This window comes from Parus major, chromosome 1, assembly GCF_001522545.3.
Source record: "Parus major isolate Abel chromosome 1, Parus_major1.1, whole genome shotgun sequence".
NCBI lineage: Eukaryota > Metazoa > Chordata > Aves > Passeriformes > Paridae > Parus > Parus major.
Genome location: NC_031768.1, coordinates 109,138,367 through 109,280,063, shown reverse-complemented (window position 1 = coordinate 109,280,063; position 141,697 = coordinate 109,138,367). Strand labels below are relative to the sequence as shown.

Here is a 141,697-nt window from a genome sequence, read left to right as displayed (position 1 = left end):
TTCTCTGGGTGACCTGTTCCAGTGCTTCACCACCCTCACAGTAAAGAATGTCTTTTCTAATATCTAATTTAAACCTGCCTTTTTTTTTTGTTTGAATCCATTCCCCCTTGTCCTGTCACTACATGCTCTTGTGCAACGTTCCTCTCCATCTTTCTTGTGGGCTCCCTTCAGATATTGGAAGGAAGGACGTGAGGTGGACAAGAGATACAAAAGCCAAAGCACTGGGAGGAGGTGAATTCTGAGGGATATTCTGCTCTCTGGGCAAGCAGACATGATGTCCACAGCTACTTCCAGTGCTTCAGAGACACGCAGCCCAAAATTCCTACTTTATGTTTTTCTTTAAAATAAATCAGCAACAGAAATTAAAAGAAGCCTTCTCTTCCTTGCAAACCAGAGATGAAATGGATGCCAGCTCCCCACAGACAGCAGCTTTCTGCAGGTGGCCATCACCAGCCCCTGGGCAAGGGGGAGAAGGATCTCAAGCCCCACAGAGGGATTTCTGGGTGACAAAGGGGGACTGTCACAAACCCAGCCTGCTCTTGGGCTGTATGCAGAGGTGTGGGGAGGGAAGGTGGGTGCCCTCAGTGTCCCCCAAGAGCCAGGGCAGGGCGCTTCACATTCTTCCTGCCCAATAAGTCAGTAGAGAAATCCCTACTAGAGCCAGTCTTTTTGGATCTCTTGACCTCTTCCCTTCCAGAGCCCACTGCAGCTTCCTGCCCCCATGGGAAGGGGTACAGCACCCTCAGAGTGCCAAGGAGCACCTCGGGACCGGCGGGAGGTCAGTCTGGGGGCCTCTGTCATGTGCTGCACTCCTGCTCTGGCTGGAGAACAGAAAGGGTAACAGGAGCTGGCGGTGCCGTGTCTGTCATCCCGTGGGATGGGAAGCTCAGCCTGAACCAAAGGGGCCATTTAGCATTGTGAATTATTGAGTGCTTCGCAATGTGGAGGAGCTGAGCGAGTGAGTCAGCCGAGGTCGGGCAACCTGTGCTCCATTTTTAGACACACGGGCTGACCAGGGACAAAAACGCCCCTCCAGCCCACCAAAGCTGCTCTGCACGGGCTGCAGCCCCTTGCAGCCAGCTGGAGATGGTGTGGGGGTACCTGGGAGGGGATGCTGGGGGGTCTCACTGGTGGCAAAGGGGGAAGGTATGAACTCTCCCTCCAGGGATGGATGGAGAGAGCAGGCTGGGCAGTGAGCTGTGAGCACACTGCTGGTGCTTAATATTTATTAATGACTTGGAAAAGTGGGGGAAGCAGTGAAGCAGCAAGTTTTGCAGATGGCATGAAATAATTTAGGATAGAGAAGACTGTGCAGGCGCCCAGTGGGACTTAGCCAAGGTGAGGGGCAGGTGTCCCTCGCTGTTGACGCACACGGTGGGGAAGGCTGCCTCGACGGCACCGCCGGCTTCTCCATCGAGCACAGCTGCCTGGGTGACGGTGGGGGGAGACTGGGTGTCACCACACACAGTTCACTGGGAACATCTGCTCAGTCTGCAGCAGCTGTCTCAGAAGAGAACAAAATGGCTGGCTATATAAAGAACAGCATTAAAAGAAAAAGAAGAAGAAAAAAAAAAAAAGCCACGCTGAAAATACCACCTTTCTGCTGTCTAAGCAGAGCAGGTGAGTTATGGACTGGAGACACCCTCTTGTTGCACGAGTAACAGATGAAGAATGCGGAGCAAAATCAAGCAGAGAAAGTGATGGATGCAGAGAGGCTGAAAAGAGTGACTGTCTTGTTCCCACCTGTATCAGGAGGATTGAGGTGGAGTGTTTGAAAAACAAAGACAAATCCGTTTATCCCCCTTAATGAGCCGCAATCAAAGAGACATCCATGGACACTGATGGCCAGAATGGCATGGCTGTGGTCACAGTGCAAAGGTGATGCTGAGCTGGGAGCGAAGGTGAGTGGTCCCCATCAGCCAGCATGTGGGACCCATCTGATTTCTTCCCAAACGAGGGCTGAGGTGCTGGGCTGTGCTACCCACAGCAGTGGGGGAAAGAGGCAGAGGAGATTGGGGTTTACATTGAAATGTCTGCTATTTCTTGCCTCTCCCCCTACTCATTGGCACCCAGGACTGAGGTTTGGTCTTTCACCTGCACCAGGGGGGCAGAATCTCTTTTCCCCATAGATTTCGCTGTTGTCTGCAAGATAAATACAGCGTACAAAAGTTGTACAGCTTGGAAACTTGTGGGGTAAAAATGCAAGGTGGAAATAGCTTGTCTCAGAGACACACATATTCATACTGCTGAAAAGCAGCTGCTTCTCACCTAGCACCTTCAAGCAGTGGGACTGTAAACAGCATTTGGTCCCTTGCACAGGTTATCTTCACTCCTCCAGAGCAAGGCAGGGGGAGTCATCTCTCATTGTGGACACTTGGTAAAATTCTTCTAGGGTGGTTAGTTCAATCACTCAAGCAAGAGAAGCCTTTGCCTCTGATACGGGTAGGAAATGTGACCTAGTTAAGCCCAGACGTTTTTAAGTGCGATGAAATGGAAGCGACTTGCGCTGGCTGAAAATCGACACCAGAAATAGAGTGTGTGCTGCTCTCCCGGCCAGCAGAGCACCCAGACCACGCAGGGTTTGGTGGGTGCACGAGGCAGGACCTGCCACAGCAGCCCTGTCCCAGCCCTCCTTCTCTGCACCGTCCCACCGGGCAGCAGGGACCCCTGCAGCCCCGGCCATTCCCCCTCCGCGCCTCGCTCCCCTCCATGAAATCCAATTAAAGGGTGAAATGAATTTTGGAGTCACTGCTACAGGCTGTGCATGTCTCTGCATGGAGGAGGGGGTGGAAAAGGCCTGTCTGCTGGTGCTGGAGCAGCAGAGAACCGGCTCTGGTCTCGTTTTAAGCCCAGCCCCACTGAAAGTCTGCTGCCGCAGCTGCAAGGGAACTATAAACGTACCATGCAATAACGTTATCGCTTTGATGGATGCTGGAGAGGGTTTGAATGCCTTTTCCTTTTTTTTTTTTTTCTCTTTTACAGCATGGCCTTGTACCTTGCAGCTTCCCTTGCTGTAATGTGCCGGTTTCTTTTGTAACTCAAATCCTGCCTCCTCCTCTCTTTTAATCGGCATAATACCTTCGTTTGCTGCCCCTTTCCTGGAGGAAAGAAAAAAAAAAGCCCTACTATTTGGGGAAGAGAAAGCTTTTGTCCTATCCTCTTGCTGTGCCCAGAGCAAGTTTATATCTCTCCAACACAGATTAGCACAGAGGTGTCCAGAAAGGAGCACCAATGCAGGCTGACCAAGTGCCCCGAGCTCTTCTCTTGTAGAGGAACTGGCCTTGTAGGGACTGCAGGCTCTTTGGGAGGGAAAACAAACTTCTTGGTGCTGAAAGTCATCGGTTTTGGCATTTTCTTTCTCAGAAACAGTTTCCCTTTTGACAGTGCTACGCTTGGAGCAGTCCACTCAAATGCACTGCTGATGTCTTGGACCCTCCAAGGGGCTGACATGAGAGCTTAGGAGTGCACCACAATGACGTGACCTCAATTTGCCATTTTAGGAGGGTTCTGCAGATGGCTGGAGTGGCTGATGCAATGGGTCCTTTCCCAGAAGGATCTCCTCCATCCTCCCTCATTTCTCAGCAGCTTTCCTCCATCCCTCCCCTGTGTTTTCCCCTCAGGCTGTGGAGTTCACTCCTGCCAATTCGGACAGGGGCCAAAAGCACAGAGGGGTTTGCAAAGCAATCAGGTTCAGAGGAGAAAACTCCCTGAGGGCTGTGAGCATTGCAGGCACATCCTCTGGCTCAGGGAGCTGCTATGCCATGCTCCCAGAGGCTGGGAGGGTCCTCTGGGGAAAGTCACACTCTTCTCCTGTTCTGGCCTTTCTGTGCTTCTTCCTTGGACATCTGCTGCTGGCCACTGCTGCAAACAGTGCACCAAGCTGGATGCCCACCAGTCTGGTGAAGGGTGGTCCTTATTACATCCTGCACTTCTGCACTTCTCTCATTTTGTTCCTCCTCCTTATTCCATCTCTCTGGCTGGTTCCCTGAGAGGAAGACTTCTTCTTTTTCCCACTTGGCTCTGGCCCTGTTCTCATCTTAGACAATTTGTCTCAACGCTCAGGCCTTGCTTGGCTTCAGCTGTGGGTGACTCATTCCCTGTGCCTTGCCTCAGTCCCACCTCTTGGCTGTCTCTTGGACATCTGCTGTGCACTGCATCATTCAAACACAGCCTGCCTGCCCACACAGCTCTGTGCCCTCACACAGCCCCTTGACAGCAGAAACTTGCCTTCCCTGGAGAGCTGAGGCCTCCCAAGGGCACAGTGGGCTTTCCATCAACAGCAGTCCTCTCCTCCCAGGACTCCAGCCTAGAGGTAACTTTATCTCCCAGCCAGACTGGAGTCACAAGTGGAGGAGAGGGACAGAGCAGTGTGAGCTCCCCTGTGCTCACCAGGCTGTCCCTGGGTACTCAGTGAAGGGATTTTTGAGCTCATTGGGTGTCAGAAGCCATGTGCAAACAGATAGCTGCTTGCATTGCTGCCCCGTGGCTCCCTCCCTGCTCCCATGTCTGGAACGTGCCTCGCTCCACGTGCTCTGCCTGCCTCTCTTTGCCCATTGCCTGCCCTGCTGCAGGGTGGCACAACTTCTGTGATGAACTCCCTTCCCATGGGGGGAGAAGGAGGAGGAGAGCTCTTTTGCACAACCCAAGGCCTGTGGAGAAGGGCTGCCCCATCCCTGTTTGTTTCACAAACTGGGTTCCCTGGAGATCCCAGTTCCTCAGGGGCACAGGGAGCTCATTGCAGAGGGATGTATTTGTGCCCAAAAAGATGGAGTAAGAGTATGATTTCTTTTAGCCTTCCAAGTTTGCTTCCATGTAGGGTTTCAGATTAAGATGTTGCTGGTTAGCAAGGCTATAAAATCTAACAAAAGTAGAAGGCTGAATTTCAGGCCAGTATCATTAGCCTAGACAAAATTTGATGAATGTGTTTTCTTTCTTCCCTCTTCTCCTAAAATGAATTCAGACCAGACCAGTGCTTCCTTCTTGGTGAGGGATTTCTGAGGTTCTGACTCCATGGAAAGTTTGACTGGTGTGGGTGTGTGGCCAGTTTTTGAAGACAGCATTTGTTGAGGGTTTACTCAGTGCTTGGAATATAGAAGCGAACAAAGCATATACATTCAATTTCTGTGCTAAGAGTAACAGCTTTATGTGTGTACTGCTCAGACACACAGGAGGGACTCTGCTGCTGCAAACCCAAACCAATTGGATGAATTAAATACAAAGATATGCACTTAAGAAACTCCCGTGCAGATTTGCAGTTGAATAACAACTGTGCTGAGAAGAGAAAAAACCCAGGTGCATTTCCAAGTGAAAACTTCCACAGCTACTTAATGTCAACAATAATAATTCCTGTTATAGGTGCCTTTTACCTTGAAGCCTCTCCAAATGGTTTGTAGGTCTGTGTGTACATTTGATCGTCTGCCCAGCAATGAAAGGGAGGCTCTGGTGTGGGATGTAGCAGCCATACTCTGTTATCTACAGTGCCCTTGGGCTCCTTCTCGTTTCTGAGCACACAGCAGCAGTGTTTTTAGCTCTCTAACTTTCTCCTCCAACCTCCTTCCCCTCCATTTCTCCTCCACATCCCTCCTTGCATCCCTTGCTCCCATTTGTGCTGTTCTGTGCTGCATTTCCTGCTCCTGGGCAGCCCTCCCTCCTCTCACCTGTGACTGTGCTACCACTCTGCCTTGGCAGTCCTCTGCAAAACTGTCATAAAACAGTCCCCCTTCTTTCCTCTGCTCCAGACTCCTCTGAACTTGAACTCTTGAATTGCAGTTGGATTTGCATGCCATGCCTGTTTTAACTTGCATGCAGCATGGGACAGCAAGGATGCTTTATCTGTGGTGACAAATTGCTGTGTGAGGTTACAGTGCTACAAGAAGAAAACAACCCCCCTTATGGTACTGCAATCTGACAGACATAATATGCCAGGGAGAAGAGGTTAAAGAAAACAAAGGTCAGTGGTGTTTTATTAAGTCTGAAAGCAAAGAAATGTATGTAAAATGTGTCTTTATCTAAAGCTTTGTATCCAGACACTTTCTGAGATTGAGATTATCTGCCCAGAGTCTCCTGTCACAGGCAGAGGAAGGACAAAGCTCCTTGTCCCTCAGGGGTGGTCAGATCATCCTGACCAGAAGAGCCACCTAGCAAACCTCCTCCAGGCTGAGGCTGAGCTTCCCACCTGCCAATTCTACCCATGGCTCCATTTCAGCTGCTTCAAGTGAGGACTTCAATGTCACATGGCTAACCTCACCCAGAGGCCATATCTGTTTCAATTTGTCTTCTGGGCTGGGCTTCCTCAAATTTCAGATGACCTTAAAAGGTGAGTGGTGCATGAAGTGCCAGGCAGGTAGCAAGCAAACTGCTCTTCACCTACCTGACACTTGCACATCATGGTTTTCCACCCTTCTCCAAGCTCAAGCTTCATCTCTAGCTCTTCAACACAGAGAAGAGTCACAAAAAGACACCAAGAGAGTAATTTATGATGTGCTCATGCAGCAGCTCACACCGCAGAAGCAAATTCTTTATGTGCAATGCCTCACTTTCTGCATGAAAACATTTGGATAATGTGTGATCTCTCCCCACCCCAGGCAGGAGCAGAGCTGATCTCAGTGCAAAGGGCAGCTGGAAGCCTTTGGCCCATTTCTCCACAGACATGCTGGATGGTGTGACTCACGTGGCATGTGTCCACTAGAAACAGGCTTGGGATTGTCCTCACCAATTGCTTCAACAAAATGGGCCAGAGAATACCCAGAGGGACAGTACCAGGCCCTGGATGTGAGTTCTAGTCAGCAAAACAAGGAAAACAATTTTTTTTTTGGTTATTCAGCTACTCAGAGGTAGCTGAATACCATCACTGGGAAGTCTTAGGTTGTTGAACAAGATAGGCACATGAGGACAGTGGAAAATAGGGACAGAAAGGGACCTTTTGGACCACCATTATCCAATCCCCTGCTGCTTGGGGTAGCTGTGGTAAAGAACTCACTTCTGCATTAAAACAAGTTGGGATTTTTGTCCCCATAAAATCTCCTAGAAGTCAATCCCAGAGATGCACTTCTTCGACAGTCAGGTCCTTCTAATTTTCATCTGAAATGTATTCCTGGTGAATTTATAGGCACTTGTTCTTGTGCCAGGACTGCCCTTTCACTCTAATAGTTCTTCTCCCTTCCTGGTACTTCCCTCCAGGGTATTTGTAAGCAACAAATATATATTTTTCCAGGCTGCATCTTGCTAGACTCAAGAAACCAAGCTCATTTAGTCTCTTCTTGTTGAAGAAAGCTCTCTCCTCCCAGGTCATGACAAGAGAGAAAGGCACAAAAAAGGGCAATTTTAAATTAATTCATCTTTTATATGGACATACAATATTCTGTACTTCTGTGATGGCATTAAAATCTTGCTATTTCTATTAGAAATCCCTCATCTGACATGTCTTAGGCTCACATTTGTCTTTCTCACATCTGCATGCTACTGCCAGCTTACAGACATTTGATCAGCTCGTGCACTCAGGTCTTTCTCCTCCTCTGTCACTTCCAACTGATGAGCTCCCAGCTGGTAGCAGAAATTCTCATTATTACTCCCTCGGGGCACGACCTTGCATTTTATGCTATTAAATCTGATGCCATCTCTATTGCTTCTGTCCCTTTTTCGTAGGAAAACCGCTCTGATTAGTCACCATATAATGCCTTAGAGACCTAAAGACATATTCACTATATTTTTATTTTTAGAAACTGTTTGCTGTTTCAGTATTTTCATTCAATGAATGATGCTGATGTCTCTCTGTATTACCACTTCTCTCTAACAGAAACTCCAGGCTGATGTGCAGAAGGGCAGGAAAAAATTGCCTTCCAGATGAAATATATGGCAAGAAGAGCTATATTTCCAAACCATTTCAAAGAAATAATTTTATAAGTTATTTGTCACTCTGCTGCACAAAATGATCAGACACACTGTCCAATCAACAGCAACCCAGAAACTAACAGGTATGAAAATGTTCTGTTTTATCTAACTGTTTTTCCAGTGATCCAGATTTACTGTGAGTAAATTTACTGCATCTCGCTGCTGGGATGCAGCTCTCATCTACAGAGCTGTCACAGTGATGGCTCCCAGCACTTTGGGTTTTAACCATTAAAACTATTTTTATGATGTTCAGAATACTTCAGAAACAACTGCTGTTACTGCTTAATTTTTGTGCCTAATTACTGTGGCAGTGGGCAGCTTATGAAGATCTGTGATGGTGATGAGAATTCATTTACTCTAACCTCTCATTTTCAATTACAAATAATGCTGTGTAGAGATCATTTTATCCAGAGAAGGTTTGCTGGAATTCAAAGCAACCCCCACATCCTTAGGATGCTGCAGCCACTCTGAAGTGTCTGACACTGCTGGTGCTTTATGGAAAAATGTATTTCAGAAAATAGCTGGGGAGAGGTGCCCACGGAGGTACTGCAGAATTTTATTTCCCACGTCTAGATTGTCTGGAGGATGTTTGTGAGGTGTTTCATAGGGCTGTGAGCTCTTTACTGGCTTTGGAGGTCTTTGAGCAGCACCCAAAGCAACAGGGCTTCCTGGCCTGAGGGGACCTCTGCAAAGTCTGTCTCTGCAAGGGAGTATTGAGATTACTTTGATTGCCTGTGAACCAGAGAAGTCTGGTGTGTGTAGGGAGCTGTTGTCCTGACAGGGTATTAAAATCAAAGGCATTTAAAATTTGTTCTTGTTTACACAAACGGGGCACTTCCAGAGGCACGTGATGCTTTGCCATGGAGGTCTTCAGATGGCCAAAATTTGTTTCTCTTGAAAGAACCAAATTTTCTTTCCAAGCTGTGTTCTGCATGTGCTGTAGGGATGCCTCCTGTGTTGGGATGCTGTGGGGAAGAGGTGTCTGGGGGGGACTCTCGCTGTGTGCCAATGATACAGGCTTTGGTGGCATCTGCATGACCTGCTGAAAGCATCTGGACCTCTGTGCACCCTTTCAAGCTGTGCATCATGGGTTTGTGCCAGCAAAGATTGTATTTCTTGCCTTGTCCAGACATGCTAATGAGGCACTCTGACAGGGCTTACCTTTGGATATATGAAAGAAAATAGCAGAGGGAGACAAAGCATCATTTTGGAAGCATGAGAACTTCTGAAACATTAATCTGGTGAATAACTCCCTGCCAACAGAATTTCACTGAACCACTGATCTAAATCATGTCACAGATGGCATCGTCTTCCAAAGTGTTAGCAAAACACATGGCTCAACCTTCAGTGCCCCTGCGTCGCTATTTCTGATCCAGCACAACAACACGACTGCAAAAGAGAGAGCTTTTAATAACTGCAAGTCAGGAAAAAAATAATCAGCCCTGTTTGGGATCTGAATAGCTGCCTTGCAGAAGGAGAATTGCCCATTTTGCTCAGTGCAGCAGTGAAGATGGGCTCAGAGGATACAGGGTGCCACATGCTGTGACAGACTGCAAGATCCTCTAGGATGTGTTTTTGTAAGTGTAAAATCTCGACTGGCATTTCTGAGTGGAAGACAAAGGTGCTAGGCTTGATAAAGTAGGACCATTCATGGCACAAATGAAAGAGAAGGAAGAGATTGTACGTCAGCCGGCAGCCTCCATTAATGGCATTTCATGGCTGCAAGAAGAATTTAGGCTTTAAACATTGTTTTAAATACTAAAACCAGCAGGACTTGATACCAGGGAGGATAAGTAGTAGTGCTCTTGGACATGTAATCTCTGGTGCCAGAAGCCAATGACCTTTTTGGCACCTGAATTTAGGTGCCCCTCCTGGCTGTTTATCACCTTCTCAGTCAGAAGAGATTAGTGGTCTCCACCTCCCTACACCTGATGTCCATGCAGGAGGACATGCCAGCTCCAGGTCAGATCCATGGGTGGAAGCTCATTTGGGTGGCCAGGACCCTGAGGAGAGCCACAGCACATCTCCAAGGCATGTAACACCTCTCCCAGGCAGCCTGACCTCAGGAAGGAGCTGAGATTTCATCACCCTGCTTCCCCAAGGAGGGACAGGCCTCCCAAGGACACTGGTACACGTCTCTGGGCTTTTCCCTGTCATCTCCTGAGCTACCACTGAGAAATCTTTACAAAAGATGGTCAGCTTCTGTTAGACATCTTTCTAACCACCACCACCCGCCCCAAGGAGAAAGATGTTAAAAGCACAATGCTAAAGATTGCGAAAGCAAACCCTCCACAAGCAGGAAGGCAGTGGAGGAGAGCCAGAATAATGGTGGCCTTGGGCAATCTAATTTTGGGCCCCATGAGTGTCCAACTTGCCCCTGGAGCCCTGCCTCTCTCAGTGCACAGACTGCAGCTGTGGAGGGGCTGAACTGCAAAGCGTGAGGACAGAGGAGGCTATTGCCAGTTGACCTATACTCCTTTTTCTGGAGGAGATGGAAAGTGTGTAACAGTTGATATGGAGGCTGAAAGAAGACTCCATCTCACTGAGAAGACACCAGAGTTCTGTCCCAGGGAACTGGACTTTCTCCCTGCCTGTGGGATATCATGGACATCACTTCATCAGGCATTTGTAGGTAATCACTGTCTCCGTACACTCTCATTTCCCAGTGCCCATCTTGAAATCCAGAAGTGCAGTGATGGAAATCAGTGAGTCCTGCTCTGAGCCTCCATGCACTGTGCTGGTCCCTGGGTAGGCAGACCTTGGGCAGCTCAAAGTGGGTATCAGAAATAGCTGCTTTTTTTCATCAGGTGAGCTGGTGATAATAAATGCAGGAGTTGCTGTAAGCACTTCAGCGTTAAAATGGTATTACAGAAGAACCTAAGAGGAAATTAATAGGACCAGAGTAATCAGATTTGAATAGCATGTCTTACAAAAGGCTGAGGAATCCATCAGCCCTAGGCAAGACCTCTCACAAAAGATGTCAGCCCAGCCAGTTAAAGTCAGGCAGCGTTAGAAGAAAGTGAATATGATGCCAACCTGCATAACAGATAGTGCTGCCACCTATCACAGTAATGAGATTTCATAAAGAAAAGCCCATCTCAGTGGCTTCCAGAAGGATTTCCTTTAGCAGACAGCCAGGCACCTGGGCTGATTAAACACAGATACAAGTTTGAACAACTGGAACATCCTATCATGTTTTATTGCACCCAGGCAGTTCACGATGCAGCAAACACATCCAGTCGATTTTTAGCTCAGCTCTGAATGTATGCACCCTGTGAGATAACTAAACATTTTGTCCCTGCAATGATCACAGTGCAGCACAGGACTCACCAGCAGTCCTTCTGTGGGAATGGGCAGCCTGCTCAGCTGGGTGGGAGTAGCATTGTGTAACCTGTGCCATGAGACATCAAGAGGCAGCACGCATAGACTGGCTGTCCCCCCATCCTGCAGGCTGGTGGAGGAAAGCAGGACACTGGCACTTGCTCTTGGTTAGAAGACAGGAGCTGCCACAGGGTTTTCTCTGTACTGAAGAAGTACTGAGAGCAGGACTTGGCCATGAGAGTCTCCACACTTGGCTCTGTATGCAGAACAGCTGTGATGCTTCCTGGCTGCCCAAAGCCTCAAGCACAGCCCTGTCCCTCCCAGCACTATGTTGGTGAGGTTCTTATACCTTTTCACTGGTTTGAAAATCAGCCCCTGCCAGTCTCAGTAAAGGCACTGCTAGCTGGAGTTGGGGCTCAGATTATGATTTTGATCTGCAATTGCCTGGTGACTTGTCGAAAGCAGTGAGAGTCACCAGGAAAAGAGCTGGAGTGAAACCTTGCAGACACCAGGCTTGTAGGCAGGGAGCTCTTCAGACCTCACTTTTGCCCACAGAAAGATTTTGTTTGGCTCTCAGAGTGATCTGGGTCCCAGTTCCCTCCATCAGGACCCCACTGCCACCCTGACAAATCATGTCAATCTCAGCAAAACTGGCTTCCAGCACCAAGATTTTTGTAATGTCCTGCTTTACAGAGCTCAAGCAACAGTGAGACAATCCAGAGAAATGAAAGGGACAGTGCAGTTAAGTGAAGGGATGCCAGGGGCAAGGAAGGTTTAAACTCCTCTCCTCATGAATCTTTGTAAAGCTGGAACTGAGGCAAAGCCCTGATTCCTCAAATCACCCAACCCCTGGAAGCCACTGGCAGGCTCACAGCACAGGCAAAATAATTTACTGGTATTACCATCACCAGTCCCACTAAGCAGGCAGTGAGGAAGACAAGGATCATCCAAGGAACAGTGTCCACCATGCATTTGCACACAAAATGGCTTTAATTGCACTCAAAGACTGACAAATAAAGGCCAAGTAAATGACCTTTGAAGACAACAAAAAGATTTCTGTTGACTTGAGTGGGCATTGGCTGAGGACCACAAGCTGCAGGAGGAAATCTGAATCACTGTGACCCCACACAGGACTCTGTCAAGGAAGGGTTTTGCCTCCTTGAGAAGCCACTGATGTCAGAGGCAGCAGAACTGGGAGCCCATGGCTGCCGAATCAGAAGCATGGATTTATCAAAATCCCCATGCTGTGGTGTTCCAAATAATTGCTGATCTGCAGAGGAGTTGCATGCTGGTCCACAACACTCACCACTTACCCACACCATCCTGTCCCATTTGCAGGACCCTTCTAGAACTACTATTTTCCTAGCTGTAAAATGGGACTGGGTCATCAACAGGGGCACCAGCTCAGAATCTGGCCTCTTTTAGATTTTTTTTTCCCCCTCCTTCATCTAGAAGAAATGGCAATCCCCGCTAATTTTTAAACTGGAAAAACTATCAGATCAGATTCAATTAGCCTCTTTCCACCCCTTGCACATGCCTGAAATAAAGCTTCTGCTATTGGAGTTTAGCTGACGATGCTTTTGTGCAAGGAAGGAAAGGCTCCAGTTAGTTTTTCTGTAACTGAAGCCATACGGAATTGAAATTTGTTGAATCAATAATGAAACATGTCTGTGTCACAGAGCAGTTTTGATTCCAAGACATACAATGGACTGTTTGCAAAGTCACATTGCTGGCTAAAACTACTTCTTTTTTTTTTTTTTTTTCTTTTCTTCTTTTTTTAATGGACAAATAATTTAGGGATTCAGCTGCTTAGGAGGATATGGTTTAGTTGATTGCCTGAGAAAGTTAAAAAAAATCCCAACCAGCCTGAGGTTCTCTGTTGACTCATTTTTATAATACATTTAAGTAGTGTGGCAAATGCTTGCCAGCCATTTAGGCAAGTAGCTTAAGACACATCAAGAAACACAAAGCAAAAATGATTTAAATGTCCTAATTTCCCATCCATCCTTTCCAACACATGCACAGTAGCTGCACTGAGAAGCAGGTGAGTTGCTAATGCAGATTAAGTTGTCCTTTGAGAAGCCACTGCAATTAATCCACCCAGTAACCCCCAAACAAAGAAATACTTCCGTGACACATCAGTGTTTCCAGATTTGGAAAGGATTTTACAAATGCCAAACTGAACTTGCACAGCAAGTGAACTGTGGTGGAGAAAAGAGTGCACAGCCTCCAGAGGGGGGCATGGAGTATCTAAGATGGTAAATAACCTCCTTGCTTAATGGCAGCATTTATTTAATTTTATTTAGATGCTTGGCAGTGAAGAAGGGTATTGGAGGATGTCAGAAGTGCTTCAGAAAAGCACTAGAAATATCTTTATTTCTGTTAGCATGCAGGTGGCATGCCCACAGCCACCTGAATTCCAACTACATTATGATATGAGATATTCCCCCTCGTTTTGGTTCTTGGCCTCAGTGTCACACAGTTTTGTAACGTGAATGTAAAGTAGCGTTTTGTGGCTAAAGTAGCTTCCCCATAAGCTCAAAAAGCTTTGGTGAGTCTTTTCAAAATGCTGAGCTTTTCTGAATGTCCTTTCTTGGCAGTGCTGGGCTGAGTCTGGCCTGACAACATCACATTTCATAATCCCTTGCTTCCTACCAGCTCTGGGTATAAGGCAAACATAAGACCCCCATGCTCTCTGAGCAGGAGGAATGTTGCATGGTGGTGGACTCGGGGCTGGCAGCTCGGGTTTCCTCCTCAGGGACTGAGGGAGCAGATGCCTGGAGCTGGTTTTCCTCCTTTCTTTCCTCTCTGATTCAGTGTTGGGTAATTAAGGACTGAAAGGTTGCCCTAAGTGCAGCCTTGGGAATTGTATTTTTCCGCAGACGGTGTTCCCTGTTATCAGTTATTGCATTGCAATAGGGCCAAAAAACCCAAGGCAGATATGATCCTTTCTTGGAAAGGTTTAGTATCAGAACACAGTAACCATGGAGGCAGATAAGAAGATACCTAGGAATATGGTGCACTGTGGCACTGTAAATGGAAGTAACCTGAGCCAGACTGCGCTGGAAAGAGGCAGGCACTGGTGGCAAATCATCCAAATCCCAGCCTAGTGCCTCCAGCGCAGAATTTGAGTCCTGTAGCAAGGGAATCAAAACACCACAGGGGACAAAATCATGACTAACCAAAATAGCTGACATCATCCGTGGTTGTATGGGAACTTGCCTGTTGGTAGGGGTGTATATATATATACATACACACACATATATATAAAATTTCCTGGTGTGGATTTTCCATAGCAATTTATCACTTCAGAAAAAATAAAAATCTCAACAAAACCCAAACAAATGAAGTGAAAAAACAAAAGAGTGCAATGTCTCATAATAAGCTCTTTCTGCTGTGGCAGCAGCTGCAGTTTCTCCTCTCAGATTTCTTTTCTGTTATTACCCAGAAAGAATCAGCAGCTGCTTAGGAAATATTCCAGAAAGATTCATTGAGAAGTTCCTGGCCGTTTTTCACATACTAATTTGACAGAAGTAACATCTTCAAGGAAGGGACTAACTCTCCTGGTCTTTCTCTGCTCCTCATAAATTAGTGGATTCTGATAATGTGGTTATTTAAAAGGAAAAATTAAGAAATAACATGTCCTCGTGATAGGAGACAAGTAGGTTTTTTATGTCACATAGTGGGTGTGGGAATTGCTTCAGTTATTTTAATGTGTTTGCATCTCTTCAAAAACTTTTGCACAACCAAACTGCTTCCCAAATGGGCGTATCCAGGGGCAACACCCATAAGAGGGATCATTTGGAGAGACATAACACATGCTCCTCTGAAAGTAGGATACCTTCAGGACACACTAACTGGAGTTATTTTGGCGCTGTTGGGCTCTGTGCTTTAGGACTGGAGCGTGCAGCCACCAGAGCCTGGATGGGGAAGCTGCTGGGGTGGAGCTCAGTGGCACAGTCCAGATCAGGGGCTCTGAGCAGGCACTCCCAGGGCTGAACTTCCCTTTCCTTTCTTGCGTGGCTTCTTTTAGCTGGGATGTCTCCTCAACAAGAATGTTCCTCCCCATAATGTGGATCCCTCAGGAGAGGCAGAGCTGGTGCCTGACCCCATTCAGGGATCTGGCAACTGGTACTTATTAAAGAGGACAAGGGGTAGAGATGGGCAATTGCATCAAGGCTCAGCATTCCCTCAAAATCTGTCTGGAAACTGTCACCCTGAGCCTTTTCCCTGCCATTGCCCTGGATACAGGACAAATCACATTCCCAGGTCTCTGGAGCATGAGGGCACAATTCAAATGACATCTTTTGAATGATGCTTGCCCATCATTCAACATCAAAGGATCTTTGCCCTTCCTCTGTCCTTCTGTGTCACAGGCAGCTCTGCCTCTGAGCTCACTCCTGGCAAAAATCCAGACCTCCTGTCAGCTTCCAGAAGTGGAGACATGGATCTTCACAGAGCATTATGGAGCCTCCAAAGAGCATGGATCTTGCTTAATGGAAAACTCAATGAAAAAGTTGCTGCTTCTTCTGCTGCTGCTGCTGTCATTAGCGACCAGGGGGAAAAAACTCCCTACAAACCCCAAAAAGTAGCATGTGATTCTTCCCACAGAAGGACTGAGTAAAAGGAGTTTGGATCTGTGATGTCCAGCACTGCAAAACACTGTCCACTAAAGTATACAAGCTCTTGGGAGTGTGGGAGAGATAATTGGAGGGTAATAGAGCTTTTACTGCTGGCTGCTGGGCCGATTATTTCTATGAAAAAATCCTGACATTTTCCCTTTATTGAAGTGGGTTCATGATCATCTATATAAAAGAAAGCTGTATTCTGAGAACACATATGCATTTGCATATGGATGGTGTTCTCTTGGAAATTATTTGAATAAAAATAAAAGAAGAATGAAAACAGGAGTTTTCACTCAAGGGAAAAGTTAATGAACTCACTTCTCTTTCTTTCACTCCCTGATTAAATATTATGTTACCATTTTATCTTTGTGCATGAAGAGTAAAGCCCTATTCTGTATTTTGCCAGCTTCATTCATGAAGCTTTGTATTATTTTTACTGCAATAAAAAACTAAAAATTACTCTCTCCACATGAGAAGCAGAATGGAGAAGAGCAGTAATTCCCCACAGTATGGAGGAAGGAGAAAGTGAAAGACGAGACATCCTCTTTTGTTTGTTTGAATAGGCATGAGATGTGCTCCAACATGTGCTGGCAGGAGCAGTCGGAGAAGACTGGCTACAGAAGCTTATCAAGAAATGCAAAAGGCATGACCTGCTTGCTATCTAAGGTATCAGTGAGACCTTCCTTTCTGAAGAGGTTTTTTTTCCTTTAATGCTCATTATTTCTGAGAGCCTGTGGGCTCGGTAGCAGATTGTACTGATGTTTTAAAGTAGACTACTTGATCATTCTAATTAGGATCCTGTGGATTTTCAGTGTTGCTAGCTAAGTGAATTACAGTGCATTTTCAGTTAGACCAGCTGAGTACCACTGGACTTCTTGTTGTGCAGTGTCCAGGTAGCTCAGCTGAGCCGGTGTTACTCACAGGGGGGCACAAACTTCTTTTAGCTGGCAGCAGAAGCATTGTAACATTTAGATAAATAAGCCCACATTGGTATGCCAGAGTATGATTCCAGAATTGGCTTGGCATTTTATTAGCACTTCAGAAGGCTATTGCCATGGATTTGTCAGTCCCTGGATACATGAAGTTTGCTAGGAGCTCCTGTCTGAGACAGGAGAGCACCTGAAAACTAGCACTGTGTCAAAGCAACTTCGTGGGGAGTGCCCATCACCTGCTAAACATGGCTGGTTTTCAAACGTTCTTGAGAATAAACAGTGTTGATTTTAATCTAGGAAGGGATGCTTTATGGAGGCTTAGTGCCTGAATGCCTTGAAGTCTTGTTTGATTGGTGTTGAGATGTAAGCAGAGGCAACATGAAACCTCAGAAGCGATATTCACATGCAAACCTTGTAATACACTGTGTTCTCAGGGCAGGGTGGGGAAATGTAAATTCCAAGTAAGTGAAAATGAAAAACAAACAAACATGAGAATGAGGAAAGGAGATTTAAAATTTAGAAGTGGACTCTTCTGTCCAAGGATTTCATCTGTGCTGATGCTACTGGCCCATTGCTCTAGGTAGCAGGAGCAAGGCTTCTAGCTGCCAGTCAACCATTTTCTTTTTGATAATTATTCACATTGCTGTAGAAACGGAAATTATCTCTATTTTCTCACTTCCCAATTGAAAAGTGTAATTGCAGCTGCTCCCTCCTCCTTGTTTGGAAGTTTTACATGCAGAGAGTCATCAGCCAGGCTTGCCTTAAATCAAATCTTCCCATGCAGCCTGGGTTATAATCTAGTGAGCACAGCAGCTGCCTAGTCACAGCAAGGAGAAAAGCAGCACATTTCTCCAGCCACTGGCTAGGAAATTCTTGCTAAAAGAAAGGGGCTATGCCTTGTCTGATGCCTTTATGAAAATGTAAAGGAGTCAGCTTCCTGAGGGCTTTCCCAGATATTGCTAATCATCTTAAATTGAAACAGGACTTCCAAAACCAGCATGTAAATCCCCGTAACACACCTTCAATTTCTGTCTCCAAGGCTACCCAGCTGTCCTGATCCTCCGTGACAAGCTCGGGAAATGCAGTGATACTTCCTTTTGCACTAGTCCTTCACTGCTCCTCGATCCCCCCTACTCTGGAGTCATTTTGCTCGCATGAAACATCACTCCACAGCATGGTGGTGGGTGAGGAGCTGGCCTGAAAGCCCATGGGAAGTCTGAGTGGCAGGGAATGTTGAGGCTCTCATCCCTTCCACCAGCAGAGAAATGCTGTTTCCCTCAGGGATACAGGAAAATAGCCAGAGTCCCCGTGCAGACTTGCCAAGCTTTGCTCACTCATCTGTGCAAGGGCTGGAGTGGAGGTCTCCTTAAAACAATGCTAATAGGATTTATTCATGCTGTTTTTATCAACCCTTCTTATTCTGCTATAAGACATGCAATTTATGAATAACAGCCACTGGCTCTCCAGTCACAGAATTGTAGTTTAAGGGACACAGTATGTGTAGCCTTATTGAACATTCTCCAGTGACTTTATATGCACACACTGCACTCTCACAGATAGCCAAAATCTGCCCTCTTCTGAAGCCCCTTGGGTCTAAATTAGTGAGGCTTTCATATATCGTGATTTGGATCTGAATGTGTTTCCTTGCTCACAGTCCCTGCGGTCACAGAGCAGGCAAGGGGACTTTGTGCTGTGGTTTACATTGTGACTTTTCAGGCTTTTTTGGGGTGTCCTGAAGAACCAGATGATCAGCAGGCACATTCCCTGTTCTGTCAATACAGGAGCACCTTCTAACAGAGCCCATCTTCCAGGATGCAAGGTTTGCCAAGGCACAGGTGTACGGAGTATCCTAGCAGAGAACAGGAGCCCTCCGCTGACATCTCAGCTGAAGGTCTGGGGTGAGATACAGCTTCACTTCTCTGACCATTATCCAAAACTCACAGAAGATGTGCTGGATGAGCTGATGAGCCTTTTGTACTGCAGATCTCCTCAAAACGCTGCAGGGTCAACAGCACAGTGCCAAACTAGAATCAATGAGGCCTTACGCAGACATTCAAGAATAACAAGTCAACCAGTGGATTTGCAGGCAGGCTGTAACAGCTTGTTATCTGATGTCCCCTGGGCACAAACACTGAGACATCTGCAGTTTTTGACCTTTTTTCCTTTTGTCTCTGCTGGCTCAATAGCTAGTTAGCTGGTCATTCGATGTGAAAACAAAACAGAGGAAAGGAGAGCAAACTGCGATAGGCAGGAGATGCTGGACTATTAGGATGCCAAAAGGACTGGAAATACAGAAGTACAGAGGTTGTCTTGCTCTCCTTTATTATTCGTGCATTAAGCTCTCTGAGTTGGTTTCTGGAACTCTGTTAAAAGCAGGGTTTTCAATAAGCCAGTTGTCACTGAACTTTTATGTTGGTTTTATTTTGCATGTATTTTGCATCTCTATTCTCTTTGCTCGCACTGCAAGTTAGAAATTAACCTGAAAAACACACATTGAGACTTCACTGACTTTCCCAGATTCTTTTTGTCTGAGAACACAAAGCTCTCTTCACAGCATCTCCTCTAGGCCCATCAAGGGGAGGGAAGATCCCCAGAAGACTGACTTCTGGATCATCCTTTGCACTGAGATCTCAGTTCCTTGGAATGCAGTGACTGCACTAGCTTGTATGTATGGGGGGTGTGGAGCCTCTTCCTGTCTCTAGGCTCTTGTTAATAAAGAGTGTGCCCACATTCTCAGACAGGGCCCTAATCACCAGCCTTAGCCTAATCTCTTAATTAATTCCTGTTAATGTAAATGGACTCGAAAAGATTCTTTTAGTGTTCAAGAAATCAGAAGTCCTTCTTTGAAGAGACAGTGTATTTCTCCTCTCATGGTCTGGTATAATGACAACACTGTCTTGCTGTATGAGAAGGATTTGCCACATCCTATGGTGCTCACTTCTCATCCCTGGATTATAGATTACTTTAAATCAACTCAGGATAATAGGTGACAGCTCAGTGTATATTATGTGTAGCATTTCAGTGTGGCATAGGCAGACACCTCCTGGCCTCTTGTTTCCATAATTTCTGTGTCTCAGCATCGCCTAAAGTCAAGGCTGGGTTATACACCTTGTGTAATAGAAGGCAACAATATATGAAGTTCTGGGACCTGCCAAAGAAATGCACTGTTTCTGCTTCTGATTTAATCTGATTTATTCTCACCGCATGGATGTCCTACTCATAGCAATCAAGGTCAGAAATGAATTTGAGCCTGCTTCTGATGTGGGAAGACAGCAGTCCCACAGGTAAAAAACACAAAGAAGAGCTAAGCTCAGATTGACCTTACTGGAAAAAAAAGCAAGCTCCCAAAATGGAGTGTAAATGGTCAGTATCAAGAGAGTGAATCTGGAGCAGGATAAGAATTGTAGAATTGTACCTGCCCATGTTATAAGCAGAGACTCCCCTCTCTTGTGGCTTCAATTTTGCCTAGGAGAATCCATATAAAAACAAATAAATGCCAAGAGAAATATTTCTATTGTTTTCCTTCTCTGTATCTAATGAAATCTGTTCCTTTAAAACAGAGCAATATCCTCCCCTATGATTTTTTGCAGTCACATCGCAGAAAGGGAGAAAACCTGAAAGCAAAATTGACTCCTTTTGATTTTTCCTAGTTCAAGAGAGGAGACATGCCAGTGGGAAGGAGAATAAAAATCACACTGAGTAAATCTGGATTTTAAACTGTCTCTAATGATCAACAGCAATCATACAAATATTTATTTCTGGTTTTACAGTTTATTTGTATTAAGGCTAACAGCAGATTTTAAATTTGATATTCAGTCTTCCTTATATAAAAATATGTATCTTTAAAATTGATTATTTAAGTATTTACTTCTGTAGGAGTTCAGAGTGCAAGCTGTTGGGGGGATAGTTTTGTCATGTACTACTTTAGAATGTATTTTCTGCTCCCTAATTCTTTGGTTGCTGAGGCTCAGTTTGGTGCTAGAGATCAAATCCTGTCTGCACTCAAGTTGACAAGAAAATGTCCAGTAGTTTGAATAGGGTGTTGATTTTATCCCTACTGCTCATGCCGTAGTGGGAGCTGCCATAACATCTCACATCAGATCTTTAGCATCTCTCCAGCGCTTTGAAGTGCAGCCCCTCATATTTCATTCACCATTTCAACCAAGAAGCAATAGAGGGACTGCAGCCCTGCTGCTGGAAGTGCAGGAGGGAGGCAGGAGGTAGAAGGATGTGTCATTTATTGCATAACAGGTTGGATAACCTTTTTGCATGTGGTTTGCTCATGTGGTGACAGCGACATGATGTGCAACCCACAGCCACAGGCAGCTTTCTGCAACCTGCCTGTTTTGCAGCTATTATGGCTCTAACCTGTGAGACCATCAATCATCTAGAGATATGCTGCTAAATCTGTATATATGCATGGAAATATCACGACACATGGGGGTTTTCCTTGTGTGCTTAGTGCTCAAAAATTCCACCAAATTTCAACAGTAGTGTGTTTATGAGCACTTAAGTAGTTAGGAACCAAAGTTCAGGCAGTCAGATTTGAAAAATCTAGTCAGTCTTTGAATGATGTGCTCTGTTGAAAGGAATCTAGTCTAAAGATGCTCACAAAGTTTGAGAGTTTTTGATGTAAAGAAACCTGTAGCTTGTGGTGTGTGCTTTCTACTTTTCCTGGATTTCATTATGCCTTCCTGCCTCTCAGAACAGCTGTAACATTAAACCCATTGAAATTTGTAAAGTGCTTAGAAATCCACTGAAGGGAAGCTGTAGAGGAGTAAAAGGTACTCAATTTTCATTGCTGTTCTATCAAGCAAGAGAGTTTCCAGAGCATCTTAATAATAAATAAGAATAAATAACTGCAAATGTAGAATCTGTTCTATGCTCATTAATAGGTACCTTTGGGTCTGTGGTTGAGGAGAATCTCTTGTAAGGAGAAGGTGAGTATAGATTTGAAGATTTGAATTCATATTTTAGTATCTTCTTTATGGCCATGGCTTGAAGCATTGGGGTGTGCTTTAGTAGCGTATGAACATTATCCAGGTCTACCGAAATTTGAATAATAGTGGCAGATTGTTTGACCATTTTCTCCTGTCAAATTTCAACTAGATTTTCAAATAAACCATTCGCCAATATTTTTTCCTCATGGTCTGGTTCCTCATAGCTCAAGAGCCAGCTGAACAATATTCATCAAATAAATCACTCACTCTTTCCTCATCAATCTGCAAATAATTTATTCACAAATATTTTTACATGAGGCAGCCAGCTCTAGCCAGGACAAATCAAGGTAATTTCCTACGCTTTTGATCACATGCCAGTAGAACTTTATCTTGGACAGCTCAATAGAGACAGGTTTTAATGCATAATACATAAACGGGTAAGCTGAGTTTTTCACAGTTCTTTGTGAGCTCTCTACTATTGCCCGTATTTCTGTTCAGCTACTAAAGGGGAATGACAGGGGGGCATATATTTTCCATCCAGGTACGCTCGGAAACATTTCACAAAACTGAGCATACAGCTCCGAGGGTGCGGGGCTCACGTCAGCCACAACCGTGATGGGGCAGCCCCTTGGCTGGAACACGCAATCTGTTCACTGGAGCAAGGCAAAATTCAACAAGAGTTGAGAAGAGGAAATGAAGACGAGTATTGTGCCTGCTTGAAAACACAAAGGGAACCTAGGGGCGGAATGAAATCAAGCAACGTGGAATTTCGCCAACATGCTGGGGATAAAGTCCCTAGCTCTTGAGAAAAGGGTCTTTAAATGAGACGGCACATCCCTGCGCAGATGTCTCCAGGACAACGCTTGTGCTGCGGCTCCCTTTCCCCAGGGTTCCCATGCAAACAGTTTGGAAGCCACTGCGAGCCCCCTTCCTGCCTTGGAGGCTGGCGTGTTGCTGACGGGGCAGTCGAGCATGGCCTTACCTGTCTGTCTGCCTACGCCTCCCGTTTGTTGTGGAGAGCTCCTGGCCGCCACACGCCAGGCAGTGGCACCAAAAGATTTCTCCCCTGGTTAAGGATTGCAGCCTGAAATCCGCACTGCATGAGAGGAGCACTTTTGCACCTCTGCCCCTAAGCTGGGTCCTCATCAGGCCAGGTCCTTCTGCTGCTGATCAGCCCTTCTAAATGTTGCTTACCCTTTCGCTCTGTGCTGGATGTGGGCCTCACACACAGGCATTTCACCCCATCCTCTACTGCTCAGGCAACAAGGTGGGGAGAACAAAAGTTGTTTATCCTTGTTTGCCGAGAGAGAAACTTAGCAAAAGCTAGCAAGTGTATGTTGGGGGAGTGGTGCAAGCAGGGAGTGGTTGCGTGTGGGCTTCTTTAGGATCAGGGTGTGTTCATGTTTCATGAATGTGTGCATGCATAACCATGTGTTTAATATAACACTCCAGTCTTGATCCTTCCCCGAAATTCTGCTGGCTAACCCAGTTACCCCCATATGAGAGACGCTTTCAGCCTATACATTATGCAGAAATGTAGGTACGAAGAAACGTAAAGCAAGCATTTTTACAGCATCATCAATAAATAAGTACGTGCTATCTTCTCAGATCAACAACATGCTAAACACTGAAAGTCAAATGGGATGCCTTCCTGAGAAACAAACAACTGACCATGTATTTACTCTGCAGCTCATGAATAAACATGGAAAATGCACAAAAACAGAGGAAGATATTTGTCTCAACTTGGAGAAAGCTTCTGGCTCAGACTGGCTCTCATAGCTGAACGATACAAAATGGAATTGGCAAGGGGGAAAAATGACATAATCACATACATGTAACAATCCACTGAAAGTAGGACACACAAAAAGTAGAAGAAAACAGGCTTTGAAGGAGAAGGTAGGCTAACACAGTGGTCAGCTTCATACCTGCTCTTTCTGTCATCTGTGCTGGTGATTTATCAGCCTTGGAGAAATGGCTCTCAAATTGAATGAAGGATCTCAGACACCTGCTTAAATTGTCATAACGTTACACAATGTATTTTAAAACACACTACAGCAAGGCTGTAGTGAGGAGGGAAGAGCATAGTGATGAATGGCAGGGTAAAGACACTCTCAGGAAAAACACAGATGCAGAAAGAGATTTGGGGACTCCACATGGGTGATGAACTCCACAAGGTTTTTGTACAGCACAGGAGATGGTCTATTTCCATTTTTAGTTATGAGAGAAAGGGAAAAACAATGACTGAGAAATGACTTTTACTCTGTGCACAGCATGTGTGTATAGACCACAATGACATTGTACTCATGGTGGGTGTCTGCAAGTCAAAAAAACCCTTAGAAACACTGGAGTACAAAAAACCTGCAGCGACCAAAACTAAATCTTACAATGTGAGGCTTCAAAGAAAACAATCTATTCAGTTAAACAAGAAGTGATAGAAGCACCATGTATAGTTACTTATCCATGAAAATGGGTTGGATGTGCAGTTTTGTAGGCAAAGGCATAACAAGTTCTGATGTCTCCAAGTTGAAGTTACACAAATTCAACCTTGAAAGAAGCAATTTTCTAGCAGCAAGGATAATTAAACATTGGAATAAATTAGTAGGTGGAAGAAGGCAGTTGCCATTACTTGTAGTCTTTAAGACAAGATGTGTTGTCTTCCTAACTCACTTTGCTAAGCTCTTTCCTAACAGCTTTTCCAGCTGCTGAGGAAAAAAATGTATGGCTTTTGTATATTTTTGGGTCAGATTAATGGGTTATAGTGGGCCTTCTGTCTGGAAGTCTGACTATAGGTGGGGGAAAAGTGGTTCTTACTGCAGTAAAAGAGTGAGAGGTGCTTGTCAAGAGCACAGCCCCCAGGGCTCGGGGTAGCAGAGTTTCAGGACTAAAGCTTCATAAAGGATCAGGAGTTTACCCAGTATGATGGAAGCTGACTGGTAAGGATGAGACATCTTCTAAGCTGCTTTCTGAATCTGATGCAAGGGACACATCTTGGTTTATGGAAGTGACGTTTTCCAGTGGAAAAAAAAAAAGTGTGTTTAAATGCTGGCTAAAGGAGGAGACCAGAATGACTGGAAAGAGGCAGCAAGAACAAGCAGGGATATGAGGGCATTGTGAACGTATTTTAAGACAGCCTTGTTTTGTTTGGGTGTTTTTTTCTCAGTCACATTGATGGATTCAGCCTCATTTGTTGTCTGGGAGGACTTCAGTTGTGTACAGGACCAAACATCCCCACGATACCTCGTGGCTGCAGCTCTGCAGAGAGGTTGATTGACTTTGTGCAGGTAACTGTGGTTGGAGGGTGAAAGTTCTCTTCATCAGTTTTAGGATGGTCTCGTTTTATTCCTATCAGGCAACACCCTCTCTCCCATAAAGCATAACAGAAGGAGTAACAAAGTCCAGCTTAAAATCTGGTCTGATAATCATGCTCGGTCAAGAACACAACACACACTTCCTGCTGTTGGGAGTAAACGACCTCGCCCAAGCCAAGTCATGCTCAAGACCAAGGTGCACTGGAGATGCCAGAATAAAGCCATTTTGTGCAGGAGCAGCTGCCCCAAGCCATGCACAGGCCCCAGAGGTTCCCCATACAGGAAAACGTGTAACACAGACCCCTCTACCACAGAGCCGACAACAGACAGCAAGACGTGGCCAAGGAGAGCACAGATTTTGCAGAGGATGTGGCAAGGGGACTGAAAGAGCAGATAACTGGTCCGAGTTACTAGAGAAGCGCCCAGTGCCTCCGCTCTTTGTTTTTACAAACAAACAGGAAATTAAATCCCCGAACAAACAAAAATCTTTGAGCAGGCTGGGAAGAAAGGCGGTAGAATTGGTGGCATGAACGCCATGCAGCAGCAGCCCCTTATTGAGTTAACTGGAATCTCAGGCAGGGGAAAAGAAACCGAGTCTCAAAAAAGGGGCAATGCTGTTTGTGGGGATGCCTGGAACCAGCGGGGGAAGGAGCGGTGGCCTTGTCCACGAAGTGCTTGGGACACGAGGTGTCTGTGTTGTCCCCTCCTACCCTAGGCCAGGAGCAGGGCGGCATCGCAGGAGCGCGGGCAGGCCCACTGCTGCCGTGCTGCCCGTGGAAGGGCAGGGGACACGACCGCCACACCCGGCACAGGTTTTTGCATGGAAGGGGGCGCGAGTGGCCCCGGTGCCCCGGCTGGGGCTGCGTTTGGGGACAGGGCCAGCGGTGACTCCACACGAGTGCAGCGGCTCCGTGCGCAGGGATGTGAGGAGAGGGGCACAGGCGACCCAGGGCAGCGGACACCAGGGGACCCCACCCCCGTCAGGCGGGGCCGGACGGGCTCCGCGGCCGGAACGAGTGATCCAACAGTGCCCGCACTGCCCAAACGTCGTTCCCGGGGGTTCGGGGGACGCTCCCGGCCGGGCGAGCCCGCCCTCCCCGCACCGGGGCTTTCCCGGGCCACGTGTGCGCGGCGGCGGCAGCTCCGGGAGGGAAGAAGGGAGGGAGGCAGCCAGAGCAGCGCCGTCCGCCTCTGGGCCCCGCTCGGCGAAGCGCTCTCCCGCTCGCCCCGGGCCGCTCTCCTCCCTCCCTCCCGCCTGAGGGGAAGGGGCCGGGCCGGGCCGAACCCCGCGCCGCCCCCGCTACCTGCGGGCGGGGGCGGGCGCTGGGAAAGTTTGTCTCTGTGGTTGGCTGCGCCGCGCGGCGCGGCCGGTCGGGGCGGGCGGGCGGCTCCGTGCGCTCGCAGGGCAGCGAGCGGCCGGCCGAGGAGCGCTGCCGCCGCCGCTCCCCCCCGGGCCAGCCCAGCCTGCGCGCCCGCGGTCCCGCTCGCCTAAGGAGAGGCGCCGCGCAGCCCTGCCAGCATGGGGCACCGCGCGGAGAGGGCGTCCTGCCTGCCTCTCCTCCTCGTCCTGCTGCTGCTCGGTGAGCCCCGGGAGTGCGCGGCCGGGGGCGGCGGGGAGGGCGGCCGGGGCGTGCTGAGCCACCTTGGCCGCAGGTAGCGCGGCGGGGCCGGGAGGGAGCCGCCCGCCGGGCCGTGCCCGCCTGGGGCGCGGCGGAGCCCGGCCGGGCGCTGCCCTCGGCGGGGCCGGGCTGTGCCGCCTGCCCGCCGGGCTGTGCCGGCCCGCGGCCGCGGCGGGAATCGGCCGGCGCAGCCCCCCCGGGCCCCGCTGCTCCCTCCGGGGGATCGCTGCCGGGCATTTCCCCGAAACTTTAGGGGGTCTCCCCGGAGCGGGGGTGCGTCGCGGGGTGCTGACCGGGGGCTCCCGCAGTCTCCGGGGTCCCGCGGCGCCCCGGCCGCGGAACGTGGCGGTGGAGCCGTAGTTGCTCGTAAAGGACCCCGTGCGTGGGCTGTGGTCGCGCTGAGGGGAGAGCGCTCTCTGAAACCTCACCTGGCGGAGGTGAAGCCGCTCGGTGTGGCGGGGACCCTCCTTCTGCCTGCCCCCGGGGGGCTGCGGGAGGAGCCCCGCACCCTGCTCGGGTTCTCCGGGCACACGGAGTGCCGGAGAAGCGGCGCTTCCCCTGCACCCTCCCCGCCGGGCTCCCGCTGTTTGCTGCCTCTGCCGGGAAGTTCTCCCGCTAGGAGATAGCGTGTAATTGTGTAGGTGATGGTTTACGCCGTGTTCAGGTAATTGTGTAGCTGTCGTTAGCGTGACATGTGGCATTGTTCCTTACTGGTGTCAGTGCCAGCCAGGCAGAGTGCAGGAATAAAGACAAGCAAGCGCTACACAAAAGGGTGGGTGGTGGATTGTCGTGGGTATTTTTCTTTCTTTTCTTTTTTTTTTTTTCTCCCAACGTTATACTTGTAGCATTATTGCTAACCCTGTTACAGAAGTAGTAGTGGATGTAAAAGTAGACAACCAGAAGACTGACCGGCTTAGATAGCTCTGTGTAGTAGTATTTAAGTGGTTGTATGTCGGCTCTGGGCAGCCAGAGATCAGGTGCTGGTGAGCAAGCGTGTCCCACAAGTTACTCTACGTAGTTCATGATTCAGAACACTTGATTAATTGCAGGTAGTAAGTGGGAGCCTTTTCCAAATTTCAGGTGGAAGGAATAACTACACAGTGCCCCAGCCCCACACTGCCAACACTCTTCTTTAAACAAAACGACTCGCTGACGTAGTTTGTGCTTGTACTTTTGACTTTGCTGTGACTTTTTTTTTCCCTTAAGTCTGCCTGAGCACTTTCCTCATGGTTTGGCTGTTGGATCTTTCATAGGCAGGTCGGCAGAGCTGAGGGTTGCAGTTGAAAAGTCGTCTTCCTAAACCTGGTCTTGTCCCAGTCTTTTTCCTGAGGCTGCCTGCAATCTATTGGGGCAGAGGGTGTTCTGTCTACAAGATCCTACCAGACAAAGGTGTCCACTGTGCTTTCTCTTACTTGCAGCTGACGTTAGTCATCTCGTTTATCTTTATATTATAGGCATTCTGCCAGCTGGGGAAACAGTCAAGAGCTGGAGAGCTCACCTTCAGTGTTTTTGTTTAGAAACAGAAAGGGAATAAGATTTTTCAAGAGAATGGTTTAGTAGGACAAGCGGAAAATCAAGACACTCAGATGCTCAAGGTCACGCAGCAAAAAAGTAAAAACTATTACGGATGATGCACAACAGGAAAGTTGTTTCCTTCTTAATTCAGTATGAAATAACTAGAAGAACTTAAAGTGTTTGTGCAGAGATATATGGCCATTGTTCATGATCTGGTTTGTCTAGATGTTCTGAGTTGTCTCTTAGGGATATTTTTTTTTTTTGGTTATTGGAATGGTACTTTTAAAACTGAAAGTGTTTTTGTGTGCAGAGAAATCTCTGAACTATAGTCTTATTTGTTGTATGTTTTGTAGAGTGCCTATCTTCTGATTCCATTACTTGGTCACTTCTGTGAGATATTCCAAAGGTTAAGAAGTTTGGAAAGTAGTCAGTCATTCTCTGACTCTGGATTGGAGAAGTATGCTTCTGTGAACCATTTCTTCCAGCTCTTTAATGGAGAGATGGGTTGGAGCTTTTGCTGCAAGTGTTGAGGAATTCTTGTATAAGGGAGATGGAGGGAAGGACCTGAAGCATAGACAAGTTTATCCCTTGTGAGTACTTAGACTTGACTGTTTTCTTCAGATATTTACAAAATAATCCAGCAAAAGAATGCAAATGGCTGAAGTATTTGGCTGTGACAAATGAGAATGTTTTATCATCCTTTCTTTTGGATCCAGTACAGTTATAATCTGTTTGGTGAGAAGATTTGTGGGATCCTGATATTAAGGCTTGATCTAGTCTCTTTTCTTCCCTCTTTTGGTGTGGTTAGATCCTGAGAAAGAAAGGCACTGTGAGAGGATTTTGCTCTGTCTGTTTCATGTGTAATTTCACTCTGCAGCCAATCTACCTAATCAACCTGTGAAATGCTCTGGAAACCAAAACATCTCTCCTAGGACAAGACAGCCAAAAACCAAAACAAGTATCTGATTGTTACCAGGGCTCAAACAGTAAAGTAAACAATAAGCATTCCATCTCCTGGATTTTTTTTCCTGGTTCTTGTTTGAGGTTCAAGGTGGATTGGGAATCATTTCAGCGGATCTGGGAAAAAAAAAAATAAAGGTTTTTTATTGAAATGCTGTGGGGCGTGAGGAGAGCATGTACTCAGTAGATCCTGGGGGAAAACCACTGATAATGGGTTTCCCAGAGATGGTCTTTTTCTTACTCACCTTTTAGACCTGTGTGGCACTCACTGTCCGCTATGATGAAAGTCAGTTCCAGCATGCCAGAACCCCGGGAGCTGTGTGTTTAGATGAATGGAGTTGTTTCCTGCATCTCGTGTCTGAAATGATTTTTGTTTCTTTTCCTCAGAAGCTACAACAATTAGTCATTTGAATCAAGGTTTAATTCACGCTCTGCAATAGAAGGCTTTTGGTAATTAGTGTAAGTTATTGTGATCGTGCACTTCAAGGAAAAGCGTGCTTTAATCTTTTCCTGCATTTGCAGCTAAAGTGGGAGCATTAGAAAATGGGAGAGCCTCAAGGTTTAGGGCAGGGAGGCAATGTAAGGATGATTGCCTAAGGAGTGTTCAAGCTGTGTTAGAGTGGAATCTGCTCCCTCTTTCCTTGCTGGTGCCTACTCACCTGCAGGTGAGCCCAGGGCTGGCCCCGGTGGCCTTTGCCTGCCTGTTCCTGGGAGGAGGCAGGCTCAGATCCTCACTGGTACTCAGAGAAGGCTTACAGCTAGACCTGCTTATCTCCTGTGCCTTAGGAGGTGGCTAAAAAGACTTCCAAAGGGGAAATGCAGACTGCTAAGGCACTAGAAGCACGTAGTGGAACTGGGTTGGTGAGGCACTGAAGGGCAGGTGGTGTTGCTGAGGAGGAAGAGCTTTCCCTGTGGCTTTGTCATGCTGAAGTATTTGCTTGGTGTGTAGGCTGCGGGAACATGTGGGAATCGAAGGGTGAGCAGTGTAGTGAGTGTTTGTTCCTTTACATCCTGTGTTCTTTAGGGTTGGCAGATGATAGCTTAGTCACCTTCTCTGGCTCTCTTGTGTCTTTGTAGGTGCCTGTCTGGGGTTGCCTTTTAGGGAGTCTAGGTGCTTTTTCTGAATTTCTTTGACCTTGTTCCCCAGGTTTCTTGATGGCTACATTTCAACATAGCAACAGCTTGCTCTCTTTAGGTAGCCTCTGTTGTATTTGGCTCTAATCCCTCAACTGAGGTATAAACCTGCCTGAACAAGATTTGAAGTAAGCAGTAGGGGTCATTTAAAAATGCAGCCACATGCTTGATTAGAGGGGAATGTGCTTAAGAAATAATATATATCCATGTGTCTAGTTATATAAACAAACATTCAGGGACATTTGGGATTTCAGCTTTCATATCTAATATATTCATGGGTTGATTTGTTTCTGTGTGGTTGTTTCTTGATGTTGTGGGTTGGGGGTTTTTTTTCCAATCTCCATAATCCTTGTCAAACACTAACCTGCAAAACATAAATGTACATTATTTTTAGAAGGGAAATGGGTACATACCTGAATAAGGTATTTTTAGAAAGCAAGCATTTCAATTGTCTGGTTTTAGATGCCTTTCAGTGATATATTTTATGGTGTGTGAAGTTCTGTATTTTAGAAGGAAGGGAAAGGGGACACATTGTCTGAAAATGTGAATTCTTTCAGATTATGGAAGGCAATTGATTGAAAGTTAAGTTGGAATGAGCTTGAGGAAAACATTACTAAAATGAGCTGGGTCAAAGTACAGGTTATGTCAGTGTCTGTAAAAGTCTCTACTACTTTGAAAAGAAAGGTATTAGATGGTATATGAAGTCAGACTGTATATTGTAATGCAAATAAAAATAGCTGTCTAATACTTCGGTTTTGATTTTTATTGGAGGTGTTACCAGGCCCCTGGTATTTGTTCTGCTTTCTCAGCTCTGTGATAGTAAGTGATAAAGTCTGTTTTATCGAGACCTGTGAGGTGAAATTGTCTAGGCATACCAATGTTTCCATTTCTGTCCAAGAATAATAAGCAGTTTCTTTCATGACCCCAGTTCCTAACCTGCATAAGGTACCTCAAGACTGGATCAAACAAGGCAGGGAAAGACTGTGATACAAGCAGGTTTGAAGTTTTTAGAATTTCGTTTTCTGAAGAAGAAATGAGTTCGTATCAGGGAGATACAAATTTTTCGATTTTTACTTTTTTTTTTTGTTAGTTGATTCTCTAGAAAACCTCAAATTCCAGTTACCTTTCAAGACTTGAATATCTACTGAGAAGAGGCTGTAAAAATAATGAGAAACTTTTAATACATCTTGTATTTTGCAAGGGGCAAAGGTATTAAATCAGTTTCAGACTGAATTGCTTTTGGATAAACTGACAAATTGCTGCTAAGGTGCCAAAACTTGTGAATAATGTCTTTCCAGATGATCAGCATACGTGAAATAGGATAAGAAGCAAGACAGAAATTAAGGAACTTAAAGTTTCCCAGGTTTTTTGAGTTTTCTATTGGAATCTGGCTTATTCATTTACAAGTAAGATTTCATAATTGTAAAGTATTGCTGCTTTCTTCTAAATGAAACAGAAATGTCTTAATGAGACAGGAAAAAAAAGGATTTTTTTTTTTTTTATTCCTTCCAGAGTTGGAATTGGCTTCAAAGGTGGGTTTCCAGTGGAAACTCTAATCAACTTTGACTATGGCATTCTCACAGAGTTTAAAGTGAGTTAGGTAGAAGGTAGAACCAGTGTTGCTGAATACCTTTGTTGAGTCTTGGAAAAGTTATAAAGCAGTGTGGTAATGCTTGTAGATTTGAGTCGATGTAATTGCCAAGGGGACTGCTTGAAAGTGGTGCTGGAGTGTTGCAGTTGGTGCTCCTTTTCATTACCCTGGAGGAGGCAAGTTGTGGGGCTGAAGAAGCAGCCTGGGGAACAGTATCTATTGTATGCAGCAGTGGCAAAATACTGCTGCAGAAATAAGAATTGCTGAAGCAAGCCGAAGTATTTAACTAGTGATAATCTCCATGGCCAGATGGAATTTGCATGGATGCTCTAAAGGATCTGAACTGTTAGCTGAGCTAACAGCTTCTTGGGAAGAAGAGGTAAGAAAGGCAGAGAATCCTGGACAGGATTTCCTTTAAAAAAGATTCTGAGGGTGGTTTTTAGAATTAATTGACTTGTGAACTTCAGGAATGAGAACTAATTAAAGACTGGAGCTCCCAGGCAATCTGTCACAGCTGCCAATAAGCAGGGCTGGCAGCAATGCCTGTAGTATATCTGCTGGTTACTGTTTGTTATGAGTGCCATCTCTTAAATTGTTTATTATTCTGCAGGACTTCAGGCCTTCATGCTGAAATTTTCTGGGCTGGATGTCTACCACAGGTTGATTTTCCCCCCCCCCTCCCCAGGAAACATTGCTCCCCTCACCCCCTCTTTCCTTAAAAAGCTCTAGTATTTCCAATAGTGACACTTGGGAAGGCAGCAGGGTGAATTACTTTTTTTTTTCTTTTTGATTCTTGCAGGTTCTAGCTATTTCTTCCTTGTCACTCTTGAATCAATAATAATCTCAGCTGCCAAGTTTAGAAGTTCTAGCACAACCATGGTTTAGAACAAGAGCTGGAAGTTTGGCTGGAGTGTTAACTCTGCATCAAGAATGTGGCTTTTGCTGTTCTTAGGAAAATGTCCAAATTTGGCCACATTATAAGACTTGGAAAAGCATCAGTTTGTAAAAGCTTAATAGGGAATTAGTCTCAGGTCCCTAGAGAAAGCATTCTGTCATTGCTTGTAAGGTGTCAAAGGATTACAACTGCAGTTGGGGGTGGAGAAATGGAGCCCTCCTTTTTATTCCAGTTTTAGACTTCTGTAAATTTGTGTGAAGGCCTTTCCCCCTCTTCTTGTTCTCTTTTTCTCTCCTTTTGCCAAATTGGCCAATGCTGGAGTGATGTACTGGTCTGTGTGGATCACTGTTCAGAGCTGCTGTGAGAGTCTGCTGCTTGTAGCACACAGAGTATATATATATCATCTTTCTTATATGTAGCTTGGAAAAAAAAATCAATGTATACTTTGTGTTGCTTTTAACTTTTGTTCTCTGGCTTCAGTTCTTCTCTCAGGCTTTTTTCCCAGATATCCATCACCATTCTTTACTTCACACTGGCTGTAAAACAACTCCTGCTGCTGTAGCTGCTCTTATTCCACTCTTTCTGTTTAGCAGGCTTGATTAGTCTGGACTTGCCTTTCTGCTTTTCTTAAAGACGTGGTTTAGCTGTGCTGCTCAGTGCTTGCTTCATGACTGCAATTTGTGTGCTCCCATGCTCTTTGAGTCACTCCCTTCTCACCATATCAGTAACCTCTAAAAAGAGTTTGGTGGAACCATTGCTGGGGTCGTGTTGGTTAGCAAGAGTCCAGTTCCGACAAAAGCTGGCTCTGCTTAGCTTTTCCAGTCTTAAAAAGAATAATTGCCAGTGTAAAGGACTTTGTTTCCGTGCATGTTCCGCTGCTGGCTCCAAGTGCGGAGATTTAGCGTGGTGTTTCAGTCGGCCTTTGATGCGGCGTGGCTGTGGGGAATCTTTGAGCGGGCTGTAACGCATTGTTCTCCTACGCGCATTAAAATGATTGTTGCAAGAGAGGCATCCACGGGGACCTCTGCCAGCTCCTTATTGATGTGTGCAGTTTCATCTATTGACACTCTACCCTTCATTATTACACAGTGAATCCTGTGGCAGTGGAATTCGCTATTAAATCTGCCCCGCAAAAGAGAATTGGCAGAGGCTGCTTTAAAAGCAGTGTGACCCCTGCATTTGCAAAGAATAGCTTCTAAATATGAAACAGATGCTGAACTGATGGAGGATGCTTCCTAGATTTTCAGGGTACCAAACATATTAATTTTTGAGCAAAAATCCAGAATTTGCTTGATTTGTGAAGGATAATTTAAGTTCCAATGCCCATTTTCCCCCCTCAGAAACGCATGTCTAATCAGTACATGTATTTGTGCTTGAATGCAGCCAGTAATACTGAGGTGAAAATAGGCAATTATTTGTTAATGGAAACTGTTAGAATAAGCAGCGAGGTGTTAGTCTTTCTGTCTGCACTCTAATCCTCTTCCTGGAGGGAGTGAGAGGTGATGTATCTTCCTTTGCCTTTTACCTTTGCCACAGACTATTTAGTGCTTTCATAGCACCACCTGTAATATTTACCCAGATAGCATCCACCTTCCCCCAAAAGAGATGTTATGTTCTTTAGAAGCCTGGCTACATACTGTGTGTTGGGTGGTGATTTCAGTGGATGGTGTATGTGCAGTGTTCTCATTCCCATCCAGTTCACGTGGAGGTTTAAATTAATGCAGAGTAAGAAGTGTATCACGTCAGCCTTGCTTTTATTTGATCTCAGGGCTTGGTTCTAGACAAGGCATGTGGTACCTTTTGGCAAACAGAGCTTAAGTGCTTGGAGGTGGCCTCATCAGTGAGAAAATAAAGAGCATGACAGCTTATTGGAGACAAAATCACTCGGTGGTTGGAGGTGGGAAGTAACACAAGACTGGGTCTTCCCTTTCTTATCAGAAAGCTGGGTTGGATGGTCACTAAAGCTATCGACTGAGCCCTGTCTGCTGGTGCTGGCAACTCTATTGATAGGCACCTGTCAATAGTTGCAAAGCTGCTGACATCCCTAGGTCTGTGGGTTTATCTATTAAAAATATATATATAGTTGAAAATAGCATATATACCCAGGGGTCAGTGGGCACAGAAGTATGGCTGTTGCTTGAAATTAGATGTGGGAGAAGGAAGGGGAGGAGAGAGAACTGGAGCAGGGCATGCTTTCCACAGAGAAAGGAAAGTGGGGGAATGGCTTGTTTAAAATAGAAGAATTAGTTAAAGGTGTGTCTGCATGAGATGGTGGTGCTGGAGCAGTTACCGCCACAAAACAGCCTTGGTAAAAAAATGCAGGTTTCTCAAAGCTCTGCAGTTCAATCTTGAAATACCCTGGTTTTCTAAGCCAAAGTTTTCTGCTCACCACTGGCAGGTAAATAGAATATCTAATTGTAGACTCCTGCAGAGTTTAAAACAAGGACTGAAGTGTGATGCATGTGGCTGCAGGGTATGCTGTGGCATCTGAGTTGTTGCTGGTGTGTGCCTTTTAAGTCTGAAAGGGAGAGTTGAGGGGGAGGCTGCAGTGCTGTGAATAGAGTTACTGGGTGGGGATGTCCTTCCAAAATAGCTGAAGAACAAATGAGGCTTCACATGGTACCCTTGTTCCTGCTTAGGACTGGAGGCCACAGGGCGTGTGCCTGTTCCAGACTTCGCTGTATAAACCTCTAAGGATCAACAGAGATAGGCCAAAGCTGCTTAGAAAATATCTGTTAAAGGCAAATTGATGTATTTTTCATTGACCCTCCTCTTGATACGAGCCATCAGCTTTTAGTTTGTATGTATATCGAGGGATTTTTCCTCCTGTCTGATGCTGTGGGGACATTTAAACTTTTTTGTACATCTGGGCAAGGGTAGTAACTTACAAGTGGATGCAGGGCAGTGCATGGGACACTTCAGTACTGAAACTTTTGAGGTGGGTCCTTTCCTTGCTTTAACAATTCCTAGCCCAGGGTAGGGAATGAGTCCCCTAACCTGAATTTTGATGGAGCATGTATTTGTCATCAAAGTAATGTGCTGGCTTTCTTCTGTATTTTCTTTTTTTTTGGTTCCACTTCAGGTATTGGTGCATTGGGGTGAGAACATGCTTTGCATGTGTGGGTTTGGCCCAAGTCCAGCGTGAGTTCTGCTCTCACATGAGTGGCAGTCTGGGCTCAGCACTAATCCTCCAGTGTCAGGGTTGCCTTGTTGCTGTGGGATCTTGACTGCAGTCCAGAGCTGGGCTTTGGTCAGGTGGCTGTCATGAGTACACAGATGTTTCTTGGAATTAAAACTCTGCAACTGAGGTTGGCTCCTGAGTGAGCTCAGAACCCAGTTTGAGATGTAAAACAGCCAGCTGTGTGTTGGCTGTGGCTGACACATGCACAAGGAGGGACAGCCCTGTCTGCCCTGGTTTTGACTGTTCTGTTTGCATGGGTGAGTGAAGAACTTCGACCTTCAAAGTCATTTGAATGCTTCGTGTCACTAGATAACACTACCACTTCCTACTTCACCTCCCCAGCAATTGGTGTTTTTACATGCATTAGAAACTTAAAAGACTCTTGAGGTGACAATTGTTTTCAATATATGAAGCCAAGGAGATTTTTAACTCATGGTAATTAATGCCCTACCTTTAAGACCTCTGTATTGTCCTGGATGTATGTCACCAGATGGTGACAGGAAATGGTCTGATGATTGTTTCTGTGTCTTTGCAAGATCACTAAATTCCTCACAGGCAATTTCATGTACCCTTCTCTTGTAATTCGATGTAAAATTTGTTCCTGGTATATTTACCATGTTTCAAATAGATCTTCAGTCCTTCCTCAGAGGCAGGGATGTGTCTGGGTAAGTCAGACTGGGTTTGGACACTCTCTGAAGATGAGCAAGCAGGGCTTGCCTGTGTTCTTGTTCTGCTGTGGCACTTCTTAGAGAAGCCTGGTTCATGCACTGAGCGTAGCTTGGAGGGTTGGTGGGAGCTTCAGGGACCTGTGGGTCTGCTTCAGCAGCCTCTGCCACAGGAGCCTGAGACTATCTCCTAGCTAGCCAGCCTGTACTGAGGAGGTTCTGCTTGTTCTTGGAAAAGATGGCATGTGTGCTTTGTATTGAAGTAGGTGAAGGGCAGCGAGTACCTGCTGGGAAACCTGAATAGCACTTGGACAGAATTCTGCTCATCTGGTGGTATATATTGTTGGCATTCTTAAGAGAGTAGGATCTCTCTTGCCCTCTTTCAGAACATCTGTTTCTGTGCATGAAGTCATCTTTTGCCTGCCTTTTTTTCTTCCATTTGAATCCACTTCTACCTAAATAGTCTTTGCAGCATCAGAAATGTGAATGCCAGCAAGGATTTTGTCAGGTCATCTTGGGTGTTTTGTTCTGCGGGAAAGTCACTGTGAGTCGAAGCACTGGAGTGTACATTTGTGATGGGCAGAACTGTGAGAGGCTGTGGGATGTGAGCTGAGCTGTGTTTGAGCTCATTGAGGCAGAATGATAGCAAAGGTTTAACAGTAGAGAGATTTTTTTTCAATAGGATCTTGGTGCTTGTGAAACTTTACAGAAGTTTCTTATTGTATCTGTTTTAGAAAAAGGAGATGTTTGCTGTCTCTTCCTACTGTAACAGCTAGTCTAATGAAAGATATCTAAAGAATATTGCCTTACAGTACTGTGGTTACATAAATACTGCTACTGTTACACAGTTATTCTGTGACTTGTAATTTTGATGATTTTTGCCACATGAATGCTGAATTATGCATTGCATGGAAGCTCCTGTCACAAGTCCCAAGTAATAATAAAACTGGAGTTTAAAACCAAATAAGCTCTAAAAACGGAGTAGTTGGCAGAACATTCTTTGAATTTATGGTGGTGGGGGGAGTCAGAAATTCTACTGTCCATTTCTGGATTCCCCCTCCTTAGCATCATCGACCTCTTGATTATTACAGAAACTTTTTATGTTGAGATAGAAACTAATTGGAATTAGGGCTATGAAGATGGTGAAGAGACTGGTGGGGAAGCTGTGTCAGGAGTGGCTGAGGTTACTTGTTCTACTCAGCCTGGAAGAGACTGAGGGGAAACCTCAGTGCAGTTCCAGCTTCTTCTTGAGGGGAAGAGAAGGGGCAGGCGCTGATCTCTGCCCTGTGTGACCAGGGACAGGACCCAAGGGATTGGCCTGAAGGTGTCAGGGCAGGTTTAGGTTGGATATAGGGAAAAGGCTCCTCACCCAGAGGGTGGTTGGGCACTGAACAGGCTCTCCAGGGCAGTGGTCACAGCACCAAGACTCATGGAGTTCATCAAGTGTTTGGACAATGCTCTCAGGCTCAGGGTGTCACCCTTGGGGTGTCCTGTGCAGGGCCAAGAGTTGGACTTGGTGATCCTCATGTTTCACTTCCAGCCTGGGATACTCTGTGATTCTTTCTTTCCTTGTCCTTTGATATTTCTGCCATGTAAGGATGAAATAGGGACAAACATTTAACTGACTGACATCCAGGCTTAGCAGGAGCTTGTGAAGTTAGATTGTTAAAGTCTGTTCTCTTTTCCTGGCAGAAACTAGGGAGCCTCATTTTAAACTTTTCCCGCACATTGTTTCTTGTAATCCCAGTACTGCCTCATGGACTTAGTCTGACTGTCATAACTGCAATTGAACATTCAACTCTTGTGCATGTCCATAAAAATACATAAGTCCTGAAAAAGTCCACAATACTGATGTTAAATTTGTTATTGGCTTCTAGTGTTGACATTCAACGATGCAGCTTTTGCCTCTGCTGTTGTTTCAGGCTCTCTGCAGTTAATTTACAGCCTTGGCTTAAAATACTCTGGGTGGGTTTCACTCAAAGTTTGAGCTGCCCAGTATAAATATGTATCCTTCCTGCAGAAAATAGGGTTCTGATTATTGAGTTTTGCTGCCTAACAGGTGCTTGTTTCAGTGATAACCAGTGGACTGACCATGCCTATGACTTCCCTAGCAGTCAGCTGTGTACACACCTTTTCTTAAAGCAGCTATCAGCTAGGAGTAAGACGTGCTATTGATGATTTACAGCACCATGCCCAAGAGCTTTCTTTTCCCAGAGAATTTGTAATCTGAATAATGTGATGTGAGTACAGCTTTGTTAGATTTGTAAACTCACATAATGATTAGAAGGGAAGAATACATCTGCCAGGCAGATTAATGAAGATGGTTCTTTTCATCAGTAGAGAGATTTTTTTCAATAGGATCTAGGAGAATTCTGGGAGAACTGACTGATTGTACTGAGCAATTGTAGGTGATGGACAGGTAGTGAATTTCTTGCATTGAGCTGCTAAGAGATGAAAGGGAAGTAGTGTGGTCAGAGTAGGCAGAGATATGAATACCTGAGAACTGCCCAGGGAAGATAATTACTCAAATATTAAACTGACCTTTTTAAAAAACACAATTCTCTTTGGTAAAGAGGATATCCTTTTGCAATAAAGGCAAAGAGTGCTGCTTTTCCATCTAGGGACAGACTGGACTTGTGTACTTTAAGACTTCCTGGCAATCCCTTGTCCAAAGCTTGCTTATTCCTTTTGAAGGTAATAAAAATATTGAAATAATCTGTGTTTTGTCTGGGGAAAGGCAAAGCATGATCTACTAATGTGCTTTGTACCCTGCATTTTGACTCCAGGTAGGCTTAGACTATAAAACTACAAACAGTGGAGGCATTTATAGGCTGCTCTTGCATTCCATTAAGGCGGGTGCTCTTCTGCTTGAATTCTTTGAAATGTCATAATTTGGTGTTGTGGATTTGAACAGGTTTAAGATCCTGGGAAATGCTCTTCAGATTATTAATCTCTAAAAACCTGTTATTTTTTCTGAAAAAATAAGTGGGGAGGCAGGGGGTGAGAGCAGAGTTGTATCGTTAACTACAGCCCTGTAAATTCTGTGTGTACCTTCTATTTAGATCTTCACTAGCAGCAGGAGTGCCTTTTAGGCACTTAGTTGTTTTCTTGTAACAGTAGTAATACTGATTGCACTCTAATAATAAACAAATTTTCTATAGGATAGTGGTGTTGTTAACATGACTTATGACTGCCATTCCAGCAAGACAGAAACCCAGTTGGTTATGTGGTGTAGTAAAATAAAAATTGAGCAGGGCGTATAAGTAGTACTTGGAAGCTTTAAAGTGTGAATTTGTAAACAGGGAAGAAATTAAAAGGGAAATAAAGAGTTTTGTTGTATTTATTTATGAAAGGCTTGTCAGTCTTATTGTTATGTATTGCTGACTTTGGAGATGGCAAGGTGCAGACCTGGGAGGAGGATACTTTATTTTTAATCCATCCATTCAGAAATCTGAGTACATGTATACCGTGCTTCTTTCTGAACATTAATGGAGGCATAACTCCTTTTCTTTTGCCCAAGGGGGCTTAGATATAGCACTGACTTTTTAAGCAATGCTGTCTTTTCAAATGTATCATGAAGTATGTGAGCAGGGAGAACTTGGTGCTGCATGGAATTCAGTCTCTTGCTTATCTTTTTATTTGGTTTGTTTGTTGGTTTGGGTTTTTTGATGTCTTTTGTTAATGCTTGTGAGATCAAGCTTTCAGTTCATTTTTTTTTACCACCTGAGTTAAGGGCTTAAGTGCCAAATGAACACCTCTCCAGTTTAGGTTGGTGTGGTAGAAATATATGTCATATTTCTGTTTTCTTTCAGTTTTCTTACGTATGGGTCTGTGTTTTGTGCTTGCACTTAGAGGGGTATGTCAGTTGATGTGGTCTCTAGTGCTAAGGCTGGTGAACAGGTCTCTTTGGCTTGGTATGGCTTCCAGGATGTGTTCTGACACAGGAATCAGGGCTGGCTCGTTGGACAGGAGCGTTTCATACTTTGGTTTTCTGGGCCCAGTCAGAAGTGCCTCTGGGGAATATTGTCAGTGAGTACATCCATTGTTACCCAAGGGCTGTTTGCCCTCAAGTGAAGGGCACAGCTCAGGGAGACACCTGTTCACTAGAAATCCCAAAGGTACTTAAAAGCTGCTACTAAGGCTCTTCCCTTATGCTTTAAAAGCATGGACTGCTAATTCCAGTGTTTGTGGCCAAATCCATCTACAGCTCTCCAAGGGAGTTTTAGCACCCTTGACTTTCTAAATTGGTGGCGTACTTTCCCCTTCTGTTCTTACGGTGTTAGGCAGCTTCTGTGTTTGCACTAGACATAATTTCAATTGATATGAAAATTCTGTTTGCATCAACGCAGGGGTTGGTGGAGACTTCTGAAGCTTAGTCAGCACTGCACTGTTGCTTTTGCCAAGTGTACTTGAGATGTTGTCTGTAGTTGTTGTGCTACATATGTGCACCAGTGCATGATCCACAAAATGGCTGGTGTGCTGTCCATTGGGATGCAGAGTCTTTTGTTCTGCTGAACAATGTACTGTGGGACAGAACTGTTCTTTCCAACACAGCAAACATGAGGATGCCTGGGGTGAATGCAGTCTGCTGTCTGTTTCAATGTAAGCTGATTATAAGTGTTAGTTACCGAATAATTTCACCGTATCCCAAGTTTCACCCAAATATTAACAGCTACTTATTTTGTGCGTAGGTTGTCTTGTTAAATAGTGTAACCTAGAATAGTTCTGCATGGAGACTGGAGCAGAAAAGAAACAATTAAGCATTTTCCCTCTGGGTGTCTTTCAAAAATCTTATTCTCCTCCTCCTGCTATTTTAATGTCATGTTGGTTCTCTACCCGCCTTTCACTCTTGTTTCATGCTCAAAAGGATTCCCTCATTTCTGATTTTGGAGTTACTTGAAAATTCTGTGTTCTTTCATTCCCTTTTTTGTCTCTGTTCTCACTGCTGGGCCCAGCCTAGTCACCTGCCTGGGCTCCACTGAGGAGCAGCAGTGGTAAAAGGGTAGTGCCTCCAAGCTCCTGCTTCCTGAGGCTGTGGAAGAGAGGGGAAGATGCGTTTAGCTTCAGGTCCTGCCTCTGACCGTGGCCACAAGTGGAAGCCTAGGGAAGAGTGAACACATTACTATCCTAGTGTATTTTTTCATGATCATATGTAGCTTGGAAGCTTCCTAAGTTAGAGGTGGTATCCTCACAGAATCATAGGATAGTTTGGGTTGGAAGGGACCTTACAGATCATCTAGTTCCAACCCCCCTGCCATGGAGAGAAACACTTCCCACTGGACCAGGTTGCTCAGAGGTACATCCAACCTGGCTTTAGTGTGTTTAACCTTGGCTAATTCCTCCAAGTATTTACTGGCTCATGGGTGTTGCATTTGGCTACCTTTTGAAGCTGGTTTCTGAAATGTTCTGGGTGTTGTCACCCATTAGCTAATCTTGTTGTGTTACCTTTCCCTTTCTCTGTTCTCACCTCTGGCGGTGACTGTCCCATGCATAGCATGCCAATGACAGCAGCAAAGTATCTACTTAGGAGAAATACATTTCTTCAAAGCAGGAATAACAGGAAGCATTTGAAGATGTGTATTTGGGCGTGCTCAAATCAAAGTGGGTAGCTGAAGGCTGAACCCCACTTAGCTAAGACTCCAAGTGGTACTATACTGTGATAGTCTTTTATTACACGTGGGTTTTCTCGTGTCTAATGGCATCAAATTCTTCCCAGAAGCTTAAATGTGTGTGACATTCTGCAGCACTTACCTGTTCCTGTGTGTACCAGGGAGACTGTTCAGGATTGATTGCGGAAGCAAAAGTAGATTCTGCAGCAAATGCTGCAAGTTAATCAAAGCAGATAACAGTGATAACTTGCTGGCATATAATCTAAAGGGAGAAAAGACAAAATTTGTGGTGGGGACCATGAAAAGACTGCTGGTCTTCTTTGGCCAGGTGCTGAATTGATGAACCTTGCTATTCTGCTACTGGAGGTAACAAAATGCCTTCACTGAATTCAGGGCAGGGTTTTCAGAGGTGATGGAAGGCTTGGGACTGTGAGTCTGGAAATTTAGAAAGGAATCTTGGTTCCCCAGGAGATTAATGCTCAGGCATTTTTGATAATTGAACCTCTTCATTTCTAGAACTAGCTAACTTAGGTCACACAAGAGCAGAGCGCTTTTTTTTTTTTTTGCTTACCCTGTAAGTCGAAAGTAGAAATGTTTGTTTTTCTCCAGGATTGGTAATTAGGGGGTGGAATTTCACCAGGTGCTTGCTCAGTGCTTTGTTGGTTTCTGGATCTCTTTTGTTTTGCCCACATGCACATACCTGCCCACCTGTTCCAGAAAGTCTCTTCTTCAGTCCAGTAAAATTAATCTTCCAGGAAATTAAACAGCAGCCACATGCAATACTGTTTCCTTTCACGTGTGAGAACAGCTTTCTAGAGGTAGGATTCAGGGCCACAGACAGCTAATTACACAGCTAATTTGCCTTCAAGCTCTTGGAGGCACCGAATGCCAGGAAATTCTTGACTCTTGCATGCTTTTTTTGGAAATTTTGGCTGTTAGATTTGTTGAGCAGGCATAAGTGATGATGCGAAGTGTGGGTGGATTTAAAATCCTGGCCACACATGTGTTCATGGCTTTAGCTCACATTAGTAATTTAGGGAAGACTTTCTATTTCCACACTGAAGTTCAAATATGCACAGTCCTTTAAGCATCCTTCAAGAGCACAGGTTGCATCTTCATCATCTTTTTGGTTGTTGAGGACTGAATTTCTGAGGTGAGTCTCCTCACTGTCCCAGTTTCTGCACTTTGCTTTTTACTGGGAAGCAATCTGAGTGTGCTGTTAGTATTCCTTGGGATGTAAGTGAACAGAAGTGTTACTCCAGGAGCATATCTGCTGTCCTTCAGGTGTCTTGGATCTTTGGTACATTGCAGCCCCCCCAAAGATGCAGTGTGATTTTTGGGGGCTTAGCACCAGCTGCCCTCTGTAGCCTTTTCTCTTTTTGAGACTGTGCTACTGCCAAAGTAGACAGTCGTGCTAGTCTTAATTTTCTTTGTGATGCAGAACTTTTTTTTTTTTTTCCCTCTCTTTAAATATTAGTGAAGTGAACAAGGAGGCCATCTTGAGTTCCTCTACTAACCTAAAACTTTATTCTGAATTTTCAGGAGTCTTAATGAAACAAGCCATATTGGTTTGAATGCTGTTTGTGAGGCTTTTCCCTGTGTTTCCAGAACTGTCTTGTGTTGGTAATTGTCCCTTTCAAATAATGAAGAATGCTGTGGCATGCCTGCTTTCAAAGCCAGCTGTTTCGCAGACCCATCTGGGGGTAATTTTATTTAACAGTCTGTGTGGGGGTTGCACAGAGACCTTGACTGGAATCCCTGTGTTCCTTCTAGATGTTGTTTTATGTCCCTGACCTCTCATCTTTTTTCTTATCCAGACCTCTTTTCTTCTCTTGCTCCCACTGAACTGCTGACCCTCTGCTTTGGAAGAGAGAAATGATTCTGTAATGGAAAATATCTCTTCCTGAAATGGGTAATTTCATGTGTCTCTCTTTTTTTTTAATGCTACAGATGAGACTACCTATCTTTTCTGGGGCAAGAGAGTCTCTCATTGTCTCTCCCATAGCAAATAATGAAAGCTCAGCAGCATCAAGTACTGTAAATACCTTACAGTCCTGTTCTCAATTACAGAATTAGTTATGTAAATCTTGTCTTAAAGGAGGAAGAGCCCTGATGTCTCTTAAATCATACTCCATGTGCACGCATGCAGGCAATTCCTTGTTGTCCGGAGAAAAATACCAAATGGGCTCCACAGAGATTAGCATACTAAATTCTGTTGCTCTGCATGACCTGAAACTGGCTTTTGAGTGCTAATTGGATCTGTAGGCTTTGAGAGAAGGGCTAGGAAAACACTGGCCTCCAGTTTTCCAGGTTTCAAGCAGCAGTGTGGATGTGGTGGTTGTGTAGGGGCCCAAGTGAAGTGCTCTGGAGGTACCAGTTGCTAGAGCACAAGTTAAGTAACTGATCTGTATTGGCTTTTGTTACCTTTGCCTGGCTGTGCACATCTTTGTTTGTTTTCATGTAAAGAAACTGTGATACAGCGAGCACTAGGCCTGAAACCAGGAATGCCTGTTACCTGTTCCTAACTGTTCATGGTTTTTACATTTGGTCTAGGTGGTTAATCTGCCCAAGCAGATCTGCTGCAGAAAGACCTGGCAATAGCTGCGCTACTACGCTTACCTACACGGTCCTACAAGTCACAGGCACTCATTTCCATGTCATAACACCCATTCTGTGTGCATCTGCTGTTGGCATTTTTAATGTGGCTGCTTGCTTGGAGATTATTTACGGTGAAGATGAGACCGTTAAAAAATTAAACTACAGGCAAAAAGGATTGCTCTAAAACACTGAGCTCCATCCCCCCACTGGCTCCTGTGGCTGCAAATCAGTTGTCAAGCGTGGAGCCAAGGTGGGCCAGTGCCATATGCTGCCTTGTTCAGCAGTTCCAGCAGCCTGGCTGCCCAGCCACCTCGTTCTGTAATCTCTCACAACAGCAGATGCAGGCAGAGTGAAGCTGCCCTTCAGGATCCCAACTGGAGAGTCTGGGAGCCCAAGTGTGAGTGTGTGTTGTCATTTGGCGTTGTGGCTGTTGACTTCTGTGATGGGCCTCTGTTGCTGCTTTTGCTGAAGCCTCCAGGATGCCTTTGCTTGTCCGATGAAATGCTTGTTATGAAATGAGTGCTTGTGTGTGGAGTTTTGAAGCGAACCCCAGAATAATTCTTGGGGAGGTGGAGGTTAAGGTTAGTAATATCTGGATTATGAAAGTATTTGGCTTTAAAAATTTAATTTCCAAATCCCCTTTAAATGTAACTTGGCTTTAGACAGGACCTGGTCTGGTATGAGTGGGGCGTTGGGTTAAATTGCAGTGGAACAATGCCACCAAATTGAAGCAGGTAAAGAACACAAAAAAACACCAACAAAAACCTTCTGCAGCCTGCCCCTCTTCATCCCAAATGCCAAATAAAAACCTCACATCTAAAAGCAAGGCAATACAATCACCTGAGAAACATTCCCCACAAAAAAAACTCCAAACAGCTCTTTGTGCTTTTTCTTGCTTTGCTTTTTGGTTTTAGTATAATTGTTAATGAAAAATAAAAGACTATATTGGTTTCAGCACTTCTTGTATTTGTTAGCATTTTTAAAGGGTTTTTTTTTGTATATTACCTAGCATTAGCGATAACTTGGAAAACTAATGATTATTTCACACTAATAAAAATCAATGCTTTCTGCTTTGGGAGGGAAAAAGGTGCTGATAATGGAAATTGTTTTGGGGAGAGGAGAGAGTGCTAAAGCATTTCCTTTTTAAAATATATATACATTATACAAGTCACAGATTTGTGGAACACATGGATATTGCTATTCGTGCATCTTTTGAAAAGGTCTTTTGACAAATGTTTTTTCTTAGCTTTCCAGCTTTATCAACCTCCTATGTGCTATGTCCTGTTTAAAGACATGCTGGTAAAGTAGTAGCTTATAGAGTTTTAATGTGATCTTTCTAGGATTTAGATTTTTTTTTTCTTCTTGGATTTTGACTCGATGTATGATTTTTAGTTAATATAGATGCAGATTTAGAAATTATCTATTCTGATTATTTACTCTAGTTAAATCCCCCAAAAGTTCAGTTTAATCCTAGTGGTGTGCTGCATTCCACACAGAGCAAAGAAAATGGTTTGTCTCTGCCCAGAGGAAATTGCGGTATAGAACAAATGGATTTGGACTGCTCTGCTCAGTTCCAACTGCTTTGGGAAAGATTTAAGATAAGAGATAAGTGCAAGTTAATGATGTTGCAGAACAGCACTGATTTTAATTCTGTATATTCCAGTTTGGGGACTTTTTAAAAATACTGCTCTTGCTCAAGTTGGCACTAGTAATAGGTATTTGTTAACTGGTGTCCTTCCTTCCCACTAAAGGAAATGTGAAGATACTGTAGATACAGCATTTCTGGAAATATTTGCAGCCCGGTTTCCAACTATGCTCTTAAGCCTTGACTTGTGGGCTTTACTGCTTTGTCAACTGTTTTCTTTAGAATGTAACTTATTGAACTTCTCTGCAACACAAATTGCTTCTGAGGAAGAACAACAGACAATCACCTGTCTTGTGTGGCAGTCTAAATACCACTTGTAGAATCCCTGGACTTTTTGGGTCAGATGTCACCAGGTAACTTAAATGGGCTGCTCTGTCAGAGTAGGATAAAAATGGAGATCTGTGAGACAATTTGGAGGACAGTAAATGAAGGCCATTAGCAGGGGCAGGTTTGTCAGGTGAGACCCAGGAAGAAGTGGCATATTAATTCCTGTATTTCATAGGGTTTTTTCCCCATCCCCTTTCTTTTTTGCTCCCAGATGCATTTTAGAGACTTGTCAAAAGTAGTTCTTAGATACAGCCTTTTATCTTTAACTGTCAGTCAGTGATAGGGAAAGGGAATAGAGATTATATGTGATGGAATTGTTTGACATCCAGGGAATCTAAAACATGATCTTTAGTATTATCTTTGCCTGCTAGGTGATTTTTGGTTTTTTTTTTTTTTTTGACCAGTGGTGCCACAGTTCTTTGCCTGCTAAGAGCTGCTCTGTTTTACAAGGTAGCCTCCTGTTTTGCACAGTTGGGAAAGGTCTGTAAGGCTTCTCCTCTCCCTTCTGCCTGCTATATGCCTTGGTCTACCTTCCAGTAGCAAACCTCTCCCCATGGCCAGGAATCAGTGGTGTAGAGAGGGATCTGTGATGGCAGCAGCCAGTGATAGCGTTTTCAACTCTACCTGCACATGCAACCTGGTTTCTGCCTTACAGCTTCCACTGCAGTTTACTGGTCTCTTCTCCTTGTATTGTAGCATGAATAATCCACACAAGCACTTGCAGCAAATTCCTGTAGCTTGTTTTGGCACAGGATTGAAATGAGTGATGTGCCAGAGTGAAAGATGCCAGTCAGCTTGTCTTCAAAAGAGAAGAGCTGTACAGGTGACCAGTGCTTCATTCCCAAAAGCCTAAGAGATGGCAGGAGAGGCAACGCTGCCTGTTGCAGCTGCCTTAGCAGAGAGACAGAAGGTGGCTTTTGTTTTTGTGAGATGGTTCAGTGACTTTTTCCAGAATGAGTCTTTTTGGGCATTGATCAGATGAACAGCTGACTATCTGTAGTGATACAGTGTGTTTCATATGGTGATGTATTGTTCTCTTACTGTCCCTGTCTTTTTAGACAGTAAGATCTTCTGACTCCTGTCAGGTATGGAGCCCTTTTTCTGCAGAGAAAGGCTGAGTGAATTGGTGATGTTAAGTCTGGAGAAGAGAGGACTCCAGGGAGATGATGTGGCCTTTGAGTACTTAAAGGGGGCTTGTAAGAAAGATGGAGAGAGATATTTGACCAAGGCATGTAGTTATAGGACAAGGAATTAAACTGAAAGAGGGCAGGTTTTGGTTGGATATTAAGAAGATATTAAGAAGAAATTCTTGATGATGAGGGTGGAAAGGCAGTGTAGCAGGTTGTTCAGAAAAGCTGTGGATGCCCCATTATTTGAAGTGTTCAAGGTCAATTTGGCCAAAACTTCTAGCACCTTGGTCTAGTGCAGGATGTACCTGCCCATGGCAGGGTGTTGGAACTAAATGGTCTTTAAAAGTCCATTCTAACCCAAACCATTCTGTGATAACTGAGAGCTGTGGCCCAGTGGAAGCCTCGTGGTTTGTTCAGGTGCTTCTGTAATCCCATGGCTTGGTGGCAGTGGGTGAGGGGATGAGTGGTGAGGGAAGCAGGTTGTTCCTGTGCTGCAGAATTAACATTCACATGCTTTCACATGACTGTTAGTCCACATGGTATAGATGGAGTTCAGCTGTGAAGGTGCTTGCTTTCTCACCCTGTGCTGGAGATGTGGCATTTCTGAGATCTCAGATGGTATGGAGATTAGAGCAATCCAGCAGCCTTGCAGTTTGATAGCTTTTCTGAGGCTCCACTTAAGATGCAGTATGCGTTTCTTCATCCTGATAGAGATAATGGGTTTTAAGCAATTACACCCAGGCTAATTCCTTTTGATAAGAGCTCTACATTATCTAAAAAAAGAATCCTAGTCGCCTGGGAAAGAACAATGTAAATGTCTCTCTCACGGACTCTTTCATTTGCTCTTCTCTGATATCTTCAGATGATAGGCTGCAGATCTTTCAAGCCATAAAAATCTATCAAATTTTTTTTAGGTAAGGGAGTGTTGCAGCCAGAGAAACACAACTGTTTTCTTGCAAGGTGTGGAGGGAACCCTGTGTGCCTCAGACAATCCCAGTCTACTACGGTGATTACAGCTTTGACATAAACAATCAAATTTGGTCTCTTTTAAAGGAGCCCCTTGTTTCTCCCTGGGCAGGCTGGCTGGTTGTAAAGTCTGGGTTGCTTCTGCTGAATAAGGCAGTCTGAATTTTGTAATTTGGAAAGAATAGGAATAGCCTACCACCTAATTTAGCATACATCCCAATCCCTGCTGTGTGTTTTTCTCCACTGGAAGGAAGGGTATGATGATGTCATGGGTTAAGCAGGAATGGTGTAAGGGATCTCACTTAGTTTTTGTTTTTTTTCTTCTCTTTTTGAGACTAATATGGAAATTTTGATAGTTAGCTGTCTTTCTGGTACTTCAAGAACTTCCCTTTTCTGCTTAATCATTGACTTTCCCTTGCAGACTACACAGTGTAGAAAATTTAACTGACTGCATTTAAAAAATAGAGGAAATACCAAAGGAAAAATCTATGTTTAAATGTGCCCTTTCTAGGAAAACAATGTTTTTTCTATATTAAAAAAAAATTTGCTGTAACGGTATTGAAAGGTTTTCAAATATAGTAGATATGTTTGGTATAACTCGTTCTTTCTCTCCCAGGTAGTCACTGATGACATTCTTGATGTGTAACTGCCTGATTATAATTGAAGCTGGGAGGAGAGGCAAGGAGGACAGGGGCAGATTGGAGATAAAGATTATAATCTCCTGTGCTGGTATGCTTTGGCTCTCCTTCCCAAGAGGAGCCTGTGAATGTGTGGCTTGCTGCCTATCCCCTCACCTGCCTGCTTGCTAGGGAAAGTTGCTGAATGCTTCCCATCAGGAGCCTGATAAATTCTTTTCTGAAAATGGAGGAAGAGTATTTGAGTGGATGTGACTCTGGTGGGCTGGGGAAAAAAAAAAAAAGGCGAAAATATTTTTTTCCTTCAGTTTGGAAAATGGCTTCATGCATCACAAACACTATAGTTAAGCAGTTGAGTAGAGAAATGAGGTTTGAGGTTTTGCTAGAAATATTTTTAATGGTAGGGGATCCATTGCTCACACTCCAGTGTGGCACAAGAAGGGCTGCCCCTGCTCAGCCCACTCCCAAGTGCTGCAGCAGGTATTGCTTGGACTGGAAATAAATGGAGGGGTTCAGGGAGGGAGGATCGTTACCACCATTTGCAAAGTTTGCTGCAGAATTCTTTTCCCCATCATAAACTGCTGTGAATTTGAAAGGGCTGCTGGGTATTTCCTTCCCAGACATGGTAATGTTTAGCTGGCAAATGAAACAACCTTTTGTTCGGAAAGCTCTTTTGAGATGAAAGGCGTCAGCAAAGTTGTCGCTGTGTCTCCTGTGACTGCCTTGGTTGAGGAGCTGGACTGCGTGTTCTAAGTCTTTCTGATGCAGAGGCTCAAGTGCTTAGTCTGAGCCAATTTACTCATTCGTTAGCTCTTACTTTTTTGACTTTAATTGGCTTCCTACTGCATGTCAGATTGCATTTTCCTTTGGCTGGCGGATGTGGAGGCGACCTCCTTCTCTGGGCTGCTACGAGAACATGTTTGCTTATTAGATAGAGCTGTCTAGTGCAGGCTGGAGGAAGCACCTTGTGAAAAGAGAGTGCTGAAGCACAAGTATGTTCTTTGCAACAATAATACCTTCTCAGCCTTGTGGATGACTCCACAGGTTACTTTTCATCTTGTTCTTTCCTAAAGTAATACACAGTAAATTGTATGTGGAAATGAAGCTCCTAGAAGACTTTCCACGTGTCCCTAATGCAAGGGGAAATCCTTAACCAGCCCTTTCCTTGAGGAGGTTTGTAGCTTGTTGAGAGTTTAAACAGACTACCTCTTCTGTAGATCCTGCACAATTTTGTTGCCTTGTTTTCTTGGTTATCCTAAAAATGACAGGTTGCTATTTAATGTACTCGGATTGACTTCACAACCCATCTACTCAATCATTTCCTTTCCTTGTTCTCGTTTTTGGAAGGATTTCATTTAATGCCAGCAACGTGATGGTGCATCTGAGTGGTGGTACAAATTTATGAACCATTGCTAGGGAAAAAATACTAGCCCAAAGCTGCCTCGGATATGTCGGAGCTATTTTGCCTCTGTCTCACTAATATGGCAGACTGCAGTGTATTTTTATTCTACTTAGAGCCACGCTTTGTCCATACTTCTGGTGGAGTATTTCTTGCATTCCCATGGGAGAATCCTCTAATCAAGTGCTTGACAAATACCCACTAGGGCTTTGTGGTTGTTTTACATTTGTGTGTTTCTGGCCCAGCCCTGCCAAAGGACCAGTGTTGCCTGGTAGTGCTGTCACCAGTTTCGTGAACCCAAGGAATATGTCCCATGCCTTGTGTTTGTGTGCTCTCCTCCTTACACGGGCTCCATTGGCTTTTGTTTTGGAAGATAGTTCCTTGCAATTTCCTCTGGTGGTTGTGTAACTCAATTAAAAATAACGTTTTGTATTTAGGCAGTTAACCTTGTGCTTAGACAAATTTGATGTCCAATGCTAACTCAGATCCAGTTATCGAATTCTTACTAAATACACATCATTGGTGGGATCAGTGATACTGAGAAATACAGAATTGTCAAAGTTCTGTTGTTTTCTTTCACAAGTGTATACATTGTTTTGTCCTCCTCCATCTGTTTCTATAGTTAAATGGGATTCAGATGAATTCATTAAGAACCTGTCACCTTATATTAACAGTGAAATATATTGGGTGTCATGGAAAAGAAATGTTTCCAACAAATTTACATAGTTTTAAGCTCTTGTATCATGATTGCACTGGGAAGGTGAGGGGGGGTATGCAGCATAACACAGGGCTCTGTAATAATAATATATTTGCAAAAGCTCCTCACCTATCTGCCAGGGTAATATGGAGCTCACCTTTTGCCAAGACTGGTGTCTGTAGCACTGTGTCTGTAGCTACTTCTGCCAGTTACATGAAATGTTAATCCCTGATGCACAGCAAAGAACATAACACCTTGTTTAGTCTCTTAGGGATAGCCTTGCTGCAGGACCAAAGGCAGAACTTTGAATTCACAGCCTGCTGGGTCACTTGGAAATGCACTTATCCTTGGAGTGCCTGCCCTGTGCACACTCCTCCTCACTTGTGGGGAGGGCAGAGCAGCTGCTCATTCTCCTGTGTGGTGATGTTGCCTCTGCTCCAGCTTTACCAGAATCCTGATTTATCTTAGCAATAACAAATGTTATTATTTGGAAAGTATGAAATTCGGTTACACCTCATCCCTCTTCTCTCCTGCAGTCTGTTCCACTGCCTTCCTTCCAGCCCTGGGTGAAGCTTGTGGGACTGTGCTGTGGGGAAGGGGGATAGTCCTGGCTTTACAGATCTGGTGAGGACTCCCTGTGCTCCTGTCTGTCACTTCACTTTGCCTTTTCTTAGGAAGGTGCTAATCACCCCCTACCTTCATTTAGTGTCAAAGGGTCTTTAATGACCTTGGAGGAAGGGAAACAGAGCTGTCGGTACTAATCTCAAACACAAATGTGCAGCCCTTGCCACGTTAGTCATGCCTTTGTCACCTCTAGATTGGATTAGTGCAGTGCATGGTATGTGGGTCTACAGCTGAAGACGAATGCAGAACAGTGTTGTCTGCTTGTTTTAGTGTCACCAGAGAGTATTTTCTAGAGAGATGTCAGTGTTTGAAGAGTGCCCTCAGTCAGGATCCTGAGCTGACTTCTCACAGTGGTTTGCTGGAAGCTGGTTTGACTGTCAGGCTTTAAAGCTTACCTGCTGCTGCTACCGCTTTCTGTAAGAGGATAAGTTGAAGGATTGAATGCAACTTAAGACTTTGTGAGGAAGTATATCAGAGCTCTGTAGCTTGCTTTATTTTTTGTTGATTCTTTTTCTGTATGGATGATTTTATGATTTTAGCGTGGTGGTTAGGTTAGGAGATGTGTCCTTGAAGACATCTGTCCATGGAACAATACATTGTCAGTGGAGGTTTTCCTCTCCAATGCACATGTGAATGGTGCAGCAAAGTCCAGCTCCCTTATTAGGACTAGTCAATCACTTGATCAGGTATATAACAGTCTCCTGGGAGGGATAGAAGGGGTAGGAGATTAACCCCAGTCTGCATTACAAATAAGTTTAATGAAGTACTAATGTTGAATACAGAAGGTCATGGCAGTGAGGAAATTGGACTATTATGACTGAGCCTGTACACGTGAACAGCCTGCAAAGTAAAGAGCATGATAAGAGTTCTGAACTGGGGAGGCAAAGGCAGTGTCAGTCCTTGGTTCAACTGTTTGCTGAAGTGTAACTGCAGATAAAATTATGCTTTTTCTCTTGCAATTGTGCTCAGTACAGTGTACAGCTGCTTGTGTAGTTTTTAAATGCCCACAGCAATCTTACTCTTTAACACATCCTTCTCAACACTGCTCTGGAGGGGATAAGCTGTGCTTTATAGCAGGTTCCCCAGTGGGGGGTTTCTGTTCACAAGACTCTTCTGCCCACACTTGGACACCCATTGGCATGATGGGCCTAAGCCAGCAAGTGGAGTCCTAATCTGCAGCAAGAAGATGTGTAGAGTGATAGGAGGGAAAGGCTCAGCAAATATATCGGTGTTCATGTCACTAGTAGGTGGCTTTCCAAGTGGATTTGGTGAATTGTAGCAGATGTGGGATGCTGTACTTTGTGTGTTGGGAGGTTGTTTGTTTAGATTTATCTTTTCCTCTGTGGTATCTCAGATAATTTTTTTTTGTCCAATTGCTTTTGGTGTTGTTAAATGTCTACTTGGTTGTATCAAGATGTGTCTTTCAGTGTTCTGGCTTCTACCTGGCTGTTAAAATATTTTGCTATGGATGTGGAGGTGGTGGGATGCAGTAAGTTGTTCATGTTTGGAGGCTGAGTTTTAATACTCATCTCTTAAGAGATTTCTCTGGTTGGAACTACGAATCAAAGCAGTTTGCTCTTTGGAGAAGTAAGGACCTGCCAAAATCCATGTGCAGCTGCCGGGGTTATTCTCTGGACTACAGAGCCAAATCAACCAGAAGAGTCTCTTGCTGTGTCTTTGCCAGGTCCTCTGGCTTGTTTAAGTGCTTCACACTTCTGCCTGGAGCATAGCATAATGCTTTGCCAGCCTTCTGCAGAAAACTGCTGTTGTCCTTCTTTCCTTCTGAAGAGATGGTCTCAGAAAACATGGTCTGAGCACTCTGTATTCCTCTGCTTTGTGAATTCAGAATACAGAATACCACTCTGTATTCTGAGCCTGCTCTGCTCATGCTCCCAGGTTCTAGGCCTTCACCAGATAGGAAACCTGGGGTTGCAGAAATCCACTCAAGCAAATCGTGTCCGCTATAATCAGTTCTTCCTTTTAAATTCAATTTGGAGGGCAAGAAATCTCACCTGTGTGAGAGAAGCCATGACCCTTCAGGGCAGCTGTGACTGTACTCATTTTTGGACACTGTCAACTTAAAGTTCTCATGGCCCTCAGTCTAGGGGAGAATTAATTTCCTACTTCAGACTCTCTAATGGTATCAGCAGAAGTCTTTATAAAAATTCCTGATTAGATTATGCCCTCGTTGTAGTAATAAAAACCACTTATTAATGTTGTTAAAACATCTTACACTTGCCTTGTAGTAAACTGTTATCCATTGTATCTATGGCTAATTCCCTTCTTTTTTTTTCTTTCTTTTTACAATTTTCTCTCAGTCAGTATTTTGTTACCTCATGTGTTATTATGTAAGCAGTGAAAAAAAGGTTTCCCACACTAAAAATGGTGGTTTTAGAGGCTCCTGCTTCAGTGAGATTAAATGTTAATGGGAAATAATTGCTCTTACTAGTTCTTGCTTTCTGCAGAGTGGGATGCCCAGTCTCGGCATATTTAATTTTTGTTTTTTTCCTGGTTGAAGCCTATCCTTAACCATGTGTTATTCTTTATTCTCCTGCCTAGCTTTCTGCAGAGGGCGCATTGTGAGAGTGCCCAAAGGTCCCCTCATTCGGGTGGTGGGCACGGAGGTGGCGATCCCTTGCAGCGTTAGTGACTATGATGGACCCAGTGAACAGAACTTTGACTGGGAGTTCTCCCGGGACACTGACTTCGTGCGGATAGTGAGTACCTGGGATTCTACCTTCACCTCTGAGGAGTACCAAAAACGCGTGGGCCGCGGGGATATCAAACTGAGACGGAGCAGCAACGATGCTGTGGAACTTGTGATTAGGAACATCCAGCCACCTGACCAAGGGAGATACAAATGTTCCACGCCCAGCACTGATGCCACCGTTCAGGGAAATTATGATGCAGAGGTCCAAGTGAAAGGTATTTCTGAAGAGTGAGGTGTGCTTTAAATTTGTTTTTGATATTGATTATAGATGTACCCATAAGAATGTTGACTTTCTGTTGTTTATGATCATTGTGATTTTTGGTTTTTTCTTATTATTATTTCTTTTTAATTCTCCTGAAGCCAGAATTTAAAATATGAAATACGATAGCAAAGGCAGGTGAGGTGAAGAAGTGAAGAGAGGCTGTTTACTGTAAACACCACTTTTCTTTTTTCTGCCTAGTAAATATGTAAATAAACCACTAAGTGGTGCGTTTTCTAAGATGTCTGCAAATATTTCATGTCCCTAAGCCTCTGGATAGAGAAGCTAAGTTCAGGTAAAAACCACAGGCTGTCGTCTTTCTCAGTTTCAGTGTCATTTAGGGATCTTTCTGTATGAAGGAGGTAATCTTCCTTTTCTCCTTTAATATGTTGATAGTACAGTCTTGTCCTAGCTTTGCTCTATCACTTAGCATTTTTCAGTATTAAATTTGGACACTATGTCTTTTCCCATGTCTTATCTTTTACTCAGAGGAATATGAAGATTAGTTTTGTGTGGGAATAGTCAAAATGATAATGTTTGAATGAGAAACTAAAGTGAGTGGAAGAATAAATGAATTCTTGTCTTGGCTTGTTTCAGCTGAAATTTTTTCAGCTGAATTTCCTTCTTCCTGGAATATATTTGTGCGGAAGAAGGAATGATTGGCAATGTGTTGCTCTGTGGTGGTTTTATTGCCTCGCATCTGAACAGCTCACTGTGGGTGTTCTCTTCTTGATTCTGTTTCATGATGCTTGTATCTTTCGGTCCTTTTTATTTTTTTTTATTCTAATAGTGATTTCCGACGGGTTGTCCGTGAGTGGTTCCAAAGCTCGTTCCTCGACGTCTCTCCGGCTGTCTGAGGGCGACTCCTTCAAGCTGCGCTGCTCAGCTGTCACCACCTCACCGGAGCACACTCACCTGCACGTGACCTGGCAGCTCAAGAGCGGATCCTCCTGGCGGGACATCCTATCTTTGACACACGAGGGCAAGTTCCAGCCGGGCCCCGGCTACGAGGAGCGCTACCGCAGCGGGGACATCCGCCTGGACACGGGAGCCAACGACACGTACCGGTTATCCGTGTCCCAGGCTTCCTCGGCGGATGGCGGGGCCTACAGGTGCCTCGTGAGCGAGTGGGTGAGAGGGGCGGATGGCTCGTGGCAGAAGATCCAGGAGAAGAGCGTGGAGATCGCCACTGTGTCGGTGCAGAGGACCGGTGAGTGTTCCCGGTGGGCTGCGGTCGCAGCGCTGGGCTGTGCCCAGACCCTGGTGCTTTGGGGTAAGCTGAAAGGAGTGAGGGTGCGTTCCAGCAGAACCTGGAGTGCTGTTTGGATAGCTGGCCTGTTTACATCCGTGACATCATTTTTCTAGCTTTATTCTGGGGAAAAGGGGGTTGATGGCATGGAAAGATTGCCTGGAGCCTCTTGGATACCTAGACCCAGATTTTATCCTTCCTTCATTTCAGAATGCTCATGTTTTATATTTCTTAAATAAATGTTAGGTTTAACACCTGGTTACCCAAAGACTTCCCTCTGATCTCTTATTAACACAGGGTTCCATAGCACTGAACAGCTGCACTTCCTCTGTGAAAGTGGATTCAGTGATAGATTTGAAGCTTTTCTGTATGCTGTTTATTAAAATAGCATGGAAAGATCAAGAGAAAGGAGGAAGGCAGTGATAATTTAACAAGGCAAATTACCCAATGATTTTTATCACTGGTCTGCTTGCTCTGCTGTTTTGGCAGGGGTCTGGGACAGTAACGGTTCTGTTAAACACATCATTGCATGCTTGGCTAAAGAGACAAAAACACATGCAGCGCTATGCTGAGGATATCCAGATATCCCTGCCCATACAGATTTCAGGACTAGATGCACTAAGCACTTGATTGCATTAACATTATCAGTGCTGGTTGGAGGAGAGAGAGTGGGGGTGATGCACCTTATCACTCAATAGGTGGAAAAACAGGCATTGATGGTCTTTCAGAAATATGAGATTATCATGGTATTTTAGAACTGTTCAGACAGGAAGGGTATCTTTTCATTTTTGTAATCCTTTAATCACTATGGGGAAAACCTAAAAGTCTGGATTTTTTTGATTGACTCATTTGGATGAGTCTTTTAATGTCTTGGTGGTACTTAGCCAGTGAAATTTGACAGGATCAATCTGCCCCCTCTTTTTCATGGTGTCTGTTCCACAGCAAAGCTTGCAGGTACTTCTCTGCTGACACAGGACTTGCCTAATTAAGAGCTGTAATTCTCAATTTTGTCACACTTTTGCAGTGTTTGAGTAGGTTTAAGTAGGTGGGGTTTAATCACTGGATGAAAACAGCATAAGGCTGGCCAAGACCAGTAGTGGTACAGTTTTTTGATGTGGTTTGGGTGTGTGGTTTGTTTGTTGTAGGGGCTTTTGTTTGTTTTTCTTTGTGTTTTTTCGCCTTCATTTTAAGCTCAGTCATAAGCAGCACTGGCACTTTGTCAGGGGCATGAAGGCTTTTTTAAAGTTATGCTAAAGGGGATAGGTTATTCTCCAGCAAAATGCTATATACTCATCCTGTATAAGAGCATCTTGTGCTGACATCTAAAATCTCTGCACTTGAATGCTAAAAGAATTTGAGATGTAAATGGTTATATGCCTATGGGTAAACTCTCTCCAAGTCCCTCTATGTGCATATATTGCCAGATTGTGAATGCCCATCACTTTCATGAAGACAGAAATGTTGCTTGGAGAATTGCTGCTCTTAACCTTGCAGATGAGTCTTATTTTGTATTCTGGTATTATCCTGTTAAATTAGCTAGGCTTTCCTACTGATTCCAATCCCATGATAAGACAGTGATGCAAGTCCCAGTGAGAGATTCATCTGGACTTGGTTTCAGCACTCAAGTGAGGCCTGCTACCCTCTGTCCAGTTTGACTGCTTTGTGTTATCAGGTGGTGAGGGGTGAAAATGAGCATTGCTTGGTTTTATTGGCAATAGTTCTGACTACTCAGATTTGCTCTAGCCTTCATGTGTTTTGTCTAATTCCAGGTGATAATCTGAGGAGGTTTGTGCAGATGGGGAACTCTTATGTAGTAGAACATAATCTCAGCAGAGACACAGCTGCTGGTTTAAAGCAGGTATCTTTATTCTTGCTTGTGCTGAGAAGAGCCACTGCTGTAGCAGCCCTGTCCACTGGCCTCAGTGGAGACTTTAAGAGCAGCTGCATGACACACTGTGGGAATGGTGCTGCACTGAGACCCAGATCTAATCTTCAGGCAGCGTAGAACAAGTGAGTGAGCAAGTGAAGACACGTGGTAGCCTGGTCTTGACACTGTGATTCCATGGTTTTCTTTTAGTATTCTGTATCTGGTCCTGTTTGAATGCTGGCCATGTATATTAAAAATACTCACTGGCCAGTGGTTGCTAAGTGTGTTTGGAGTGGCAGTTGGAGTTGCTTTGAAGTCCCCAGTGTGTTGTTCTGAGCAGTAAGTGGAGAGATCAGCAGTATAGGGAGTTGCTGCTGCCTTGTTTGCTTCTGTTTCATGTTTTTCCAGCACACCTGAGGTCAGTCAGGACTCCAACATGTGACCATGGCTGCTTCTCATCTAAATCTGCTCTGTTTGAGGAGCTCAAAAATGTCAGCAGAAACCATGTTGAATTCCAGTGTAGTTCCTAGTGATTCCTGTAGATGTTTGGTCTTTTGAGGCAGTCCCAAAACACTTTGACCCTCCTGTGAGACTGAAAAATCCTGTACACGTTTTCCTGCTGTGCAAAGGTAATGTGTGGTCTGTGGATGAGAGGAAGCCTTCATGGACCAGTTGCTGTTGAGTCATAAAAACGCTCTTCTCCCTCCCTTTCTCCCCTCTGCCCTCATCACACATCCCTTGCTTGACTGATAATGTGTATTGCCCTTGTAATAGATCACTCAGCTCAATATCCAACAGGCATTTGAAGGTTGGGCTACTGAGCCTGTTCAGAAGCTCCTGTTAGAGAATGTGAAGTCCTGGATAACTTAGAGTGAGCTGTGTTTATTAAAAGTAACAAATAAAAAAAATTTTTTTGTTTGAATTTTTGTGTCTCTCTTTCCAAGCTCTAGATGTGGTCATCTCAACCAGCAATGTGTCTGTGACCGAAAGAGACTCCCTGGATCTTACATGTAACATCACAACAGACAGAAGTGGTATTTTCCAAGCAGAGGTGATGTGGTATTTTTCTGCATCACCTGATGACACTTTGTCAGATGCTCAGCTCCTGCTGAGCATGGACCATGATTCTGTTGTCAGTGATTCAACTCTCATCAGCCTCAGCCATGTGGACAGGAATTCCTATCGCCTCTTGGTGCGTGATGTGGATGTGGAGGACTCTGGCTACTACTTCTGTGAAGCTGCTATCTGGGTGCCCCTGCACAATGGGAGCTGGCATAAGGTGGTGGAGAGGACCTCTGCACCAGTCAGTGTGCTGGTGACAGCACTAGGTGAGTGACTGTGCTGTCAGACTTCTTGGGTAATGTATCCCTCAATCCTTGACTCCATCAGAAAAGTGAGAGTACCTTGCAGAATCTCTTCTGCATGAATGGTTCTCTTATTTGCATCTATTATCTATATGTAGGGATCTCTCTCTCACATTCATTTCTCTTTGTGCAAATATCCTTAGAAATAAAGTTACCTGAGAGAAGTACTAAAAATGAAACTCCTTTTTAAGAAGTAAAACTACTTTAAAAGCCTGTTGTTTTACAGATAGGTCTAGATATGTCAGCCTACCCAATCTGTTCTGTAGTTTATTCTTGAGGAGATAATAGCTTCAATTTAGAGGCAGTGAAACTCAGGATGTTGTTGCAGAATGGTGTAGGTAAGGTATTTGCACCTGCTGAAATTTGCAAGCAAAATTTGGAAGCATGAATGAAGCTGGATGTGAACTGGCAGATTCTGGTGCTTGGTGCCTGTTCCCAGCTCTGACTGGATGCAAGCATCCAGGCCCAGATCCTTTCAATGTACCCTTTCAGATCCTCTTGTCATGAGAAACTGGTGGTACTGTCCAGTTACAAAGGCAGAGCTCCTCCAACATGAACGTGCTGAATGAGGCTAGCATATAGAGAGCCTGTTTTTCAGTAATAAATAGCTGTGCCATAAGGTTAAATCCCATTGACAATGACTTTAAACGTTGCATTTTTGCATTGTGCAGAGCAGTTGAGCCGTGGCCGTCTCCAAGTACACTTGTAATGTGTACTAGAAGTGCACAAGTGATTAATGTCTTCATTTCCTGTCCTCATTCAGCCATTCACATTGTACCTTAAACTTGTGAATGTTCCCTCCTTCCCCCACTTGTGTGCATGTGTGGTCATGCACATGTGTTCATGTGTGTACAGATGCACACTCGTGTGCTCTCTTGTTGTGCCTACTCTTTACTCTTTCCATTCTAATTTAATATTATTTGGGAACAGGAGAAAATAAAATCTGCTCTCCAGCAGATGCAGATGCTTGGTTGCTAGGGAGAGGGAAAGCAGAATAAATTTTCAGTGTTTGAGGTTTTCAATTGCATCCAGATTTCACCAGCTCCTCCTTAATGGAAGTTAAGAGCTCCTGGAGTATTAAGTCGTTGAATTGTCAGTGAGGCTGTTCTTTGACAGCTGACAGAGTGGAGGAATGAGGTTTATCCAGCCAGCCTTTTATTCTTTCTAAATCCTCTGTTTGAGTGTCTGTCAGGGTGAAGTGCCTGTCTGGAGTGGTGCTATCAAAAGGAAAACTCTCTTCTTAGGGTCCTTCCCCTGCCCACAAATAAAACAAACCTCGAGCAGTTTTCTAAGAACTTGGGAATCTTGCAGCTTTTTCCTTCTTGTGTCCCTGTCTAGAGAAGTGCATCTGCTTTCATAGTCTTTGTTGCTGTGAAGATACTAGTTGGTCTTGAATGCCTTCCTTTTGAGTGGGAGGGGAGGCAAAGTGGGAATGATAAGGGAGTTGTAGAGTGCGAGCAATACATCATGAGGCCCTGGTGTAAATTTGTCTTTTGTGAAAGAGAAAGGAAGAGCAGTGTAGCTGTGGGATCTTACACCAAAAGTGGGGTTTTGCCATCATTACTAATCTGTGCTTTGGTTGTAGCAAAATTCTGTGCATTTTCTTTTTATTTTGCCTTACTTATCCAGAAAATGTGCAGAAATCTCCACATGCTCACTGGTAGTAGGTACCACAGACTTTGTAAGCAGTGCTTTTATGATTTTATGTTGCCTAATGTCACAGAAACTCACTGTCTGTATTACCAGATTATCTGGGGTCTGGTGTGTATTGATGCCCTTGTTCTTGCTAGATGCAAGGACACTGGTGAGAGATCTTTTCTGCAGGCTGACATAGAAGCAGCCCAGCTTGTTTGCTACAATTGTTTTTATCCTTTGCATCTCAAGTCCGAAAGTGCATATGCACACAGAGTTTCCACAGCAGTTCTATTAAGATGCTTTATTATCTTGGCTCATTGGTGAACTAAGCCTAAGTTTTAGCCTTGGATTGCCTTCTTTGTCCCAATTATAGCTTCAGTTAATTGTTTCTAGGAGGGCAAAATGCCAAGTAAAACATAAAGCAGGAAATAAATACGGAGTGCTGAATACAGTTAGGCTGTAAAAGCTGTGTGATGAGTATTGGCCGAACAGTTGGGAAGCAGGTCATTTTTCTGAATTATAGTAGACAACAAGACAAAAATACTCTCATACTAGTAAATAAATATGTATTTCGTTTGTGGTGTGAAGTTCTTGCTGTAATCTTTTTCCTTTACTATCTCTGTAGTCTGGGAGAAAATAGTCATGCGGCTCGCTTATCGCTTTTAGGCTTTGGGCAGCCAGCTATTTCAGATTTAAATACAGCAGCCCCATTCTTAACCCATAAAACTCAGACACTGATTTTCCACTGTGAGATATTCCAGCCTCACAGTTGTACAGCACATACTTCTCTATTCAGACTGTGAAGCTTTTTCTGATCTACACATCTTCAACTCTTATCCTACTTAGTATTTATTGACCTAGGAAGTATTTAAACTGCTGACCACTGAAACTTACTGTGCTCAGCTCTTGGTGCTGCCTGTGGCCAGTGCCAGTGGTGTTCTCTGTCCCCTGGTTTGTGTGTCTGGGTGGGTGAAGTGTTTGCCTTTTAAAGGGCTGCTTTTTACCATTTTCAAACTGTTGTAGACATCCCAATTAGTGGGGTGGTTAAGTGTGGAAAAGAAGGCATTTCAAGATGGAAGATGGCCTCTTATCCTGGAGAGATATTGGGGAAGTGGGGTGTCTCTGGTCAGTCCAAAGCTAGAGGATAACCAGTGTCCTGCTGCAGGCTGCCCCAGGCATTTGACAGGTGGAAAAAGTGGCTATCTGGGTTGAAACTGAACCTACAGGTGGGTTACTGGGGGCAGACCTTAAGGAAGGAATTATTTTGCTCAGCAAGATCTATTAGTCCTGATTTTTTGAAATGGTCTGACTAGACCTATGAAATGTAACATCCAGTTTGGAAATGCAGACCTAGGGGTACCTGTGTCAGACTGGTGCAAGTCTGAGAACAAGAGTCCAAATTCCAAGGTCTTGTAAGAAAAATGCATATGGTGGCACTTGGCTTCTTAGCTCAGATGCTAAAACTGGATGTTACAAGTTAGTGTATCATTTCATTAATTCTGGTGTGTTCTCCTTTCTTGTAGCTTCTAACCTGTTTCTTCTGTGTTCCCTCTCCTGCAGAGCCAGACTATGACGTGTTTCTGAATGCCTCTAAAACACCCAAGTTTTCAGATGACCCCACAGAGCTCGATTGCAGGATCACAAACGTACAGGACACCGAAGCAAACATCCGCTTCACCGTTTCCTGGTACTACAGGCAGCACCTGCCCGGTGACGATGTGGTGGCAGAGGAGCTCCTGGCTTCCATGGATGCAGACTGGACCCTGCTACTTGGGGACAGGGGCAGAGAGCGGATTCAGAACGGGGAAATAATCTTCTCTAAAAAGTCTGCTGACACCTTCAGTTTGAGGATCCAGTGGACTTCAGAGAGTGACAGAGGGGATTATTTCTGTGTCATCTCAGCGTGGAGCAGGCACCGCAACAACAGCTGGGTGAAGAGCAAAGAAGTGACTTCTGCATCTGTCAACATTTTCTGGGCTACACAAGGTAGGACCTTTACAACTGGGTGGTTGAGAACAGGCTTGTCAGCCAGAAGGCCTGCTGATGGGCTTTGGAAATAGGGTTCTCTGTTTATGAAGGTTTAAAAGCACTGTCAGCCTGTGTAAAGGCCTCTTATCTGTGGAGGAGAATAACTACATCACTACTTTACCTGTTTTATGCAACAGTTTGGAGTGGAAGTGCAAAGGAAGAGACACCATCAAAGGAGAGATTCCATCAAGCTGCTGAGACTTCCAGGAGCTGGGCTGGAAGTGGCAGGGGTGGCATCCAGCAGCATTGCTCTGGTCATTGCCCACTTTCGTGACTCAGAGTATTTTGGTCTCTTTGGGATGCATCTTGCTGCTATCAACAGGGTTATACTGAGGTGAAAAGAGGAGTGTCAGTTTGTCTTCTCTGTCTGACAGTTTGAGAGATGTGGTTTTATTTTTCTCTTCTCTAAGCCCATGTTTAAAAGGCAGTTCTGAGAAAGTTCATGGGCTCAGTACAACCAGGGTATCAAAAACTAAGTGGGTAGCTGAACAAAGTAATTCAGTGGTTTGCCTGGATCTTGACCTTGTTTAGGCAGAAGTGACTAGCTCTAGTCAGTATTTAACTTATTTTGGGAGCATTTTTAGAAGCTTAATAGTTACCTGAAGTTGCTTAACTGTGGTTTAAAATGGAATCCGTCTTTCTTGGATGTGCTATAGAGTGATACAGTTTTGACTCAGAGTGAATCATGCAAGAGAGGTCTGTTGGAGAGCATGAGAAAGGTTAGGATAACCTAGGATGTAATGTCTTTTTCAAAAAATCTGTGCTTAGCTAAGCTGCATTTATCTTGATAGATAGTTTAACAGTCTAGCTTAGGCATCCACAGGCAGAGAACTATATTTCAGAGACAAGCAATTTGAAATAATTTTGAAGTTGTTTAGGGATAATCCCTGAACAGCAAATTGGAAATCTTCTGCTGTGATTCTGCTTCAGTGGAGAGAGAAGTGGTAAGTGGTGGGCTGCTTGCTCAGTACTCCCTGCGTCTCCAGACCAAGCCTGTGGTCCAGGGAAAGGTCTTTTTTTTGGTTTTTTTTTACCCCTGAAGCAGGCTTTTCCAGCAGGACTGAGAAGTCTCATTAATGCTGAGTGTTGGTCACAATTAGTTCAGTGTTATGCCACAACACGGAGTATGTGTATGTGCATGTCAGTGTAATGGATCGTCGCCTTTGGAGCAGCTAGAGAGACCAGCTGGAGTTGAAAAGTCTCAGCCTGTGTTGACATTTCTGAGGGAAAACAAACCGTGACAGGTGTGAACATTCCCTTGTTTCTGGTTTTGTTCCAGAAACTCTGCTAATTTTGCAGCACAAATGTAAATGTTATAGTCCCCGTGCTGAGGAGTACGTTCTGTTGGCAAAAGTTGGGGTTTGGGGATTTATTACGTGAAAGTGAGCTCTCCTGCAAAAACCTGCCCCTCCTGAAAATGGATGTTATATGTATATGGGCTGGGGAGGATGAAATATAGGTTTGATTTCCCCTTCTCTTCAACCCATCAACTCCTCCTTCAGCAGCACAGCCCCAGATGCTTCTCCCCGTGTGCCCTGTCCCCTGTCATATCCTGTTCCTGTGAACTCCAGACTCGGCTGGGAGCCCAGTGCTGGAGCCAGCAACTATGAAGGAGTTAATCTGCTGCTGCCTGTGCTCTCTGACTGTTGTTTTGACAAGTATCTCTGGTGATTTGAGTCCCTAACTGCTCCCAGTGCTTTATAAAAGCCAGCAGCCAGGCTCCCACGTGTTTGCCTAAGGAGAGAACAGAAATTTGCCTCTTCCTTGGATAGCTTATGCCTATAGAGAGACTTTTCTTCCATCTATTTCATTGCTTGCATCTTCTCTGTTGACATTGGAGCAGTGCTTTGGAGGGAGGACATTGGAGATATCTCACTTTGAAAACAATTTTTCTCAGTTCTTGAGAAGGGAGAAATGGATTTATGTTGTGTCTGTGGGTCTCTCAGCAAAGAGGGGTGTTCAGACCCTTTATTCAAAATGTAAACTTCATATAAAGATGTCAAAACCCCTTTTTTGTGCATTGTGTAATAAGTTGTGTGTTTGCCCATTTGAACTTGAGGTTTTATTGTCTCTGTTTTCTATTTTATTCTGCAGGGACCAATAATGCTCACACATCTTTCTGCTTACTCAGCTTTGCAAATGCAGCCAATTGCTATCATAGATCACCGTTGTTTTTGACATAGTCTGCCTGACATGTTTCTTCCCCTCCTCTACTTTCTCCCCTGCCAAGGTGACAAAGAAGGCATCTCTGTCTCATCTCAGAAATTAAAAACATCAGTTGTATTATGTTTTGCTTATTTAGAGTACAAATTTCAGTCAGTTAAAAGGGGTAAAGGAAGGGAGGAAACCTTTTTTGACTAGCTCTGTAAATGACTTTCGACCCAGAAAAAAAAAGTCTGCTATTTTAAAAGATAACTTTATTTATTTATTTGAATGAGAGTTACATTTAGAACACAGATACTGCTTGCAGCGCAACGTGGAATCAATGTTTTTTTCCTAAACCAGTGTTGTCAGCTTTGGATCTGCATGGAGTACTTAGAAGAAGAGTACATTATCTTTTAATTGAAATTCCAAATCCCAAAGGTACCATTATTTGCGGTTTTGTTAATACTTCTGTCTTTAATTTACAAAATAATTATATTTAACATAATGTTACTTGTCCTAAATGTTTGCCCAGGCCCTCCCATCACACTTAATTGGGAGCAAGGGTGCCTTAATCTTTCAGACAGTCCTGCAGTAGAGAATATAATATGTCTGCCACTTACTTTTCTTTATCATTGCTGATACATCACAGACAGGGGTGAAGTACAGACACACAGTTCCTCCTTGGCAAAGAAATCCTGGTGTGTGTATGTGCCAGTTTGGCTGTAGGGACAAGAGATCCTGAGGCCAGGTTTGTTTTTAGGTGTAGTTCATGTGTTTGGGTGTAGGCTGTGGTGTGCCTGTTGTGCTTCCAGAGCTGCTGTGGGGCTGCACTTGTACCTCGGGGTGTTGTACAGCCACCTCCTCTGCCACAGCAAAGCTGTCACTGCCTCAGTGTCTGTAATGTCTCAATTCGCTGTACTTGCTGCCTTGGTAGTGCACTGGGGGATGAAGGGGCCTTTATGTGATGCCTTAAGTTTTGGCTTTCATATTTTTCCCTAGGTGAGTAGTTTTGAGCTTCAGATGAAGTGTTAGTGAGCTCTCTTCACAGAGCAGGCAGACAAAACAATTCCATTTCTAGCTTGATACTAAGGACAATTGTTCCAAGTTTCAGGCCCAAAAGCAGAAACAATGGTGGGCTAAAGATAAAAAACAAGAAGGGTGAGACTTCATAACCTGAAGCAGTGGTTGGACAATTAACTCTGATATGCAGATGGACCAGAACTTATAAAAATGTGAGGCCTCAAGAGCAGTTGTCCATTTTGTGACCATTTTGGGTCCATCTGGGGTGTAGCCCTGGCCAGGCTCTTGTACTGCCCAAGGTGTATCCTTTAAGGCTTGTCAATAAATACCTACTTTATTTTTAACTCTGTCTAGCCTCTGTTCTAGGTCAGCCTTCTCAAGGCATCCTATGAACACAGATTCTTGTCAGCAGCCTCAAGCAGTGCTATGAGGCCCCGAGGTTGCTGTCAGCCCTGGCTGTTGTGCTGCTTTTCCAGCTGGTGTCAGAGCAGTGCAGGGAAGGTGTTTGCTGTTTTCTAAAGTCCCCTTGCCCTTGTAGCTGTTTGGCTTCTCTAGAAATTTGCCTGGCATTGATTAGGTGAAAACTGGTTTTGGTCACTACCCAGGAAGTGCTCTTGAAGCTGAGCACGCACTTTGTGGTAGAAGAGCAACAGGAGAATTACAGTGTGGCTTAACCACTTGGACTGGCCAGTGATGGAAGGCAGAAGATTGCCAGGCTCCAAGTACAGTTTACTCAAATTTTATTTGAGTCATTTGGCTAGGATTTCTTCTGTTGCTAGCCCTCTGTCTTGGAGTAGTGCCCAAGCTTTGGGTATGATTTACTTAGGAACTCTTCCCCTACTGCTTTCCAGAATAAAGTGCAGATTGCAGCCTCCTGTATATAACCAAGCAGGGTGTGTTTTATTGTGCTTTTCTTTCATGTAGCTTTACGAGAAGGAGATGAGACTCCACCTGGGACTGCAGGCATGAATTCAGACAGGCAAGTGTCTGGAGTAGTGGTTAAGACACACACTTCTTCCTTGGCAATTCCCAGAAGATTAGAAATGAGACCTTAGGCTGCAGTTCTTGGAAGAAAACATTAATTGGACCTCTCCAGCTCATCTTATGCTGTGAGATCTGATGAGTAATTTCTGCTAACATGGGAAACATGAAGAGACTTTCCTTTCCCTCTTAATTTTCTGTGCAGATTACTGTTTTTTCTAAGATAAGTGCCAAATCTTTGGGCTGCCCCCATTCTCATAATGTGCACTCTTACACACACAGACAGCTAGCTACATGCTTTTCTAGGTGGGGGTGAAGGAGTGCTAATTACATTTCATCTGCTGCTACTGAAGGAGAACAATATTGGCACAGAACCAGAATATTAAGAATGGTGACCCAGGTTTTTCTAGTTGATAGGATATGGGCCTTTTTGTTGTTGTTTTACTTTGCTACATATGCAGGTCTCTAATATTATGGCACATACAAGAACATCCCTTTGATCTTTTTTTGACTTTGTTGCAAAAAGAAACATTCAGCACCTGTATGTGATGGGGTTGTATGTCCCTTTCTCTATTCTGTTCTAGATTTCTTACAGTCTAACAGAAGAGGGGGTGCCTCTGCCTTGCATGTTCATTCAAATTAAGGATCTCAGGGGTTTTAAAGGTAGAAAAATGCTTTGAAAGGACTTTGATAAGAACACATCTCCTTGTTCTCTGTTCAGCATCCTAATTTCTAACCCTTTTGAACTCTTAACACTGCTCTCCAGCTGCATCTCTGGGCCTCAATTGTTCTCTTCCACAAACTGTACCAAGGGCATTTCTGCTGTTTCCCCATGCTACCACCACTCCTTTCTCCTTTTCCTTGAACAGAAATACTTGGTAAGAATATCTGCTATCGCTCTCAAATGGAAAACTAATAAAGGATGTCTAGGAACAAAACTGGCTCTGTACATGTTGGGGACAGTTGCCCTTTCTGCTGCTGCCTGACCTGTGGCTCAGGGAGCAGTGGAAGTTAAGGTATTTGAAGCCCAGGTTGTAGGGAGAGTTTTCTCAGCTGTAGCTGAACTGCTCTGAACCTGTGAGGGTATTTAATCTTCAGCACATATATCAGAGACCAAATGTAAAATTTCCTTTCTGGTGTCTAGGACCCAGTGTTCTGATGGGAAGATCAACAATGTAAAGAACATTAAATAAGGAGGGCTTTTTGCCCAGAGCCTCCTCATATGGCCTAGAAAACAACAATATGTGCCAGAAAAGTATAACTAGCTGTTTGTGCTTCTGCTTTTGGGACAAAATATAATTGCCTACTATATTCCTAAAAATATGAAAAGCTGATCTGTGCTGGACTCCTAAATACTGCAGCCATATGAAGAAGGAAATATCAGTGTCATAGACACAGAATGAGGAAAAAAATGGTTTTGAAGTCTGGAATCTGGTATCTGATGAGTCTTTTCACAAGGGAGAGGAGAATGACTCTGACTCTATACAATCTTCATTTGTGATTGTACCCTGAGTGCCTAAATGTGCAGCTCTTGTATTGTCACTTGCTTAGTGGTTGGAGGTGTGAGGGGGTTTGGTGTGGAGTATCAAATAATTCTGTGCTCAGCTAGACCACTAGAAGCATCCCAGCCCTCACTGCTCCTGCTGTTTCTTTATATAGCTTTGTACTGTGATCTGCTTTATACAGTACTGATTTAAAGTTGTCATAGCGGGTTTCTCATCTTGTGAGCTGTGTTTACTCATTGTGAAAACTGCTGCTTGAAGGCAAAACACTGCAAAATGTAATCTTGACAAGTATCTTGTTGCTCTTGTGGGGAGGACATAAATATTACTGCATTTAAGTTCAATTTTGGGAAATGTGTTTCAATCTCACCATTGCTTATTTCCCTTTTCCTGAGAAGTTTCATCTTGCATAAAGAGATTCTGTTGAGTTTTTTAACAGGTCTACACTCTTTTTTTTTCCCTTTTATAAAGGAGAGAAGGGAGACTATGATGCAGCAAACTAAGTCCAGAGAGTTGGTTTGGCTGTATTTTTGCAATACTGTTACTTCTATGTATTCTGCCCCAGCCCTCCCTTCCTTAAAAGCAACCTTGATGTACAGGGTGTCTCTTCATCACAATGCCAGGAAACTAGCAACTCCCTTTCCTTTTATCTGATTCTGATTTCAGTCACTCCTCATTTTCTCAGTTTCTCACTGTGAGCTTCTATTTTGTGTATCTTGGAGCTGTGCTCCAAGATGTATAATTTTCCCAAACCCAGTAATTAAGGGATTCTTGGGATTGAGGAGCCAGTAGAGAAAGGAAGGAAACTAAGCAGTGAGTGTTGCTGGAATTCTTGGTGTCAAATGGGAAATGTCAAGGCTTCTGGTAGGCTTGTATGAAAATAAATGTATGAGAAGCAAGGGGAGGAAAGACTGACAAGGAGGCAGAGGTGTGCCTAAATATTTCAGCACAGGGGTGTGTGTGTGTATATGGGGATGCCTGGGGTGGAGACTTCTGTTACCACAAACTTTTGTCATGTGTTTTCAGCTGAATGTGTCTGGGTTGCTGTTAGGAGTATATTTTCATGGAAAATAAAAGATGCTACACTAAATGCTGCCAATTCAGTGAGTGGCAGCTTTTGTCATTAGTCATGAGTATTTCAGCAGTGTATTGCCCCATCACTGAGGCTGCTCTTCCAGATCCAGTATAAAACCAGGACTCTGAATTTTCTCTAATATCTTTACTCGTGAATAAAACAATCCTGTCTTGTTACAACCTATGTATTCTATTATCTGTTCAGTATTTGGTGTTTGAATTTGTGCATCTTGACCCAAACTGTTGTGTACTTGTGGGTGTGTGTGCGCTGTTGAGTAGCATTCTGGGCTGTCCACATGTTTAGATAAATGTGCTAGGATTTGTTCCACCAAAAAAGGAACTTTGCCTGTCTCTAAAATCTTCTAGGTTGAATGGTGCTGCAGAAATACCTGTACTTATTTGCTGACTCTCTCTCGCTGCTTATTTCCTTCCCTCTTCAGATTACACGCTTACAGTGGAGGCGGTGAAACTGAAGCCATTCTTTGTAGCAGGCCACACCTTTGAGATGACGTGCAAAGTGTCTTCCAAAAACATCAAGACGCCGCGCTATTCCGTCCTCATCACAGCCGAGAAGCCCCTCGCGGATCAGTCGAGCCCCAACGGAACCACGCGCATTATCTCCTTGAACCAGGACTCGGTAGTGCGGCTGGAAGACTGGACGGACCAGACCCGTGTGGATGGGGTGGTGCTGGAGAAGGTCCAGGAGAACGAGTTCCGCTACAGGATGTACCAGACCCAGATCTCTGATGCTGGGCTGTACCGCTGTGTGGTGACCGCCTGGTCTCCAGGCGGTGGCGGCATGTGGCGTGAAGCGGTGAATGGCTTATCCAACCCTATCCAGATAGATTTCCAGACATCAGGTTGGTACAGAGCCTGGCAGCCGTGTGTCTAAGCCAGAAAGGGAGAGAATTCCGTGATGCTTTCCCATTGATTTCCTCGTGTCTCAGAAATACATACTCTTTGGAACAAATGGTGCGATGGCTGAGGGCTGTGCTTGTCTTCTTTGGTGGTACTTGTGTCCTTTGTGCTATTGATTGTTTACAGAAAGATGTTTAATGAATTGGCTGTAATCATAACCCCTGGGTTTTTCTCTACTAATGCAGCTTTTATGGTCCTGCAGGCTCAGAGCTGGTTCTCAGTATGGAGCAACTGCTGCTGCATTTGCCAGCTGTATCACTAGATTGTTAGTAGTGGCTGCTCTGGAAGAACATTAATATAAACTGGATTTCTGTTCCAAAACAGACTCTATTAGCATAGCATTAAATTCCCTGAGCACACCTCGCTGTTGATGTAATTGCAGAAAATGGTCAGGTCAGGGTAACATTTCAGCCATCTCAGTCAGTGTATCCTGCCACTGCAAGACCTTAGAGGTCCCTCATGGCTGAACTACAAAGCTCCACAAATTGGGATGAATTTCAGTACCCAGAAGGACATCCTGTTCCTCAATTGCTTGCTGACACCCTTACCTTCAGCCGTAACAAAGCCTGCCTGTTGAGACTTTTCTGTGGAAAGATTCTGGTCCTGATGCAGTGTTGGGGGGAGGGAGAGACAAATAGAATTGATTTGGATCATCAGAGATGCATGTTAACCCTGACTTCTGTCACATTATATTATTGGGAAGTGCAGTGGGAGCTGTTTTTGTAACACTGGTGCATATGTGAGTAAAGGGCTCCTCTCATGGTTTGATAAACCAAGCTGGTGGGGTTTTGAGCTGATGGGGCTTTCATGCTCATTTTCTGCTGGTAGTAACAGTCTGTACCATATTTAGGAGATGTGTCTGTGTCTAGGCAAGAGCAGCCTGACTTCTGGTTGGATCCACAACTAAGGTAATTGTTCTAGATGATGTGGTTCCTAAGATCTGAACTTGCTTATATGGCACACTGGGCAAAGGACAAGGGCAGATCAGAGGAGGACAGCCTGGCAACGAGGATGTCACTTTGTAGGAAGCTTTGAGATGCAGCTTTGATCTAAGCAGGCTAGACAGAGGACATTGACTCAGCTTCTTTCAGTTTTAGGTAATTTCTCAAAATGGCTTAGTGGACCGCAGTTTTAGCCTTATTGCTCTTCATATCTGGGTCAGACACAGTGGGAGAGTAGTATTTTCAAAGGGGGTAATAAAAGAAACCAGCAAAAATGAAATAAGCCCCAAGCCCCGGCCTTCCCTTATGTGGAGGCCTTCCTGCACAAAAGTGGTGGATGGTGCCTCTCCCAACATTGCTTGTGTCACTTGGAACTCCCATCCATTGCTGGGATGCTTTGATACCCAATGTTCAGAGGGAAACCTGCGAGCAATGTGAGGGAGGGAAGTGTGCGTGTTGTAGTCTTGACTTGTTTTGCTGTCAGCCTCTCCTCCCAGCCCCTTCACCCAGATAGGATTTCTGGAGCGTGGAGCGAAGAAAGGGAAGGCAGCATGTAGAAGTGCCCTGGGAATGTGTGAATTCCAGTAGCAGGGCTGGAGCAGGGGGAGGGGTGGTCCTGAAGCCCTGTCAGCCTTTCATTCTTCACAAAAGAATGAAGAAAGAAATGAGATCCCAGGCACAATTTGCTGGAGTGCTATTTCCCAAAATAATCTTGGCACGTAGCAAAATCTGTCTTGAAATACCTGCAATTTTCTTTAATTGATAGATGAACTTTGTGTCCTTCAGTTGTTACTCAGATATCCCTGCTGGACATTCACCTCTGGGCACGATGAGAACATGCCATGAGCACAGCTAGAATGAACCAACTGTGGAATTACTATTTGGGGAATCATCTGGAATTAATTATACAAGACAGAAGATGTTTTGTGGGTGTGTTACTTTGGTTTTGTTTGCTGAAGCCTCCTGTCTTTGATGCAGACTGAGTCAGGGAGCCAGAGGTAAATGTAAAGTTGTGGAGCTGCTATGAAAGCAGAGCTCAGATATCACACCCTTCTCTTGCATCCTGTGGCACAAGCAGCTGTCAAACTTGTTCTTCAGAAAAAATCAGTTGGTGCCACAATTTCCCTAATGGGCCTGGTGAAAGGCAGAATTTCCCTAATGGGCATGGTGAAATATCTCTCCATGTTTGCAGGGAGAATTTCCCCAAAATTGGAGGGAAGATACTAACAGGAAAGGTGGAGGAAAAAAGAGGGGCATGCAGCTTTCCAGGCAACTGGGGGAAAAAAAAAAAGCTGGGGAGCACCAGTGTGCTGAATCCTGAGTTGTAGGGAGGGTGGGGTGTGGTATCTTATGATGATCTTATCTTTGTCCTGGATAGGAAAACTGTTAAGGGGTCAATTGCACTGATTTTTTCAAAGTGTAACAGAAATACAACTTACCTATAACTGCTGGAGGGAATAAAATACAGCGTAATTTTGAAAAATAGGATGTATTCCAGTCTCCTCCATACTTTGAAGTCTTGGGCTAGGGCAGCATTTTCAGCTTCCATCATGGCTGTTGGAGTGGGGAAGGGATCAATAAGGAAGCAGCATTTTCAGCAAAAGGAAGCCCTTAAAGGATTTTACATGAAGCTTTTAGTCCTAGGAGGAATTTCTTTCTCAGTTGTTTTTATTGATTCCCCTTTGATGGGGGATGGTGAGGCTTGCTGGGACTGGAAATCCTCCTCTCTGATTTGACTGTCTCACAGATCTCTCTGAGCTGAGTGATGTTTCAAAGAGGGGGCTTTTTAAGCATGCATACACATTGTGCAATGTGATCTCCCTGAGTGGCAGGGGCCTGTGAGCTTTTCATATATGAGCTGGGGACTGCACACGTGAAACTTCAGTGTTTCCTGCCACAATAGGTTTGAAATGTGGCAGTGCTCTGAAATGTTTTTCCATGAACATCTGTGGAAAATGTCTTACTCAGATTCTTTCCATCCAAGGCAGAACTTGCTGGCTGCAAGCAGAGTTCTCCTCTCTTCTTTCTCCACTTGCTGTTGCAAAGGGACGTATTTATTCCGTTTGGTTAATGATCTGAAATGTTAATATAAAGGTGTTTGTTTGAAACATCCAGAACTAAAAAACAAATTTTATCCACCAGACCATAAGAACTGGAAGCAAGAGTACGGGAGTGTGGTGAGGAAGAGCCTTCTAGGCTTTAGTTTTCAAATATTCGGTCAATGGCAGATTGTTCTTTGCTGGATATATTTTAAGATTCAAAAGAGAGGATCTTGTGAATCTTCTGGTATGACCTCATGAATAACATGGATCACTAGACCAGTTTCTTGGAATGAATGCCTTTCCTCCAGCTGCTGTAAGCAAAATAAGCTTATCTGGAGGGCAGGGGAAGCTGTCCCATATGAAGAATTTAATATTCCTCAGTGCTTTTTTGTTTGTCTTCACAGTGTAGGACAGAGAGGTTCTGCCATGTCTTTTTTAAAAGGTTGCTCAGTGATGTGAGGAACAAGAGCAGCTGCCAGTGCCTGTCTTGAAATGTTCTCTTAATTTCATTGCACTGTTTCTACTCCAGTGCATCCTCTCTCCTCCCGAGCTATTGGTTGATGCATGTATACAGAGCCTTTCTTTCAGCCTGGAACACACCTGTCTTCTGTGCCTTGCTGTTCTTGTCATTCCAGTGTATGAAGCCAGCTTCATAAACTCTGTTTTGGCATTTGTCCTTTAATTTTCAAACCCTTTCACCATGAACAGGGCAACCCAGGTTAGTGTTTAGAATGTCTTTGCCTGCTACACACTCTCAGGGATTTCCACAGAACTGACTTACTTTCCTTTCTCTTGAAGGAAACGGGGAGAAGGAAGCTTTTAATCTCATGTTGATGAGTGTGTTATGAAAAGGAACCATTTGGAGCTTGGCTGTGCTCTGAGCTGTTTCTGCTCTGTGCCACTCAGCAGAGGGTAGAAAGTTCCGGAGAGGCAAAAATAAAAGAGAACTTGTAAGGGAAATATCTCAATGAAATCTTCAACTCTGGATTACATCTGCATGTGAGCTCATTGCACAGCAATGTATTATCATTCACTTTGGAAGAAGCTGAGATAAACCAAGAGCTGCTGAAATAGGAGCTGAGTATTGATGTTGAACTTGCAATTAAAATGAAATGATGCCCTCCAATGACCCCGAGAGATACTCAATTTCAAGAAGGGCGAATAGAAAGTTTCTTAAAGGAAAAAAAGCTTAATCACGGAAATGAATGAAAAGCAGTGCAGCAGAAAGTCTTTGGCAAGAAATGCTGGTATTTTCCAGCCACTGTTAATGGGCAGGAACGTGCTTTGTCATTGTGTGCCTTTGTGCCTGTGCGCATTAATTTGTAGCTGGAAGTAGAAACCACAGACTTAACTACTGAGGGTTTCTTCCAGTAACAGCCATTATGAGGCTTGGGGTAAAGCTTGTTAGGGAACAGCTTCACAAAGAAGCTGGGAAAGGGCAGGGGTCTGGAAAAGTGAAGGTGAAGAAACTCATTACCTGGAGAAAAGCAGGTCATGGAATTCTCGGTTGAAGAGTGAATGATTTGGTGCCAGGGCAGAGATGAGTAATATTTTGGACGATGCAGAACTCGTGGGTTGCATCAGTTGTTTTTCCCATTGTGGTCTGTGGTGCTGTGTGATTGGAAGCAGGGAAGCTGCATGCAGGAATTCCAGCCCCCCTGGTCAGTAATGGACTGGGCATGGACTTCTTGGAGGGAACAGTCTCCCCTGGGTCTCTGTTGCCATCAGATTACTTGACCTTTCTCTTCTCTGCTTGGCTGAAAATAAAAGTAGCTCCTGTCTGTGGGGAGACTACATTTCTGCAGAGAAGTACAGGGAAAAATTATAATCAAAGAAGACAAAACATCACCTAGGACCCTAGATGATGAGGATCTCTTCTGTTACAAAACTGGATTTTAACTGGCTCTTGGTCACTCTCTTTCCTTTTCCCATTTTTCTTGCAGATTTAAAGTATTTGGATTACTGAACAGGGAAGGAAAGTGGGTAGAAAATGGGGTGACATCACTTGAAGAGGGCTCAGAATTTGTCTCCGATTTGTAAATTCTTAAGTTGAGTAAATTAACTCGATCAACTTGAACAGCTCTTTCCCACCCTGCAGCCCCTTCAGTGTGAATCTGATTGAGGACAAAGTAATTAACAAATCTTGGTTCAACTAGAAAATACTTTTTCCTTTCCTTTTTATATGTAGAAGAATTAGCATAGCACTTTTTAGCTGAAAACTGTATCACTATAGGATCTGGCTCCTGGAGATACATTCCTGGTAACGTGAAATCAACAGTTTGAGCACTGAGATCTGACATAAAAGGGAACATTCAGAGAAAAGTACACTGAACAAATCCTGATTCTGGAAGCTAGTTTCTCTTTAAGCACTTCTGGATTTGTACTAGTAAACTTCCAACCTCAATTTCTTCACTTTCTGTTTAAAGTTGTGTGGTGTTTTTCAAGTGTTAGGAGTCAAGAAGTGCTCTGAGAATTCTCACTATCCTGACTGCAGATGCTTTTTAATATAAAATGGTTATTACTTTAATAAAGAAGAAAACTTACTTGGGGGTTTTATCTAAGCTTACTTAAGGCCTTACTTACAGTGAGGAACAGATATTTTGGCTTATTGTAAATCAAAGATCTCAGCAGAATATGGCAGTTTGTGATTCTTAGCTCTTAGAATTGTGAATGCTGCTTTGTTTTGTAAATCTGTGCTCTTTTGCTTCCAAATTATCTGAGGGAATGACACTTATCTTCAAATCTGAAGTTATTAAAATCCAGTTATTTCTCAGCTTTCAAGCTCATGAACGGCATTTAAGTTTGCTTTGTTCTTGATGAGTTTTACAGGTCATGCTTGATCTGTCAACCCTGCAATTGAAACTAAATTGGTTGGTTTGTTCTCCTGAGTGACCAGCAGGTGCCAATAAGAGTACTTCAAACTGTTAAATGCAGGTGGCAAGATGGCCAAAGCCACATCATCTGTTATCTGCAGATGAGTTGTGTTTTTCTTGGTGTTGGTATAGCACTAACTCATATCTGACTGAAGGAGAGAGTTCCTGTCACCTCCCCAACCCTTCCAGTGACACTGTAAGTGCTTGAGCGTGACAGTGCTGGGACCCTGAGCCAGTGTCATCAGTGTCTGCTGGGACTTGCCTGTTTTACCACATGCCTGTATCTGTAACCTTGGCATTGAGATGTTCAGCCTCTTTTCTGTGTGGTTTTTTTGTTTGTTTTGTCTTGGAGGGCAAAAACTTGAGAAAAGTATTTGGGGTTTGTGTTCTAAGCCTTGCTTGGTGTGGTCCAGATCCAGGGCCTCTTGAACACTGGGTGGGGGAATGGGGCACTCAGACAGCCTCCTGTCTTTTCAGATTTCTTAAGGGAGGGAATCAATCTCTGAAGGTGCTTTACTTTGTCCTTTCATGCCTGAGGACAACCTGAGACCCAGGGCATGGGTCATGTGGGCAGGAGGCCTGAGATACACCCAAAGATGACATACAACCCTAGGAAGTTGCAGCCACACAGTTTTCAAGACTGAACTGAGGAACTTTCACAGTCATTAATCTTGCTTAGGTTTAAAATAAATAATTAAATGTTCTTTTCCCTCTTCAGCTTAAGAGGGAGGAGCACAACCCCCATCACATCTCTTGACTCTTTATTGATATCCAGTTCTAGCACAGTACAGTGATTTCTCCCTGGAGGACGAGATAGTAATTTGCAAGAGATGTTACCTGCTAGGGAAATAACTAAAGGGAAGGACCTGTTTGTGCCTTCCCAAGGGGAAGCATGACCCTGAAATGCCAGTGCAGCTGATGCCTTGGAGCCTTCCTGCCTAGGAAGTTTTGGCTCTTCATGGGGGAGGCTCGGTGGAGAAGTGCTTGGTGACCCAAACTGAGAAGTGTGTTGGGAGTGCTGCATTTCCATGATCCATGGCCTTGGATTGAGTGACCAACCAAGCTCAGCTTTTACCCTTGTGACATCCAGTGTCCAGGAATGCTCTGACTCTGCTCCACATTAGTGGTTTGTTGGTTTGCCAGGGTTTGAAGGCAGTGTCTGTTCAATGCAGGAGGTACCTGGACTTCCAGCCTAGAAATAAGGCCTGAAAAATCCCATGTGCCCTCTGCCTTTCCTTGTTTAACCTGCCAGGGCAGGGGTAAGGTAGCCCATTCTTTGCTTGACAGAGTTGGAATCATGCAGTTCATCTCTTGCTCAGCCCCTCCCAGCACCCAGCCTGTCTGCTGGAGTAGAGCATGTCCCATATTCCTGATGTGATGTCACCCCACTTGCTGCAGGATAGATTTAGGAAAGACTGAGCTATGGACAGTATCAGGATTATTATGGGACTGTTCTGCCTTTGATCAGTGCAGCAGAGGGACTGTGCTGGGAATGCAGGGATGTTCCTAGCAGATTTTGACAGTCTCTTTGTTTCTTTTCTTTGACAGTTCACACAAAGCTTGAGACTTTTCTGCTTATAGTTGGCTGGAGTGCCCTGGTCCATGCTGCCTTTAATCCCCTAGGACTTTGAACTTCTGTCTGCCCAACTCCAAAGGAAAGGATGGACAATGTCTTGGTTTGTCTAAGGACAAATAATCAAATAGGCTGCAAGGAATATAGTATGGTGTGTATGTGTGAATGTCAGGAAACAAAGTGAATTCACACAAAACCAGTTTAGACAGATGCTGAGGAAGCATTCAGATTAATCTCTGTTCATCTCCTAGGAAAAGGATTCCATCATGCTGATCTTAAGTTAGGGCTGCAGCCTGCTTGTGAAGTCACTACCTGAGCAGCTGATCTCAGTATTCTGTTCTCTTGTTTCCTTAAATATGTTCTAGCATAAACATGTTGGTGGATAATGCATGTACAATCCATATATTGCATCTCTGCCACCCTTTTATCCTTGTTTGGGGGGGCAATTTGCAGTGTTAATTTTAAGAAAGACCTTCTAGTGTCAAAATGGGTGTCAGACTCTTAAATTATATGTCTGCATACTCCCCTTGTGTACAAAAGTACAACTGCTTCTGGGGCAGAGGACTGGTGGAAATTGGAGGAGAGGGGATTTTGAAAGCTGGAGAAGTAATTATTGCATTGTGGTTGGAAATAATTTCTTATCATGCTGTGTATTATCTCTTGACCAAAACAAGCCAGGCCTTTGTAGTCTAGAAAAGCAGCACCAAAAATTAAAGCCCTAGCTTCATGATACATCCAAGTTTCTTTCCAGAACCTCAGTTTGGGAATAATGGGGTGAGTGTATGCCATGTGGTGAGCTATCAGTGTAGCTTTCCACAGAAACCTATTGAGAGGGCAAGGCACAAATGGGTTGTTTTGGATGATTTCCTGAAGTATTCTTCATTAAAAGTATTGTTTGCCACTGATCTTCACTGGATTTGAAATGTAGGGTTCTTGTACTAAAAGATTAGCAGGTAAGAGTGGAGGAGAGAAAATAAACAGCTTTTTTTTCCTCCCTCCAAGCCACCCTTCTATGTTTATTGTTGCTGCTGCTGTGCCAGAAGTAGGTAAGCCAAGTAATAATGGGAGTCCAGGGATTGTAAAAAGGGTTACTTCTTAATCTGAGTCCCAAATTTCTTCTTGGGTTCCCTGGCTCTTTCCCCCAAAGGCATCCTGGAGGTCACCATTGGGATCAGCTTTCCTTCTACTTGTCTCCTTCACCTTGATTAGTAGAGAAATCACAGAGGCATTTTGGTACATTCTTCAGTTTCTGCCCTGTGAAATAGAGAGTAACAATGCTGGCATATCTGAGGAGTTGTGATTTTGTTACTTTTTTACAAGAGATGCAGCTTTTGTCAAAATTTGGGGACGTTTTGGGTTTTTAACTTACGCATGTCAGAAGTCTTTTAAAACATCTCAGTGTTGTCATGGTATCTGAGTGTTTCAAAACAGCCTAATGGTTTTCATTGATATCATCACCACTTTGCAGCTGAAGGAGTTACTGTACCCTTGGGCTTTGAGACATCTACAGAAGAAGCTATCTGTGGCAGAGCCTGAAGGAAAACCCACAGAAAAGTATTATCAGATGCATTATTTGTATTGTCTGTTCCAGCTCCACTGTAGAACCACTGCTGTTGTTAAGATACTGTTTTGCTTTAACTTGAATTCCTATTGACAGCCTCAACAAAAAGATCCAGTCTGGATTAGCCTGAAGATCTTAACTCCCATGCTCTTAAAGGAGTCACCAGTGGAAGAGCAGCTCCTTTAGTGCTGGAGAGTAGAAGGCAGATTTGGGGAGCAGCCTCTGTGCTGGGTGAAAGGTCTGATGGTTTGGGTACTTTGTTTTAGTACAGGATTAAATGGCTAAAAATGAAAAACTATTTTACAAAAAAACTTAAGTGGCTGCTTATCCCTGCTTGAGATCTCTGTCTCTAGAAGCCAGGAGAGAATACTTCAAAAATGTGCAAGAAGGCTGTTGGACCATGAAGTAAAGCCTGTCATGAATAATTGTGGTTCCTCTTTTCCAGGTCCTGTGTTCAATGTCTCGGTGCATTCTGACAGCCCAACGATTTACCAGGGCGAGGTGGCAGATTTGCTGTGTATCGTCACAATGGAAGGAATGCCACTTGAGCCAGGTATTTCAGCAAAATTCTTTCACTTGCAGCTCATTTGCCTTCAGAAGGACAACCCTATGTCCTTTGAGTGAGGCTGGAGAGTTGAGGACAATTCTGTAGAACTAGATAAAAACAGGACAGTGTGCTTGCTTTTACACAGCTCAATTTAAAGTGTTTTTTTTCCTTTTTACCTCCTGAGGGGAGAGGGAAAAAATGTTCTTACCATCAAATCCTCTTCTGCTGTCCCCACCAACTGACCCCAATGCAGGTAATCTCAACCTACAGCCATCAGATGGGCCATGAAAACTATTCCCTTTAAATGGAATGGAGTTCCATTGCCTAAGCCATTTAGAAGAAAATGGTCATCTGTAAAGAAATCTTAGACACCTGGTCAGTCAGCTTCTCACTTCAGGGTGAATTTAAGGCTTAAGGTAAATCTAAAAATCATAATAGTTGACTGCTGCAGCCTGAATGTCAAAGTGAATGTTCATGGACTTCAGAGTTGAGCATCCTTTTTTATGTGGAAGAAAGAAATACAGTACCTAGTTCCTGTGTGAAGGGTAGCAGACACGAAAGCAAATTTTTATGGAGAGCTAAAGAGTTCAAAGAATTGCTCAAAACCTAGCTGCTTGCCAAGCATTGTCTGAGCTGCTTTTCATCAAAATGCTGTGAGCATAACTCTCTTATACCCAGAATTTGGGTTTGGAGTGAGTTGAGTCATTATGTATATGAATATAAGCATCTCTTTAAAATAAATCTACAAATATATATGTAAATATAAATATGTGTTAATATATCTAAATATAAAGTTGTTGTGATTCATGCCAAACCTAAAAGCCTACACAAGAACCACTACAAAAGAGGTGCTGTGCAGAAAATATTACTTATGATGTAGTAGCTGATGAGATAAAGTACCAGGCTTAGTAAAGGCCCATCACTTTGAAATTACAAGATGTCTGTTCTACATTAAATCTGTGCGTGGCAGGGAAGCAATTTGCTAGATTACAGTCATGTGCTGCCTGTGAAAAAATGATAGAAGTCTGTAGATTGTATTATTGAAATGCTTGGTAGGGAGGAAGAGCTGAGTAAACTTAATTGCTGTCAAAAGAGTCATAGCCTGGGATATTGGGCACAGCAAGCAGTGATGTGTGCCTGTGCATCTACCTCAGCCTGTCCTGTGCCTGCTGCTCAGCAGGAAGCCTTTTCCACGTTGAGGTGTGCTCAAGCTCTTGCAGGTACTGTTGCAAGGCAGTACCCAGAGCAGCTGCCTCCCTTTCCAAAGCAATAATTGCTGACAGGGAGCAGCTGCTGCTTCTGCTGGTGTTCGACAGCCTAAAGAAGCTTGGCATTGCCTTGTGAAAGAGGCCTCAGCATCCCTGACTCAAAACTTGAAAACTGGAACACAAATTCCACCTGAATGTGAGGAGGAACTTCTTTACTGTGAGGATGACCACACACTGGAACAGGTTGCCCAGAGATGATGTGGATGCTCTTTCTCTGGAGAGATTCAAAAGCCTTCTGGACAGAATCCCATGTCATGTACTCTAGGATGTCTCTGGAGCAAGGAGGTTGGACCAGATGACCTCCAGTGGTCCCTTCCAGCCTTATCCATGCTGTGAAGAGGCCACTTAGTGATGGTGGGGCTCTCCTGTCTCTTCACTGAAGTTGAGATTGGGATGGGTTTGTGTGTATTTGGTACCTTTGGACTGGGAGGAACACAGGCAGGGTAAGGATAATCAAAAAGCTAAAAAGCTGTTGTCTTTTGAGGAGCTGCTGATCAGCACAGTTAAGTTTTAACTGGGCAGCTTCACAAGGGTTTGTGGGTGTCTGTTGAATTGATAGATTATCCCTGGAGCTGGAGATAATGCTGTTTCCAGCAGTCAAGGGCAGCCAGAGCAGAGTCTTAAATGTCAGCACTGTAATCTGTTCCATAGCTGGGTAATGTCATCTTGGACATGGCAAACCTCTGTGGTGTTTTTTTATCTTGTTTCTTTCATGTTGGTGGTTTGTTTAGTTTCTTTATTTTTCAGTCTGTAATGGGGCAGATGAGGCACAGACAAGTGAACCTAGAGTGGAGTAAAATGTGGTAATGTGGCAAGCTTTGAGGGGGCTTTTCAGTCCATGCTCTGAGCCTTCAATTTCAGAATGAGCAGGACTTGGGGCCTAACCAGTCATGCTGTGTGATGAAACACAGTCCTTGCTGGTCCTCTGGGTGAGACTGGCAAAAGAGCTGCAGGGAACAGCTGGAATTTATGCAAGGTGTGCAGACTTGCCTCATCCATCTGCCTTCTTTGGCCTTGGGAGCTGGAGGCTCCTAATGGAGCAGGTTAGAGGAAGGGCTGAAGGGCTTGCATGGTAGCAAACAGATGGAGTTCCTCCCTGGTAATCTTATTCCTCTGTATCCCATCTCTGATCTGTCTTTATGCTGTGTCAGTATCACAGTTTAATTCACAACTGGAATGGAGGACTTGCTTTTTAAATTAGTGCCAAATGTTAGACAGACTGAAAATAACAGGGCTGTCTCATCCCACTGGGGACATGAGGCACACTGTTAGGGAAAGCCTACACCTGGCACTTAGAGAAACAGGGCAAGAGTTATCAGCATCTTCTGGCAGAAAACAGATGACTGCACTACAGACATGGTCATTCCATTTGGGAATGTGATGAGAAAGGAGAAAAGAGCAAATGCATTTGACTCCCTTCTGAGGGGCGTGGTGGCTTTCAAAGCCATCTGTACTTCTCGTGTCAGACCTGCTGCAGGGCTGTGGCCTGTGGTCCCCTGTGAGCAAAGTGAGGAGCAGGATGCTTCATAAAATGTCCTGTTAAATGCACATCCTTCGATCATATTTGGTATGCCAGCCAGCTCTGTTCTTGTGCACACAGACACTCAATTTTGCATGTGGATTAGTACGTATGCCTCCTGTAGTACATAGCTGTCAGGTGCCACCTCTCCTCCCTCTTGGTATGCACAATTAAAAAAAAATTAAAGTACTTCCAAGGAGCTGAAGAAAAGCTAAATGACCAGTTAGCTTTGTCAGTGCCATTTGTTAGATTGATCCTTTTTTTTTTTTTTTTCTAGAGGCATCACTTATGGTTTGAACCCTTTTCTGGTAGAGGCAACTCACAATGCTTTCAGTGTGTGTATCCGCCCTGTGGGAAATTTTCAAAAGGGTAGAAAAGGTTTTGGTGTGACTGCTACATGCTTTAATTTCCTCTGCTTCTTTGAGACCCTGCTGAAATCGAGTGTGTGTTACTAAGCCCAGTACATGGCAGCAACTGCTCCATCTAAAGAAGTGCTCCTTTGGCTTGGCAGCTGTGGTTGGTGTTTTGAATTGATACGAGGGGAATATGTGTGTGTGTCAGTGGGGAATAGTAGTTCTTCTGTGCCCTGAAGATATAAAAGCTGCTTCTGATACTTCTGTTGAATACACATTTTCACAAATGATCTCTCTAGACTTCCCAGATCACCCATTCTTGGGCTGTGTGCTTAGGGATTTAAAAGTATTACTTACTGTGTCTGAAAGGAGATGTGGGGTTTTTTTATCTGCTCCAGACAGACCCAGTGGGCACTCCAGAGAATTTAACAAAACCAGCTTGTTTACCCCTTATATGGCTTGAAGTGGTTTGCTCAGCTCTCTAGGAAGCCCTATTCAACCTCATTTAAATGTAGTAAACAAAAAGGGTCTCAAAATTGTGATTCAACACTGTAACAGGATGCTGAGAGAGTTCCATTCTAAGCAGTGGAAGTGTATGGTTCCTAAGAAGCTGGTCTAGAAATAGGATTCCCTCTTTTGAGGAGTGATTGGTCAGGGAAGTAGCTAAGACCCAGACAGCTTAGCCCTGTGTGTCAAATCAAAATGTGCATAAAGATGTGCTTTACATGTTGATGATCCTCGCTGGCTGAGGAGGGGAGGAAGCACAGCAGCACTGTTAACTCTGCTCACAGAGCTCTGAAGTGTCCAGCTCCCAGTGCTCCCTGTTCCTTTAGGGTTGCATGTGCTGGTGGCACTGAGGTCCTTGATGCTCTTGTGAGCACTGGGATGTTCTGCTTCACCTTGGCCAGGTGTCCCACGCTACTGACCGTGGCACAGAAAGAACCAGGAAAAGAAACCTTTGTTGAGTAGGAGTGTGGTTCTTGAAGTGGAGTTTGTGTAGATTTGGGTCAAAAATTGAGCGTGACTTATCAACATTGATGCAAGGTGTGTGGAATGGTGCAGATGCCAAGTGTGTGACCTGGTTTATGCCAGTGAATCTACATATTTATTAGCACTTGGAAGCTGCTAGGCATGTTCATCTTTGGTATTTAGAGAGCACCTGATTTATGTCCTGTGTTTGCTAAATTTGCCTGTGTTTTTATTGCATGAAGCCCAGAGATACATAGAAATTAATCAGATGACTTTGCTGTATTAAGCTATTTCAAGGAGGATAGTGACAGAGTACTCGGAGCCAAATCCTCCCTCTGACTGTCTGTGGTGAGTCACTAATTGCAGACTGTATACTGGCTAATAAAATATGTTGGCATAATACTGTTGTCCCATGTTGTAATTACAGAAGATAGATTCACATATTTCAAAATGACAGCAAGTGCCTGTACCCATATGAAGGGAAGGGAACCTCAAATTATCTGGGATTCAAAAGGAAGAATTCTTCAAAGCTGCCTGAGGATCTGAAGACTAGATTATTATCTTTTAATATCTGAATTTATTGCTTAAACCTTTTCCAGCAAGGTCAGTGGTGTGTTTAAGTATAATTTGACTTAGCCTGAAAGGTGTCCATAATGCTCCTACAGCACCTGGAAACACAAGAGCAAGCGTCAGTCTTGGATCTTTGGAAGGAATTGGTCATTCCCTGTGCTATTACCGTATTTGGCATAAACTGACAGCAGGGATGAAGAGTGGTTTCTATAAACAGAGCTCTCTCCAGCAGAGGCCCTGTTTCCCATAGACACTTGGATGAGTGCACAAAGCAGAGGTCAAAGTTTGCTCTCTTTGACTGAACATGTGTTTATGGTAATTTTTATTAACTTTGGTTTCAAGGGAAGTGGTCCTAGTGCTCTGCCAAGTATCTCATAGGAGTATTTGTAGGATGGGAGGCAAGAGGGATTGCTCTGAGGGCTGCTGGTCCATGTGACCTGTGCTGAACCCCGTGTAGGATTGGTGCACTTGCTCCTGCTGCAGGGCTGCAAAGCAGGCCAGGTGCTCTCCCGAGGTGCTGTGCATTGCCCAGAACACCAGGCTGTGGCAGGCAGGGCAGGAAACTGGCCTGTGTCCCAGAGCAGTGTGGTCAGACACTGTCTCTGCTAGTAACATGTGCTTTCTCATATTTTTGTTTTGGTTTTGTACATGTGTGTAAAAACAGTGCACCTTAGGAAGGAGTTAATTATGCTCCAAACACTGGTTTGTTTGAGTTTTTTTCTCTAGTAAGGACGAATGTCCCATGTGACCAGCTGATAATGTACTTCAAGTAAAAGACTTGAGGCTATCCCTTTACTTCCCTTTACTTTAAAATATGGAGGTGCCCTTCTTTGCCCAAGAGCTAGCTTGACTGATAGAGACTTAAAAATTATCTTCACTTAGATCTGTAAACAATTTCAGTACAACAGCAGGCTTAGGGCTTCAGTTATTCCATTAGCCTGGAGGTCAAATGTGAAAGTTTAAGAGAAAAGCAAACTCAGTTAGACAAAAGATCAGTTTTAAATTTCAGATTGCCAGTACTTTATTTTCAGAGCTCTCAATACAAGAAAATGGAGGTTTGATACATTGCCAAGAATCAGTGAGACTGCCTTAGGTGTGCACACACTGTACCAGTACTCCAAACTCAGGACAGAAATAGTAACTTCTGTTTCCAGTTTGAGCCCATCAGTTTGCTTGTGTGCCAGGAAAGAAGACCTGTGAGGAAACAAGGGAGCAGGTTTTCCTGTCTGGGCTGCAGGTCATGCCAGGTTTCAGACTCTGACAGGTGCTGCTGGGCTCATGAATAGCAAAGAATAGCGGTGATTTTTAAAGTAGATGCTGAGCTACATCTACCTCTAATAGGCTTAAGACTGAGACCTGCTAATGAGATCAATAGGACCTTGCATGAACACACAGCGAGCTAGATGTGCTGGTGGACTCTACCTGTCATCTGTGTTAAAAGTGTAAGTTCCTGCAAATCCATATTATAGACTGTGTCTTTGGGTGGTGAAACTTGTACAGGGCATCATGTCTGATGTGTCACAGTAACCCACAACTCTGGGAAAAGTGTATAAAAGCAGCATGGTCAGGCTTTGCTCCTGAATGTTTTGTACTGTTGCAGGTAATTTTTTGTGCACTGTGCAGGGTTTGTGTTTGTTTAGGCAAACTCTAAATGTAAGGAAGGGGCCTTCAGGATAGAGCCTTCTGATCTTGTGGCTGTGTAGGCATCATGAAGACAATGACTGCAAATCACTTTCTGATAGCAAATATCTAGCACTCCCACCTTCTTTCACTATGGGTGCAAAATAACTGTAGCACTTGTTATGATACTAGGCCTGCTTGGTAAAAACTTAGAGTTAAATACAAATTTCAGAATCGCAGGCAGAAAAGCAAGAAATCACTTCTGTGTCATCCCTGCGGTAAGTCACCCTTTCTGTACAACTCCATTCTTCCTGTCAGTGCATTTCATTGCAGTTCACTGCTGGAATCTTCCTTGAAAAATTTCTTCCTTGAAAGGGCTTGTTCAGGGGACTCTCTCTTTTTCTTCCTGTTTTCTCTTTTTTTTCTTGCCTCTGCTGTCAGCCCAGTGCTGGCTGTGCTGCTTACAGATTAACCTTTCTGCTGAGAAATGGCACTATGAATACTGTTCAGGACTCCCCAGCTGAATTCTTCTTTGTCCACAAACACAGATGATATGTCCTTCGATGTCTCCTGGTTTGCTGTGCGCTCCTTTGCGCTGGACAGAGAGCCCGTCTTGCTGGCCTGGCTGGACCGGAGAGGGATTGTGACACAGAGCAGGAGGAATGGGAGCAGTGATCTCAGCCTGGAGAGGATCAGCCCTCTGGAATTCCGGCTCCGCGTGCACGGCTGCGAGGACCACGACTTTGGGAACCACTACTGCGTAGTGACCCCGTGGGTGCGCTCTGCCACGGGCGTGTGGCAGCGGGAGCCTGACATCAAAGCCAAACCCATCTTTCTGTCGGTGAAAATGGATGGTAAGAGACTGAAACATGTGTTCTCAATTTAGTTTTTAACACCTTATTATGTCTTTTTGTGGCAAACATTCCCCGTAACTACTTTTAAAGGTGCCTCTGGTGATCTCGTTAGGTTTTGTCATCTTTTTTTTATGGTTAGCAATTTCTGATTCAGGATTCTTCAGAGTAGAAGAATCTGTTCTTCCTAAACAGTCAATAGATACAAGACTGGAGCCTTTTCTTTCCTGATCACCTCTTGGTGATGTTTTGTGTAGCTGAGGCATCTTTCAGTCAAGGGCACAGTATTCTCTCCAAGTGTTAACCCTTCTGCTGCCTGCTGGAGGAAGCCTTGGTTTGCAGATTGGGCACGTGAGTTAGTCACATTGTGGTTAGTGTCAAAGCTGAGAGGAGAAAAATCAGAGCTCTGACTCCTTCCTCCCTCTCTAATGACAAGACAGGTTGCTCCCTGCACTTTATACCTTGTCTGCTTTCCACCCAGAGTTGCAAGTGTTGCTAGACTTCATGAGCAGGAAGTTGCACACTAGATACTGCATTCAGCACATAGCTAAGGAGGAAAATGAATACAGGACGGGTTTTGAACTAGTTGCTTTCTTGATCTTTCCAGGAGAGGTCATTTTTGGAAGTTCCATGAACTTGAAATGAACAAGAAGCTTTTGTTCTCACCACTGTGCTGATAACTATTATAACTGTACTTTCTGAACACTTTTCAGTTCTTACTGCCTTTTAACTGAGCAGTAGGTACTTCAAAATCAATTTTTTTGTTTAGGCACCAGCTTTGAAGGTTGATTAGACAGGGTAAATATATAGTAATTCTAATAATTCAAAGCATAAAGGAGTGCACTCCTTGCTTTTTGGAAATGTATTACAAAGAATGCAGCCATACTCTGCCTCTGATAAGTCCAATTGGGTAAACAGTCCAATGCTTTTGTTTGAAGAAATGTGTGATAGGATGACTCTTGGAATAAACTCTGCTTTGCTACTCACTCCAAGGTTCTTCTGGGAGTTTCCAGCCTCTCCAAGGCTTTGAAATGATGAAGAAAGAATTAGGGTGGAGAGGAAAGAGAGACCAGTAAAAGACCAATTTTTCAAACCTGGGAAGATGGAAATCAAGTAGGAAAATTAGTGTAATTTCTTTCTGAAATAATTAATCTGTCCCTGACTGAATAATGTGGTATTTTCTCCTTCTTCAGTCAAGAAGAAATAAAGGGGATGTCTGAATTTCTCAGTGATATCTAACAAGTGTGCCTTCCTTTTTCAGTTCTGGATGCTTTCAAGTACCCCCTGTTGATTGGCATCGGTCTGGCCACTGTCATTGGACTCCTATCCTGCCTTATTGGCTACTGCAGCTCCCGTTGGTGCTGCAAGAAGGAAGTGCAGGAGACGAGACGAGAGCGTCGCCGGCTAATGTCGATGGAGATGGACTGAGCGCGGGAGCTGGACACACTTGCATTTCGGGGGAGACTCACAGGGCTCTTGGATTGTGTTGAGACACTTGCTCACAGGCCCAGACAAGACAGTGTGTTTGCTCTCTGATTTCAGCCTGGACCTCAAGCTTCTCCTTGTTACACGTCGTGTCCCAAGAACAATCAGGCCATATTTAGCAACTTGGGAGTTCTCCTTTTCCAGCAGCACTTTCTGCATAGGGATCATGTCCTTCTAATGTGCAAACTGTTGAGCCTTCTTTCAGCAGGGCCCTGTGACAAAATTCATTACTGTTTTGTTTGTTTGTTCATTGGTTTTATTTCCCCCTCGTGGTTTTGGAAAGATGTCCCTGTATGAAAGCAAGGTGAGCAGGATGATGAATGGGAAAGAGGCTGGTAAAAGTGTTAGACTTTCACTGTATTAACCAATCTACCTTTCCCCTCTATCCCCATCACACCATCCTGTTCCCTTTCTCTTTCCACCTTGGTATCTCGGAGACTTCTCTGTTGGGTTGAAGGCCAGGGAAGGTTCCTGTGCTGGAACCATCCTGAGGCTGTTCCAGCAAAGGATTGTTTTATGGTTGTCAGCATGCCTTCTCTTCCCTGGCTTTCCAAGAGATTGCAGTTAATCCTGACATGTAACTTGCCTGCTGTAGGTCTTTGAAGCACTTTCTTTAAACCTTTTATTTTCAGTGCTCAAAGCTCTTAGCTGTGGTGAGTAGGGACTAACTTGGCAACCCTGAAGAGTCAATCCTCAGACAAGCATTTGATGATGGATGTCTGCCTATGGCCACCTTCTCCCCCTCCCTTCCACCTTCTCCCCACTACAGCTGCTCACATCGTGCCTGAGACCCTGTTCTGCTTGTGGCAGGGGGGCACGTGGTACCTAGGGACAAGGCTTAGCCTTCTGCTGGCCTCAGCAGAGAGGTTGGAGACCTTGCTCCCCGGGTGATGGTGTGACTTACAAAAAATAATAAGAGATGGATCTTCATCTGCAGTTGGCCAACTGATCATGTTTAGAGACTTGTAAACTTTGTATTACCAAATGCACAGACCAGAATTCAGTGCTGCTTCTGCCAGTCACTCACTGGTAACCCTTAACCTGTGAGCAGAGTCTGAGATCTGCAGTAGCTGCAGTGCAGCTCAGGGTAGGAATAAGAGCAAGCCCAAGAGGGCAGCAAGAATCCTTCAGGTTCCAACAGCCCTGGTCTTGAGCATGGGCCTGCAGCAGGGCTTTCCCCACGGGCTTGAGACCTATTCCTCGGTGCTATAGTACAGAAGTCCTGCTTTGGTCTTCCAAATACACTGACCTGGCTCCTGAGAGGGAGCAGCATCTTTATCAGTTCTGTCTTCCCAGCACAGCTGGTGTTCTAAGCAATAAAGGTCAGAATAAGGATATTGTGTACAAACAAGCGAGGAAGTAGGACTTCACCACAGTCTGATGTCGCAGCCGTGGTTTGGCTTGCGTCAAGAAGGGTGAGAAATGCAGACTTGAGGCCAGGGCTCAATCCTTACCATGGTTTTTAAGATGAAGGATGGTAAAGAAGAGCATCCATGGAAGGTAGTGGCTGTGGTGTGCTGTTGCCTGATTAGACATTAGTTATGTCCTAGACAATCTGCTTCTCTAATAGCTCATCCCACTGCATGTTCCAGGGGAGCTGCAGGTCTGGTATCTGGGCTATGAAGATTATTTTTGTGGTAAGTTTTCTTAGTGTGGAGTTACTTTTTTTTCTGTCTTGCATTGTGACCTTTGTCCTGAGGCTGATGTGAAGGGGTTTTCCAGAAGGCAGCTCTGTGTGTGAACATGTATGCAGTCACATCTGTATGCATAGAAGTGTCCACGGGTTTTTGAAAGATTAATATGAAACATCTTCAAAATAGGCTTAATTTGCAGAGTTGGGGCTTGCAAGTTGTTATTTGACTCTTTAAGACATTTCATGTAGTATTCCAAAACTGGGACCCCCAGACCTATGAACCTCTGAAAGACTTTGGCCTGAAGGTACGTAACAAGTTTTCTTTCTGGCATAAAGATGTTTTTTTTTCTGGAACAGCTCTAAAAAGGCCTCTGTTGCAGGCAGACTTAATTGCCTTTCCTAAAGAACAGGGCAGAAGCAGTCTCTAGCTTCTACTGTGAAAGCCCAGAAATCTGTAGCAGTGCTTTCCAAAGGGAGTTCAGGAAAGGATTCACTCAGATACTACTTTGACAGCAAGAATTTTTCTTCCTCTCCTGTCTCTGCTGTAGTGAAATCTTGCTTTTTCCTGGGATGTTATAAAACACCATTATGATGTTTGGGATGCTGGCTGATCTAGCAGCTTCTTTCCTGCAGTAACATCTGCTTTCTTCTCAGAAGGCTGGTGGCATTGGGGGATGCATCTTGGGAGGGGTGGAAGTGGTGGTGAAGTTCTAAGCACAGCATCAGTCACTTTTTGTCCTGGCAGACTGACTCCTTGTCTATCTATGCCCTTGGTTAAGTTTTAGGGAGAGAGAATCATGACTGTAATGCAATAATTAGGGAATGGATGAGCAGGGAACCGCCAGCTCCTCCCAAACACACAATATAGCACACTTCCTCCCTGCTGGAAAAAAACTCAGGGTTATTTTGGTCAGGGCTCCCTTCTTCTCTAGTGTAAGGTCCTTATCTAATGCTGACCTTCCTTCATGGCCCATTACAAACCATCTTTGTCACTCCAAGTGAAGGAAGTTTGCCACTAGCTTGTACTGCTGACAGCCCCTTGGAAGGCAATGCTGCACCATTCCACCCTGTGTTTGCTGTAGTTGGAAGGCTAGAAGCTGATGGGCTACACCTAGCCCCCAGGTTTCCTTCTACTTGTGCCAATTTTGTATTATCCCCTTTTTTAAAAACAGAGTGCTAGTCTTCTCTTTAAGGGAAAGAAAAAAAAAATCTAGGTCACTTTTCATGTTTTTATTATTGTTATTATTATTATTATTTTGTGTGTGACCAGGGTTTGTGTGAGTGAAGGTGTGTGTGCATCTGGTTGTGTATTAAACCTGCAGAGTATCAGAAGAGTAAGCTGCCTGTGGTGCAGTACAAGCATCCATATCCTCCCTGCTGCAACCTGTGGTATTGTCAAAGTATCCTAAGGGCTCACATTGATCTTCCTCTGTTTGCATTGCCACGTCTCCTGGTTTAGCTGGTAAATTCCTCCAGGCACTTGGAATTTCGATCCAGGGCAACCTTGAACATCATACAGCAGAAGGGCAAGATATTTTCTTTCTTTTGTTTTAATTTCAAAGTTATAAAATAAAGTTTTGGGCACAATTCTGGAATGCAGGTACTGAATAGTTCTAACAATGCTGTGTACAATGTTTCTTTTTATGTTTAAAATAAAGAGCGAGCCTTTTTGATTATGGCTGTGCTGTGGGTCTGGATGTTTGAGCTTTCCTTGTTCCCTGCATGTATGCAGACACTATTGTTGAACGTATAAAATGTAAACCTCACAGTCCTGTTTCCAGCACTGTTTACCTTGTAAAATAAGCATGAGCCCTATTTTACAGCAAATTTTAAATATTTGCCTACATTTCTGGGATGAATTGGGAAGCATGATTATTTTCCGAGTCGATTGTGTCTCTACCCCACTGTAAGTCAGCCTTTTTGTTGGGAGAGTTTTATTTTGATTAGCTAAGGCCAGGAGTCACAGTTGGGAGTGTGTATTTAATATCTGCTGTAAAACCTGGCGTTAGATGTTGAGTCTTCCTTGACCCCTTCCCGAGGCTTCTTGTTTCCAAGGTACCAGGAGGAAAATCAATAGTGTTAGAAGAAAACTTCCTGCTTTCTTTGCCAGTGGCTGAATTTAGGATTTTTTTTACCCCCAGCAACCATGCAAAGACACCAAAATCATGCAGCAAGGAGGTGACTTGCTGTCCTGGTTTAATCCCAGCTGGCAGCCAAGCCCCATACAGCCACCTGCCCACTCCCCCTCCAGTGGGATGGAAAAGAGAGTTGGAAGGGTAAAAGTGAAAGAAATACATGTTGAGATAAAGACAGTGTAATAGGGGAAGCACAAGCCGTGTGCTCAAGCAAAGCAAGGAATTCATTCCCTGCTTCCCATGGGCAGCAGGTGTTCAGCCATCCCCAGGAGATGGGAGGACAAACACCATCACTGATTGTTCTCCCTTTCTGCTCCTCCTTCCACCAGTTTTACATGCCCAGCAGGGCTCCCTCTGCTCTGGGACATCCCTGGGGTCAGTTGGGGTCACCTGTCCTGGCTGTGTCCCCTCCCACCTTGAGCCCCCCGGCTCAGCCGTGGGCTGAGAGGCAGAAAAGGCCTTGGCTCTGTGCAAGCTCTGCCCAGCAGTGAGGAAAACATCCCTGCACCATCAGCACTGCTTCCAGCACAAATCCAAAACACAGCCCCACACTAGCTACTGTGAAGAAAATGAACTTTATTCCAGCCAAAACCAGCACACTTGCTTTCCAGCAGGAAGCTGTTTGAGGCAGCAGTGGTTTTGGGAGGCCAAGACAGGCTTTGGCAAGGTGAGATGTGTTCAGAGTGTTGAATGCTCTGTCTGAGCAGGCTGTAGTGCAGGCCAGGTGAGAGCAGTGTGTAACTATGGCTTCTTTCTATATGGAAAGGTGTGCTCTGCAGAGTGTGCTTGCAGGAAGCCGGGAGGTGGCACCAACCTCTAAATCCTTAAGGAGCAGCAGGAGCCATCAGCCAAGATCCAGGAGTGTCATAAATGGTCCCTCAGCAGAGCCTGTGCCAGCTGTAGGTGTCCTGCACACACATGTGCAGCAGCAAGGAGTGGGGTGCTTGTGTGACAGCAGTCCTTGGCCTCGAGCTGTGCAGGTTACAGCTCACAGGTAAGCTTGGATTAGTTTTTATGAAATTCTCTTGTCTCCCCCACCCCCTGGGTCTTAATACAGTTCTTATAAATGTGCTAGGACTTTGTCATAAGAAAGCAAGCTGAAAAATGTGAGCCTGGAAATGGAAGGGCTATGGCAAGTAAGTGCCTGGGTGTTGCAGTGAGTGATGGGAGGTGTCAAGTCTCTAACACTGCCTTGTACCTGCCAGGGGCTCAGCTCAGCCAGCTGCTGATGGAGGTATGGCCTGCTGCCATGGGCCAAAAAGCACTTCTGTGCCAGAACCTGGGAGTTTGCTTTCTTTCATAACACTCTGGCAACATGCTTGGCTGTCCTTTTTCTCTGACAGACCCTGGAGGTGCTGCTGTGGCTCTGGCTGACTGTCCTGCGTGGGTCAGGGCCACTCCAAAAACCCTGGCTGGGCTGAAGCTGACTGGTGCCAAGCAGGATGCATGAGAAGACCTGTTGCCTCTTTGTCAGGTAAAGCCCAGTCATGCAGATCTTCCAAGGAAATGTGTGGCTGTAGCACAGAACTTCCCACACTTGTGTGAATGCAGGAGGCTGAGGTCTGCACAGCAGGTATCAGGACAAATGGTGTTTCAAGAGAGTCTTTAGTGACTGATTGAAGCTGTGGGATATGCTAACTGAAGGAAGAGCCAATGCTCATGCTTGTGCCAGGCAAGTACACCTTAACTGCCACGTGTAGCCTTCAGTCAGACATCCCTTTGCCTTTCTGCTACTGAGGAAAATGGCACTGTGCTGTAGCCAGCCGATGACTGACCCTGAGAGCTCCAGGGGAATGCCTGGGTTATTGAGGAAACCAGGCTCTGTGCAGTTCCAGGTCCCTCAGAAGAGCTGCTATAGGCACAAGCTGTTCTCCTCTCCTGGCAGCAGAGCTGCATTCCATGAAGTGCCAGAAGCGTAAGAGCATGACTGCTTCCATCTCTGCCAAGGGGGTAGAAAGGCAGGCAATACAGGCTTCGTGAAAGCAAGGAAGCAATATATTATACTTTGTTCATCTGGGATTTTGTGACCTGCAGCATGTGCTGGGCCTTGCACCAGACCACAGACTTAGCCTGAGCACACCTCTGTTGTCAGAGGTGAGCGGTGAAGCTGTAGACAAATGGACACAAAGTTCTGTTTCTTCCTGGCAACTTAACCTGGCTTATGCCCTCCAGTTCCTTGCTTGTACAATCCTGGCAATGGATTGACATACTTAATGGAAGGTAAGGAGTGCCAAAGACACCAAGTTCCTAAAAGTTTCCTTAAGGGTGGAGCTAGAGAGAAGGAAGGATGCGCTTCCAGAGCTCCTGCAGCAGAGCTGGCTATATGAGCATGCTGGTTACTGGGCATCTGAGAACCCAGAGATGTCTGACAGGATGGGACTGCTGTTGCCTTTGTAGCTCTTGCTGCCTCCATGCTGACTTCAGCTCCACAAAGGCCCTGGCATAATGTGCAGTGGCTGTGATGCTAGGACTGTGGTTAACAGGGACAATATCCGTGCTGCTTAGCGTCTGCTGGATGTATGAAAGCTGTGTGTGGTTACAGCCAAATGCAGGTTCTGAATGCAAGTGCAGTAGTTGTAACCTCCCTTTGGGTGTTCAGGTACATCCTTTTGCTGTTCTGAAACTTGTTTGCTGATTTAATCTGTGTTTTCTTCCCTCTGCCTTACCTCTTCTGTTTTTCGTGCTTCCCTTCAGGAGCCTTTTCTGGCCTTTGTCTCTCTGCATCTAAAGGATGATGATGGTCTTTGTACTCCTCTCTCTGGAGAAGAGCAGGGGTACATTGTTCTAGTGTGCTCTTGAATCATCTGCTGAGAGCTCAGGCTGCAGAACTCCAGCCCAGTGCCCACTGCAGAATCACCTGCAAGGCTGGCACCCTGTGCACATACACACAAATGGTTTTTAGCCACATTCCTCATGAGAACACCAGGCAATATGCAAGGAAAGTAAGCATTTCTGATGAGAAAGTGACTCCAAAGAGACATTTATATTCCCTTTGCCAAAGCAGAAGGAGCAGTTTTTCTTTTTAAGAAAGATGGTTTAGCCTTCTTTCTCCATCTGCTTGCTGTCATAACACAAATTCTGCTCGGTGTGTTGGAGCTCCAGAGAAGCGACCACTGTGCTGAACATTTTCATTTTTCAGGGTAACAGCGACATGATTCATTGTTAACACTCAGGATAGCTACCCTCGACTTGAGAAACAGGTAATTAAAGAATGTAATTTATCTGAGCTACTCGAGATAGGCATCTCAGAATAAGAACCTGAGTTGTTTCTCACTATTGCTGTAGAGGAAAGCACAGCTCACCTAAGACTTGAGAATTTGGCACGATATTTGTATAAAAGTATTGAGCAGACAGGTGGGGGCTGAGAGAAATGAGGTAATAGCAGCTCCCTCTAGTGATGGGCTGGGGAGGAGGGAAGCAGACCCAGCAGGGAGCTGTGCTCATTATTCAACCATCAGACAGGTCCTCAAGTTCTCTCCAAACATAGCTTATGTTTCTGTGAAAACACCTCCAGGATGGATTCTGATCTCAATTTCGTTATTGTATAACACCTCTGCCTGTGTGTAAGAGTCCTTGGGTGATGGTTATCAGGATTAATCCAGTCTACTCTGTGTTTTTTTTGTCCTTTTGCAGGCTCCTAGACTTCAGCCAGGCAGCTTTTCTGTTGTGTGGCTGCTGGAGTCGACCGTGCCTCATACTGAGATCCCTGGTGTGTTATCCACAGTGTCCAGTCCCTCTGAAGGTGTCTTTCCTAGTAGCTCTACCAACAGTGAGTGACCAGGCTTCTTGGAGTATTTAGAGCAAAAACATTGCCATAAGGTGAGTCTTACAGTGAAGAAGAAGAAAAAAAAAAAAAGGAAAAAAAAAGGATAATGTGTCTTTCTACTTTATTGTGGTTGTGCCTTTCTTTTGCAGGGACAGACCTTACTAGCTGGTGTCACTGCCCACTCTCTCCCCTGCCCCCATCACTGCAGGCTGACAAGCATGGTCTCTTCCTCTAGCTCAGAAATGTCCATCTCTGGTTTTTCAGGGAGAGCCCCTTCAGCTCAGAGCCCTCAGACTGGTAGAATTATACATTTCATTAGAAATAAGATGTTAAGGTTCTTTTGAAGTTGATGGCTTTTCCTGTAGCCTTTCAGGTCCGTGCTGAGATGTCTTTGCCTTGTGCCATTATCTTTTTTTTTTCCTCTCTTCTTTCTGTCTCCTACAGTTCCCTGCATGGATGAATGCAGAAAAGGTCTTTTCAGAAAAGGTCTATAAAGGTCTTTTGTAAGTTGCTATTCATTAAATTCCCTTTCCTCGACCCGACTGTGTACAATGTTAACAAGGCAGCTCTCGGGACCCTTGGGCATGGCACTGCTGTCTTTAAACCCTCCTTTACCTCGTGTCAGTGGTGGCAGCAGCGTGTTGCCAGTGTCACCTCTTCCCAGCTCGACTGAGACCCACATTTCAGTGGTGAGAACTGTTCTCCAAGTCCCTGGGAGTAGCAGGGGAGTTCTGCAGGCTCTCTTGTGTGGAATGTGTCAGGCAAAAGGAAGATAGCTGCTGCTGCTGTGTTGCAGTACTGAGCACATCCTTTATCAAGCCCTTCAGTGGCAACATTGAAGGGGGAGCTGCTTTCACACTGAGACTGACAATCCGAGCACAAACAAGTGAGATGTACTGTGTACATTTGCAACTCTTCCTGCCATCTCTGTTTAATCAAAGCAGTGTACCCTGCAGGCTTTCCCTGGAGTTCACTGCAGCTCCTGCCTTTTGTTTGAAGGGAATTTGTTTGGCTCAGAGTAAATATAACTTAGCCTTTCTGTGACGATAGCCAAGACATCGTTCTGTAGTGTAAATGGAGGATAACAGCCTCAGTATTGCCTACTACAGCGTGCTCTGCTCTTGTGGTGCTTGTGTGGGGTGCTGCTGTCCAGAGTGCTCTTCCCAAACCTCAGGAGGGTGAAAAGGTGACATACAGGAACCAGAGCGTGGCCAGGTACAGCTCTTCAGTAGCTAAACAAACCCAGCCCATCATGTTGATGCTACATTGGGAGGCAAGGTTCCCCTGGCAACCCCTCAGGCCCCAAGCTGAGCTTCTCTGGACACCTCCATATAGAGGAGAGAGGATAGAAGCTCTAGGGATTTTAAGAGGAACTGAAGCTGGCAGTTCTGGGATTTTAAAAAGGGCCACTCTGGCTCTGCTGTTGAGCCTTGCAAAGCCACTGCTATTCCTGTGATCTCAGAGTGGGAAAGAGGGAGTTCTTTCAGGCAGATGAGCAAAGGCTTTGATGAAAGGCGAGCTGTAAGAGTAGTTCTGCCATTGCTCCCTTGCTTTGTCATTTCAGGAGCACAGCTGTGTAATGGTCCCATGTTTTGGGCAGTGCTGGGCTGGCCCCACTCCTCTGGTGCAGAAAACACTTCAGTGTCCTGCCTGGTAAGGATGGGACTTTGTCTGTGTAGGTGGTGGGGTTTTATGTGGTAAGGTTTCCCCTGTCAGCCCAAGTGCTGCTCCATGGGACCTCCATCTCCTCCCTCTTCAGCCCCAGCCCTGCAGTTGCCTACAGCTCCTGGATTCTCTGCTCACTGCAGTAGCCTAGGTCAGGGAACCATCCATGCACTTCCAGACTCACACACTGCCTCTGGAGAGGCACGTGCTTCCTGAAGTGCCTTGGAACCCTCTAGGGTGCCTGCCTCTAGGACTGGGAAACATGCTTTTGTGCATATTCCACTTGGGTTTGTTAGGAGAGCACCTCCCTGCTGCAGCCAGTGGTGCAGTGGGTTTTGGGAACTGGAGTCGTCATTTTCCCAGCCTAGATGTATTTAACAATTGGTTGCAGCAACGGGTGTTTAATTCTCTTGCTAGCATTTCCAGGCCAGCTATTTAATTTTATTTTTTTCAAACCCTCTTGCTTCTGGAAATCCTGTAATCGAATCCAAGCTCTGTCAATCTAATTAGTTTTGAAGTGCAGAATCTCCATAACTTAGAGACCTAAATAAGCAGCTTAAAATGAAAACCTAGTTTCTCTCCCAACACGTAACACCGTCCTGTGTTCCCCTGCTGAAATTCCTCCCCAACACCAGCCCACTGTGACTGCTCTCCTATCCCTCTGTTAACCTCCCTCCTCTCTTCCCCAGCCTCTGCCCTGGCTCCCTGTCCATCGGGAGCTGAAACAACCAGGCGCATCCCTCTGCTGCTCTGCTTCAAAGAGCCTTTCATGATGCTGCTTGCGTAAAAGATGCTGATGCTGCTTCAAATGCCAGCGCAGAGCGGTCCAGGGGCGGCGTGGAGCAGCTCCTGGTGCTGCTGGGCTGGGCAGGGGGGCTGCACTTGGAGACTTCATGGTGACGTGATCGGGCCCTGCGTGAGGGGGATCACCAGGATTTATGGAGGCTGCACTCTTCTTTGACTTTTTTTGAAAATGAAATGATGGTGCAAATAAGAGCAAACTCCGGCTCATTGAAAAAGAGATGTGCGTGTCCTTGGCTGTTTGCTGCTCAGCATGGCCAGAGTCCTTAGAAGCTGCAGCTGTAGGAGACAGGTGTTTCCCTGCTTCTCAGCCAGTTCTGCTCTTAGATTTCAATTTCTATTGTTTTGTTTGTGGTTTTAATTATTTGTTTTCAGTTGCTGTACTGTATTGTGGGTTTTTTTCAGTGCAAACTGACCCAAACAACCTTTCTGTGCTGCCGTGGGGTTTTGCTCATGAAGATCCTGACCTTGCCCTGCGTTGATACGTGTCCCATGAGGGCCACACAAGATTTGACTAAAGGCAGCAAACTTTCCCACCACCATGAGAAAAGGCTGTTACTTTCTTCACTTTTGCTCATCTTCCCCTTTTATTTTTTGTGGCTGTCTGGTTTTGCTGGGACTGACAGGCTCCACATCAGTGGGGAGATGTGTATCCACCGAGATCTCACTTGGCTCCCACAGCCCAAGGTGAAAGCCACGTGGCAGCGAGGCGAGCTCCCGGCCAAGCGAGCCTGGCTCCAGCAGGAGCCAGAGGGATTTGGGCATTTATGCTTCGTCAGGAGGTTTCTGGCCGTGAGAGTGTGCCCGGGGGAGCGCGGCTGAGCCGCCGGCCTTGGGGAAGGCAAGGCAGCAGGCCGGCTCTCTCTGTAATTGGGGGCAGTAACCAGCTGCCTTTGATGTCTGAGCCGGGCTGAGAAAACCTGATGGCAGACTTCAAAGTCTGTGTGCCAGCTCCCCTGATTATCTGTAGGCTTCTGGCGCGTCCCCCAAGACTGCCAGATTATCCCGGCTAATGCTGCGCTCTTCCCCGTGTCCCCCCCACCCTGCCTGGCGCCAGCCTCTTGCTTTCAGAGCTGCAGCTTCCATCCCTCCCTGTCCTTCTGCCTCTCCACAGTCACCGTGGGCTTATTTCAGTGGCATTTCTGGGTGGGAGACAGAGCTGCTGAGGAGAGCTTGCCTATAGCCTGCGCCCCTGGGCTGCATTCCCCCTCCCCATTTGATCACAAGAGCAGGCTGAAATGTGGGGAGCTGTCTGCAGCTGCTCTTTGCAAGGCACAGAGATGTTTACACAGGCACTGGGGTGCCTTTCCCTGCCTTTCCCTTCCTTTGGGAAGCAGGGCTCCCACCCACGCTGCCTCAGGGCAGGATGACCAAGCTCATGGGGGCTGGAAGGAGAGGCCTGTGTTGGCTTTTTCCCCTTCAGCCTCTCTGCTGGGACCTCACTGCCTGAGATTAGTCTCTGGCTCCTCTTGCCACCTGCTCTGGTGCCTAGGGAGCCCCAGGCTGCTGGCAGAGCTGTGCTGGGCAGGGCACTGCTGAGGGCTGGCTGGGATGGGGTGAGGAGGTGGCAGATCCTTGGGGCAGAGCAGAGGCCCTGGAACTCCTGCCTCTCCCAGAGCAGTTTGCTTTCACCTGGGATATTGCATAACAATGACAAAAGGCCACGGGGAAACTCTCCTTTTTATGAGCTAGGTTTTATTTCCTATCAATCAACCTTGAGCAATCAACCTTGGCAGTGGCTGAAAACCCTTCCTGTGCAAAGCTGGATTTGCCTGTGACACGGTTTGAGGTCTGATCTCCTTTGGATGGTGGCACTTGTTGTGACTTTTCAGTGGAAGGCAGCAATGAATGAGATGGCTGCAGGCACAGGAAACCACAGCTTCCCTAACCCCAGGCGCCCACATGGGGTGAGAGAACTCATGGGAGACATAAAGCCAGACTGGGATCTGGGTTACAGCCTTTCCCCTGTGCTTGCCGTAGTATTTGGGTCTCAACAGACTCCTCCCCCTAAAAATAAACACTGTTTGCTGGGTCACCTCCTTCATCCTCAGCAGCTTCCTCCTCAGCCTTTCTGTCCTGATGTGGGGCTGGTCCTGCCTGATTCCCATCTCTCCCCAGGCTCACTGCAGTGTGTAAGTTGTGTCCATCCAAGAGGTCACACAGTGAATGTTGCTGATGGCTGTTCTGCTCTTTAAGGCAGAGTCTCCACCTCACTGCACTGGGCTTGGTAAAACTTTCCATGCTGCATTTTTGGTGGCATTTTTCTGGAAAGCTTTGACCCAAAGTGTCTGAGCCCAAAAAGGGCGCCTTCGAAGGGATCCAGGGAGAGGCAGGAGGAAGGAGAATAGTTACAGAGCATGAAAGGCAAAGCCAGTGGTCTGGGCAACCCAATCTCCAGCTATGCTCTGGAGTGGGAGATACCTGTACCCTGCTGGGGTGTGCTGACAGGTGGCCCTGCTGTGGTGCTGGCAGTAGCCAGGCTGTTCCAGGAGCCAGAGGCCAAGAGTTTTCATTCCCTAAGAGCCTTCAGTTCGCCAAGTGGAGTGCCTGGGCTCATGCACCATCTGGCTCAGAAGAGGCAAGTCCTCTGCTCTGTGCAGGTACAGGCAGGGACCCCCTGTGCTATCCAAGAAGCATATTTCCCTGTTATTTCCTACCTGGTGTCATGCTTGGGAAAATAGGGCAAGGGAATCTTTCTCCCCATGGATCTGGACTCTCTGATGTGGCTTTTAATGGCAATTCTGTCTTTGTAAAGAATTGTCTGATCCCCTTCCTTCACTCTGCCCTGCTGTATGTCTGGTTGCACTGATTTCCCAGGGAGGAAGAGAAGGAGTTTTAGACTGTGCAGTCCCTGGAAGAGGGAGCTGTTGGTTTTGTCCACAGAGCATCATTATTGCCAGGGATAGGGCTGGGCCAGGCAATCCTGTTTTCCCCAGTTTCTCTCCTGCAAATGTAAACTGCGACTCATGCATCATTAGAGTTGCAAGCTTGGAGTTAAACTGTCCCCGAGTGTGTGTTTATCTGCACATTGACTGTCGGAAGCTCACTGAGCTTGAACTCCAAGTTTCCTTTCCATTTACTCTGTCACTGTAGCAGAGATGCTTTTGATGCTTTTCCCTCCTCCAAAGTGGTAAGTGGGTTGGCTTGCTGTCAACGGGATGATCCCCCAGGGCACTGCTGGCAGTGGGTTGCTCTTGGAAAGCAAACCTCTCCATCCTTTTCCATCTTTTCCTTCTTTTCCGTTTTCCTTCTGAAATGGGAAGGTTTAATCCTGCAGCAGGGAATGTAAGCCTGCCACACAGTTATGGCTCTGTGCATGGCTGTGTCCTGCTACCACAGGGCACAGAGCCTCCTCAGGGTACATGTGGAATCCTGCAGGCACCTCTGCCTGCTGCCACAGCCCATGCCCTGGTCTGGATTTTGGCTTTCTGCGGAGCTGATGAGGAGCCAGCTGATGGGGGGTTGAGCCTTGCTGCAAGGGCCTCTGCCTGCACCTCCCAGCCCCTCAGGCTGTCATATGAGTTGGTTTTATAAATGGGGAAAGGAGGGACCTCATGTTTGTTTTGGGTCTTTACATGAATCTCATTCCCTCTGGATGTCCCCTGGGATCAAGCAAGAGGAGCTGTTTTATGGTTGGTTTTTGCTTGTGAATCCCTGAGCTAATTAAGTCATTCAGTCAATCCCTCTTGCAGCAGGAGCAGCATGGCTCAGGGAGAAATGCTTTGTGCCACCTGGGGAAAAAAACCCCAACAACCCCAAAACAAAGAAAATCACACCCCAAAAATCCCCCAAACAAACAAAAAAATAATCAAAGCCACTAAACTAAAAAAAACAAACAAATAATTTCAGCAGTGTCTCTGAGCCTGTCTCTAGTGTTTTGGCTACATGCCTCAGAGACTGGGTTTTCCCTGCCCAGGATGTGCCCCTATCAGCCTCCCACCATGTCCCAGGACACCCCTGGCACCTGCCAGCAGGAGCAGAGGCATGTCCCAGGCAATGCAGCCACAGCACTTATCTCTGGGAATGTGCCAGAGCCTCCCTGACCTCATCCCTGCAGTGCAGCTCCCTGTGGTCTCATTGCTCTTGTGAGAAGTGCTGGGCCAGGATCTCCCACATCCCACAGCCTGCCCATGGGATGTGCATACAGGACAGAGTCCCTGGGCAATTCCTGGTGGTGATCCTTCAAGAGCCAACAAGCCAGCTGGACTGGCTGTTAGGATTCTCCTGACCATGCAGTGGTGTGGGAGAGACACCCCATGCACTGTGAGGCAGAGCTTGATCAGCCATCCTTAAGGAACGCTGTGCCAGCCTAGCCTGTATCTAAGGCATCATACTGCTGTCTGCAGCCATGGGAAATAAATAGCTGGAGGAACCTTCAGCCCTAGAAATCTTCTTCCATCCCTTCCTGGAGTCCAGCCCCTTGTCCCCTCCTTGCTGTTAGCAGGGAGAAGCTGCTCTACAGCAAAGCCACAGCCAGCAGGTGCCCACAGGTGGGCATCTGGCATGGGCACAGTGACAGAAGGGGCTTTGGGCATTGTCACGCTTGCCCAGGTGGCCTGGGGACAGGGCACTGGCTGTCACCTCCCAGAGGGTGTTACTTTGCTGATGCACTCTGCTCCGTGACTTCTCCCTGCCATTCTAAGCAGAGGAAACCACCACTGACAGACAGTTTCCTCCCAGCCACCTTCTATTTAGCGGAGCGGCTGTTGCCATCGCCCATGAGAACCCACCACCGCCCCTCTGGGAGAGGATCCAAGCAGAGTGGATTCCCATGGGGCTGCCACAGTGCCTGGCAGCTGCCTTCCTCTTCATCCTCCTCCTTCTCCTGGGTGAGTACCCTGCCCAGTGGCCGGAGCTTTCTTGGAAGTGTTGTGGGGAAAGCAGGGCATGGGGGGCTCAGCCAGCACTGCTGAGGCTCAGTTGCCATAGGAAGAGGTGCATCAGCATGTGCTCTTTTTGCACTGTGTTTTCACTCCAAAATGAGAGCCCAAACCTTAAGAGGGTTTTGGTGTGGGGACAGCCACATCCCCGTTGAGTGGCTGATTGCGGTGTGGAGGGTGTTATCTCGCTCCCTCTTCCATTGGGGAGGAATTTCTGAAGGTTTCCTAGGCAGTGCTGTCACCACCTCTCTTCCCTGGCCATCAAAGCTGTTTTTTGGCCCATGTCCTGTGGGCATTCCGCTTGGTGTGCATGCTGAGCATGCAGAGTGAATGTCACTGCTGGGAGCTATATGGAAGGGAAGGGTCTGTGGGTGGCAATCCCCAGACCCTCTGCAAGCAGAAATGGAGGGAGCTTTTGATGCTTCCTGGTGTCCCCTGCCTCCAGAGGAGCTCTTGCTGACTTCCTCCCCTGTGCTCTCCTCTGTTTCTGTCTGTGGAGCATCTCTGCAGCAGCCATCTCTGCATCTCCTTCTCTGGCAGTGATCAGGTCTTCCCCCTTCTCCCTGTCCCCCACACTTTCTGCAGGACCTGAGATCTTGGCCCACTTAATTTGAACACACCACAAGCTTCCTCCTTGATCTCAGCCTGATTGCTGCTTCCTCTCCTGCCTGTGAAAGCTCTTCAGGCATGAATGGGCTCAGCAGCCCTCTGGCCATGCAGCTCTGGTCTCTGTCGTGCGACCCCCGGTGTGGCAGGAGACAAGAAAATTCAGGGCTCTGTAGTGACAGGACTTGTTCTTGTTACTGTACCCCTGCAAACACCGTGTGTGCTGACAGGTGTGAGCACTGGCCAGCGGGTGGTGACTGTCCAGCAGGGACCCCTCTACCGCACGGAGGGGTCCCACGTCACCCTGTGGTGCAAGGTGAGCGGCTACCAGGGCCCGGCGGAGCAGAACTTCCAGTGGTCCATCTACCTGCCCTCGGCCCCCGAGCGGGAGGTGCAGATCGTCAGCACCGTGGACCCCTCCTTCCCCTACGCCATCTACACCCAGCGTGTGCGCAGCCGGGGCATCTTCGTGGAGCGGCTGCAGGGGGACGCCGTCCTGCTGCACATCACCGAGCTGCAGGACCGCGACGCCGGCCAGTACGAGTGCCACACGCCCAACACCGACGAGAGGTACTTCGGCAGCTACAGCGCCAAGACCAACCTCTCAGGTGTGGGATCAATCTCCTGACCTGTGGGGCAGGTCTCTACTGTCCCCACCTTTGCACTGGGCAGAAGTGCTCGTCTGTCAGAGGGACAGCTGGGGGAAGGGGTGGTTAGTGGGGCTGAGGTAGGTATGTCCACACAGCCCCTGGTTATTGCCTCCCAGCCAGAGCAAGGGGAGGGAAAGGAAGCCTCTTCTCCCCCATGACTTCAGCTCGTGACACAGACACAGCATGTCGCAGCTGGGCACTTAGGAAGGCAGGAATTTCCAGGCTCTGTGCATTAACTGCTGTTGTCTTCCCAGGTTGGAGTGTGGGAATTGACCCAAGTGGGATACCCACAGAGGGAGGGAGGCGGCAGTTCTTGCAGACAACTGGGGAGGAAGGCAATGTGGTGGAGAAACAGGGAAAGGCCATACTGTGAGCACACCAAGTCTGTGTGGTGGTATGGTACTTCCACTCGGTGTTCAGCCCTGTTTTCTCCTTTATCTTGGTGTTCACCAGTCCACATTTAGGATAGTGAGGGAATGGATTCTAGTCTCCTTGGGGCTGCCTAATTGATACTGACTGTAGTTTGACTGAAGAGGGCACTGCAAAGAGATTCATTGTTTTTCTTGTTTGCTGAGGTTTTAGTCACTTCACACCTCAACATAAGCTGATGGAAGCCTTGTCAGTCAGCAACAGAAGATTTTTCTCCAGTGCTGTCAGGTCCCTTAGGCCCTGGTTGCAGTTTCTTGGGAGTTGTCCTGGGACAGGAGCTGGACTCAGCAATTCTTGTGGGTCCATTTCAGCTCAGGATATTCTGTGATTCTGTGTTTCTCCCCCCCATGCTCAGTGATTCCAGACACACTCTCGGCTTCCATGGCCCCCCAGGCCCTCACTCGCATGGAAGGGGATGCGGTGGAGCTGACCTGTGAGGTGTCCAAGTCCACGGCCCAGCACACACATCTCTCAGTTGGCTGGCACCTTCTTCAGGGAGCAGCAGGAGAGCACCCTGCCAAGGAGATCCTCACCCTCTCCAAGGACTTCATCCTGAAGCCAGGGCCCTCCTATGAGCAGAGGTTTCTGGAGGGGGATGTGCAGCTGAACAAGGTTGGGAACAGCACCTACAAGCTTGTCATCAGGAGGGTGAAGCCATCTGACCAGGGACAGCTGTACTGTGAGGCAGCCGAGTGGATTGAGGATCCTGACGAGACGTGGAAGGACATCTCCTGCAAGCAAACAGAGAAGACTTCGCTGGCAGTTGTGAGCCAGGGTAAGGCCTTTGCAAACTCTCGGGTTTTCAGACTCCCCTGTGCATTCAAGGCTCTACAGCAGATTTCACTGCCTCTGCTGCAGCCCAGGGCCACACTGGTGGGTCTGGCTGGACACTGAGGGGGTGGGCTGGGCTCAGGGCCATGGCAGCCCCTGGTCCAGGAGCTCTTGGTGCTTTGGCTGCTCATGCAGCCCAGTCTCCGACACCAGCAGCAAGCCCACAGCCTCACAGACCCGTGTGAGGTGCTGGCAGAGGGCACAGGGCATGCCCACAGCAGCCTGGATCATCCTTGGCAACCCTAAACCCCCCAGTGTGGGGAAATCCGGGGCTGTTTCGCTGCCTCGAGGCTCTTGTGGCCTTAAAAAAGTGCTCCTCAGTCAGCTGCCCGTCACTGTGCCGCAGCCACAGGCACGGAGGGACATGAGGATGGCCTGTGTGTGCTGCAGGCCTCTTGTTGGGGCTGGCTTGTCTGTCCCTGCTGCCAGCAGCCCGCTGGTTTCCAGAGCAGCTGGTGCTGCTGTTCATTAGGCCATTCCTCTGAGCACCCTGCCTGCCATCCCTCCTGTCACAGGCCCTTGCTGGCTGCTGTCCCTCGCCCTGCTCTTCCCCCAGGTGTGTGGGAGTGCCCAGGGGAAGGGAGAATCTCTCTCTCTCTCTCACCAGTAAGCTTTAGCTCAATGCAGACAAGACAAGGTTTGTGGCTAGTTGGTGTCCTTTAACATAGCGTGCAATGAAATTGGAGCAAGTCTCCTGCTGAGAACCTGCTTGTGGAGGTGGTGTACGCTGTCCCCACACCTCAGGGTGGGTGAAGGAGGCCACAGAGCAGTGTGGGGCTGTGAGGGGAACTGATGTCTCATGGCAGGGTGGTGAGTCAGAGCAGGAAACCAAAGAAACAGAGCTCGTATGTGGCTCAGGGGAGCAAGGTATCAGCAGGAGGGGGAGGGAAGTGTGGTCTCTTGTCAGTCTGCTTCCTGAAACCTGTCTGACTGGCAAAGCTTTATTCCCCTCATTGTGCACTGTGTGCAGCAAGGGCTTTCCAGGCCTGCTGCTGCTTGGGGAGCAATGGCAGTCAATGCACTTCCATGCATCCTCTTGTTGAAGAGGGCTTGGTAGTGTTTGAATTCAGGCCTCAGTGCCATGGGATCATTTAGAAATAGAGAAGCCTTGTAAGGGTTTGCTATTTGTCCCGTGGTGTTAGAGGTAGGAGGGAAGTGATGGTGGCAGTATTGGTGCTCCTGGTACTGCCATGGTGGGACAGCAGTGGCTGTGCAAGCCCTCCATCAAGGATGCAGGGCTGGTTTCTTCCTCCAGCATCCAGTGGGAGAGCCCAGGCTGCAGGGCTGAGCACCCCATCGCTCCCAGAGCCATCGACCACTCTGACCGTGGCTAACTGCTCCATCGGTTTCTATAAACTCTGCTGCAAATATTTAGGAATGCCAAACATATCTGCAGCAGCTGGGATTCCTGTTCACAAACTGTTTATGAACCAGTGTTTAAATTCACAGGGTGCTCATTTCCAATAAATTATTTGAGCCCTTCCAGTTGTGGTCTGGAAGCTGCTCTGTTTTACTTCCAAACCACAGCATGTAACCTTTCCCTTGTTTTGAGTCTCAGGGGGCACCACAGTGACCCAGGGAGACAGAGTGGGGTGAGCCAGGGAATCTGGGCTCAGTCCTTCCTCCAGCTTTTGGCCATGCCAGTGCTCTGTGGGGTCATGGCACAGGATTTTGGGGTACCCAGTGGGTCTCCTGCTTGCAGCCACTGTCCAGCTGGGCTGATGCCAGGAACCAGGGGGTTTGAATGCCCAGAGAGGAAGGTGAATGGTATCACAGGACCCAGAGATGGGGTCCTCACCTCACACACAGCTGACTGACTGCCCAAGAGGGTCTTCCAAGGGGAAGAAGACTAGGTTCCCCCTGTCACTGCCTTCTTTGCTCAGCACCTACTGCTAATTTTTATGGGGGGAAGGGTCTACCTCCTCTTGCTTCCTTCCTGCCTCCCCATCTTGTGAAAAGTCTTGACATTTCTGCTTTCTGTAGGAACTTAACCCAAATCCTCTCCAGCTTGGAGAGCATCTCTTGCCTACAACCCACAGTAGCCACTGGTGGCTTCAGCATGCGGGAACAGCCACAGTAGGTTCAGACAAGCCGCTTGAATGCCAGCCCTTCATGCACTTTTTTCTGCCACAACCAGCAGAGTTCAAACCACCAGTGTGATGAAACCCCTTTGTGCCCCTTTTTAGCTTACAGAATAGGTGTGCCATGAGGTAAAACAGCTCCAGGAGGGTGAGACAGAGCAGCACCTGCAAAAGCTGATGCCTCTGAGTTAGGGCAGCCCTCATTTCGGATACCTGAGCTGAGCAGGGGCTGGCTGTGGCCAAAGGCTGTCCCAGTGGATGCTCTGCTCTGTTTGGTTTATCTGCTCTTATCAGGGGAACTCAGCACCCCAGGGCTCTGGCACTTCCTTCACCTGCAACTGCTCCCCCCAGGGTCAAAGTTTGCCATCCTGATCCCTTTTCTTGTGAAAGAAAACGTTTTAACAGAGAATTCCCTCCTGTTGCCCCCTGCAAGGCCAGGAGGGGAGCACGGGCAGGGCCACCCACCACCCTCCTTGTTTTTGATTGCCCACAGACAGAGACCTCTCCGTGGACATCGCCGCAGCTGAGCGCTCCCTTTCTGAAGGGGACACCCTGCAGCTCACTTGTGTGGTGGGAGCCCCAAAGAACAGCAGCAGGCACTTTAGAGTGATTTGGCTCCTCAATGAGATGGAAGTGGCCAAGGTTGACCCCCATGGGGTATTGATTTGGGAGGAAGGATACCAGGAGAGAGCCAAGCTGGGGCAGCTCCGAGCATTCAAGCCAAGCAACGCCGTTTATGTGCTCAGCATCTCTGAGGTGGGGCTGGAGGACAAGGGCACATACCAGTGCTCTGTGTCGGAAATGAAGGCTCCTGGAGACTTGCACAGCATCCAGACCAATGTGTCATCAGGCATACAAGTCAACGTGAAGCCAGTAGGTTAGTAAATCCTAACAGCTGCTCTTCTGGGTAAAGCCTGCAGGATCCTTGGCTGGAGAATGCTTTAGGTCTGGCCTCATCTTGACAGGGGCAGCAAGAGTGCAAATGTGCCATATGGTTTTTGATAGATAATGGGAAAAGCATTTGCTTTAGCAAATATTAGCATGACAGACACAGTAGTTGTCAAGAAAGTGTAAACTTTTAGTCCAGTCTCTGCAGTAAATTTTGGGGAAAATAGGTAGAATTCTGAGGAGTCTGTGTCATCCTGTATCTTTGGTACTGAAAACTGCGAGCAACATCCGCTGCTACTCCTGAAAGTTACAGGAAAACCCAGCAGAACAGGTATGTATGGGGAGGGGATCATTGTCATTTCCATCAGGGAAATGATGAATGAACTCTCCCTGTTTTAGATGGATGATTTGTGACAAACCACTCTAAGAAAAGTGTGTAGGAGGCTCTTGGTTTCCTTGTCATAACTAGATAATGGTTATTCTGATGTAGCAGGAGCTGCCTGCTGGGACTTTGTTTCTTAACTAATTCTTTATGTATCCACATTCCAAAGAAAGACATTAAACAGAAAAAAACCCCAACAAAACAAAACAGAAAAACCACAACTGCAAAGCCTTCTCCAAATCCACAGGGAAAGGCTGGTTGAAAATTTCAGGCATTTCCCCAACTCCTTTCCTTTTCCAACATCAAGAATTTATCTAGTCTTTCACTCGGCCCTGCAGTGCTTCAGTTTCCCCATTTCTACCAGGATGCTAGAGTCCTCTATGGTGTGTTTTGGGACAACAGCTGAAATGCTGGAAGACCTGAAGGGCAGCATCTTGCTCAGCAGGCCTTTGTCCTTAAGCTGAAATACAAAATATCTGTTCTAGCAGCATAATTACTTGCAGTAATCAAGATCAACAAAGCTACTTGCTGAGTTTTCTGGTGGTATTGATCAGATACACCCCTGGTGCTGATTGCTTCCCCTGCCCTTTTCTCTGAGTGCAGAGCCCCTAACCTCTACAGTGTGCAAGTGACCATGTCCTTCCTTCTGGGGTGCCTTTATGGAGAGGCAGCTTTCTGGCTGTGATTTAGCATGGTTCTCCTTTCTTGTTGCTGGGCTGGGTGCTTGAGAGCACCAGTCAGGCCACAGGAATTGTTAAGCCTTAGTGGAAGGAAGCAGCAAACAGGAGAGCAGCATCAGCAGAGGATCCCTGGCTCTTCTGGTGTAGGATTGGGGACCCTGGAAAAGAGGATACACAGAGTTTTCTGGGAAACTGGGGGTGGGAAAGTGGGAGGCAGGAGAGGGCCAAGGGCTGCATGGGGTTGGCAGAGCACAGTGGAGAGAGAGCAGCACTGGCAGAGGAGCAGCAGCAGTGCTGGTGCCATGGCCCTGCGGTGCCCAGGGCTGTGTGAGTGGGGTGGCAGTGGGGTGGCACAGGGCAGGACTTCTGTCCCCATGCCAAGGGCTGTCTCCTCCCAAGCAGGTCTGGGTCTGCACGCCACGCTGAGCAGCCGAATTGCCACCATCACTTATGGGCAGAGTTTTGAGCTCTTCTGCCAGGTGAACGCCAGCTACACCCTAGAGGAGGTGCCAGCGTCTGTGAGGTGGCTTTTCCTGCCCAGCCAGCCCACGGGTCCCTTTCAGGAGCTGGTCAGGGCCTTTCCCAGTGGCACTGTGGTCTGGGGGACAGCACAGCCACAGCTCCAGGGGAAAGCCCAGCTGGTGAAGACTGACACCTCCTTCAGGCTGCACATCCACAGCGCCTTGCCTGCCAACGAGGGGACATACCAGTGTGAGGTGGAGGTCTGGAGGAGGAACATCCTGCCCCTGGGGCAGCCAGCAGCCAGCACCAGCTCCAATGCCGTGGGAATAAAAGTGGTGCTGCCAGGTAAGCAGAGCCTTCAGCAGAGTTCTCTCCTGCAACTTTAAATCCATCAAACGTAACCAGGGCCACTGATGTCTGGGGTGTCCCCAGCAGGGTCACCTCCCAGGGCTGCAGGAGATGGTGCTGCCTGTTCTGGTGCTTCCTCAGCTCCTGACAAAACCTTGGGGACAAATTTGGTGTTGGTGAGCGGCAGTATCTCTTTGTTTGCAGATTACACCAAGCACACAGGGATCAGCCTTGCCACTAGGATTTTAAGCCTGGTTTCTGGAAAGAAGCAGTGCCCCCCAGGAAGCCCAGCTGAATGTTTGGGGTGTGAGATAAACCCCACGGTGTGGGTTTCTGGGAGGCAGTGGAGACAGACCAGCCCCTGAAGCTGATGCTGGGATATGTCTGTGTTCCCTGACCAGAATATTCAAGGTATGCAGAGAAAGCACCAGGCCTCTGTGCTGGGCTGGGAGCCAGCACTGAGCCTCAGGGTGCCAGGGACTCAGTGGGGAGCTATCTCCTCCCCAGCACGGCTGGGGCCCTACCCAGGGTTCCCTTTTATGGCCACCCCTGCAAGCAGGGTCTGTGCTGCCATCCCTCCTGCCAGCATCCCGCTGGGAGCCTGGTCCTCTTATGGAAGAGAGATGCTGCAAGCAGACCCCACCACCCTGCCATGCGCCTGCTCCCTGCTGTCCCTGGCAGCACCAGGGTGTCAGCGTGCCCTGCTCGCAGCTGGGGCTGCTGCAGGAGCTGCGGGGTTTGTCCTGGCCAGAGCCTCTGAGCCTCTGGAGGCAGGCCTGAGAATATGGGCTGGTTTATTTCTTTTGCCCTTGTGTCTGTTCTGCCAGCAGAGGAGAGTTCTTGCTCTTTTTTTTTTTTTTCTCCCATGCATTAAGTGCTCCTTCTTCTAAAATCCTCCGATTTTCAGAATCCACAACCCAGTGAACTGAAGTTATGCATTTTTCATGTTTTTTAACTGATGGATTTGCTGTGGCATAAGCTAATATATTTTCTTCCCTGTCTGGGCTCTTTTCTCTGGTGCTCTCTCCTGTTCCGCTCTTACTCATTCCTCACCCCTGTGGAGCTGACTGCTGGGGTGCTCTGTTAAACACTGGAGCTACCACCAGCTGGGGCAGGGTGGCACTGAGGTGACAACAATCAGCACCTTTGGGCACACATCTCTAGTGTAAATGGCACTAAGATGAGCAGGCCTAATGGCAGAGCATCCACACAGAGGAGATGGTAGCAGCGTGAGAATACAACATTTGGCTCCAAACGTGCTGCAGCTGTTGCTGGAGACTGTGGTGCTGTGAAGAGTGGAACTGGGAGAGGGTGATGCACAGTGGGAGGTCCCTGCTGGCTCTAGTGACACCTCCCTTGGAAAGGCAGCAGGAGCCAGTGAAGGATATTTGGGAGGGCAGGGAAGTCTGGGGAGGAAGCTGGCTCAGGCAGCAATGGGGCTGGGGTGAAGCTGCAGAAAATGAAGCTGCAAATCATGAAAATCACCAGCCTGCTTCTCCTCATATAAAACCTTATAGCTGGAGCCTGCAGAGATACTGGAGTTCTTGACTTTTTGCTTCAGCACTTTGTTTACTCCTTGATATTAGTCGGTTCTTTAGGAATTTACGTGTTGCTGTGGTCTGCGAGCCATCTTCAGATAGGAGGGGCATCCATGAAAGATTTTAACAGGCAGGGAAGGAGGAGAGATCTTTTCCCTTTCCAATATCTTAGGTGGGATTTCATTATTAGTGCTCCTTGAGCCTCTTAGTGCTCCCCCACTCTGGGGTCAATTGCAGGGACTTTTTCACCTTGTGTCCCTCAGGCCAGCAGCCCACATGGGCTGTGCCCTTCTGCCTGCTCCACTGCTCCTGGGCCAGGTGGAAAACCAAGCATCAGCAGGCAAGGTTCACAGGGAGACGGGTGGTGAGATGCTCAGCTCGGTTAATTAAATTGAAAATGAAAGGGAAAACAGCACCATGGCTTTATGTGAGAAAGGAAGAGGCAGGCAGCTGCTCTGCCCTTTTGGTAATTGATCTTTAGCAGTAGAGAGAGGAGCTAAAACAAAGGGGCTTTGCAGCAAGTGTTCTGCTTCCTCTTGATCTCCGAGTGTAACAATTCTCCTCATCAAAATCAAGCACTCAAGGCAGTGCTTCCTGTGCCTCCTCTCTGAGCTCTAATAGTTTTCCTTCTCTGGAACATTTTCTGTCCCCAAAGGTGTCAAGCAAGGCCCTACCTGTCCCTTTGTCCCCTGGCAGTTCACTGACTGGCTGAGTGGTATCCTTGGTACCGAGCAGATGAATTAAGTATCTTATTTTTTCCAGCGTGATCACTTCACCTGTCACAGAAACACAGGTTGGTGGAGATTGGCAGGGACCTCTGGAGGTCACCTGGTCCACCTCCCTGTGCAAGCAGGGCCACCTAGAGCAGGCTGCCCAGAACCATCTCCAGATGGCTTTTGTGCCCTCCCTCTGACGATTTGTGCTTCCACAGAGCCAGCTCTGGGATGGGTATGCTTTTAAGTACTGAAGTTTAAGATATCAACTTGCATCTAGCTGCCAGGTATGCTCAAGTCTGTGTGAATTTCATGGTGGATCTGATGAATTTACACAGTGCCCTAATTAGGGTGACTACTGTCCCCTCTCTTCTGCTTTTTGCCCATAACTGTTTCTTCAGAGCAGTAAATGCACACTGTGAAATGCAGGACAGCACTGTGATCCCTTGGGAGCATCCACCTCCCAGACATCCTGGTGAGTGCTGCTGTGGAAATCCTCACCACTAAAGTGAGGCAGTAAGCAGATACTGGCGCTTGTGCAAGCGCCTCTGTGGAGGAAACTGCCAACCCTTGAGTGAAAATGTGTTTGTCTGCAGAGAGAAGGAAGAGTAATGGGTTACAAAGAGAAAAGAATAAGCAGGGAGGGTTTTGTTGGCAGATTTCACAAAGAGGCAGAGGCTCTACAGAGATGTAAAGAGATATCGGGATATTTTGCTTTGACCAGTCTCAAGATAGGCAGTGAAGGCCTCTGAAATGGATTGCTTGAGTTTTGAGAAGAAATGCTTGAAGGAAGAGGAAATGTGCAAGCTTTCTCCTGCAGTGTCTCTCTGTCCCCTCAGCTCCTGTGGGAGAAGCTGCAGCCCCCTCCTGTCCCAAAGCCCTCTCCACAACCTGCTGCCATCACATCCCTTGGGAGAGGACTGTGAAGGAGAGTGCTCTGCTGAGCCTGTGGCCAAGGGCAGGGGTCTGAGACATTCTGAGGGACCATCTCAGTGTGTCCTCTGCTGCCTGCCCTCAAACCAGCACCCAGGGGCTGAGCCTTAGGGGAGCTCAGTTGTCCCCAGCCTCTGTGGCAGAGGGTGTCCTGCTGCTCAGCTTACATGCAAGGAAAGTTCTAAGAATGGAAACTCAGCCTATGGCCCCCTAAAACCCTGATGGTGTCTCCTGCTGAGTATTTTCTCCCTACCCAAGGGTGGATCCCTGTGTATATTCCTTCCCCTGACTGCTGACTCCATCTGACAGAGGTGGAGGCTCAGCATGGAGGGGAGGGTGGAGGGGAAATGTAGGTGGTTGGAGAACCTTTACAGATATGGATTTGCAGCCTTCTCACTGCTGGAGGAGAGGTTCCAGCAAAAGGTGATGCACTGTGGGAGGAGGTTCCCTCAAAGCAGGAGCAGCACAGACACATCAGGATCAGCAGTGCCTGCTGCCGAGGCAGCACCTTCCCTCTGCTCTCCTCAACTGCACAGCACTGAACAATCACTGGGTGTGACCTCAGAGGGTGTGCAGGACTCCGTGCTGTGGTTTTGGATTAATAACCACAGCGAACATCTGAGATGGCAACTGCTAGTGAGACCCACAGGGGCTCTGTAGTCTCTCAGTGATAAAAGACACTTGTTCACAGTCTCCATAGGCGTGGGCTGGTTTTGTCACGTACGTGTGAGCCTGCTGATGGAAGCAGTGGTAGATAGACACATTTGCTTCAGACAGAGGCTCTCCCTCCAAGCTCCAACACAATGGCTGCCTCCATCCCCCATTCCTGCTCCGTGGTCTCCAAGGCACCTCCTCTGCTACTCTCCTTCCCAGTAACACCCAGCTGTGGTTCCCTGCTATTGTTTGAACACGGGTGTGTGGATTTGCTCTTCCCCTCCTTCCTCCACCCTCTGCTCCAGCATCCCCTAATGTGTCTTTGTCCTCTGTGCACCCTCTTCCTTACTCCTCTTTCAGTGTGTTTCTCTCAGGACAGCTTTATTCCTCTCCTTGTCAGTATCCCTGTGCTGGCATGACGGTTTCCTTTCTCCATTTCAGAAAGCAAGCTTCAGGTTGCTACGCAAGACAGCTCTGTGGAAATTGCCAGTGGTAACGCAGCCATTGAGTGCAGGGTTGTGTTTGCCCCGAAAAATTCACAGTTTGCTGTTACCTGGTACCTCCTGCCTCCTCTGGCGGATGCGACGCCCCTGCAAATCGTCAGGGCCAGCTACAGCAGCATTCTGGAATACGGGTCTGAATTCAGCTCTCCTGCACAAAAGTCCCGGTTCCTGAGCCAGAGGGTGTCCAGCAACATATTCCAGCTGCAGATTCTGTCTGCAAACCTCGGGGACCAGGGCAGGTACTACTGTGTGGTAGAGGAGTGGCTCTGGCTGGTGGATGGCTGGTACAAGCTCGGAGAGGGAGCATCAGGAAGGACCACGCTGAGGTTCAAACTCCCAGGTGAGCAGGTGGTGTCCCTTGTACAGGTGCTGCTGAAGAAGGTTGGATCAATTCATGACAGACCCCTGGCAGGCCTCTCCTAAGCTGGCAGGGCTTAGGAGAAGCAGCAGCTCCTGTGCTGGATCTGAGGCTTAGGGATACAGGAGCTGTCAGTGCCTCTCAAAGGGAAATAGGGAATTAGGAAGATTTACCACATCCTCCCAAACCAACTGAGCTGCTCTCTTTGCTACTGGCAGATGTAGTCAAATGCTTCGTAACAAAGTGAATTGTGACCTTTTTCTTTTCCCTGCAACACCTGGTGCACTTGGGTGGTTGTACAATGCTGTTGAATAGAGAAGCAGCCCTTACCTGATGCTCCTGAGCACCCTGAAGGAAAACACTTGGTTTTCCTTACCCTGCAGCACGTTGCTGCTAAGAAACAAGACTGGAGGTTCAGCTGCTCTCACCTTAATCACTGCACCTCTGGGGTGCATGGTGGGTGTCTCCCTGGCTCAGTTCTTCCCTCCCCCAGCCTCACTCCAGCTCTAAATAAAGTGGATCAGAGAATTCCAGCTTCCTAAATAGCTGCTGGTCCAAATGATGCCTTTATCACTTATTTGGAGGGAGTAGGAAGTATTATTGCATGGGGGACAGAGATGATGGGGAAGATGAGGACACGACTCCCCAGGGAGAATGGACAGGAGCAAGGGGCCTGTGTCTATCCAGCAGAGGCTCCTGCAAGAGGCCATTCCAATCCCTCACCCTTTGCTCCAGAATGGAGCTTGTGGGTGCAGGCAGAAGTGGTTTTTACAACAGTACAACACCACAACATCTCTTTCTCTTGCACTCTCCCCCAGAGCGTGAGCTGCAGATGGAGAGAACCAACCGCAGCATCTCCGCGAGGGAGGGCGAGGAGGTGACGCTGCCCTGCCGGCTGCAGGGTGCCCTCCTGCCCGGCACACACCTCTCAGCCACCTGGTTGCAGGTGGGGAGCAGTGGCCATGACAGCTGCCTGCTGACCCTGCACCACGATGGCACCGTGGAGTACCCGCAGGAGCGCCTGGCAGGGCGGCTGTACCTCCGCCGCCCCTCGCCTGGCGACTTCAGCCTGACGCTGCTCAGCGTGGAGAGGGGAGATGCTGGGGCCTATTACTGCCAGCTGCAGGAATGGCAGCAGCAGAGCGAGGGGAAGGACTGGGCTCTGCGAGCCTTGGCACGCTCTGGGTACACCCAGCTCGCCACCATCCCGCCAGGTAACGCTGCTGGGTGCCAGGGGCTGATCACCCTGCATGGCTCATCCCCCCATAGCCATGCTGGGGCCAGAACCGAAATGTTTTGGGGGGAAAATTCTTGGGGTGACCTCTCTGGCAAGTCTGTCTAGACTGAGGTCTCTAAAACCAGCCTCTGTTCCCTTGGGGGTGAGTGGGGGTGCATGTTGGCTGCAAAGGTAGGACTGGATTATGCATGCACAAGTTTAAGTAAATAAAAGCAAAGGTTTCAGTCAGGTGCATGCGGTGTTTTTAGGAAGGTAATACACAGGAGTTGTTGCTGCTTTGGGAAAATAGGAGGCTCAGATGACCCATGTGGAGGAAAAAATATAAACTGTGAAATCAATCACGATGCACCCAGCTGAGAGGATCTTGCACTTGTACCCTCCTTCAGCCCTGGAGCCAGCCTGGGTGCCTACACGAGTTATGGCTTCTGCAGGACTTCAAGTGTTGGCCAGCATGGAAAGGGTGACCCTGCAGAGCCCTCCCCTGTGCCTCCCACAGCCAGGCACGGAGCCTGTTCCCATGACTTTTCACCTACAGCAGAGCTAATCTGGATTTAGCTGCACAGAGAGGGACTGACAGCACTTCATCCTCCCTGCTGTTGTGCTGCTGCTGTTTTCCATCACAGCTCTCTCCAGCACTCAAGACTTCTTCATCATCTCCCTCTATCTCTTGTTACCCATTACTGGTGGAGTAACCATTGCTAAAATTGCTCAGTAACTGCTAGTAAATCCTCCTCCAGTTTTTGAATTAGTGTTTTTGTCAAGTGGTTTTCATGGTTTTCACAAATGGCAAAAGATTAGCTGGGTGTTTTTTCTTTAACCCTCTTTTTTTAATTTTTTTTTTTTTTGAGGGATGGCCATGTGTGTGCATGTCTGTTCCTCCAGTGATGCAGGTATCTTTCAAGTACCCAGCAGCCTGCACCTCAGCTGGGGAGCTGCTCTGCAGGAGCTGCCAGGGATGAGGATGGTGCTCACGGCTGCCTTGGGGATGAAATACAATAGCAGATCAGCAGTAACAAGGAGGGGCAGGTGTCTGGGTGGGGACAGGGACCTCTTGATCTGGTTCCCTTTGCTTTCCTCTTATCCCATCTTGCTCAGTGGTGCTGCCTCTGACAGACTTGTACCTCATCCCACTGTCACTGGTGTGTTGCTTTCCCTTACTGAGCCCAGTCTGGAGCGGGTTAGCAGAAGAACTGGATGCTTTCTGTTGATATGTTTCAGATGAACAGATCAGGGCCTTATCTGACCTCCCCAGACAAGAAATAGAGGCAAATTGCCTGGTTTCTCTCCCTCTTTTCCTCAGTTAGCCTGTATGAATTCTTAAAAATTATTAGCTGTTGAAGACTCAGGGAAAAGCTTTAAGAAAATAGAACTTAGACAAACAGTAGGAGAGAGAAACTCAAACTAGCTTGGGCCTGACTTTTTATTTCTTTTTTCCTTCAGAGTCAACTGTTTTGTCTAGGATCTGCTCATCTCCACCACTGCTGAACTTCATCTTATACTTACCATTGGTTCCGATCCTTCTCCTGGCCCTTGCTGTCTTCTGCTGGTACTACAAATCCAGGAAAAACAAGAGGGGCAACATCACAGGATGGATGATGGAACTGGAAGGGAAAGAAGAGGTCAAGAAAACTTAGCTGGTCTGTAGAGGCAGATGTAACTTGGAGAGCAGAGCTGGACAGCTGAGGAGGACTGAGCACTTGCAGAGGGGTTTTTTATGGTTTTGTAGTAGCTCTTGCAATAAATCCTTGAGATTGTGTGTTTGCTTTTGATGGAATGAAGCAGCTTTGGAATTACTAAGCAAACAGGGTTTTTCTAACAAGTGTTTCTGTCCTTTAGGTTAGATACTCACCCATTTCCTACTCTGTTTCTTGTGGTGCATTTGAGGTCCCTGCAGTATGCATCTCCCACTGTGGATGGAAGTGGTTTTATTCCCCTGCAGGAATAAGGGGAAAAAACAGCTCTTTCTGCACTGTGACACAAAAGCACCACATTTCTACTAAATTTGGGTGTCTTGATAAAATCTATGTGGTATCCAGGCTAAAAACCAGTGGTAGAACTGGAAGTGGAATATCCCATTTAAGTCATCACCCTTGCCTTTGCCCACTCTGCTCAGGAAGCTCTTGGACACTGCTGCTTTCACGTTCAGAGAGTGCCTGTGCTCAAAGAGCATCATCTCCAAAATGAAATGGGTCTTCATCACAAAACCTGTCACAGGAGCATGAGGACTGAGCAAAGCTGGCTGGGCCTGAAGAAAGTCCAGAGCTGAGTCCATAGCCATCCACAAAAAACCAAATCCTGTTGACCCAGTAAAGGATTTGCAGGGAGTCTTGGAGCCCACAAGGAAGATGTGGGCACCAAACCATCTCAGAGATGAGGGTACAAAGTTTCCAGCTCCTTTCTTTGCTTCTGCTGTAGGAGAAGACAGCATCCAGCCCCTGGTACCTCTGCTGTCTGTGGGTAAGGAAGCTGAGACCTGGTTAAAGACACATCCAAGTTGTCCCATGTAATAAAAAAGCCATGTCTGTGCTTGTGGGGCAGCTCCTCTATACTCTGGAGTCCAGCTTGGCTCACCTTTTCAAGGCTGAGGAGCTCTGCTACCTGAAGAGTGTCTGGCTGATGCGTGGAAGAAAGGAGATTTCTATCCAGTCCTGATAAGCCAAGGGATATCCCACCCCTAATTGTGCAAAATGGGATGTGGTCCCAGGGATCTGGAAGGTCAGGTATCAGAGCAACACTCTAAGCACTGTCCTCAGACCAAAGTAGCTTTATAGAAACCACAGCAGAGACTTACAAACCTGCTTCCTGTGACCACAGAGAGATTTGGAGACACCACAGCCTGTCTAGATGATCTGTTCTTTCACTTTCTTTGCAATTAGGAAAGCTGCCTGGCTTTATCCTGAAGAACTGGCAGGTGCTTCAGTCCCTTGAAAATGCAGTTTTTGCACACATCTGAGGATTACTGCTCATGTTTCCCTGTTCAGCCACCTCTGTCTGTGCTGGCTGGTTCCAGCTTGCTCAGTCTTTCCCTGCAGGATGTTTTCTGGACCCCGTGCAGCTTTTCCCTTTGCTGTCCTGACCCCAGCTGCCTCTCCCACAGTGTGAGTGCTCAGAGCTGCACGTGGGGCTCTCTGCAGAGGTTTCCCCCCTGCCTTGTGGGTTATGTGCCGTTTACACATCCCAGTGGGATGTTTGATGTTCTCTTTGCGTGTGACAGCGTGCTACTGTTTGTGCTTGGCTCGTGATCATCGGCCTCCTCTCCTGCAGATTTGCTGTCTGGCAACTTGTGTCTCCACTTCATGTTCAGGCTGTTGACTTCTCCTCTCTGAATGAAGCCCCATTTCCATGGGGGTGTTGAACAGCTTTCTGCAGCAGTTTGTGGAAGATCCTGCCGTCTGCCTTAGCCCTGTCTCAATAAAGCTTTAACTCATGTGCCGGTTTCTGACTGTTTGACGGAGAAGCAGATGCTCCCAGGATATTAAACTCCTACAGCTTTCATGGAAAGTGGTAGGTGGATGAAGGAGAGGAGGCAAGCGAGTTGTGCCACCAAGGGAAGGCTGCAGTGTGACTTGGCCACCTGGTACCTGGCTTGTGTTTAGGGGATATGGAAAGGAGATGTAAGTGTACTAGGGTGTGGAGAAGAAAAGAAGGAACTGCTTTTGGCTATCAGCTGTTAACAATAAATCTGTGCACATAGCTTATCTGCTAATTTTGTGCTGTTTATCCAGGTTTGCCTTTGGCTTGTTTCTTTAGTTTGCCCAAGAATACCTTGGGAGCCTACTCCACGAACCTTGGTAAAGTCAAGAATGTATGATGCCTTATCCCTTCTCACAAGGTCTTATTTCAAGGGAGATACATCTGTTTTGCTCAAAACAACAACAAAAAAAGTAGTGGGTTGGCTTTTTTCTTGCATTCTTTTTAGTACTTTTGACTACTTTGTCCCTCTATCTCCCCAGGGATTATAGTTAAAAAGATGGTGTTCAGTTTCCACTTCTTTTTAAACAAATTTTTGCCCTATTCGCCTCACTTGGTGTCTCACACTTCCTCAGATATTACCACAGCAAACTACTAATAGATGTCTTGACAGCCCATTCTTTATGTGGCTTAGGATGAGCCTCATCATGACCATCTTCCCAGTCAAAAATCTGAATTATTTAGGTTGCTACTCATTAGCAGAGTGCTGGGGTGGCCCCTACCCTGCTGCAGCAGTCCCGTGTGTGTGTCAGCCTCCAAAAGCAGTGTGAGCTCTCTGAATGACCTGGGTCTGGTACATCCCCCAGAACTGTGCTGTTCCCCTCACTCAGCCACCTCAGCAGCCCATGGCAGGTCTGTGGAGGCATCTTTCCTGCCATCTGATCTGCACACAAAAAGCTGCAGCAGGAGATTTTTGTGTCTGGTGGACTGGGGGGGAAGAGGTGGGCAGAGAGAGGGAGATTTCTCCACCAACAGGGCACTTCCTTCTTCTGTGCCACTTTTGCTGAGTTAACCAGAGCCCCATAAATAGCAGCTTTCTATTCATGCAGGTGTAGAGGTTTTAATTTAAGTTTGTAAGTGTGCCTAGGGCCTTGATGAAGGGGTCTGCAAGGAGAATGTGTGTTTTTCCAGCAGTGGGCTTTTCCCCCTGTTTTTTCTTCTGGCTTTGCTGGGTCACTGCCAAACCTTTCAGCTAAATGTTTAAGATGTATTTTTTTCCATGAGTGAACTTAGAGCTGTAACTTATCACAGCAAAAGCTCCAAAGCAGTCCTATTTTTAAAGAGAACAATTCTGTCAGCTAAGGTAAATGTATGAGAAGGGAGAGAGATGTGTGTGCTTAGTGGGACAGGGGGAGGGTGTTGATTTTGCTGCTGAGGCTTTTGGCCACCTTCACCCAATCCCATCACCACCTTTTGTTCCAATTCAGCCTGTGATATAAATTAGAACAGCTGATAAAATAGATATTTAGCTGCTACAGCCATTCCCCACCTGAAGGGAAGAAAAGAGTGCAGCAGCACAGCAGTGCCCCTGCTGCACCCCATCCCCGACACGTGTCCTTGTCCAGGGAATGATTGTCCTGTGTGGCAGGGAAATCCAGGGTCCTTTCACAGCTTTTAAAGCAGTTTAAAAGGCTTACAGGGCAATGCAGAGCTTGGTCCATGAGGAATTTATCCACTGGGAAGTGTTTGCATGGGGCTGTAAAAATAGAAGTGCTGTGCCGTGTGTGGAAGGTTTTCATAGGAAGGTATGGAAACCAAGGCAAGGGGAGAGCAGCACACCCCTGCAGCTTGGATGGATGATGTGGGGTGGGACAGAAGGGAATAGAACCCCTGCATTGTGTATCCTTCCTGGAATGCTCCTCTGGCAGGAAGAAAGCCCGTGCTCAGTGACTTATCCAGCATGCAGTGGGACAAAGCATCATACCAGTGTCTAACCTGCACTGAGGACCTTTTTTGGCAAGAAGGAGGGTGGGTGATGAGCTGGTCGCTGTGCAGGAGTGATGGGAAGTGGTTTGCAAGCAGGGAGATAGTTTGTGGCTGGTGGCTCAGGGTTTCCTGGCCTGCCCTGCTGCTCTGGAGCAGTGGGCACAAGAGCAGCGTGCTGTCCTGGACTGCTGGGGCAGGGCTGCTGAGCAAGGTTGCCAAACTTTTGTAAATTATTCCAAACAAACGACCAGGAGTTCTCCTGGGATGCTCCCTCTCAAGTAGCATCTCTTCATTACTTCCTATTAACTCTGAGTTTGTTTTGAAATCTGACATTCAGTTTTCTTCCTGTGATGAAATATTTAAAATCCGGAAATAAGAGAAGCATTTTTATTTTTTTTTATTATGTTCTTTGGTCTCACTTGATGCCATTTTGCATTCCAGCTAGTTCCTGCAGCCCCTGCTTGTTTCATGGGTCCTTTGGCCTTGGTCTTTGGCACCTCAGACAAAGCAGAACCACTCACAGAGCTCAGAACCTTCCTCAGCCATTAAGGAACTGCTGCTTTGGATCTGCCTGCTGCTGGATTTTTTGGTCCTTCTCAAATCATCTGCTCCTCCCTCTTTTCTTCCTGCAGACAATATGGCATTACATAATGGATGTTTTAGTTGCAGTTACACTTAATTGCAGTTGCACAGGGCAGGAAAGGAGTAATGCTTTGCAGGGCAGAAGCAGTACAGCTGTGAGGCTCGAGGTGGGAAGGCTGGAGGAGAGGTGGTGGTGTGGAATCTGCCTCAGTTCGCTGCCACAGCTGCCAGGAGGGACCAGCTCAGCGCCCTTTGAGCTAGCTGCACTCCCCAGAAAAGATGCTGCTTGTGGTGGTGTGGGACTGACAAGATTAATGTGTGTACCTGTGCTGTACCTGCTCCTTGTAGGGGTGAGAGGAACATTCAATTCTAGGGCTGCCGACCAAGTGTGAAAATTGACCCGCTGGGGGGAGAACACTGGTTTTATCATAATTTTAAGCATGAGGGAATTAATGTGTGTCTGCTGGAAGCAGTATGGCATACCAGGAGGGGCTGTGACTCCTCCCAGCCCCCTCGTGGGATGCTAATAGAGAGGAGAGGTCCACTGTCCCATTTGAAAGAGAAGGGCCATGACCAATCGATGTTAAATGTGGCAGTAATGCCTCACGCGGTGGCCGCGGGATAAAAAGGCAGAGACAGCCTGAACTGTAAAGACATTTCATTTCCCTGGTAATGAGGGAGACACACTGTGGCAATGAAACCGGGGAGAGAGAGACTGTGAGATGCTAATTTCTGCTCCTGCTGCCGCTGCTGCTTTGATCTGAAGCAAATGCCCGTTTTAAATTGCAAACGGATGCAAGTCAGATATCATCCAGCCAGTGGCTTACAGGCTTAATGAAGTGGGACGCACGCTGCTGCCTGGTAATGTTAGGAGAGGCAGGCAATTCAGAGAGGAATTACTGAAGGTCTAAAGAGACAGGGAGCAAGGACAGGGGGGATGTCACAGGCTAACTCCCAGTGTGGCACAGTGTCCCCTGCTTTCTGTCCTTGGGAAGCCGTGCCTGTGGCTAAGCCCCCTCCAGCCCCTCTGTGCTTGGAGAAAAGCCTGAGCTGTCCTGGTGTCACATGCCCATGTGTTAAGGCACACATCCTGTGCAATGCAAGGTCATGCTCTTTGGTCTCAGAGCATGGACATCCATTTGGGGCCTTCTCCAGGTGAGGCAAAGGTATGGCAGGTTAGGTGTTGTTCATTTTGTGCTGTCACTTGGGCATTTAATTGAACTCGAGCAGGACAACTGACAAAGATATCCTGGGACAGACCCAGAGACTCCTGCAGATGGAGTCATTAATCCAGAAGCAGTGACCTGGGAGCCTGGTAGCTGATATGGGACAGTGGCAGCTTCCTGAGACTCTTTGGGGGGAAGATCTGAATTGTCTTGAAGAATGATTGTCTAAAGGGATATTTATTATTCTCTTCACTAACACAAGGCTTTTGGGTCCTAGGAGGAGGCTGGAGTTTGTTGCATGCCTCCTGTGGGTATTCAGAGGTTTGGATGTCTTGTTGATGTGCTTGACCAGGCAGACATGAGAAATATGAGGGACCTGCAGAGAGGATTGACCTCTGCACTAAGCAAGGAAGAAATGGTCTGGCTATTGAGAAAGGCAGGCATGGCTCACAAATCTATTGGGTCCTTTGAAGGAGTCAGGATGTGAATAGGAAAAGTCTCGTGGTTGTAGTCTGTGTGGAGCCAAAGGAGGCTCCATGATGTCCATCGTTATTACAGAAACTAAATGACAATAGGACAAAACTGGCAGCTCCTCGCAGGGCTAAGCTATTTGTTAAAAATACCAGGCAGAAAAGAAAGTAAATGGTTCTGACAGAAAAGGGAGGTCACCAGCAATGAGACCTGTGCTGCTCAACAAACACAGAAATGGTCTGGAAAAGAGGATGATTGCTAAACAAAAAAAGATAATATTAATTTAAGATATTATTAATTTAAGATAATATTAATTTAATCAAGGCTTTAGCAACAAGGGCTGACTCTGCTGAAATGCACAGGGTGCTATGAGACTGAAGGGCTGGGTAAGGAGACAGGAGATGACATTTGTGTAGGTGACTGTAAAGCTGGACATGGTGGCAAAAATGAACCAGCTTCATGTATGAAACAATGGGATCAGAGCTGACCACTGTCATTCTGAAGCAAAACCTTCATGTGAGAATAGCCAGGTGGATGTAACATCTGCACGATGATGAGAGCAGCCAAAATAGTGAAAAAAAAAGGAGCAAGTTATCAGGAAATAAAGACAAAATCATAATTTTACTGCTGTGTATGCCTTGGGAGCATTCACACCTTCCATGCAGGGTTGTTCCCCCTCCCCCAGAAAGGACAGCACACCAGAGCACAGAGAGGGCTGGAAAACTGGTTTGGGTTTTTTCCTAAGTATGCTTTTAAAAGCATTAGAATCCTCTTTCAGTACAGTAAATCATGCTAATCTGTAGGCCACTAGGCAAAATGAAGCTTTTAGATTATCCACTATCCTTTCTTTTTCTACAGCATCTTCTGTTCAAGGACTTCACACTATCAAAATAAGATAGTTGAGAATTTTTTCTGCTTAACAAATGAGGGAACTTAGACATAGTGGTTTGCTGTGAAACAGGCAAAGAAATAGGAAATCTATTTTTTTTCTAATATCTCTAGAGAAAGAGACAAGAGAAAAGACTGACTCTAACAGTGAGAATCAAAGGGAAAAATCTCTCTGCTGGATCCAAAATAAGTTTCCATAGAAACAGATTTTTCAGAGAATGAATTACTGCAGTATGAAATTAAGATTGTGGATCTAATTCTGCAAAATATTTAAGCATGTTCATTGCTTATCCCTATTCAGCTCAAGATGCAAGCATGTGATTTCCATGGAGGCTTATGTGCTTTATTTGATGGAGGTAGAAATAAGGATAAGCTGCACTGAAGTGGCATCCAGGTTTTCTTGTGCTTCCTTGTCACTGACAAACTTGCAACTTATTTTTTATGACAGCACGTGTTGCTTTGCTGCCAAAAGTGAAGGCCCCAGTGCCTCAATCTGAGAGTTCAGCACAAAGTTCCATCAGACCTGCCACTGCTGGGGAGTGGAGTCAGCAGAGTTCTTACATTACTGGGTACTTTATTGTTTTGTTAATTAACTTTTTTTTTTTTTTTCTATTTACGTGCAGGTTTAATTTTAAATGGGATACTTATTCTGTAAATGAATGCCATGGTGATTATCAGATAATTAATTTGAGAACTGATGGTATAAGAGGTTGAGATTTTCTCATAATCTGTCTTTTGTGCACCTCTATTTGTGGCCCATAGATATTTTAAAGACAGGATAGGTTCTTAATATTTTGCATGCTAATTGCTTTTATTGTGTGTTCTGGGAAGTGATTTGGTTTAGTTTAAGCTATTTAAGACTGTTTTGTATATATATTCACCCCCACCCTTGTTGTGACTTTATTCTCAGCTGAATTAATAGGACAAATAGAGTTTGACTCAGAGTTTTATTTCCATTTACTGTACTTGGAATAGATGAAGCTCTTGTGAAGCCAAGCTGCATTTACCCTTCTTCATGCAAACTTTCCGTGTCCTTATTCCCTTTTTATTTCACATCATCTTCCAGATTTTTATTTGGGGAGGTGTGTGTATTTGTAGACCCCCTTCCAAGCATTTCCCAGCAGAACTACAGAGCCCAAAAAATGAACTTAAGCCTAGTGATAATAGTGCTTTGGGACTCTGTTGAGATGATGCAGAACAAATAATCCTCATGGAAATTGTATCTAGTTTTTTTGTTCCCTTCTCTGAGCCCTTGTGCGTGTCCCAGCCAAAATAAACTCTCAAGGCATTTAAACAATCCATCTTCACAAAATGTTCATGTCAGTGTTCCATCTTAACGTGGAAGCTCTTGACTTGCTTGGGTCCAGATGAAATATTTCCCCCTGCTTGTGCCTTCAGGGGATTCACCCTGCCCTGGGGTGGTGATGGCCACTGATGGTCAACCTGGTGCTGGAGCCCAAATCCTTGGTAGGGGGGCAGCAGCAGCTGAAACTGTCCTCTAGCACTACTGAGCTTCAATTTTTCCCTTACAGCTGGAAAATATTCTTTTCCAAAATTTCCTCTGCCACACCTCATCTCCTGGAGACTCGGTTGTTCCTTGTGCTTGCTGAGAGACACGCTTGCTTTGTTGGCATCCTCCCCCCTCCTCCTCCTCCTCCTCCCTGCTTTGGGACAGGTTTTTTGTTTAGTCAGGGCCTGCCATGCTGGTACCATCAGAAGGGCACATTAGTGGTGGCAGAAGTTATGCCTCTCCTCTGGTGGTGGTTTTCAGCTCCACGCTTTTCAAGGTGTGAGGAAAGGATGCTGTCAAAGGATATTACATTCCTGCAGCAAAAGCACTGAGGGGAGCCTAATGGACAGCTCTTCTTCTCAGATGATTTCAAATCCCTGAGGAAGCCATGACCTATCTCAGAGACCAAAATGCTGAGCAGATTTGCATGGGAAAAGCAACTTTTGCCACCCTTTTGCTGCCTGCTCAGACCTCTGGCCCCACGAGCCGAGCAGAGACAAGCACCCAGTGCAGAAGCCAACTCTGCCCCCTCCCCAGGCAGGCTTGCCCCTGCCCATGACACAAACCCTGGGGCTGCACACACCTTCCCCTGTGCTTCAGACCCTAGCCAGGTGAGTGCATCCCCACACAGACCAGCTTTGCTGGCCCCCAAGCCAGACACATTTCCCCTTTGAACTTGCAAAGCCTGCAGTTTGCATGCTCAGTTGAAGCAATGGGAATGAATAAAACCAATCTATTTTTAATCCAGTGTGGGATCTCTTACTCTTGGCTATTTTTTTCATAATTGGTTCTGTTTTCTGCTAATGATCTGAAATTTAGCATCTATTTCTGCCTCGGATATTTTGATAACTGGTGTCGAGGAAGAAGATTAGGATTGTTAGCAGTGAAGGCTGTGGGACATATGGATGCTGCAGACCTGTTAGTGACAGACAGAAAGCTGTTTGGAGGCAACAGGACAGATTGTCTGGGATTCCTGGCTTAGTCCCAATGAAAGGCTGATGAGGTAAGTAGTGCTGGGAAAATCCTGTTAGGGGAGGAAAAGAGCAGACTGGAGCAGAGAGATCACTGGATGCGCTGCACTGAATGTGCAGTTTCTCTAGAAAATTGAATTCACTTTTGGCACAAAAACGGGATTCATATTTCTCTCCTTGGTGCTAACTTGCTTCGTTAGCAGGCTTGCAAGACTCTCTGAGCATTCCAGCTTTTAGTAATTGATTAAGACCAAAAACTCATTCTGAACCATTGAGGCAGTTGCTTTGGGTTTGGATCAGACATTTCTGTCTCCATCCCATTTGCAGATGCTGTAGTGTGGGATGAAGCATCCAGAACAATATCCCCAGATCTGGTACCTGTTGTTAGGACAGAGGTCAGAAGCTCCAGTGTAGAAATGTTCCTTGCTGAGCTGGAGGGAGCTGTTTCCAAATTCAGATTGGTATTTTGGGCAGTGGGAATGTGTACACACACGTGTGTGTTACCCTTTGGTAACCACTAACACCATCCCTCCGATCCTGGGAGCTGCCCTGTAGCTGCAGTCTGTGTTTCTATGTTAGGAATGTTTTACACTTCCCTGGTCCCTTTGGCCAAGGGGTGATTTGTGCCCCTTCCTCTACAATAAGTAGATGAGTTGTGATTTATTTGGGACAGGGTTGGGGCTGGTGATTTGTGTGCTGCTGTGGGTGTAGTTGTGTCATCTCATGTGAAGGGTGATGGCTGTGAAGTGCAAAGGCACAGATTAGGATAAATGACACTCTGGATCCAAGAGCTGAGTGTGGATGTCAGTGGAATATCCAATATCCTTCAGGTGCATTCTCAAATACATCCTCTTCCACTCCCTGCACCCTTCTGACTAGGATGACAAAGTGGCAGGTTTGTCTCCCCTGTCTCCTCTCTCTCTGCTTTTTCAGGAGGAGGTGAGAGGAGAAGCAAAGGAACAAATTCTTCTGCAGAAGAAAGGAAGCAGAAAAGAGGTCTGCAAGCAGAGACAATGCTTTCCTGTCAAGGACACATGTTGTCTGGTCATTCACAGTCATGATTCCCTCTAGTAGGAGGCAGGAGAGGGAATTGAGGGATGGATGGATGGATGGATGGATGGATGGATGGATGGATGGATGGATGGATGGATGGATGGAGGCAGTGTCCCTGAGCAGCAGGAGAAATGCCTGGGAGGGAGCCTGCACAGGAGTCAGGAGGTGCAAGGACCTGGAGGGAGGCTGGGCTCTGGAGACAGGACCAGTCTCAGAAGCACAGAGCAGCCCAGGCTGGAAGAGGCCTTGAAAGATCATCTGGTTCAACTTTTCATGGGAAAGAGAGAGTGTAGATGAGATTCTCTGGAACCCTGTCCAGTCACACCTTGAAAACTTCTGGCAAAAAACTTCACCACGTCCCTGGGGAGGTTGTTCCAGTGATTGATAGTTCCTGCTGTAAAAAGTATATTTGTTATATCAAGATGAAATGTCTCCTCCTGCAGCTTGTACCCAACTTGTACCCTCTCCATGTGGCTCCTTTGAAGAGAGAACCTCTGTCTAAGTTGTAGCCACCCTTTAGGTCCTGGAAAACTGTGATGAGGCTCCCCCTGAGCTTCTCCAGGAAGAGAATACCTAATTAATTCTGTTCTAATGATTTAATTAATTTTTTTTTTCCTCATACCGAAGGATCTCCAGCCCCCTGATCATCTTTGTGGCCCTCCTTTGGCTCCTTTCCACTCTGTCAACATCCTTTTTTTGTGTTGTGGGGGCCAGAAGAGGATACAGGACGACAGGTGTGATCTGAGAAAGCACTGAGGAGAGTGGGACCATCACACCTGTATTTCTGCTGGGAGTGTCCCTGTGGAATGCAGCCCTGATTTGCCTTTACCACTGCAGTGATGCACTCCCAACCCATGTCCAGCCTGTCCACTGGGAGCCCCTGGCCCTCTGAGTCCCCCTGTGCAGCCAAAGCCAGGAGAACCCCAGGGAGCAGCTGCTTTGTGTGCAGGTTCTGTGTCACTGCAGGGGCACTCCCCCACCTCCACGTGCCCCTGCAGAGAGGGGAGCTGGCCACTGGCCATGGGTGGTGGGGCTTGCTTGCATGCTGAAGGTGGACAAAGCAATTGCAACATGGGTCAGGAGGATTTTGATGCAACAGGAACCCCAAGGCGCCGTGATGTGTCACCTCCCAGCCCTGCAGAGAAGCAGCTTCTCCTTTTCCATGGGAAGTGGTGGGGCTGGGGGAGGCCAGCAACACCCACACTGTGGCTTCTGCCTTGCAAGTCTGCTGCCTGCTGCTACAGGCCCTGGATTTACACATCTTCCAGCAAGGCTCTGGCCTGGCATGGGCATTTGGAAAGCATTTTCCTGATGCTTGTAAAATGCCATTTTTCTTTTCAAAATCCCCATCTTCCACGCCTCTGAGTGGCAGGGCTGACCCCTGGCATCCCAGATCTCCATATGGAACCATCATTTTCCTGCCTGCCTGGCTTCTTCTTAGATTTTCATGCATCATGGGAGCGAGCAGAACAAGAGCCTTCCTGTTTCCCTTGCTGCACCCTGCCAGTGACAGCAAACCTGCAAGAGGATTGTCAACTTTTTGCTACAGATCCATATGAAAATCTGGCACCTGCATGAGCTGCAGACTCAGCTAGGTAAGCAACACCTGGCAGCAGATAAATTTGGCTGGAAGTTGGGAACAAGGGCAGATCCCACAGCATCCAGCAGGCTGTGGTTGAACTGGGAGCTGTCCCATCCTCTTCTGCAGACAGGGGGGAAGCAGAGTCCATTGGACACCTATCACCTGATGGAAGCAATGTTTGCACTCTGCAGTGAAATTCTGGGGAACACAACCTGTGCCATCCTCCCCTCAAAGAGGTAGGATGGTGGGCAGGGAGGAGTGCCAGGCTTCCACCTCAAGTCTGTGAATAGCTGCTATCAGCCCAGTTGGCTCTTGAATCCCACCTTTTCCTTTGAAATGAAAGAGGATGAGCCTCTGGTTTTGAATGTTGTTCAGGAGGAAGTGAAGAAGGGTGGCTTGGAGACCTGTGAGAGTGGCCCCAGAGCCATGACCCACAGAGCAGTAAGGAGTGATCCAAGGAAATGAGGGCTTTTTTCTGGTGTCTGGGCAAGAAACAGAGAGGAAGGCTGCAGGGAGATCTACAACAAACTCAAATTAAAACCTTGGTTTGCTGCTTCAAGATGTTGAGAATCACCAAACCATGGCAGAACTAGAAGAAATTGCCATCTGAAAGACTCAATGGGATTTTGGTCTGTGGTCAACACCAACATAATTATCAGCAGGAACCTGAGAGGCTGAAGGGGTTCATATCTGACAATCAGTATTACCTCCAGCCTCTGGAGCAATCACAAGACTGAAGTATTTTGTTGGCCTCGGGCAGGGCTCTGTCTTGGCCTGGAAGAGAATCTGCTCAACCCAGGGCTCAGAGAAAGTGCCACCAGGTCAGGAGGGGACAGTGTGAGGCACCGTCTCTGTCCTGCAGCACAGCCCCTGGCTCACACATGGTTACTGCCCTGCCAGGCAGCAGTCCTGTGTCCCCTGGGCTAGTGTCCAGCACCTCTTCCCCCTGGCCATGTCTGGGCACCACAGTGCTGCTCAGGGGCTCGTCACCCGGCCCAGCCTTGGCAGCTGTGTGTGCCAGGAGCTGCAGAGCAGCCAAAACCTGCACCCAGCGCCACCGACTGTCACCACCACCAGCTGTCACTCGTGGTGGGACGTGAAGCTGCCACCCAGCAGACAGCTCAGCATGGTGGGTGTTTCCTCACCCCATTACCAGGCCACGTGTCACAGCTCTCTCAGCCACCTTTTAAAAGCTTTTACTGGGAGCTCGCAGCTTTTGGGTCTCGGTTAGCCCTGCAAGGCCCCCAGAAGGTTTTGGCTTCTCACCTGGATATCTCATGTTGTTGTCTGTAATGCTGCAGTGATGGAGGAGTGGAGAGTCTCCAGGTCTCCTCTTGGAGAGAGCTACAATGGATAATTACCTTCCCCAGCTAAGAGCACATGGCTTTTCTGACTCTAACTTTCAGTCACTGAATCTTCTTTTGCTTTTCTCCACCGAATTCTTAGACTGTTCTGAAAGCACCTGCTCAGAGCATCTCACAACTGGTTTTGGACAAGTCAGACTAAGCTTTTCATTCTCTTCACTGGGCAACATTTTTTAGCAGTCTTAGAAGATCAAACTGAGTTTAAGTATGCAGAAACCTAGAGGTGTAAAAACATTGATTTCCCACGTAACCCATACCGGGAAGTCTGCTTAAATATTTGAGGACTGAGTCACCTGGACTTAAAAGAGAGCAATTAAGGAAACTAAATATGTTCTTGAAGGGCTGAATAATTCCTTCACATCAGTATCCACTGTGAAAATGGCTCTGGAGGTGCATACTCAGATCTTGCCCTTTTCTGCACCAAGAGAAAATAGCATCAGAGACTAAGAGAGGAGGAGCTGGAACAACCAGTAAGTATCATTAAGCTTCCAGGTCATGATGGTGTACAGCCAAGAGGTCTTGGGGCAGATGAGGATGAAAGAGCCATATCTCAAAAAGAAATATTTCTCTCATTGAAGAAAAAAAGAGCCCCCCACACACTTAAAAAAAAAGACAAATAAAAAAAAAAAGATGAAGAATGTTTTACTCACATTTTTATCAGTTGTTGGGCTGATCTGGAGAATTACAGGCCTGCTTGTCATGCATGCAAATGAGTGCAATGCCTAGCAAATTAGGAGAATTGGCCATGAAGCTTACATGCGTAAGACTGCTCAGAGGTGCAACCTGCAGAGATTCTGCAAAAGGAAACCACATTTCCTGCATTCGTGCCACTCTTTGAACAAACCAGTGAACCAGCTGAGAAGAAGAACCACCTGACATAACTTAGTTACCTTTTTTGGCAGGCTTTTTGCGAGTACACATTCAAGATGTGGCTGCAGATATCTGGCCAACATCAGAGGAAGTGTGTCTCTGACACTGGCCAGGGAGCAGGTGGTCAGAGCTGGCGTGGGATGAGTGGTGACATGCCTCGATCAGCCATGGCAACCTCTGGGGACAGGGAGAAACTTGCCAAAGCTGCAGGGAAGCTCAGGAAGGTCACTCAAGAAAGAGGAGAGGTAGGTGGAAGACCTGGAGGAGGAAGCAGTGGACTCAAAGGGGTACCTATGCCCAGGATGGTGCTATAAAGAGCTACTGAGGGGTGAAAGTTGTTGTCTCCTGAGCACTGTGTGTTCATGTCCCTGGTGCTGAAGATCTGGCTGTGCAGGACACCAGCAGGCTGGATGCAGGGACAAAACTGCTTTGCCAGGCAATTTCAGGGGTCTCTGTTGGACCAGTCCCAGGGGAAATGCTGGAAAAATCCAAAATAGGAGACAACCCAAAAAAGCAGTTTGTAGGGAGAAGAGAATACCCCCTTCTTGGTAACATCTGAGTCGATAACCTCCAGGCACAGAGGACCGGGCTCTTGCTGAGCCACTGAAGCACATCTGATCAATAACTCAAAGTCCCGACTTGCACATTAGCAGAGTCAATTATCAGCTCTGCCCTCTGCTTCCTTGATTATTATTTCAGCATGTAGCAGCTGCTTCACAAGCGTTATGGCCCATCACACTCTGAAGGGACTGAGTTAAATGCAGATTATTGACCGATGAGGCCATAAGAATGTACTGTAAAATATACAGCCATGTTTGCCCATAAATCCCCAGTGAGAGTGCTTTCCAAAGCAATTCCTCTTGTGGTGCAACTCTGGGTCACTGTCAAGGCCATGAAAAATGTTTTTTCCACCTTATTCCTGCCATCCCTGCTGTGGTGGTGCTGTCTCTTTTGGTTTTACACCGGCACGTGAATGTGGGGCTCTCCCCACCTCGAGCTGCTCATCGGGACCCCTGGGCTTCTGCAGGGACACTTGGGGCATGGCTGACTTCACACATGGGCAAGGTGAGCTGTATGTAATGTTTCTGTCTGGCCCCAGGTTTTCTGCTGCTCCTGAGTTTCCCAAGTTCCTTCAGTAGCCTCAGTTTTGGCTGAGGTTGTGGGTTTTTTGATTTGCAGCAGACCGAATCCAGGCGAGCACAAGAAAGTTAAATCATGAGCTGTTCGAATATCAGGTAATGACAGCTTCCTCTCCTCTGCCAGCCTGATGGACTGCTGGCTATCAGCCACCTGCTTCACCAAGGCCAGAGGTGCCCTGCTTGTTTTGCTTTGCAAACCTCCTCAGCTTCAACGTGCAAATCTATTTCAGGGGAAGGGATGAATGTCTGTGGCTGTGAACTGGCAAAGCTGTGTGTCTGTACAGAAAACCTCCCTCCACTGAGGACACTGGCAGCTGGGGCAGCAGTGATGGGGTGCTCAGCAGCTCATTAGCTCGGTGGTGCCCCTCATATGGAGCCTGAGAGGAGCCTGGGCTCATCCTGGGCAGGCTGATGGTCATGGCACGTATAGCACACACTGACAGCTTACATCCCTCTTCTGGGCTTCAGAGAACTCATTCTGACCACTGCCCCCAGGCTGAGAGACCTGCTGCTTTACCCCAGGCAGTCAACTTTTGTGCCCTTGAAGGTAGATCCCTGCTGCTGGCAGCCTGCTGAGGCTTTCTTAGTGCTTCCAAGGTTTCTTGATCTGCTTTTCCCTGGGGTGCTCCCCTTCCAAGGACAGGAGAGGATTTCACATGCTTTGAGATGGAGAGGTGGCTAATTTGGATCTTGACATGTTACAAAGGTTTGGGGGTTCTTAATGTAATTTTGATGTGGCTCTGGGATGGTTTTTTTCCAAAGCCTTCTCAAGTGCAGCATTCTGGCCACAGTTCTGGCTGCAAGTGTTTTAAAAACCTTTCACTGTTGGAGCCACTCAGGTCCTCAGGACCACGAATTCCCAGGGAGGTCTGAATCCACCAGGATGGTGCCAGCAGCTGTAGGGGGATTCTGGTTGCTATAGGATCACACCACATCTTTGAATGCTGTGAGCTCCCTGGTGTTTATATTCCTTAGCTCACTTTTCATCTCATTTTGTGTTCCTGTTTGTCTGTTAACACACAAGCTTGCCTTCCCCTGTGTCATGCACATTTACTTTTCACTGCCAGGGTAAATCTCTCAGACCAGCCCTGCACAAACACCTCTTCTTGTGCCCTCTGCTTCTCTTCCACACCCTGCACACACATGAAACACCTTTGTTTAAATATCAGCCTGGAAAAAGAGGTTTCCTGGTGGTGGAACTGCCTCCTTATCAAGGATATCATCGCAGCAGGGCTGAACCCATCAAGGAGGGACAAAAACTTCTGAAGATTGTCCAGGAAAAGACCAGTGACCTCCGTCCCTTCAAAGGCCCGAGGTGCAGGGAAAAGCCAACAAGCTGCTGATTTTTTTTCCTTGCTTGTCATTGTCACAGAAGTCTAGCCAGCTCAGAGTTTCACAATTGCCTCATGTAACCCATCTGGAGATCCAGACAATATCTCCAGCATGTTATTTATGCACTAAAGTTCACTGCTGCCTTTGCCTGCTCTAGAAATGTCAGGCTACACACGCTGAGAGAGAGCCCTGTGGTGTGATGTGAAACCTCAACACAAACTGCAAGCAACTGGAACCACGCTGCACCAGCACAAGCTGCTCATGCCACACTCCCAGTCTTGCAGCAGTGCTCAGAGTGGCTTTATCTCACTTCTTCTGACACCTTCTGTGTCCTCACAGTCAAAGCCTCATGTGCTGGACCTAGAGCTGTCTCCTGGTTAATGCTGATGGGGGCATGCCAGACCGACACCAGTTTATATTGTGATTTTCAGGCTGAGTCCTCTCACATCTCCACAGATGTGTCTCTTTGGTCACCTTGGATATGTTCTTTGCCCTCAGCCTGGGGCCACTACCTGAATACCAAGGCAAGGGTATGGAATCAGACATGGTTATACTGGCACTTTCAGGGATGCAGATTAGGCTCACATAAACCTAACTGTGTCCTTTGAAAGCTGAGGGATGTGAAAATACTTCAGTTTTTGAAGAGGAGGAGGCTGTCAAGGAATACAAACGAGGTTTGCTAAGCCACACAGGCAGCAAGCAGGGAATTGTTGTTCACCCAACCCTGCAGCACAGCCACTCTGTCACTGAAACTCCTACACTTCTTTGGAAGAAGCTACAAGAGGAAGCACATCTTCATGCAGCAGGTCCTGGACACCTGGCCCTCTGTCCCCTGGGGGCAGGCAGCCCCAGCAGGTTTGGGCATGGTGAGAAGAATTTGAGGACAACAGGCTCGGGACTGGGGTACTCCAAAGGATGGGAAGTGCCCTCTCACAGCCTTTGATAGGATGGGAGCTGTGGGAGGATGGTGGGGACAGAACCCAGGAGTGGTCATCCCTGTGTGCTCTTTCCCATGGCTGCAGTGGGAGATGAGGCCAGACAGCCTATCAGTGTGACCTGGACAGGCATCTCCTGGGAATCTAATCCCAAGACTTAAAGCCTTGAGAGAAATCTCCCTCTCTCTGAGCAAAACTGAGGATTTGGAAGCTGAGAGGTAATACAGACAGAGGGAATTATCAGGAGGTTAAGTATGTGAAATCACACTGATGTCCTCAATTTTTCTGCTCCCAATTCCTCTGCTCTGGCGACGTTCAAGCTTGAGTGTTTTCCTGCTGGCTGATGTCTCACCTTTCCTCACTGCAACACAGAGGTCGTGGTTTGTGGTTGAGGGCCCCCACTGGTGGCATTGACCCAGAGAGAAATGAACAAGCTGAAGCCTCTGATTAAAAATGCCCCTGTGGGGAGGGAGGACATACTTAACTGTGCCCTGGGGAGCTGTAGTTGCCTGGTGGCAGCTGAGCAAAGGCCAGTGTGATGGTGGGGGTCTCAATCCTCTAGCTGCTTACCCACATTTGTGGAAATATAGGATGTAAGTCAGGGGGACCTTAATATAGCTGAGACTGCAACCCTTTCTATCAAATTTCATTGCAACTTGAGGAAAGGGCAGCGAGAACACATCCACGGGGAGGGGCAAAATGCTTTCTCAGGCCTCCTTACTGATGAAACCAGCCTGGAAATAAACCCTGTCGGAGTGAGGGTTCATCCAGGACTGCTTTTGGTGGCTGCAAACACCTCCCAGCACCGCTGGAGGGGCACTGCCTGCCTGCTGCCAGCCAGGCTGGTGCCTGCACTGACACACAAACCTGCACAGGCTGCAGCTGCCAAGCATTTGCTCAGATGTGTCAGCCAGGAGAGGCTGGAGGGGAGGGAGAAACCCCAGCCATGGGGCAGAGACCCTGGCAGCCAGAGGCACCACTGGCCCAACCTCATGAGGAGACAGGGATGTTTATAAAGCAAGGCTGAAGCACCTGCATTCCCCCCAAAAGCAGGAGAGCATTGTGGATGCTCGTGCCTGTGGAGTGCAAGGCAGGGGAGAGGGAAGGGAGCTGCATCCTGAGGTCAGGGCTGGAGGGGCTGGGGACACAGAGAGGAGGTGCCTGCTGGAGGAGAGGCCTGGGATGCTGCTTGGCAGTGGGTACAGAGAGAAGAGAGGCTCCTGTGTGTGAGGGCTGGGGCTGTTGTGCTCCTTGGCCATTCTGGCAGCAGCAGTGTGGTTGTCGGACTGGGAAAGGTGCTCAGCATGCAAAGCCAGCTCCAGCTGGCAGGTTTGGGACAAGGCCTCAGAGCAGAGAGCAGCCTCTGGTGATACAATTCCCTGCATGAGGACCTGGAGTGGAGGGGAAGGTGAGGGCACTTGCCAGGGAAAGAAAAACTGGGCAGGCAGCTCTCTGCCAGGCAGCTGCCACATTCAGGCTCCAGCACTAAGTCCCCTCCTGGAGCTTTGGCTTTCCAAGGGGGCTTTCCCTGCTTTCCAAGGGGGCTTTCCCTGCTTTCCAAGGGGGCTCTGCTCACTCAGCTCTCCCAGGCTCCTGGTCACAGGGTGAGCAGTGGTGTGGTTTTCATAGCACGTGGGTGAGCTTAGCTGCTGGGCATAGATGTGGGGTGGGTGGGCTCCCTGCTCTGTGATTTAAAAGCTGACTTTTGTTTAGCTGTGACTGCATCACCACCAGCTGGGAGCACCAGAGCCCGTGTGGATGCTTGGAGGTCAGCAGTTTTCCATCCCTGGTGTGCAGCTCCCTGGGGACATGTGTCCTGATTTTTGGGGTCTGAGGCCCCTGAACTTGCTGTCTGCTGGCAGTCCTGCCAGGCCAGTGCTGGCTATTGAATTATCCACTCTGGCTGTCCCTGAAACACCCCTGTGTGGCTTCCCAAGCAGCTGGTCCTTGGGATGGCACAGCTTCCTGCATCTTCACCAGCCTCTGGCACAGTGCTGCTCCCAGAGAGGTTTGGGAAAGCATCCCTGCTGTGGGAGCCCGAGTAACTCTAAAAAGCTCAGGGAGCCCTGTGGTCAGCAGGAAGGGCCTGCTGTCCCCCTGCCTGAGCACGGGGAAAAGTCTCCTTAGCAAGGAAACTCTCCCTCTCCCTCCTCTGACATCTGGCATTTGACATGGAAATGCTCGTGATTTATTCTGGAATAATAGGATGAAATGGTGCAAAGGAAAATTTTACACTGAGGATCGAGATAAATTGCCCAAAGCAAAGTCAGCCAAGAGAAGGGAGGTGGGGAACTGCATCGCTCTGGTCATTCCGAGGAGCAAACATCGCAGTGGAAAAATAAAAACCTTGGAAACAACGAGATGCTGGCCAAGGAGTGCTGGCTGAAGGGAAGGAGGTGGAAGCCGGTCTTCTCACAGCCTCCGAGGAATTTCTGCCGCTTGGTGCAGGGTGTCCCAAAACCTGGCCCCGCTCGCTGCGGCTGGCAGCGGCGGCAGGCAGCTCCGGGCACAGCCGGGCCGGCTCCCGGAGGGTTCCTGACAGTCTGGCACCATCTGCTGGGGCTTCCCGGGACACCGAGCCGGCTCTGCCGGGGACATCCCAAAAACACCGAGTCCTCCAGGCTGGAAAGGACCCATAGGATCCGCCGTGCTCACCGCCGAACCGAGTGCCACATCCCCACGCCCTTGGGGGATGGAGATTCCGGGATTCCCGGGACAGCCCGTCCCAATGCCTGCCCACCCTTCCAGAGCGTTCTCCGGGTACCCGGCTGGCTTGTGATCATCCTGCCATCCACTCATCAGCATCACACAACTGGGGCTTGATGAGCTGATTAGACAACTACAATTGTTGTCTACAACAATTGCTGTCCAACAACAAACGACTGACAGAATGAAAGGACGAAGTCTTGAGCTGCAGGGAAATAAAGGTTGGATATCAGGAAAAAGGTTTTTACAGAAAGGGTGATAAAGTATTGGGACAGTCTGCCCAGGGAGGTGGCAGAGTCACCATCCCTGGATGTGTTTAAAAAAAGACTGGATGTGGCATTCTTGCCATGGTCTTGTTGAGGTGTTAGGGCTGGGTTGAACTTGATGATCTTGAAGGTCTCTGCTGAGCTGGTGATTGTGTGTGTGTGTGATAGGGGTTGTGTTATGGTTGTGTTATGTGTGATGGTTGTGTTATGCCGTGAGAGATTGGCCTGGCACGGGTGCCTTCCCTGGTGCTTGCCATGCTTTGTGCCTGGCTTTGTCCACAGCACGAACTCCCCCCTCTTCACCAGGCTCCTCCTCACCACCCAGGTAAGTCTTTTTAGTCTTCTTGACTCCTTCATTAAGCTGTCCCCCATGCAGCTTGAGGCCATTTCCTCTTGTCCTATGGCTTGTTACATCACCCTCTCCTCCTCCTGGTCACTGCCTGGCAGTCAGTGTGTTGGTAGGACAGTGGGAAAGGAGAAGGATGACCCATTTCTATGGACCTGGAGTCAGCTTCCAGCTGGGATCAGCCTGCTGACCCCTCACTGGTTCACTGGGTTTAGCCAAGGGGCTGGGGCCATTCACATCTGGAGAAGGTGCCTACCTTTTCTTGGGCCTGGCAAGGTCAACTTTCTTGCTGCTGGGTTTCCTTTGTATCCTTCCCTTTCTCTTGTCTCTCCTTGTCCAGAGGTGGTGGCCACTCTGTCCCAGTGCCTGGTCTGCTGCCTGAGCACTCTTGATCTACGCTCCAAAGATGTGTTAACACACAGGCATCCCAGGGCCACTGGGATAGGGAGGGTCCTGGGAATGATGGAGTGAACTGAAGCAAGTTCTTCCTCTGCCAGATGGGCCCCTGCTGGGGAGGTGTCCTGGGGCTGGCATTGCTCCCTCGGGGAGGTCTGGGAAGGAGCAGCAGCAAGGTGAGCACACACTGAGGAGCTCACACTGACTGCTGATGTGGCAGCAGGGGCTGGGCACGGCTGTGTTTGCACCATCCTCTCTACTGCCTGTACCTGCTGGGCAGCAGCAACACCTCCCAGTTACAGCTACACTGCCCCTTCCCAAATTTGTCCACATCTGCTGGGTGAGGCTGTGCCTGGCCGCAGCCTCTGCCCCACACAAGCAGCAGACAAGAGATGTCCCGGATTCACACACACTTGTCCTTATTAGAGGCTCCAGTGAAGCAGGGAGCCTGGGAGATGGAGAAAGGCAGAAGTCTGCCTCCAGCAAGACAGTCTCCACAAATGGACTGGCTTATAAATGAATTTATAAGTTGAAATTGGCCTATAATGAGAGAGTTACTGAGAAAAAAGAACTGTGCACTGCAAACCACTTAGGAATCGGAGATCTCGGTGCATTATGCGGAGCCAGAGGGGAAATGCTGGGTCCTGTGAGCAAAGGCATCACAGATTGCTGTGAGTGGTGACAGGCAAGCTAGGGCCAGTTATGCTGCCTACCCTGCAGTCCCTCACTAGCCCCGAATGCCTTCCCCAAAAATGCATTCCCCTCTAATAAAATTGTGAGACTGCTGGGCTCTTGAAACTGCTGCTAAATGCCGTCATTAGGAACGGTTTTATTTCAAGGCAGCTTTTACTAGTAATGGTTCTAGAGTCAGTTCTCCAGAGGAATATGGTTGTTTTAAGTGGTTGGTTTTGTTGTTTTGGGTTTTTTTTTTTCTAAAAATAAAGCAGTCTCCCAAGCCCATTGCTGTGGTTGAGCTTTGTGCTTACAGGCTTCTGTCGACAGCTTGGTTGATGAATGAAGATGTGGGGGAAGAAGAGCTTTTCAATGAGGAGGCTGTGTGCTTCCCAGGGCTGGAATGGTAAACAAGACGTAAGCAGTGATTGAGAACACCGCATCCTGCACTCGGTACTCCCTGACATGTGCAGAATCAATTTCACCATTTGAATCCCTTGGAAGCAGAGAAGAAGCTGGTGTGCCTCCATGCATGTAACCCGTGGATTATCTGATTGGGAAGTCTGTGAAGATGCAGGTTTCTCTGAATTACGTGCAGCCAGGAGGTGTGGGGAAAGTTCAGCCTACAATTTTCCTTCTCCCAACAGCCATCTGACCCCCAGAGCTGTCCAGAAACCCCTTGCCTGATTTCACCCTCCTCCAGCAGCTAATCTCCACCTCAGTGCTGCCTTTCTGAGGGGCAGGGAAT

At 46.6% G+C, this 141,697-nt stretch overlaps 2 protein-coding genes across 3 annotated transcripts; both read left to right on the top strand.

The window, feature by feature from the left end:
- The first annotated feature begins 26,431 nt into the window (after positions 1-26,431).
- On the top strand, positions 26,432-92,441 carry PTGFRN (prostaglandin F2 receptor inhibitor). 2 transcript variants are annotated; one of them, XM_015643403.2, is made up of 9 exons: positions 26,432-26,596; positions 54,766-55,131; positions 55,966-56,385; positions 59,236-59,619; positions 62,851-63,276; positions 70,481-70,900; positions 80,394-80,501; positions 87,343-87,648; positions 88,907-92,441. In XM_015643403.2, exons 1-9 carry the CDS (start codon positions 26,536-26,538, stop codon positions 89,071-89,073), a joined length of 2,658 nt encoding a protein of 885 aa, XP_015498889.1. In that variant the 5' UTR covers positions 26,432-26,535; the 3' UTR covers positions 89,074-92,441. The 2 variants fall into 2 exon arrangements, with proteins under 2 accessions (XP_015498889.1, XP_015498899.1); XM_015643413.1 differs by lacking the exon at positions 26,432-26,596 and having other exon boundaries at positions 54,843-54,923.
- Positions 92,442-102,971: 10,530 nt separating this feature from the next.
- LOC107212982 (immunoglobulin superfamily member 3-like) lies at positions 102,972-119,077 on the top strand. The gene is made up of 8 exons (XM_033518651.1): positions 102,972-103,959; positions 104,847-105,224; positions 106,051-106,470; positions 109,101-109,484; positions 110,960-111,364; positions 115,647-116,048; positions 116,885-117,280; positions 118,744-119,077. Exons 1-8 carry the CDS (start codon positions 103,902-103,904, stop codon positions 118,935-118,937), a joined length of 2,637 nt encoding a protein of 878 aa, XP_033374542.1. The 5' UTR covers positions 102,972-103,901; the 3' UTR covers positions 118,938-119,077.
- The last annotated feature ends 22,620 nt before the right edge of the window (positions 119,078-141,697 follow it).

What these genes read in the sequence shown, in the direction of transcription:
- PTGFRN (XM_015643403.2), top strand. Translation starts at nt 26,536, where the DNA reads ATGGGGCACCGCGCGGAGAGGGCGTCCTGCCTGCCTCTCCTCCTCGTC. An exon ending in TGTGTCGGTGCAGAGGACCG is followed by an intron (nt 56,386 to 59,235) that starts GTGAGTGTTCCC and finishes TCTCTTTCCAAG; the next exon opens with CTCTAGATGTGGTCATCTCA. An exon ending in TGTGCTGGTGACAGCACTAG is followed by an intron (nt 59,620 to 62,850) that starts GTGAGTGACTGT and finishes CCTCTCCTGCAG; the next exon opens with AGCCAGACTATGACGTGTTT.
- LOC107212982 (XM_033518651.1), top strand. Translation starts at nt 103,902, where the DNA reads ATGGGGCTGCCACAGTGCCTGGCAGCTGCCTTCCTCTTCATCCTCCTC. An exon ending in GCTGAGGTTCAAACTCCCAG is followed by an intron (nt 116,049 to 116,884) that starts GTGAGCAGGTGG and finishes ACTCTCCCCCAG; the next exon opens with AGCGTGAGCTGCAGATGGAG. An exon ending in GCTCGCCACCATCCCGCCAG is followed by an intron (nt 117,281 to 118,743) that starts GTAACGCTGCTG and finishes TTTTTCCTTCAG; the next exon opens with AGTCAACTGTTTTGTCTAGG.